General features: G+C 41.6%; 2 protein-coding genes across 12 annotated transcripts in view; one reads left to right on the top strand and one right to left on the bottom strand.

Annotated features, from left to right (window-relative positions):
- The first annotated feature begins 23,133 nt into the window (after positions 1-23,133).
- FLT1 (fms related receptor tyrosine kinase 1) lies at positions 23,134-132,400 on the top strand. The gene is made up of 30 exons (XM_066313118.1): positions 23,134-23,436; positions 38,512-38,608; positions 38,909-39,129; positions 48,403-48,527; positions 54,121-54,283; positions 54,371-54,507; positions 56,051-56,225; positions 58,164-58,281; positions 60,177-60,346; positions 60,763-60,922; positions 75,169-75,283; positions 83,907-84,015; positions 91,219-91,509; positions 96,282-96,428; positions 98,297-98,428; positions 104,563-104,669; positions 107,948-108,086; positions 112,978-113,082; positions 115,589-115,702; positions 116,509-116,597; positions 118,370-118,529; positions 118,946-119,043; positions 119,583-119,705; positions 120,814-120,925; positions 122,522-122,621; positions 123,933-124,038; positions 124,132-124,262; positions 124,660-124,744; positions 125,596-125,687; positions 130,449-132,400. Exons 1-30 carry the CDS (start codon positions 23,376-23,378, stop codon positions 130,648-130,650), a joined length of 3,984 nt encoding a protein of 1,327 aa, XP_066169215.1. The 5' UTR covers positions 23,134-23,375; the 3' UTR covers positions 130,651-132,400.
- Positions 132,401-133,761: 1,361 nt separating this feature from the next.
- Positions 133,762-144,179, bottom strand: part of PAN3 (poly(A) specific ribonuclease subunit PAN3) — a 79,222-nt gene continuing 68,804 nt past the window's right edge. For 6 of the 11 annotated variants that reach the window (XM_066313120.1, XM_066313119.1, XM_066313128.1 and 3 more), the window contains 5 exons: positions 143,996-144,125; positions 140,528-140,592; positions 139,668-139,806; positions 136,576-136,705; positions 133,762-135,637 (listed from right to left, as the gene is read on the bottom strand). In XM_066313120.1, the coding sequence (XP_066169217.1) occupies positions 135,579-135,637; positions 136,576-136,705; positions 139,668-139,806; positions 140,528-140,592; positions 143,996-144,125 (523 nt within the window). In that variant the 3' untranslated portion in view covers positions 133,762-135,578. Of the gene's footprint in view, positions 136,706-139,667; positions 139,807-140,527; positions 140,593-143,995; positions 144,126-144,179 lie in introns of all 11 variants that reach the window. The other 5 variants (XM_066313123.1, XM_066313126.1, XM_066313122.1 and 2 more) reach the window with 4 other exon arrangements.

Genomic DNA, 144,179 nt, shown 5'->3' with positions numbered 1-144,179 from the left:
GCATTAAAAGAGCACAGTGCAATGAGATTTCTGCTGTTTAAAGAACTTGCAAAGATCTTTGTGTTTGTAAGCAGTCAATGTATTTGTCTTAGGACAGTTCCAGAGATATTTTTTTCACAAGAATCAGTCATATTTAACCCAAGTTTAAATTGGAACTATTTGTTTTTCATTCAGAGGTATATTTCTTGGAAGTCATTGGGACAGCTGTATGATTTTAATGATCTAGTTTTTAAATACAGATATTACAATGTGGTTTTGTAAATGTATTATTGGCAACAGTGCAAAAAAAACCCATCACCAAGTGCAATTATTAAGACCCTGAGGAAAAGAAAGATCCATCTTACTTTTTTTTCCTTTCTGATTAATGCTACATCTGAAGTCTTGAGGAAGAAGTTTTGCATCATATCTTCCTGGGTGAGACTCTAATAACCAAATCCAGATGTCTGCATGATAGATTCCTGGAGCTAAAACTTCCAGCTTTTCTGTCCATGACACTGTTATGGCACAGCTTGTCTTACAGTAATACAAATGATTCAGAACTTAAGGAGATGCATCCTCTCCTTTGCCCTGTTGGAATCCACTTGTGCACTTTCTTTAAGTATTATTAAAAGATTCACAAATATCTAAGTATTAACAAATTAATCCTTTTACTTAATAAATCAGCAGCTGACTTATAGTGAGATTAATATATTTGCCCCAAATCAAAAGAGCTTATTAAAAATATTGGAAATGACAAATCATCTCTTTGGTTCCAATCTGGCAGGCTAGACAGAACATCCTTCCCATTTTCAAAGTATTTGGGACGTGTGTATTGGCACTGTATCTCTCTATGGCCTGCAGCTATATTTCTCTCTTGATTCAGCTTCAACAATAATTCAAACACATACTTAAATGCTATTAAAACTAAACTGGATTTCAGCATGTATCTTCTTGCATTGTGTTTCTCTAATGACCCTGTAAATCATATAATCATATAATAATTTGAGTTGAAGGGATCTTAGGACCTCATCTGGCCTAAGACCACCCCTCCACTCCAAATGGAGTCAGCTTTGAAGTTACACCATGTAGGTCATGGCCTTGAGAAGCTTTGAGGATGAGGATTCTGCTGCAGCCCCTTCTCCCATCTGGGAACCTCATTAGGAAGATTTTTCCCTTACATCTAATAACAGCTCCCCAGCTGCAACTTTTCTTTCTGAGAAGACAAATTAATTAGTCATAGATAGCAATGAGATCTCTCCTTTGGCTTCTGTTCTCCAAGCTGAGTGAACTCAGTTCTCTCATTCTCAATTCCTACATCATATACTCCCCCTCTTAACATGTTAGTAGCTTTTCTACCGTGCTTCCTCTCCAAGCTGAGTGAACTCAGTTCTCTCATTCTCATATGTCATATACTCCCCCTCTATACCATACTTCCTCTCACTTGTCTTTCTTGTACTGGACACAACAGATCAGATTTCTCTCATACACACTGACAGAGGGGGACACCACTCTGCTCAATCTGCTGGCTGTGCCCTTACTGATGCAGTGCTGGCTCTCATTCCATGCTGCACGGCAATAGAGATGCAGAGCAAGCAACATGGAAGAGAGGGCGCAAATTGCAAGCACCAAGCAAGTTCTGCTTTTGTTTATAACCATGCAAAATAATTTCTGTTCTTTGCCTGAGGGCTGGCTCCTGCCAGAAACAAAGAGGAAATCAGAATGGGAAAGATCCACAAATTCAGAAAACACGCACTGCCTTTGAACTTTGGTTCAAAAATCTTTTTCGTTTCAAAACTGCTTTTGATGATTTTTGCATTAGTTTGTTACTGCTTAATGCAACATATTAGTTTAATGTATGCCTTCCAAGTGCCTCCACTAAGCCACAAATTTTTCTCACTAACATTTGTGAAAGGTGCTTAACACCTTGGGTAAGGGATGTGCTCAGTTGAATTTGGCAAACTCAAATATCTCAGACCAAAATCTATTTCTGGTGCACCTGTTTTATGTTTGGGGATTTACACCAGCAAAAAAGGTATGTCTTCGTGGTGTATGTTCAATTTTGAGTGATGCAGCCTCTTTTTTCTCAGATTATAAGCACTGTGTACAAGACCAAACCATGAAATCAATCAAAAATTATGCTATTAGCCTCTTTAACAGTGGCTGCTTAATGATCACTTCGACCTCTCTGACATTTAAAGCTAGAGAAAAATAGGAAAAAAGAGAAAGAGAACACTAGAAGATGTTAAAACTAACAGAATAGTATTTATAGCGTTTAAAAACTAGTCAGATATTTGGATGTACAAATTCAATATTAGCAGTAGCTAGGATCCAGTTTTTCATCCTTGTCCACTACCAAATAAAGTTCCCTGGCACGGAGCTCAGACATGCTCTTTGGTTCACCTGCAATCCCACAGCCAGACAAAGCCAAAACATATTCTAATGATCTCTAATGTTCCAAACTCTCACTGAATTCCTGTCCAGTATGTACAAGATTTTCCTAAATACATTTGTGAAGAAGTGCACAGGCTGGACTGACACTTGCCCTACTCCAGTGAGTTTCTAGCACTAACTTTTGCTTTCACTGTTTATATAAAGTTCCTTCTCTTTTGGATGACTTGGCAAACATTAAAGGCTCTTTTGAGTGCTTAATATTTGTCTGTAAACACACGTGTCAGTTTTTGGGGGGTGGGTTTAGTTATTGTTCATAGCCTTTTGTGGCCTCTGACTGACATTTCCTATTATTTAAACAGCCAATTAGTCCCTTTTTATTAGGTGTAAATGTGTTTCCATGCATTGACAGGCGAACACTAATCTCTGAACCTCAGTAGCGTGTAGGAATTTATTGCCTGTTAATTGTGCCCTAGGGCATAGTGACTTTTAAAAGTGAAATAACAATCATTACTTCTCTATATATTACTGCAGTGCCTGTATTGTTGTAACATATGTGCAGTTGGATTATAAGTCATACAGAGGGCAGCCATTCAAAGCTACACTGATTTTCAAACAAGGTGGAGTTTCAGATGTTACTACTTAAAAAATGCAATATCTACTTATTACACTACAGTCCATAAATGATTTTTTTCAAATGAGTTCATTTTTTTTGTTTGTTTGCCTGTCCTAGTGACAGCATGAGTGCCAGATTCTGCATGTGTTACCTGATTTTACCCTTTATGTGTAATGATTTTAAATCCTTTTACATTTTGCTGCTTCTGTAAGGGCTTACTTGTCAATATACTATACACTTGAGATATTTTCTATGTTCTGTGTCAGCAGATGTGCTTCTCAATGTGTGACTCAGTGATAACACACTGAGTTTTCATTTCACTTGTCAACGCATTTGTCTTTTTGTCATAAATGCTGAATGCTTTGTGGGATCTTATTCAGCCACCCACTCTTCCTTCTACAGGCCTTTACTCAGAAACACTAAAATTAGTTAAGATTCCTCTTATTTGTCTTGAAAAACATTCCTTAATGAGACAAAGAAGTCATGCAAAGATTCATTGTCAGTTTTGGGCGAATTTTGTAAGCTAATATGCATCCTTGAAAAACATTCCAGGTGGAAAACTCCGAAGAGACTGAAAGAATGACGTTGTATTCATAGTGCTGAATGTTTTGGTCAAGGACTTCCGATGCAAGTTTCTATAGTATCAAATTAATGCATTGCTTACACATTTTGGAATCCAAACGTGATTCCCTTAGAACTCCTAAGGAAATGACTCCATAACTGTAAGTGATTAGATACAATATAGAGAGTGTGTGTGTGATTGGAAGGGGAAGCAGTGTCCTTGATTGCTCAGTTTTATTCTTTTTGGGCTCCATTCCCAAGCATCTAAAAATACGCTGTGCTGATCCCTTTTATTCTGAGGTTATATCCTACCTCTTACTTCAGCTCCCACTTCCTTTTGGCTTACCTTCTTTTCATTCTGACCCAAAAAAATGTTCTGTGTAAAATTGCTTCAATCACAGATATCTAAAACCAGACAACCCAGTAGGTAACTATGCCCTATTGTTCCAAAAGAGGAATGTTTGTACCTTCCATTAGCTTCATTTAACAATGTCAATTCTTGGCACCTTTAGAATGAAGGAAATGTGTATTGATGCTAAGACAAAAACCTCAGTACAAACTTTTTATTCTGTGTCACACTTATAAGTCTTTGTCAGAAGACTTCAATAATCCACAAGCAAAAAGAGTAATATATACTCCATATAAATCCCTCAATCAGGCTACTAAGTAGACTGTGCCTCTGCTTTCTGTTCAGAGGAAAGCAACAACATTTTGATGGTGAATTTTTTTCCAGATAATTGTATAATATTACCTCCCTGTTGCACTGTTGCTCTGAAAGGCTTTGGAAGAATGAGTTTCAGTGGGAAAAGGAATGTAAAGATAAACTCGCTAAAGTTTTGCCAAGGTGTTCACAGAGATGCCCAACAATTCTGTATCTACTATGGAGTGTACAGAAAAATGAAATCATCATAGGGCAGATAGATCTTAAACAGTAAGTTACATTATCTAGACTGAAAGGGAATAGGGAATGAAGTCATACCAAATAGTAACAAGTAAAGTTCAATGTAATCACAAAAATGGTCAGCAGGAGATACTGTAAATTTTTAAGAATGCTTTTCCCAATTCCCTCTCAAAAATGTACTTTTTACATCTAATGGAAATGTGTTTGGTCTGCCTTCAGATCAGCAGTACAGGAGGGAAAAAATCAAAATGAAAAGAGTTTCATGAGGGTTTAAGAGACATTGTTTTAAGAGACATTGACAATCTTTTGCAGCCATGTTACAGGACAGAAGATCACATCTTGCTAGCCTTGAGGGATAGCTGCAGATGGAGCTTGGTACAAGGTACTTCTGCACTCAATGGGCTGGGTTGTATCTCTCTGTGATATTGGACAGGGCTGGGCAGTGACTGTGAGATCGGTGACTGAGTGCAGTGAGGCTACATGTGGTGTATCCAACAGATGATCAGGAAAACAAAAGCCTCTAAGCTCCCTTGATAAACTTGTACACTCCATTCTCATTCCTGTATCATTTTTCTTTGATTTATTTTGTTAATGGTCTGAAAGTTTGAGATCAAGCAATTACTACTTTTGGTAGCAAGAATGTTAGGGCAATTCTACTGTTACTGCATGGGCTGGCACAGAATGAGTTTCTTCCTCTTCACTGTAACAGTTTCTGTGCCACCATCAGTATCTCTGCAGTTTACAGCCTTTCCCGCTATTGCAGTCCCACCTCCTGATAGTACTGTTGTCTCTGGCTCCCCTGTCACTGCTACTCAAGAAATGATGAAGTAACTACTACACTTACCAGTTGTCAGAGACAATTTCATTGCTTAATTTTGTGGGCACCTTACATGCCAGTCTCCAAAAGTCTTGAATTTCAAACCCTGCTGCTTTCTGAAAACCAGATCCACTTAATCAACTTTTTGTTGGGCATTTATAATTAGGATGCCCAACACCACTATTTCAGTGCTGGAAATTCTGGCTGTGATAGGCATGTTTCTTTCCTGGATAAGCATTTTGACATAGGACAGCTTGGTTATTGACAAGATCCTTCAAGGATACAGAAGCCCATGTTATGATTGTTTTCTTCTCTATATGGCTACTTCTTGTGCTTTGTGATGATTCTCACAGCTCCTCCACTGAAGTCCATGGACCCAGAGGAATATCCACAATTACTTTATGATCCACTATTTTAAAGATCCATTGCTTTAGTCAGCCTTTGAGTCATTGCAATAAAGGTGAGATAGGTTTATTATCAGTTTTTGAATTTACTGAAGTCTGGGCTTGCCATAACCTTGTTTTAGTTATAAGACACAGGAGCTGGGTTTTGTCTTTCAATAATGGCTTTGATTCTGGCTGGTTGAATAAAATCCTGTTGAATAAGAAAGCCAGGCTAGGTTAGGGGAGGTGATTCAACAGCAACATGGGTCTGTGACTGTCTTCAGTCCTTCTTGACTGGAAAGGGGTATATAGCTTTTGTTCTTGAGCTTTATCTAAAAGTAAAAAGATAATAATTTTAAAAACTAAAAAAAAAAAAAAAAGAAAAGATAAAGGATTTGAGGTAAGTAAGCATTAAAATAATCCACATTTCTATAAATTGTGATAATTTATTTTCATTCAATTTTCCCATTCAATTTTCTCTTGTCCCATGTTGGTAACATGTTCTGCAAGGTCTGTTTATGGTGCTTGGGGCTGTGTTGCTAACTGCGATGGATTAAATGAAGTTTTGGGGTTGGAATAGAAAAATATGGCTTCTTTCTTAGTGGCTCCCAGAAACTTCCAATAGTCTGAGCAGAAGAAAAATATTTTAAGGTATTCTCCATATTTCCTCTAAGAAAAATACACTGACAAAGGATTGCTTCGTCTGCCTGCTGTTAATCATCAAATCAACACATCAGTTGATTTTTATGGGACTATTTTAAAAATCTTTCCTGTTTCTACAGCATTAACTCCTGTTATATCCTTTGATTCTGGTGCTAGTGTTATTTTTCTTTCCCTATGATTAGTTAATGACTACTTCCATCTCTATAGCAATCACGTTACTATTGTTTCTATGTTATTGTGCTCAAGCCCAGTGCTGTCTGTCAACACATTTCATGTTTTCTTTTTTTTTAGTTAGTAGCTGAAAACACAAAGTAGAAAAGCACAAAATGATGTATTGGTATGTTCTGGAAAATGGTCAGTATGATAGCTTTGAGGAACTACTCTATAAAGCTGTTAAGAGCAATTTTAAAGGCTTAAATATTTAAAACATTAACATTTAAAAGAGTGAAGTGAATTATGACTTGGACATTTTTCTTCTGTAATTGCCGCAACTAGAAAGAGAGATTGAAAAAAAAAGATAAATGTATAATTATGATACTTAAGCCAGATGGCACGGGCTCTATTTTCTGTTCCGTGAGAGACTTTTGTATTTAATTATAGAATTATATTTCAATTTTCTTGTTCTTCCCTTTCGTTCAAAAAGATAGAAAGATGCCAGGTCCCTTTCAGCTGCTTCAATAAGAATTATTGATTTCCTAGCAAGTATAACTCAAGTCTAGATGTATAAGGACAGTGTGAAAGGAGAAAAGAATAAAAGGAAATAATACCCCTTCTGGATAAAGCTAAAAGCCTCTATTAGATAAAAAAACAAAGCGCTAACAAGAAGAGAGGAGAAATACATGAAAAATGTCACTAAAGAAAAACTAGTCATCTGTGAAGGAGAGAAGAGTGAAATGGACTTTCAGATCAGCAGCCTTCTGACTTGCAAATTCACCAAACAAGATGAGATCTTGGAAATGGTTAAAAATAAAACCCAACAGAATGAAACTATGGACAAAACACTCTTAAAGAGTGCCAACTGAAAATGAAACAGTGTACTATACACTGTCACGTTTCCCAGCACAATAGAAGTGAAAGATGCCAAAAAGGAAAAAAAAATAGAAATGTGCAGGTGAGGATTAACTTATGGGGAAACACTTAAACGTCCTGATGGTTGCGATGAGGAAACATCATTAAGTCTCTGTTCTCTGAAATAAAAGGAAGTTGTAAACACAATGACAAAGAAATGTGACCAAAGTGATTGTGGCATTTGACTGTGTGCTACACACTTTTCAGAGGCAGACAAGCTTTCTACAGTCCTACCCAAAGCAGAATAAAGAAAACAACTTCTGATGCATAAGGGAAGCAGAGATTCAATTTCTAAAAGGAATATTAGTTCTTCATCCACAATTCTTCTAGCTACTGCCTGTGGGTTAATTTTGATCCTGGAAACAGTAAATCACAGAGTAATTTTAATTTCCATATGTGAGCCAGAAAAACACAAGCATTCTTCACTCAAGCAGACAAGTCAAATGAATCAGCGAAAAACAAACATAAAAGCAATTTAGCCAACTTTTCACTGAATTAAGTGAAAATCTCTTCAACAACCCTACTAGTCACTGGGTTTTTTTGCCTAAAAGATTATTAATATTTTAAGAATAATAATTCTATTATTCTTATAAGGGTATTCTTATAAACACTGACAAACCCTGAAACAGAGTGCTAAATGGAAGGGGAGAATAAAGGCAGCAGCAGATGTTCCTCACTCAATTTATAGGTTTAAAGGCAGAATTAAGGTTATCACCACACAAATATATTTGGGGATACCTTAGGTTTTAAGATAAGCCCTTATAACAAAGAACTTCATCAAAGGTTTATGTAAGGAAGTAGAAGTTGTGTTCAATTTAGATTTCAGCAGTAGAAATCAGTATCAGTTACTTACTACTTCTGGTTTGAATTGTTTCTGACTTCACTGTGAAAAAGAATAGGTAGGCATAGAATAGATACTTCTAGAAAATCTTGATTATCCTGGCAACACAGCATAATAAACTGACAGAAGAAGGTTTTCAGCACCCTAAAGAAAGACTGGAGAACCAGTATCAGAGTTGTTAAACATTTTCTCAGAAAGGAAAAAGATTCAGAAGTGTTTCAGTGTTCCCTGCCTTCTGGGAAGTGTGTTTCTAGTTCACAATGAAGCAACTGCATTCACTATCTTCAACAAGGCTTGGTTGCTGAAATAGGCAGCTAAAGGCCATCCAACTTAACTGCTATTCCACCTTTACTTAGGAAAACATCCTAAGGAAAAAAAAATATTATGTCTCCACAAGACAAAAGCGCCCAGAAGGTAGATCTTCCTTGTGGAAACCAGGCCAAGTCCGTGGAACACTTTGCAGTAGAGTGTTTTATCTCAGAAGTACTGTACTCATGTACGTGACTGTCCTCTTTCCAGATCTAGGCTGGCTTTATTCATACAACTCAACTCATCCATCTGCTTAGTATTTCCAGTTCAAAGGTTAACAATACTACCAGGAGGAGTTGAAGTCTGTCTGCATCCTTTGGTGCAGTGATGGTTGGATGTCCACTTTGGTCCATGTGGCATATAATTCCTTTTGGCTCACTCTAGCCCTTCAGAGGTGTGCAGACAGTAGAAAACATCAGTTACAAGGACTTAACTTAAATCTAGGCATAAATGCCTTTGCAAGTAAAGTCCTTAGAAAATACTAGGTATTAAGCATTCAGCAATGTCTTGGCTAGAAAAGAAGATAGAAATATCTGAGACGTGCTAAGAGGGGAGACTGAAAGAGAACTCAGTTGTCCAAACATTGGCATCTGGTCATTGTACACACCCCAAGGGCTCCCTTCTGGATTGTGGCCATTGCTCCTGGGCTTGCTGGAGCCATTAATCTCTGGACGGACAGCTCATATGCCACAAGTTATTACAGATAGGATTAGACATCTGTGTTTGGCTCTGTGTGGAGGTCAAAATCGTAGGGTTGCTTAAGGAACATGAAGAATCATCTGAAGATTTGTCTCCTCAGCAGGGCTGAAAGAAGAAATATTTCACATGATGGGTCTTCAAGGAGTACTTTGTCAGACAGAGCTGGCAAAGTGCCAGCCCTGGCACTTCATGCCCCCATGCACTTTCATGCCCTCAGTAAATGTGGTCAGTGAGAAGTAGACTGGTTCAGAAATGAGTATGTTTCTTATTCTCAAAGTGTTGCAAAAGTTCATTTGTTACTTTTTTGAAAAAGCTTCAGGATCCTTACCTTAGAGGAGAGACAGAAATGCAAACAGGTACATTTCCTGTGAAGCACAAACTGAAGCGTTCACTTTCAGATCTTCCTATTTGTTTTGGAATAGATTGGACTTTAGCAAGCACCTTGCTTTTGCTTTCTCTTGTGCATCTGTCTTTTGAAAAAGTAGGCAATTTTGGTGTTTTGAAATTTCAGTTTCATTTCTAGATAAACCTCCTGGAACAACAGTATGTTTTGTTTTGGTTTATCTTGCAATATTCTTTTCTGCAGAAAGCGCATATGTCATTCCTTGGCCAGACCTAGATTTCATTCCCTCTAGTTGCAAGTCTCACATTACAAAGTTATCTATACATATGTATGAGAGAGCAGAAAATCCCCAATAAAACCAACTTTCAAAATTTAATATTTTTGTACATAATCCTTAAAATAACTTAGGACAGTCTGTGAGTCAACCTGTGAGTCAATCATAGCTTCATGGAACCAGGAACCAGAAAAGCACACTGACTTTTGTTCTGAGTAAATTCCTCAGAAATTCTACTGTAAGTTTGGCAGTCATATATTGGGGGAAAATGACATAGGGAAGAAAAAAAAAAAAAAAAAAAAAGATGTAGTCAGAATCTCAGGATTGTCATGACCCATCAGTGTGAAACTGCCATGAAAAGACATAGTGTTTTTCATGTTCGACTAAACTGATTTTAAACCGGGATAGGTGTAGGGAATGTCTATGGAGACATTTCTGTCCTGTGAGAAGAGGATTATAGTAAAAATAAAGTCGATTCTGTGTCTGACATAAGTATTTATCAAGGAATGAATACCTGTAAATAGTATTTAAGCTTGAAAGAAAAAGTCACGATGAAACCACAAAAATGTCATCTCAGCAGGAATTAACTTAGGCTGGAATTTGGAAGAAATTCTCTAAAGTAGGAGAATAAGGTTTCTGTGACAGCAAACAATCTAAGCAATTAGCATTGTGTTCTAAAGAAATAAGAGTTGTATAAGGAATATGAATAGCTACATGGCTCCTACCTCTACAAAAATTCCTTCTCTCTTTGGAATCCGTTGGCCTGTTTGAATTAAAGCTGATACAAAGATAGAGGCTTTAAAGGCAAATATTTTCCAAGAGTTTTCATGAAAATAAGGAGTAGCTAGAGAAGGGGTAGGTGGAGAGAGAAAGCCATTAGGTGTGAATTCATGGCCTTATTGTCAGCAGCATGTCACTGAGCTCACTAGGGCGTTTAAATGCCATGGGAAAGGCATCGAGCAGATCCCACACTTTCTCAAACGCAGGAGCTTCACTCTGCACTGGAAAACAGGTTTCAGTAGTTCCTCTGCTCACATGTGGTTCATTTCTAACACTGGAGCCTGTCACACAGTGAAAGGGTTTGAACAATGTGTTTGTCTGCAGAGGATCTGATGACTACATAGAGAGAAGAGATTTCCTGGCCCAGTCATGCTGTGTGAAGTTAGACACATAATTTTATTTTTATATGAACTTCTTGTGTTTACCCTTCACAAAGCAGTCAAACTGACACCTTCAACTGAATCATATTTTAAAGTGTTTGAATTAGATATGTTACTAACAGCAGCTTTTTTTTATTTGGCGTCATATTAATGATGAACAGTTATGGATCGGGATTTAATAATTTCAAACACTCTGAAATTTGTAAGAAGTTTATACCGTTTTGAGAAATTCCAGGTAGAGGGGAGATTACATTTTTGGTGTTTTTCTGTTTCACAGCTATAAAATATTTCTGTGGCAACTTCAACAATAGCTTTTATGGAACAGAAAATACAAAGTGTTTATTTTTAGGCGTTATTTTGGTATGTCCTGTCCTTTAGGGTTGTGCCTATTTCCTCTCTTAATAAGCCTCATCCATTCCTCAAAAATGATGGCCATCTTAACTTCATTGCTGGCTAAGTCCGGTGTAAAGTGGATGACTGGCCATTTCCCAAGGTTCTGAAATCACAAGCACACTGTGTTTTGCCGTGGGGAGGTCCTACACATACAGGCATGGGGGAGTGCAAGGAAACGATCCCTCCCATTTCCAACCCGTTCCCAACAGAGACCCAAGCAGGCAGCTCTTTTTCTATGGCTTGGTGACAGATGTTTGCAGGCAGCTAACTTATTTTTCCATGGCTTGGTTACAGATGTTACCGTAGGCATTGTCTGATACTCAGTGACCAGCCATCACCAGAGGGGTAGGAGTGATATACCTTTAAGATTACAAATTTAGTCCTGTGGTCAAGCCTGAAAACCCCCTTGAAAGCAGAAGGAGGCTGGTGTAATAAAATGCTCATGTGCTCATGGCAATCTCCCCATCTTCCCACTTCTGTGTCAGACGAACTTGCTGTTTCTTCAGTTGTTTCTTGGCTGTGAAATCTCGTAAGCAGAAGCTTTTCTCCTTGTGGTCCTTCTCCCGGTAGACTCCTAACTGCCGACTTGGACTTGTGAGAATACAGATGTTGGATAACAGCGGTAGCGACAGCAGCAGCAGTAATAAAAGAAAGTTTAGCGCTTTGCCCGTGTCAGACTGTGGGTACTTACGTGATCTCTGTTACACAAATCGTGAGCCAACTTTGTAGATTATCAGCGGTATTTAGACAACTACATCCCTCATTCTGATGGGAGTTAGGCACTTCAATGCCTTTAAGGACTTGTGCCTCTGGGGGTTTTTCCAGATAACAGAAGTCTATGGCAGAGTCGGTGGGAGATAAACTTGAATTGCCCACATCTGAGGGCTGGGGGAAGGGCAGGCACTACTACCGACGGAACGAGCGCAGCTTTTCCTGCCTGCGGCATTCCTGGGCTTTACAGAAGGAGCATGGAGAGCTGACTGCGTTAAAAATGACTACCTGACATTAGGCGGGAGCGAAGGACCACGGACCAGAGCTGGAGACGGTGTTGCAAACTGCAACAAAACCCAAAGCTGTGGCTCTGTGAAGGGGGGCAAGGGAATGTGTGAATGAATACAGCTGTAGAGTTGCGAGAACACCAGTGATGTTCAGCGCCTTTTGCAACCAGCTGTACTCAGCCGCGAGAACCTTGCAAGCTACTGGAAACACAGATGATCTGTTCTACGTTGGGGTTTTTGTTGATATGCTTTCACAACGAAAGAGACAGAGAAAATGGGCACCATTTAGGTGTTTGGGGGGGGGGGGGTTAGGTGGATTTTTGTTGGGGTTTTTTGTTGTTGGTGGTGGTGGGGGTGTGTGGGGGTTTTTTTGGTTGGTTGGTTGGTTAGTTGGTTGGTTTTTGTGGGGTTTTTTGTTTGTTTGTTTGGGGGTTGGGGGGATTTTGTTTATTAGGTTAGTTTTTTTAAGGACTCTGCTCTTTGGACATAGGAAATCTCATTCTATTTTTATACAGAAGTGTTCCTAAGTAATTCTTGAAGGTTCCTCATGTCGTCTTTCCCTAAAATTCCTTTAACTCAGCCCATCTACATGTGTGAAGAGGAACATTATGCTTTCTTTCTGATTGCAAGCAGGCACATTTAAAGAAAATTATTTGCATTTTCTCATAATGAGCCACCGTCAGTCATTAGTCGGCCAAAGTGATTCCATCCTGCAGGCAGCCAGATGCCAGAAAACACTCAAAGCAAGGGACTGACCCTGCTGCTCTTACTGGACATAGACTTCCCTTGGAAATGGGTTTTGTATCCCATTAAGAAAGGCAGGAACTCGCCTTTAATAAGAGCTAATAAGAAAGTTTATAAGAACTATTTTAAGAATAAGAATTGTTCTTTCAAATCCTTTCTTGAGGAAAGACTAACTCTTAAAGAATTGTTTAACAAGGGATAGCATCAGCAACATTGAATCTATCCATATATCCAAAAGAATTTATGTACCTCCTTTTTTAGACTGACATGATCCTTCTAGAGTAAGAATAAAATGTCTTTATTACTTACTTAAAGGAAAGCAAGCCACGATATTTTTAAAGCCTGTGACAGGAAAGCATCGGGACAGGAAAGTGTCCCAAACTGCTTTTGGAAACACCGTGGCTCTTCCTCAGATGTTACTTATCTTTTCCTGCTAAGAAACTGCTGGGACCTGCAGCTGGCGTGAGCACCGTGTAGCCCGTGCCCGGGTCGGTGCAGGGAGGGAGCCCGCGGGGAGCCCGCCCGTCCGCGGAGGGCATCCAGGGCATCCAGCCCCGCCGGAGCCGTGCGGGCCGGCAGCTCCCGGCTCCCCGCGCCCCGCACCGGGAGGCGCCGGCAGCCCCCGGGTCCCGCCGGGAGCGCCGGTACGGCCGTGCTTTAGCTCCTTCCCGGTGACGGAGGCTTTGTAATCTACATTAGATTAGACCGGGGGGGTTAAGTGAGGGGGAGGAGGAGGAGGAAGACGCTTCTAATTCCTGGTGTCTTTGTTCCGGCTTGCACACATCGGAAGCGGGGCCGAAGCAGTGTGATCACTTCGCATGGAAGAGGAAAGACATTTGCAGGCACTTTTGCGCATCCTGGCCTCCTGAGCGGGGCTGGAGGAACGGCGGAGGACATCCCGGTACCCTGCTCCGTGGCCGCATCCCTCCCAGCTCCCAGCCCACAAGCCGCTTTTCTCTCCACAACCCTCCCACCCCCACTCACCCCCCCAAGATCAAAAGCTCCTTGCTGTTGCAAAAGGACTATTTTCTCAGTCGCCCTTCCCCACCACGGCTTTGTGAAAAGGACAATAGACTCCTGTGTCAGTGTTGTTGGCACCAGCCTTGCATAATACAGGAAGCAGCATTTCCTTTCGGGGGTGGAAAATTAACTTGGACTGTGCGTTTCTCTTTTTATTGCTGACCGTACACACCCCGGGAAATTCGGCTCGCAGGCTCTCGGGAAGGGAAACGGCAGTAGCCTCTTCTCCGCATCCTCCCCGGCGCAGGGGAAGACCCGAGCGCCGCCCGCCGTGGCGAGGAGTGCCCAGGCGGTGCCGCCGCCCCCGCCCCGAGCAGCATCCCCGAGCTCCCGCCGTCCCTCCGGCTGCCTTGGGCTGAAGGTGGCACGGCGACGCACAGCTTACCTTGTTCTGTAAGCGAGAACGCAGCCTGTTAATCCCCTTAAGGGAAAACAACCAAACAACCAACCAAACCCGCAAAAACACCCCCCAAGAAAACAAAAAAACAAAAAATCTCCCCCCCCAAAAAAAAACAAAAAAAAAACCAAAAAAAAACAAAAAAAAAAAAACACCCAACAACTAACCAGAAAAAAAAAAGAAAATCTCCAAGAAAAAAGGGTCTGTTTTCTGTTGTGAGAGTTAAAGAAACCCAAATGAAGAGCTCTGCCCTTTGACATCTCTCGGCACCTGTAAAGTCTGATTCCACAAAAAAGGTTTTAATCAGTTTCTTCTAAGGATGTTAATCCTTGCACAATGGCTGTCCCAGGAAAGTCACACTTGTTAATAGAACATTTGAATGTCTTTCTAATCTAGTTCTCCCCAGGAGAGATTATAGGGTTAAAAAATACATAGCCCTTTATGGACATAGATCTTTGGGGCAAATTTGACTTCAAAAAGACCGCATTTATTTTGTGTAAAATACAATACACATTTCAAAATTGTTCCTCAAATGATTTTATGGTCTTCACTGCCTTGTGGTGTTCAGGCAAAGGTAGGTTTGGATTCTGTGACTGCAACCCAGTCCTGGCTTCTCCAACTTCCCTCTGCCCACTATTGGGACTGAGGAAAAGTCAGTTCAAACTCTGACCATCTCAAGAGATCTCCCATCACCAAAATCTTCTGGTCAATTTGTCTTTCCCCCTTTTCTGCCAACAACAACCCAAACCTTAGCTTCAGGGGATGACTTGCTATCTTTGCAAGGTAAAGACACACATGAACCGTATCAGCAGGTCCTAGTGCTTGTGAGGTTAGTTTGTGCACACATCATTCTCCCTTCTGGACCTGTAATGGGTTCTGTGTGCTGCACCTAGTGACAACACAGTATTTCTAGATGAGATTTCTAAGCAGCTCTGAGGCTTGTTGAGTCAGTGGCAACACTTTTCTGCATCCCCCATTCATGCTGATCTGCCAGTTAAGGTTTTTCTGCACCGAAGGAAGCAAAGATACTCATTTCATAGCATGGAAATGACACAGTTGCATCACAGTAGTAAATGAAGTAGTGACTGCCCACATCACCATGAGTATATCATGGAAATAAAAGTGAAACAATCTTTTAACTATTCCTGTCAGTTTAATTTTTTTAACACTTTTATGCTATACCTTTTTTGCCTATTTTCAAGGAAGTGTTCTGTGGAAAAGAACTGTCTTAAAACTGTTGTCTTGAAAAATCTCAGTTATGACTAGAGAATGAAAGGACAATTTTAGTGTATTTTGGAGGAAACTTTTACTCCCAGTGGGCCAGTGGAGCTCTCCTTAGTCTTCCTCTGTACAATGTTATCCTTGCTACTTGCAGACAGAGCTGGAGATATCTCTGACATGGTTTTGAACAAACACTGCAACTAGAGACAGCTCTGTGAGGTTCCAGGCAAACATTGTATTGGGTGTCCTTTCTTTCCACCTGTTCAGTAGACTTGCATTGCTACTGATTTAGCCAAGTTTAGCCCTGGACTCAGAGCTCCAAACTTGTGTCCTGAACTCTGTCTCCTGAAATGTCTTTCCCTGTGGTTCTGTAAGTGAACCAGTACGTGGAGCATGGAGTACCCTTGTCTTGCTATTTGGGGCACATGTGGTGAAACCATACGCATTACTCTGGTGTTGCAGAACTGTGACAATGGATACAAGAGTACTGTATGCATCCCACATTTCCGGTACAGCTCCCCAGATACTGCTGTGAACATCATTTCTGTGGTCAGGTAACTGTTTCCTTTTGTTCACATTTTGCATCTGATTTGTTCCAAAACAATCAGGGCATAGGCATTTGTGCACATCACTGACTCACCAGCTTCTCTGAAGCAGCAGCTGTGTGGGCTGCCAGCAAGGAGGCCTGGTTTGTGTTATGGTGAGGGAAACACTAAACCTCTGGGGGTTAGTGATTGGGGTGGTAAGAGGAAAAGAGCTCTTCATTGTAAGTTTGGTTTTCTTTTCATGGCTCAATATTTTCTTGGGTAGTTTTCCCTTTTTGACATGTTTTGGTTTGGTTTTGTGGTTCTTTTGCTGACCTTCTGGTTGTCTTTCCCACTGAAAGGCAGTGACCTTGGCCCAATGCCACAGAGAGGATATGCTGTTGATCCTTTCATGTGGTCTTGACTCTTTCTAAACACATTATCCTTCCTTATACATCCATGCACTTATGGCTCTAGGAAAGGCCTATATATATATCCTCTTGGATAAAGAGAAGAAGAAATGGTTGGGAACCAAATTTCAGATGCCTGGGAGATGAAGCAAAGGGCACTATGTCACCACCACACTAACCCCGCTATGCTGAAAGTAGCTCATTCCCATATTGATGCAGGTGCGAGTGCATGTAAACGGGGTCCAGCATGCAGTGGAAATGCTCACTACCATTCTTCTATTGTACTTGCACTTTCCAGGGAGAAAAAAATCTTGTTTCACTCTTTTTTTTCTTCCTGTTCACTAAAATATTGCTGAATGCACATATAAAACCAATTGTGTAGTATTTTGTCAGAAAATGTGCATTGTAGTGGATTTTGCTTTTAGTAGCGGGTTGAAATCACTGACTTTCTGCTATATGGTCCTGACCAGAAGAGGAGATGTAGGCAGAGCCAAAATCATGTTGGATGTGCCAGAGACCACTGAGGGCCAACTGATTCTCAAGTAAGCCAAGGCCAGTAAACAGGCAGGTTAGAGCACCAGAAAGGAGCCAGAATGGTGAATGGCAAGTTTGGGTCAGGATTGGGTCCAGAGACAGTGATCAGGGTCAGACCATGTCTGGTAATTGCCCAGTAGGGCCACGGTAGTGATACAAGACTGGGCACAGATGTTTATGCTGTGGTGCAGCATAAACAGGGATCAGTGGCATGGCTTCAGTTTCAAAGCAGCTCCCAAGGAACAGGAGGGGCAGACTCTCTCCTCTGGCTTTCTCCACATCACCGACCTCCAGTGAAGGCAGTGATCTTGTACTGGACCAGCTGAGCTCCAGCCACTACAGATCTTGGAAAAGGGATACTCTTCAGACCCAAATATTCCAAACTTCTCAATGAAATAGCAGGTGACCTAATTAATTTCACATGCCAGTTAATAAACTGTAATGAAAAATGAATGGCATCAAATTACATGCACCCATTGCCTCTATTTTCTTGTTATGGTTAAACAGCTGCCTGCTTTGCCTGCCCTCAGAAATGAACCTAAGTGTGATGAAGGTGGACACTGACTGGGTATAAAGTCAAGAGTCTACAGAACATAAGGTAAAGCTCAGCCTTGCTGAGAGAAAGCACCACCACAGCTGTAGGTTATGTTTCTGCACACATTTACCTATGCATGTGCCCAGGGAGCAGGTATAAGTTGATGCCCCAGCAAACACCATGATACAGAGAAGAGGTCTCAGCTTCTACTTCTCACATTCCCTGAGAAAACTAAGAATAATGATGATGGTAAATGGGATTTCTTTAACAGAGCACTTCTTCAACTCTATTCCTGCCAGAGGATGTCAAAATAATGGTGATGAAAACACCTCATTGAAAAGTGAGAGAAAAGAGAGTCAGAGGAAGGTCTTGGATAGACCAGCCCATCTCATCTCACATCTTGTTCCAGGTTACAGTCTCCCCAGTAGCTAGATCAATACAGAAAGTGCCAATACTCTTCTAATCCTCACAGTTCACTGCATCTCCCATTGTATGGATGTGCTTGCTGTAAGCTGTACCAGTAAAATGACCCAGGTTATAAGTGACTCTCCATAGAAAGTAAGCAAGTGACATTCTGGACTGTTTCACCAAACTGTTTTAAATTGAGCCCCAGAAAACAATTCTAAGCCTCAGAAACAACTTTGCCAGTGAATCTGACAGTGACTATGGGGGTGGAGTATGGTAGACAGGGTGCATTGGAACCTTTCACACTGGTTCTGCAAAAATTTTAATGTTTTCAAGTGATCAACTGAAATACTTCTTTGATGAAATTTTCAATCCTGGAAGCATCCAGTCATCTTAAATTAAGTTGGCAGGTGAAGACTCTGCAGAAGATGTGCAGAGAGAGATCCAGTCTGCTCTGCTTTGACATCTTTCCTTCTCTCCTGACAACAAGAGCTTGGGACCATCTGAGACAGTCTAGTCTGTTCCTGTGAGGTGTCTACCTCTCTGCTGTGAGTAGAACACACATCATGAGGCCCCTCAGCTGTAACTCTGACCCATGCAGTCTTCTTCTGTGGGCAGGCACCTGCTGTTGCAGGTGCTGGTGGTGACCTTTTGTACAATGCTCTGAACATTGGAACCAGTGCCACAAGGAACTATTCTGAGCATCAGTTCAGATAAGAAATTGTTGCCATGACTAGAAAGAGTCAGGTCACATTGGGAGGGTATCAACTCCTGGTGTGAATGAGATTTTCCAGGCTTGCTGTTTTTGCCAGGTCCACAGGAATGGTCCAAAGCATTTTTTCCCAGAATATTTGGCTAAATCCTTAACGAAGGATGTTCAAAATGACCTGTTCCCACTGGGGAGTAGAAACCACAACCTTGGAATGTGTCCCAGTGGCTTGACTAAGCCATATCCATAGGGGAGTTGTCACTCCATCTAACTCCTGAAGCCAGACATGCAAGAGACAGAGAGCAGACAAGAGGCAATGGGCTGGCTGAGTATTCAGCCACGAGAAGTCCAGGATGCTCAGGGTGATGTCTCTGTTCCTTTGTCATGGTAGTCTGCTGCTCAGCATGGACCTAAGGTCTGGGAGCCTTGGTTACCCATCTTCTCAGTCAGATTTTCTGTTGCTCATTTTCTATGCTGTTCCAATGAGTCTTGCTGGCCAGGGATGGGCAAGGGATACAAATGGGAGAGTTGGTGCTTTTGCTGCCTGACAACTTGATGATTTTGGTGTCAGATGTGTGGGTTATTGAAGCAAAAGCTGTACTCTGATCTTCCTGCACAGCAGAATAAAATTCAACAATACAAGGTACTGCTGGGCTGCAAGTGAACACTGGAAACAAATGTTGTCTACTCAGAAGACTGTTTCTCCTCTCTCTTTTTCAGCTTCAGTAGTGCTGGAGATGAGCAGATGATCAGTCTTGCAAAATGTTTGCCTGATATGTTTCAGAGGGCTTACTCTCAGCTGCTAAATTTGGCTGTTTTCCTTCCTAGTATGTAGTAATATTATTTTTAACAAGTGCTAGAAAAATGAAAATTCCCACATTTCAGAGCTGAAGGAAATGTAACGAATGTATCCATTATTCATAGAAACATAAAATCATATAATATTCTGAGTTGGAAGGGACCCACAAGAATCATCAAGTCCAACTCCTGGCCCTGCACATGACATCCCAAGAATCACACCATGTGCCTGAGAGCATTATTCAAACACTTCTTGAACTTTGGCAGGCTTGGTGTGGTGGAGAACCTGTTTCAGTGTCCTGTCATGTCCTGGGTGAAGAACCTTTTCCTAATATGCAACCCAAACTTCCCTTGACACAGTTTTGTGATGTTCCCATGGGGCCTATTACTGGTCACCAGAAAGAAGATAAAAGCTTCCACCCCTCCTCTTCACATTGTAAGGAAGCAATAGACCCTTGTGAAGTCTTCCCTCATTCTCCTCTTCTCTAGGCTGAACAAACAAGTCACTTGAGCTCCTCCTTCTAAGTTTTGCTCTTGAGGGCATTCACAATCTTGGTTCCATTCCTCTGGACATACTGTAATAATCTGATATCCTTCTTATATTGTGCCACCCAAAACTGCCCACGGCACTGGAGGTGAGGCCCACCAGGGCAGAGCAGAGTGGGACAATCCCCTCCCTTGGTCAGCTGGGGATGCTGTGCTTGACACCAGCCCAGGATATGTTTGACTTCCTGGCTTCCAGGACTCACTGATAGGAGTCACTAATAGGAGTCACACTGCAGACTTATATTCAGCTTGCCACTGAGATTTTCTGTGGCACTGCTTTCCAGCAGAACCTGACAGACCTGCAGTTATCAGGGTTATCCTTCTTGCCCTCCTTGAAGCCTAGGACATTAGCCAGCTTCCAGCTGCGTGGGATGTCTCCAGATTCATGCTCATGGTCCCCAGGTGGCTCCTGGCTCATCCCCATGCTGAGTCAGCCTCTCTTGTGCAAGACATAACTTCCATGTGGCCCTATCTTGGGTTTTCCCTGGCTCTAGAAACTCGCCCTATTCTCCGTGATCCTCTGCTTGCTGTGAGATGTGCTTGTACTAGAGCATTTTGCCTCAGTGAGTAATGGTTGAATTCCAATGATAAATTTGGCCTCACATGTGCCAACCACTACTTAGGATCAAACCAAGGCCCAAGATTCTGGTATTTAGAAGTCATATCACCTGCAGGATAGACTTTTCCCTGGGACAGGCTGTCTCGTTAGTGTTTTTTCCAGCCATGGCACTTAAACCACTCTTCAGAGGTAGCTTGCATCCTACTGGGTGTTGCAAATTGCATGGTAGTAGTACAAAAAACAAAAACAAAACACAAAACAAAACAAAACAAAAAAGTCAAGTACATTCCCCACAGCCCTCTTCACATATGCATTGTACAGCTGTCCGTATGTTCCAATTTTGGTATTTAGACTGTCCAGTTCAAGGCATAAGCTTCCTACTGTGCCTTGCTTCTGGTTTATGGGAATATCTGCTTCTTCTTTCTTTCCCATATGTCACTGCTAGGGTCTTTCCATTCTATAAGCTTCACATCTCATCTCTCCCTGACCTTAACATAAAAAAGAGTGAAAAGAGATTAGGAACAAATCAGGTTTGGCCTCCCTGGTCCTCAGCTCTTTGAGTGGATCAGGAGCTGATGACATCTGTTGGAGAATGAAGAAGCTATGTCTTGCCAAAGAAATGTGGTCTTTGGAGGGCCATGACTGAATGCAGCTATGATGTAGGAGGTGTGAAAAGGATGGGAAGGAACTGGTGTGGCATGGCTGCTGAGCTTGTGATGGGGTTTGCATCATCTCAGAGTCAGCACGTACTCAGCACCAGGTTGGCCAAAGGCAGGCACAAACTGTTCCCTGAGGTCTTTCCATAGGGGGGCTCTTGCTCCTAGGGGGTCTAAGCTGTCAGGATGCTCAGTGTCCTAGTTCTTGTTGGTCTGTCCTCTCTGGCTGACTGTTTTCCCAGCTGCTGTCCTCCCCAGTGGAGGAGGTGACTTCATGTGAGTCATCCTCTTCGGGAAAGAAACCTCTGGGTTCTTTCCCCCATGGTGAAGCAGCTGAGGGGGAAGGTATCTATAGCTATTTTATTTTCAAGGTCTCAGCTGGGGGCAGGAAGATTGGAAAATGCAGACTTAAATTTGTAGCTTAGGGTGTAATTTATGAATAGGAGTCAAACAGACGCGTGCAGGAAATATTCTCACAGACTTTAAACTTTAAGGCTAAACAGTTCTTAAGTTAAAAACAACATCCACTTCTAATTTTTTTTTTTTTTTTACTAGCACAGGATGGTCTGGTGGGACATGGGAGGTCTGAGTTCTATTTGTGTCTCCTGTCACCAGCTTCCTATGACCTTGGACTAGCTGCCTAATCTCTCTATGTGCCTCCGTTTCCTTCTCTGTAAGAAGGGAATGATCACATTTACCTGCCCCATGTAGACACTCTTGTGACTTATTTCACAGCATAAAAATATAGGAAGGGACACACTGAGTCAAACTGAAGACTCGACTCACGCAACAGCTTTTCTCTGGCTACACAAGGAAAAAGTGGAAGCACAGGGCTAGAGTATTGCTGTCATGGGCTCTCTGCTGATCTTTCACAAAGTAAAACATGTATGGGAAATGTGAGTTATGTGCATAGTGGGGGAGAAATATATTTCCAGCGTTGCCCTGGATGTCAGAGAGTCAGTGAAGGCCAGCAGGAGAGCTGCCAGGGCAGACTGTCTAAGCATCCTTAGCCAGTGCTGCCCCTTCCTGGCTTCCCCGCTCTGAGCGCTCAGTGCTGCTGGCTGGGGACCCGAGCTGGCCTGGGTCAGGTCCCGCACAGAGCGGTCTGCCTCGCCGCTCCCTCTCCCCAAAGGAAGGCTGGGAGCGGAACCCCGAAACCCTGGGCCACGGGCAGCGCATTTGGGCTCTCCGAGCATCGCGCCCGGCGGCCGGGGAGCAGCTGTAAATGGCCCCGGCCCTGCAGCCGGTGACGGGACGCCGCGCTGTCGAGGTTTTCCTGCGGAGGCCATCAGGGACCCCACCGCACAGCATTTGGTCCAGGAATCGCAAGTCCGCTGCACGCCCTCCCCAGGGGAGCGGGGCGACTGCGAGGGACGAGTCCCGCTGCCCACCCCGGCAGCGCTGCGGCCGCGGCGGCTGGAAGCGGCTCGGAGCCGGGCTCCAGCGGGACGGGCACGGCCGGGCTCCCTGAGGGCCGGGAGCGGCCGGGAGCGGGAGACCCGCGGGGCAGCGACACCGTGCCCGCCGACGGGCGGGAGGGACAGCGGGCGGGGGCTGCGTCCCGGGGAGGGCGTGCTCCCGGCGGAGGATGTGGGCGGGGGGGGTGGAGGGGTGCGCGGCGAGGGGTGGAGAAGTTATAAATCAGCGAGGCTGGGGCTGGCGAGTATCTGATGCCCGTGGGAGCCGAGGCTGGCAGGGCGGCCCGCAGCGGATACTCCCTTTCCGCAGGTCGGGCCGGGCCGGGGCGGGCGGGTAGGATTCGGGGGCTGCTGGATGCGGATTCCGCGCCTCGCTTTGCCGTTATCTCCGCCACCGCGGGAAGCGCCCGGGACCGAGGAGAGCCCCACGGAGCCCAGCCGGCGCCCCTGCTCCTGCCTCGCCGCCGTCGGCAGGGGAAAAGCCCTGCGTTCCCGCAGGCAGGACCATGCCGCGCCAGCTGTTCTCAGGGATCGTGCTGCTGCTGGGAGCCGCCCTCCTGCTCGCAGGTAAGGGACCGCTGGTACGCGCTGCCCCAGTCAGACCCCGTTCTGCGGCGAGCTCTCTGTGAAGAGCCCACAGTGATGTGCCTCGTCGGCTGCGCCTCCCGCGCCCCTGACCGGTCCCGCCTCACCCCGCCTGTCGGCTGGAGCCGGCGGGCACCTGACTCCCCTTCGCCCTCTCCTCTGGGCAGGGCCGGGAAAGGGATCCCTGCTTTCCAGGGAACGGAGAAACGCCGCGTCCCCAGGGAGCGGAGAAACGGAGCGGTCGTTGTGCTCCGGATCCCCATCGGCGTGCCCCGGTAGCCGAGGTGCTTCTCCTCTTCCAGGCAAGGCAGTGGTGGCGAGCCTGGGCACAGGGGACCGCAGTACATACATCATCGGGAGTTGTCCGAACCGATGCATCACGGAAAGGGAGCATGTCTTGGCTGCAGGGCACGCTTCTTTCCTCCGCACTTTGTTTTCAAGTGTCCCAGTTGTGCCCATGAAGCGGCAAAGGCGTACCTTTTCTTCGTAAAAAATCGAGGTCCTGCTGCCTCCCGCCCGAGCAGGTCGGCGGGGCACCGGTGGCGCTCCCTGCGGGGCTGGCTGCCGGGTCCTACAGGAGAGTGGGATGGAGCTGCTCTCCGGTGCCCGCATCCGGCAGTGATGGGGATGGATCATTGCAGATTTGACGTTCTAAATTGAGTTTTACTTTACTTTGAGCCAAGAGCCAGTCCCCCTGTGCCGGAGCGCCGTGGCGGGCAGTGCGTCCCAGCGTTGCGTGGCGGGTCACCTGGGAGTAAGAGTGCGTGGTGGCCGGGCAAAGGCCGGTCCCGCGTGGGCTCATGGCTCGGCAGGGCCGCTGGCCCGCGGGGATGCCCGCGGAGAGGGGCGGATCGGCGGTCCCGGAGCCTGTCCGCGCACGGGCTCCCCGCGTCCCGCCCCGGGCAGCGCGCACGACCGCTCCTGCTGGGACGGCGCTCAGCAGAAAGGGGCTGGCGGCCGGCGACGAGCGAGAACAAACCCCTGGTGGGGAAGCGAAAAGCCGAGCTCCCCGCGGGACAGCCGTCGCGGCCACGCTGCCCCTCGCCGGTGTCCGGGGGCTCGGTTTGCTCCGCGCCGCTGAGCCCAGGGGAGCGGTCCCGCTGCCTGAGGCTGCTCGGGAGGAGAGCTGGCGGGGCCACTCCGACGAGACGTTTTCCTGCTCGGGAAGTGCTGATTCATCAGCTTTGATACAGATATATAGGTATTCTTCTACTTTTTTTTTTTTTTTTTCCTCTTTCTTTTCCCCAGGAAGGTGCTAATTTCCCCACATTATTTGTCTCTGTCTCGGAGGTTCTTATGCCCAGGATGAAATAGGCACAGGCATGAGACACCCACCCTGGATACAGGAAATGTGGATTCAGATCCTTGCCAGGCTTCCTTCACAGCTTGAGTTTGAACTTCGGCGTCCTGCTCCTGCATGGGCTCCTGCAGTGAGCAGCGCTGCTGGGGGACTGGCTTCCTCTTTCCTGTCGGAAAGGTTTTCCATTGTGCAGACTATGGCAAGCCCACTGCCCAGGGAGAGGGGTGGGCTCTGTGAGCCAGGGGCTGTGAGAAAGACCCTGGTTCACCTTCCTGTTCATGTGTATCATAGGCTAATCCCAGTGGGAAAAGCTTGGCTTGCTTAGGGGACAACCTGGGGCTCTGGGTGCTGGGGGCAAACACCCCAATGGTCGGCTCAGGTGCTGTAGGCATTGGAAAGTTGCTTCTCTAGTTTGGCTGAATGCCCTTACAATCATTTTGCTGGAAATTCATATCCTCCCCATGTACGAGAGATTGTGCTCAAATCAGAATTTAAATGTTTTCAGACTCATTGGATTTATTGCTTTTTTGTTTATTTTCTAGAAAAGCATTCTTGCACAGCTTTGTTTGGATATCTCAAGCAGGCCAATCATGCTTTTTCTGGGCCACTAGCAGAACTCTCAATTAGTCGCGTTTGCATGGAGAGTTTGAAAGTTATTGTTGAAGTGATGGGATGTTTTGTGCCATACATCTCTCTGTGCTTTTCCTCCCATTTCACTCTCCTTCTTTACCTACATTTCTTACTCAGGCTGCCCAGCACCTGCTCTTTCCAGTGCTCTTGATGAAATGCAGTTTATTACTGGTCCTGTCTTGTAATTCAGTCTCAGCAGGTGCCTGCTGAGTTTCCATTTACTGACAGGTTGTAGAGGAGATTTTCAGAAATAGTCAGTGCTTCAGAAAGAACCTAAAAAGACCTTCACAAGGAGGAGACAGAAGGAGATCTTTCAGCTCATAAAAATCTACTTAATAATTTAAAATTCCCCCAACATGCAGCCTACAAGCTTTGAGAGACCTCATTTGAAAAATGAGATTAAGGAAACGAAATTCATTTGACATGTGAGTGTTGGGCACTTCAGCTCTCTTGTGCACACTCATATTTTGGTTAACTTGGGAAAGAACAATACTTTTTTCTGGGTTTTGCGTAGTACTCACATATGTTTTCTTTATATCTCATAATTATTTATTCCACAAATTGCATTGCATATGCTTGCTAATGACTGTACACATAATGATCAACACGAATATATGGTTGCTATATTAAGTTCAATCTCTCAGTCCTCAACTTTATATTACTATAATTTTTAATCACTAGCGTTTGAGATTGTGAAGGACTGTGTTTAAACTTTGAAAACATCAGACTGTGCAACCTGGATCAAGGCTTGTGTGCCATGTTTCCAGAAACATAAACTGATGGTTTAGCTTTATTTCCATCTGTATTTCTGGCTTTCCACACAGAAGTGGTACCTCACAATTTGCTGCAAGAAGGTAAATAGACTCTATTATAGTCTTATCTGTGATCACCACTATGTGATCTGAGTCATTTCAGTTGTAACTAGAACATCAAAATCTCCAGTGGACTTTTCAATTTCATTGGCCAGCTGGAAAAAAAGAAGGAAGAAATTCCAGGTTACATCTAATCAGTGCTGAGGTTAATTTCTTGCAATAACTAACCTGACTTCTCTGAAAGTGCTGTTCAGGTGGAAGTTAATATGTTAAGGTTTGAATTTGAATTGAGTACTTATTGAAGCAACGACACAGACAGAATAGTCCAGTCTAGGATGAGGGCTGGAATTATTAACTAAGTTGAGAAAAACTGACTTTCCCACTTCTTCTGGACCATCATAGAAATGAGGCTCCCTAAAAAATTCCAAACTGTATTCACACATAGGAGAAGAGTTAGGCACTGCTATATAACAGAGATATTAAAAAAAAAAAAATGTGTATGGGGTTAAAGTATCAAACTTTCTGACATAGCTAAAGAAAATCACTTACCCAGCTAACTGATGTTTTACCAGACAGGTGTTTTGCCCATGGGCTCCGCACAAAGTTAGATTTCATCCTCCTACAGCTGGTGTAAATCTGGAGTAACTCCTTTGGGCTGGGCTAGCATCTTCTAGATTCACAGAACTTGGCCTTTGCTGTAGTAAAGATCTTCATACCCAGAAGCACCCAGAATATTTAGAACCCTAAAAAATTGCCTTGGAGGAGATTTGAGAGGTTTTTGGTGGTGTTGAGGTTTTTTTTACATCCAAACAATAACAAACAAGCTATTTTTTGCCAGATACTTCAAAGACTGAAACCAGTAGCCTTTCACACTGTGTGGGTGTATAGGACAAAAGTAAATTGTCCAGATTTGCAGGACAGTTGATAAGTCCTTACACTTCAATGTGGTTTGGAAACTTCTAGCACACTATTTAACAGCTTGCTAGTTTTCATGTCTGACTGAGATTGGGAAAGGAAGAAGCTCAGCAGATGAGGGTGAAGGTTCGGTGTTTCAGAAGTCTGTGTTCAGAGGGGCTGTGGTGGGACTTCAGCCCACCAGGAGAATTGTTCCTTTGAATCCCCCGGAGTCAGGGTTTGGGACTTCCTGCTGCAGGCCCAGGGGGAATGGAAAGCAAGATTGCTGCAAGGGTAGGTTTTGCATGAAATGCCCAATCACAGTCACCTCTGCTCTTGGAGACAGGTCTCTCCTCTCCTGTTGGTGCGAGACCTTCCAGAAGCAAACTGCTCCCTCCAACGACATTGCTCATCTTTAGATCTCATCTCTGCCTCCAATCGTCTCTTTTTTTCCCCTCTACCAATATTTGTGAGAATGTAGAGAAACATTTCTCTATATATTTGAGCATGAATTCTACCCGCAGACAGAACCTGGCTCTTCTCTCTTTGCCCTTGTGTTGCATCCTTACTGCAACTGGGAAGCAATCTTTCCCAAGCATCCTCAGCTGGGAATGGTCTGACTTCTTGATGTATCATGGCATACTGCTTATCCTAAAATTGGTCCAGTGATTGTCAGGAAGGTGCCCACACAGTTTTCTCTTACTGAGATGCAGAAGTTCAGTTTCATTCCCCTATGGTTGGAGATCAGCACTGCATAAATCCTGATGTTTAAAAGAAAGAACTATGCTGCAAGGAGGAGATGGAAAAGTGAAAAAGTCGTTAGTGCTCTCTCCAAAGCCAGCTGTGGAATAATATCAGCAGAATGAACTCATGGTGGAGCCGAGCAAAGTGCTAACAGACTGAGAAATCAACAGTGAGGGCAAAGAGATTTGAAACTATAGATCACAGAAGTACTTTTGTCTGAAACTGAAGCCCTGAGCAATTGAGATGTATGGAGAAATTTTGACAGGGAATGCAGACAACTGTTTCTTATGCATTAATTCATTTTTTTGTTTTATTTTTTTTTTTTTTTTTTTTTTTTTTTTTTTTTTTGGTGCGGTTGGCACAGTGCGTAGAGATGTGCCAGACTAAAGAAGAAGAGGAGTATGATTTAGCTTGTGGCACCATCTGGCACCATCAGTGTGTTCAAGACCATTATAGATGTTTGTGCAATAGTTAATAGATTCACTAATCATCTTTGTCTGACTTTAGTTTGTCTTGTGTTACTGCTGAAGCAAAAGGTTCATGCTCTTGGTGAGCTGGTTTTACTCTCTCTGTTGTCTTCCCCTCAAATGACAGCTGATTTTTTATTACCAAAATCGATATCCACAATGTAAAGACCCCCTGTAACATATTTAGAGCATGATTCAGTGTGATGTTGACACACAGATTGCTCTTGGCATGACTTTTCTGGGTGGTGGGGCTGCTTTTCCATCAGTTGTTGGTATGTGGCACTAAGCACTTGTGCAAGACAACTCCTTCTTCTGGAGCTATGCCCTTGAAACAAGGTTCTCTTTGCTGTTGGAGCAGCTGAAGGATGGGGAAGGGGCTAGAAGGTAGCTACTTCTAGGATTTCAGTGGATTGAAGATGTGGAAATGTGGTGCCATTATTTCGACTCCATGCCTGGAAGCGGGTGAAGCAGGCAGGGCACGGTGGTCCTGGAGAGCCAGGGACCTTTGAGCAGATGTCTCTGCTCCTCAGATGTTCTCTCAGGAAGCCTATGCTCTGGGAACAGACCCCCTGCTTAGTGCGTGGGGAGCAGCAAGGGATGAGTGTGAGGGCATTTCATGAGAGGAATTTCACAATTTCACACAGCTCACTTAAGCGTCCTTCCTGTGGGATTCTTCCTTGACACAGAGTGAAGGAATTCACCCCTTTTGTTCCCATTGTCATTCCTCTATGGAAAAACCTCTCATCAGGATCACCATAGACTAATGTTAACAGAAGCGTGAGAGTTGCCATTCTGGATCAGACGGGGGCTTTTTTAGCTTCATGTAATGTCTTTAGCGGTGTCCAGCATCTGATCTTCAGGAAGAGTTCAAGAAACCTTGCAGGAAACAGTTATCTGATAAAATTCTCAAGAGAGGAATTTTTTTTTTGTAGTATAATCTAAAATCCAGTATTATTTCATAAGAAACCATGGGATTGAGGTTCAAGGAAAATAAAATGTAATTGTTTATGTTTATGCAAGTGGATATTACATAGTGGAAATAAATCACATTAAACTGTGTAATACAGAGAACTTTCTTGTTCTGTTGTGCTGGAAGTGTTTGGGGCACCTTTCTTTGTCTCGTGCTGTGCTGCAATTGGCAATCATCCTAATCTGTTTTATAGGTATTAATGATTATAATTTCCCAATGTAATTGAGCCATAGGCAATCTTGGCAGAAGATTTCTGCACGTGCATCTACCTCTTTAGACTTGGTGCTTTAGATGTCATTTAACTGCAAAGTGGATTTTGCTCCTAAGCCATTGTAAGGGACTCCTCTGTACAGACTGATAAAGTTCTTCTCACCTCTCTATTTTAAATTTTGTGCTGCATTATTTACTTGCTCTTGGTTTGAACCCAGGGGCTTTACTTATAACTCTGCTTCAGAGGTTTAAGTGGGGTGGATGGAAAGTCGGTTTCCTGACTTTTCTTTTTGTCTTGGAGCACTTAAGGACAGTTCAGCTGTAAAGATGGAGCTTTGGAGATAATAACCAGCACTCTTCAGCGAAGTTTAACTCCTTCAACTTTGCTTTGCATTTTCTTTTACATAGTTCCTAATTTGTTTCTGTGCTTACAGCTTAGTGATTACTACTGCCCCAGATGAGTTTGATAGCCCTGTGTTGCTGGCTGAGCAGGTAGACTACTGGCAGATAGGCAGTTTGTCTTTATGAAAGTCTTTCAATTCAGTCCTATTAGATTGCTTCATATGTCCTGCCAAGTAATCTGTTACAAATTTTAAGTATAAGACTGGTTAAGAAATTTAGTTTGGCCAGGAAAATGTACACCTTTACTCTAAATTCCTAGGGATTCTAAGTTGGTTTTGTGTCAATTTTAGTGTACTTGCTTTCTCTTTATACCATATCGATACTTTTCTACTCACTTATTAATGGGATAAAATTTCTGGAGAATATCGAACTGATGATTATGTGCTAGGATCTGTCAGGGTGAAATTAGAGCAGCGGTACTGTGATTGCTGACACATCAGTGGGTAGATCTGATGACTCACAGGCATAGTCCAAATGGGGCTCTCTACACTGTGTGAGCAGCACAGGCTGTGTGTAGAGGCATGAAATGACACTCCTGGGGAGTGTCACTGGCTGATCACATGGAATCCCTTTGGCTGGGCAGATGATGGAGTCACAACCACTTCTCATCTGAATGGCCTGAGCAGGATCTCCATGCAGGGGCCAGGACAGGTACATCAAGGTGGAGGGGTGTGAGAGCCACATGGATTTGTGCTGAATGTGGCCGTGAAAGTGTTTCTATAGCCTAGCTCTGGTATTACCAGCCTCAGCTGACCTGTTTTGTTTTTAAGCTGGGCATTTACTCTGTTGGAGTGAAGACCAGACTAAGGAAGACTCAGTTGTGGTATTTCTCTTCTTTTCTCAATGCACATCACATATATGTGTGTATTTTGCCTTCTGGGTGTGGTTTACCAAAGTGGTCCTGCAAGGGCTCATAATGGAGGTGTCAGACCATGCGTTTGGAAATCCATTTTCAACTCTGTGTGCTCAATGGAAAAGAAAAAGTTTGTGGTTATTGCTGGTTTTATTTCTTATCTGTAAATATATCCTCCTTGTATAGCTGATAAAATGAACGCCTTCATCAGGCTAGATATTGGCCAAGATGCTCATTTCAGATCCTATATTTCTAGAGGTATTAAAATTTGATGGATACCACAGGAAACCAAGATTATTTTTCTCTCAGATCTCTAGCTGTTAAACACTGAAATTTATTTTTCATTTGCATTGTATAAAGTGCTTGTGCTCATGCATGGAAGTTACCTGGTGAATTTAGGGCAAACAGGGCTCAAGCTTCTGATGAGCTGGTGAGGCAAGTGCCTTCAAGTGGGTCTTGTGGGACACAGAACATGGAACTACATGGCCTTGGTTGCCCAGCTATGATAGGAAATGTCAATAATTTCAATTGGTAGTAAGTAGAATTAGATTTATGTCAAATAACTGCCTGAAGTTTCACTTTGTTTAATTTCTACATTTAAGCTTTTAAATGAACAACCCTTCCCTGCTCCTTATTAGAAAGGCTTTACCACAAGCTTCTATAAAACCAACCTGACATAGGTAGGGCAAATACTGGCAAAATGTTTGGCAGTTATTGGGGAAATCTATATTTGTTTACATTTGCAGCTGTTGGCCATATTGGCATGACAATGTGTCTGCTCAGAAGTGCTAATGAAGTATTGTCAGAACTATTGGGGTTTTTTAGCAACTGAGTGTTTTGCTTTGGCTCAATAACATTTAATCTTACATCAGTGTGTGTACTCATCTAGGAACAGCAAATGCATACAGAGAGTAAATAAGCTGTAACTTGCTCTGAGATCTAGAACTACAAAGGAAGGGACACACTTGTTCAAATACCTTTCTATGCCTGTGAAGGGCTGTTTTGGGCAGTTGCACATCCATTTTCCATACTGGCTGATTTTAGTTCCACAGCTTGGAGTCATGGTGAAGGCTTTAGTCTGCCCAGAACTCATTTAATCTACTGTTACCAACCTTATGCTGTTCAGACTACTATGGTGTGTATCGTAGAGTAGCTCAGCTTTGCCAGCCAATAACCTTTTTTTTTTTTTTTTTTTTTGGCTGGCTGTTATGTCCTAATGGTACTTAAAATTCCTTAATTATAATTGAGATTGACCAAACTAAAGCATTTGATCCAGAAATCACTTGGCATGTGTTGCAAAACATCAAATTAGATTAAGGGGATGCCTCTTTTGGACCTGAAAGGGCTGAAGTGATGAACTGATAATTTTTGTGCCTCTGTGTGTAATAAGTAAGTAAATAGCATCCAACAGTTTTCTTGGTCTTGAATGCAAAAGAGAAGAAAGTTTCAGTCACCACAGAGATGTGCAAGTGATGGCTCTTTTAAGAAGTGATACTGTACAAGCTGTTGCCTCTACTCTGAGGGTGTTCCTGTCTGCCAGTGTTGTACCAGCCCAAATGGTTCCTCTCTTTGCACAGGAAGCAACAGGAAACAAGTACAAAACTACCTCTGAGTCCAGGGACCTATGTCTGTTAACACTTGTAAATCCCAATGGCTCTTAATTGACCTGCAAAGTTCTGCTTCAGTAGAAATAATGGTTACATTTTGCTGCTTCAGGTAATGAGTTTGCTCATCTGGACCATTGTCAATGTCAGCTTTGGGACAAAGTCACACCTCCTCGCTCTCTCACAGTTAAGCTGCCCTAGTTTCTCTTCTTCAGGCTTCAGGTGTGAAGTTTGGATTTACTTCAGAGAAGTGCTGTGAAATTAGATGACTGTGAGGTTTCCTTTAGAATGGGGACTTAGATGGCATCTGAAAAACCTGGAGATGCCACTTTGGATCTCAGGTCTCATGGTTTGGCACTGTAGGTCTTTCCTGCAGGCTGTTTCTAAGTACAGGCAATGGAGAGGGTGCTTTCACCCCTGGGAGCAGGAACCAGGCTGTGCTGCCCTCTTTGCATGTACCTGAGCATCAGAAACATCAATGGGGGCTATCGATGCCATGGGGATAGAAGAGTGTCTCCTCCTACCAGCAGTTCTCCCTAGCCACCAGCACTCACATAAGTAAAAAGCTTCATTATCCAGGGTGCTCCCTTCTCCCTCTAGTCCTGCAGCAGGATCAGGCCAAACAGCAAACAGGAAAACAAAATTCTTTTTTCCATTCACCAGGCAGATTTTAAGACAACTCTCCCTAAAAGTTCTCCTGTCTTTATAAACGCAAGGATTAATGCTGAAGAGAATCTCAGTGTTGATTAAACTAGAAGGACCTGCTGGTGAAGACTTCTTCATATGGTCAGATAGATGTAAATTGAAACTGTAGGTGACTCTTAGGAGTTGACCGTGAGTTTTTTTTCTCTTTATGTACCTGTTTCTTCTCTAAGAGAGTGAATTGATGTAATGATGTAATCGCAATTATTGATAGGTACAACTGTTTGACAAAAAAATAGTTATATTTACTTACAGAATGGATTGTGAAGTACCTTTTAAAGACACAGTAAAACAAAAGCTTGTCAAGAATAGCTCTAAAATAAAGAAAACTTCTGATATCCCAGGTTTCCTTACAAAATGGAATAAAGTCATATACTCCATTTGAGGCTAGCTAGTGACATGTTCTGTTTAAGGTGCTGCTGCAGATGAGAGTCAGCTCATTTTCACTGGAGATGCACTGAAGTTCAACCCACTGGGTACTGTCATGCTCCTTTGCATTTCATCTGGATTCTGCAATTGCTTGTTAGTTGTACACATGTGGGTATTCCCATTCCCTTCCATGGAATGACTCACAGGGAAGTGCTCATAACCAAGAATAAAGTTCTGGACTGCATCTGAATGGAATCACCAATGTTTTAAGCAGAACAGAGAGGTGAAGACCCTGCTAAGAAATAACATGCCCTCTCACATGCAGGAGTGTCCTTTACAAAACACATTTTTGCAGAATTTTTGAATCAGGAGGATATTATATTTGATGGTAAAATTCTCAAAGGCTCAGTTATGTTTCACAAGGGGTAAAACATGGGCAAAGCCAACAGTGACTGAAACAATTACTTCATGATGGATAACTTTATTGACCACAGGCCCTTTAAACCCAGAAGGTCAGATTCTTCGTACACACTGAAGTTGCAAAGATAAACTGATCACTCTCCTTAACCTCTCACTGTGCAGGTGAAAAAAGGATTAGTCACCATGTTAAGGATAACAGGAGTGGCTGTAAGACAGTAACAGTCCCAGATTATGGAAAAGATGTTAGAAAGTCATCAAACCTGTTAACTTCAAGGAGATTTATAATAACTTCAAATATTGTAATTTTTTAACTAAGTCTTAGTGCTATCTTTGGGATTTCCTTTCTTTAGTCAAAGGTAGCAGAAATTCTCTGTGTATGAAAAGAAATATAGAAGTAGAAACTGGGAAAATTGGAATGGGAAAAATAACGAAGATCGTGGTCCCAATTTTGAGTTTAGCAAACCTATAGCTTTTAAAAGAAACCAAGATTTAGCAGAATTCAATGGAAGGTTCATCATGCATGTGTGGTTAATAATTTGTCTGTAGAATTTGATATATAACATATTGGAAAAATATATGCATGTCCATTTATTTTATCTTTTTTCATGACTTGTGATCAGAGGGTTTTTTGGTTATTGGATAATTAGATTTTTAAAATTTATTTAATTCAGGAGAAGATCAGCTTTTTTTGTGGGACAGAAGTCAATTAAAGAAAGCTTTGTTTTTTCCCTTGTGCAAATCACAGATTGCTCTCTGCTTTCATAAAAAAAATTATCCTCACCTTACTTTACTTAGAATAGCTAACTTTTGCAATCTAAATTAACATTTGCTCATTAATTAAGCAGCCCCATCGACTGACTTTTACTTGTGTCTAATAAGCCTTCCATAACAAATAAAATGCATCCGAAAAAATCACCCCTTTCCCCAGGGAAGGAGATTCCTCAGTTATCAGGATTAATTAGTTCTCTTGTTGTCACATGAAAAGAAGTTGCACCCCTCAATGTAGGTCAGTGTGAGGGTAGGCTGCTGATGGTCGCTTAGTGACAGGCACAATGATAAGTGAATGTGTCCTGTTGAGCCATGACCCTTCAGAAAAGGCAGTGTCAAGTAAAATGCCCACAGAAGGTACGTAGAAGGCATAATCTGCTTCTAAATATTGACAGTAGGAATTTCCCTGCTATTCTCCTTCCTTTTTCTTTCCTGGTAAACACGTCAAACTCTATTGCATTTGTGCTCTGCATCAGTTCTGAAGCATTTAAAAACGTAAGGGAGCTAATGACCCATGAATACATAGGATGTCAAATAAAGCTATTTTTCTTCAAGACATAGCATCTTGCTGGTAAAAGCATTGTCTGCCATACTTGTAAAAGCAACAATATTGGCTTGAAATAAGACCTCAGCTTTTTGTCAGTGAAAAACTAAATAAATGAATATATAACCAGACTTGTATCTCTTGCCAAATACACTGACATTAAGTCTCAAATGTTAATATGATTAACTACTGGAGTTAAGTGTCTGAAATGCACTTGAAATCAGTGATGGCTTGTGTCAGTGGGTGCAGAGTTAGACAAGCACTAAGCACTCTTTAAGATCCCCCACACAATATTTATAAATACTGTACTTTTAGATATAGGTAAAATGTGTAAAAGGGCAAAAGCTTGAGTATGTATCCAGTATATTTGAGTTTCTTTTGCCTCTGAGATGGGGTGAAAAGGTGGGTGGTTTTGTTATGTTTTTTCTTTGATTTTAATAACTCTTTGATTAATTCTTTGATTTTAATAACAGGGGAAGATCTGGCATACAGACTTCCAGGCTGCTTTGCTTTGTATGCTTCATTAAAGACAGATCTTAAGGTGCTCGCATCTTTGTTTATATCACTGTAAAGTTATTAAGAGAATAACCTTGTAACATTTATGGTGGTTTCTTGCTTGTCACCTGTGGCAGACTGACAACAGCAGCAGCCCACATTCCAAGGGCTGCTCTCCTGGTCTCAGCATGAGTCAGACGTGGGCATGGTGCTGCAGGACTGGCTTTTCTCCTGGGCATGGTGCAGTGCCAGGGCCGAGCAAAGCTAAGTGCTCAGCACCGCAGGCGTTACCAGGCACCACAGACTCGCTCTCCTGTCTTGTTGTCAACACCTGTCACTCACATGGCTTTTTCCACTTTCCCACCAGTTTTACACAGGAAGAAACCTACATGTTGCTCTCTAGCAACTCGTTTGAGTGTTGGAGCTCTAGCAGCTGGGCTTTGATCCCAATGCTTTCCTCTGGCAGACCGTCACTGATGTTTTTTTCATACACATTGGACTGCTTGTAAACAGTGTTGCATGCTTTCAGCTTTTCCAGAGCCTCAAATAAGGAGCATTTCAGGGAAGCTTGAGGTCAAGTTTCCCCTGAAGTAAAAACCAAGATTCATAAAGCTGGATATAAACTCTGCCTTCTTGGGAGAGCATCTGACCCTTCATTTCTGGAATGACAAGAGGAATGCAAATGAAATGAGGGAATGTGGGAGTTTCACAAACCATCAGATTGTTTAGCTGGAGGATGTTGACAAACCCTCTCAACCAGAGTGCCTGGGTAGCTCTCCAAGAAGCTGCCTAGGCTGTTCTCAGTGATCAACGTCAGAGGCAATGTTTCAGAATGGTGAATGAGAAGACTCATAGACTGTAAGCATCTATGGGACACTGTCCCATAAAAGCACGGACTACACTTTGGGGGAACCAGCCCTTCAGAGCTGAGATCCCTAAAGGGCAGGTGTGAAAAATGTTTGCAATGCATATCACATAATAATTACTTCTTCAAAGATTTGCTGCACCATTTTTCTCCCCTCTTATCACCTGGCAGAATATATGAATTTCTGATTAAAAATATGATTTTCTAGATGAATCTCAGGGGAAGTCTGTGTGTATGTACAGTCTTGCCACTCAAATATATGGTGTAACTTGTGGTGCAGTCCAGAAGACCTCTTTATTCTGAAAAGTTGTTACGCTCTTTCTTGCAGCTTGTGCAAGTGAGCTATAATTTTGTTTACATCTATGTTCAAATGTACCCTTTAAATCTTGTTTTGAGTTGGCACAGATGATAGAATATATTGGAAAACTACTGGAGCCACATCTTAAATAAGATACACAGGGCTAAAAAGAAAGCTCCTGAATATGGAGTAGCCATCGACTTTGACGTGTTAATACATGAAAATTTTAGTCACCAATCTCAGCAGGAACTGGTGTCCAAAAGATCCTTCTCTAGTCAACAAAAGAGGGAGGCGTATCTGATGGGTGATTTGTAGCCCCAAGTAAGATTCATGTATTTCTACTATGTTTGGTGCACACAGCTGTTCATTCTTGGCTGTGGCAGGGACCTCTTGGAAGGACTTAAAATAACTAAACTAAGACGGTACTTTACTGAGTTTTAGAAGAAAAATCTTCCTTACCCTTGACTATGAGATGCTGCTTCTCCTGTATGTTGATAAAGTTATACTTTCTCTTGGTCCACGGTGGTTTGGGGTAGTTGCTGTTGCTCTCTCTCTACACTGAAATCTTTACAAATTACACTTGAGTCCCAATTAGACTACAACTGATTTTCAGCTTTTAACTGTTTTGAAATATTTTTATGCTATGTTCCCAGCTTCTAGAACATTTTGCTGTCACTGCAAGGGCAATGAGATGGATCAAGCACTGTTTTTTCCCTAAGGCATGCTCTTCTGTCAGCTTGCCATGAAAGCTTTTGTGGCCATAGCCTATTAGAGGGCAAAGATAAATCATGATGTCTTTCCAGCCAACACTTCCCAACTTGATGAGAGGGAAGATCGCATGTTCTTCTGGTTTTTTGACCATGGAGGCTTTTCATAGTCAGAAAAAACCTGACCGCTAGAAATGGTTATTAGAAATGCCTCCATGTAGCATTTGCAAAGCCCACCTGGATGTTTTCAAGTATCCTAAGCCACTTTGTGTTATGCTGGCACCAAGAGTTTCACCCATACCAGAATGATCTGCCCACAACAACATGCTTGCTTTCTCAGATAAGCAAAAAGTCTGGTCTGGAAGGTGTCTTGATCTTGTTCTCAAAATTTACTGTAAAGCTCTGCCCTTTGACAGTACTTCATTGACAGGAAGCCCGCAGCTGGCGAGGGATCATAGGTAACAGTGCTGTGACTTTCAGTCAGGAAGGGAAGATCCTTAATGCCCTTTCACTCCTTCCACATTGGTTCCAGCTTTGTAGCAAGTTGTTTGAGTGGGATTTCAGTATCTTAGAAGTCAGAATGTGGCTCTTGTCATGGGAGTGGCTGACTTTTACCTTTCCCATTGAAGGGGCTGCCATGGCCGTGTTTCCTGAGGAAACGCAGCCAGTGGTGTTTGAGGGCACATTTCCTTGGTTAGATGTGGAGCCACGAGGTCCTCAAGTTTCTTTATGGTATGTTCAGTGAAAAATTTGAGAGCGAAGTCAATGACTGATAGCTTTCAATTCTATCTTCTTTCCTGAGTAGTGCTGCTGGAAGGTTATTTGAGTCCTGAGTCAGGTCAACAGGACTTTGCTCAAAGGAAGAGAGTATCTGTGGTGAGAGAGGCGCAGTTTTCTTTTCTTTTCCTTTCCAGTATAACAGCATAAATGTGAGTGGGCTGAAAGCAGAATTACTTGTCTTCGCTAATGTTTTGGTTTTCTTTGTTTTTCTTTGTTTTTCTAGGATCTAGTTCAGGATCAAAACTAAAAGTTCCTGAGCTGAGTGTAAATGGCAAACAGCACGTTGTTCAAGCTGGCCAGACTTTAAATCTCACCTGCAGGTAACCAACTGAGTTGGATTATGATAATTTGGCAGGGACTTCATACACCTGACACTTTCTTTTTTTTTGTAACTGAAATTAGAAAAAAAAATTAAAACTTATGTAGTGGGGAAAGGTGGGGAGTGAACTTCAATGGCAATTGTTTAATAGTTCTTTGTTGTTTCTGTTGTTGTTTTTGGAAAACAAGATAAAAGAGAGCCCCATAAATAGCCTGATATAATAAAAAAGAAAGCTTGGGAACTGGAGCTATATAATTGCAGCCCAGCATAATTGTTTCTGCTTCCTTATCTGTGTTTGCAGGGGGGAAATGGTTCATTCATGGTCTTTGCCTGAAACTCTTAGCAAGGATAGCAAAAGGCTGAAAGTAATTAAATATGCCTGTGGAAGGAATGGGAAGCAGTCCTGCAGCAGTCTGACCTTGAGCAGAACTCAAGCAAATGACACTGGAAATTATAGCTGCAAATACCCAACAAGTCCAGCAAAAAAGAAGAAGGAATCTGCAGTCTATGTATTTATTAACGGTAAGATTAAGTTTTTTAACACTTCTTTGTACTTGCTCTTCAATACAGCAAAGTGGCAGTAAGGCAGTTCAGCTGTGGCTGAGTTTCGAATGACATTTTCAGCCTTGCAAAAAGTTAATTTACCCATTAATGTATAAAATTTGTTTTCTTAGTTTTTTTGTGAGTTTTTTGTGTTGTTTTGTTTTGTTGGGTTTTGGGGGTTTTTTTTGGTTTGTTTGGGTTTGGTTTTTTTGGTTTTTTTTTTTGGGTGTTTTTTTTTTTTTTTTTTTTTTTTTTTTTTTTTTTTTTTTTTTTTTTTTTGCAAATACAAATGGTAGCCCTTTATCTGTCAGGAAAAAATGAAGCAAAAGAAGAAAAAGACCCAATGCAACCATTTGTCTATAGTAAACAGGAGTCCAGATGGAAGTGGACTACAAGTGAATATGTGAAATGAGTATCAGAAATCATATCCTACATGACTGAATACGATATGATTTCTAGGCAGCTGAAGGATGCTAAAGCTGTCTATCCAGATCACTGACTTGCCTCATGCTGCAGAAAATTGCTATTTGCATGTGAAGTCATGTTCAAAAATGTCCTATGTAGTCCATGCCACAGAGATTGAAAAAATCCAGAATAAATGGTATCAAATTAAACACAGAGTTGTGTTCACCAAACAAGTATTGTGTAATGTATGGGAAGTGCTGGAATTAGGTCAGTTAGAGTATAAAAGAAATTTCTTTCTGATCCTGTTTCTTTCCAGGGTATTAATCAGACACTTCTGAGAAGAGTTGAATTCAATACACACAACAATAAAAGAATGAATTACAAACACTTTAGGGATTTAATTAATACTTTAGCTTTTCCTTATTTTTACAGAGTAAAATTAATAGATTACTGTAGTATTTCAGGACTCACAGATTTCGAAAGCCCATGTTACAGAGAACGTGCAACTGGAAGTTTTCCAAATTCTGGGTCTGCTGCATCTAATGAGTTCACATCAGAGTGAATTAGCCTTTGTTTTCATTTTGTGACATGAAGAGTGAGACTGGCACTGTGAAAAAGCCGAATGAAGTGGACTTCTCACTACACTGATAGAAAATAAGATAGCTCTCCCCATTACCTTGTGTTGCTTTACTGTGAGCACTATTAGCTATTTCATGCTGTTCATCCTGCTTTCCTTCATCTGAAATATGCTGCAGTGTGTTTTCATCAGCCAACTCCTTTCATATAATTCTCTGCAAATCCAACAACAGATGCATCTATGGAAGAATAGCCAAAACAGGATATTCATTTCGTAACCAAAAGCCTGCAGCCTAGGAAAATGTACATTTCATTGGATGCCTTTTGAAAGTTTCCCATCATGGGGCCTTCTTGAGCCTCCCACCTTGGATGTCATCCTTGTCTGAGACCTACTCAGAATCCTCTCCATCCACCACATAAGAAGGACATCTCTGCTAAACTGACTTTACAATAGAAGGGATGCCTTTGCATCCTCTTGGTCTCTTACCTGTTTGAAGAGTTAATTTTCCTGGATCCTAAATTTTTTTACAAATGAGAGGCACAACCAGCCTTCTAACTCTTCACTGCTTCCCAACTTCCCTGCATCTAAAAGGGACCTTGAATTGGATGATTGTAAACCGAGGTTATCTGCAGGATTAACATGGAGATGGAAGAGAAATGTATCACTGTAGAAATTGTTTTAGGACAGTCACATGCCAACTGTCCTTCCATCCCCTCTAATCATTTAAAGACGGCTGCCTAAGTGTCTTGGTTTTGTTGATTTTTCAAGAACAATCAATCGTAAATCTTCATGTCACTGTTGAAGACATGGCTAGATTTTATAACTCCTCCTACCTTCATTGCCAAAACAGTAGTAAAGTGCTTAAGGAGCAAACCTGTAGCAAACTTAGACCTCTCTGGCATGTTAATTTTCTGAATTTGACAATCATTTTGATTGAAAACCTATTTCTTAATGCTTAAGTGCTAATTGTGTCTCTGCCCTAAGGTGGAGAAAGGTCTATTAGTCTTCCAAAACTTAAGTTTCAGAAAGAATTGTTGAGAAAGTTAGAAGGAAACAAAATTCTGCATATCAAAACTCACTCTTTCTGATAAGTGTAGCATTAGAAAAAGTATTTTCTTTCTTTGTACTATCTCATTATCTCTTTTCTACCTGTCTCTTAGTGTAAGTCACTGTTTCTGTGAACATGCATGCAATTCATTTACCTAGCTCAAGTGGGGTTGAGATGGGGGTAACAAAATCCTCTGCGAAGATTCTCTTTCCTGAGTTTAGTTTTACTTTACATTAATTTGTGGGGATTTAGGAAATGAACATTTGTGAAATATGGGTCCCTCCTAGTTTTGTATTGTTTCCTGTGACAGGACGTTGTGTCAGTTCATTTCCCATATTAGCTCCATGTGGATCACCAAGGTGCCTGTTTCCCATGTCTTAGCATGCTGCAGATGAGAACAAATAGTTGCTATTTACAAACACAGAATCCGAATCAGGAAAGTTGATATTGTTTGTACAGGAAGTCATCACTTATTGTTTTAAAAATGTTCTTCATTTCCGTAATTGAAATGATACTGAATATGAACTGGATGTAAAAAAAAAAAAAAAAAAAAAAAAAAGCCCAAAGCCCAGACCACAATAAACCCAGTAAGTCCTTTGGTTCAGTGATGATTGTATGCTACAGCAGAAAATTATCTAGCATAGACAAAAACAAGACATAAGGCAATGAGAAGGAGACTGGAAGTCCCACAGGCCCCAGGATGACTTGAAGCGTTTCTGAAGTCCTTCTTTTGGGGGTCAAGGAGAGGCAGGCTGGTGCCTGGAGGAGCTAGTTCTGACACCACCCTTCTTTCAGCTGGAGAGGTCACTACTGAGTTGCAGAGGGGAGTGAGTGCACAGAGTGTCTCGGCAACTCTTGACCCTACACAGGTCAGGAATTGAGACATTAAGTGAGTGAAATTAATTCTCTTAAGAGTCTTCAACTTTGCCTCAAGAAAACTGATGGCCTGACTTCCCCCATGAGCCATGGGAAAAATCTGAAATGAAGCAAAGCTTCTTTGCCAATTTCTCCACTGTCTCAGACCCAAAACAGCTCAGAGCTTTGTTTTGTAAGGGAACTGAAGCCTAATAGTAAAAAAAGAAAGATTTGCAATGAATGCATACATTGCAGTGAGGCAGGGGGAATTTTCTGCTTGAAAAGAGATAATGATGGAATAAAGACATTTAAGAAACACCAAATTATCAGCAGTCTGTTCTGAATCCTATGTAAATTTCCCTGAGGACAGTACTAAGGGCTTTTCTATCTGTCTGCTTTGTTCCAATATTTCCAAGGCACTTTTCAATTGCTGGAGCTCATTCACTGTCTTAAAAATATGTGATACTCTTAATTCTCAACTCATAATTTCTTGCCTTTGAACAATTGCTCCCATGGTATGACAGAGGAAAAGCTTGTAAGTTCAATTACATTGATATATCAAAGTTAGATTTTTGCATGAATTTAAACAAACTGTGATTCAAGTTGAAGCATTGCTGTTTTCTGTGATGAAGACTACTTTCAGCTAACATTACACCAGAGTAAAATCTTAATTCTGGTGCAACAGAGAACAGAATTCTTCTCTAAGTAAAACTGCATTTGGCTCTAGGGTGGTAGCCCATTTCTTAGTCAGTGTTCTCCCTCTCCTTGCCTTTTCTCATAATCCCACAGCATATGTGTCATCTGGTCACTTACTTTCCCTTGAAGAATAAGATGCTTTAAAATCAAATCTCTAGGCTAGGTTAGTTGCCTCTTCTCTTTCTATACTTAACAGAGAACAAAAGGAGCTTTTGTATGTACTTTTCATCACTGACTTTTCAAGAAATCTGGAGAACAAGCTTAGAATAAATTTCTTGCTTTGAGATGATTGTCACGTGAGGCAAATCAGAGCTGTCTAATTAAAGGTACAGGTCCTGAGGGTACTTGTGCTCAGCAATGTCTAGAATATCAAACCTGTCCACTAGTTGTATGTATTTGGTTTGATGTGTGTCTTGGGCTCAGCAGTACAAAATGAAGGGCTTTATCATTAGGGAATTTTTCAAAATGTAAACCTTTGAGATCCCAAAACATCTGGGATTCTGAGCTTGTTTTCAGAGACTAAAGAAGTATGTTGCAGGTTCTGAGTGCTTTAGTACTTCCTGGGCATCTCCTCGAGAGGTCCTCCTGCTGACAGATAGCTGGATCCAGACCCAGAACTGATATGCATTTAAGATTTAGTGTGAATGGATTTACTCCTGTAATCCTAAAGATACTATTGTTGCAGAACATGGAGGGTATCCAAAGAGTTCTGCAAAAGGATCTCTTTAGATCAGATGTATCAAAGTAAATATAATTAAACAGGTAAAAAACGCAGCAAGACAAAACACCCTGAGAGCTAACAGAAAGGGACGTTTTTCTTCTTTCTCCTTTTTCTTCTTATTTGCAAATAATGCACTGATAAAAGAACCCGTTAAAGCCTGGGAAACTCTTCCTCCCCTGTGCCTTTTTTTTGTCTTTGCTTTTGGCACAGTTTTAACATGTGAGCAGTATGGCTTTGGCTTACACTGTCGCAGTCAATACTATGATAGCGCTTCTGCTAAGAAGAGGAAACTCGTTGGAATTAAACTATGTTGCAGCTGTATCAAGTATGCGGACACATTTTTAGTTTCTAATGAGGTTCCTGTTACAAAACAGAGACCTCTAGGACTTGCTGACGTCAATGGCCTATAATTGCTGCGCTTTTGTCATTGCGTGTACACGGGCTCCCTATCACAGGACACCGTGTGGAGCGGGGCTTGTGCAGGCACTTTGGCAGCATCCAGTGCTCTGCACTCACCCCTCCGTGGTCCTTCTCCCTCACCAAGGCTCATGGCTCCTACTGAAACAAACACCTTTCCAGGGTGAGCCATCACAATGGAGGGATATGTCTGAAAGGGCATTCCTAATATCCGTTAGCCTTTCTAGGGATTGCTTGCTGAATGTAGTAATAGCTCTGTCGTGCATTTCCTGGTTAACATGACTATTTTTCCTGAAGATTTTTAACTGTGTTTTATCTGTGTCATGGTCAGATGTTAATGATAGCATAGTATAACTAGTCTCAAAGGAAAACAAACCAATTTTGCCTAAAAATTGTTGTACAATTGTATTAGAAATTCTTTGTGTTTGAATGTGTTTAGGTACAAATTAATAATCCTCTAAGTCCAGGTAAAAGAAAGAAAAACAAAAAAGAGGGGGAATACTTTATATCTCAGGTTTTCTTTCAATGTTTAGACATACTTTATTTTTGAAGTGTGTTATTTTACAAGTAAGAAGAGCAAGAGTGGAACAACCTTTCTTCTAGAATGACATACAAAATGCGATTGTTTTTCTTTAAGATAATTAGGCATATGAGCCGGTTCAACAGACACATTTCCTAGGACATGATTCAACTTATGGTAAAGCAGATGTCTAAAACAGGTCAGATGTGTCCCATTGCAAAATTCCCCTTTTCTCACCAGGCACAGCTCTTACTGTTTGGCTCCTAGCTTAGTGAGAAATGTCTGTATTGTAGATGGGCAAGTGAGGCTAGAATGACTCTTGGTGGGCAAGATTCTTTTTGGAATAACTTCTGAACAGCCCCAATAATTTATCTGGGATAAATAAAGTTGAGGAGGTTTAATCCCTTAAATGGAAAGGGAATGTGGCTATTGGCCCATGAACTTCAATGAAGTCTGCATGTCTGTTCTTTACTAAAGACTTTGGTCCTTTTCATATGCATGAGGGAAAAGGCCGTTATGTGAATGTGATGAAAATATTTCACCTCTTTTAGCCTGAAAAGAATCTTAAGGATGAGCCAAGTGTAAGTAGGTATTTTGGAAGAACTTCAGAGGATAAGCTTTTAGAGATTTCAAGGAGCTTAGATTTTCCTGCAGAGACTTTTCTTTTTTCAAATGTATGTGTAAGTCCTCTGACTTACATAGCTCAGATTATTAAAAACAAAACAAACCCAAGAACAGTAGCTGAAGCTTGTGGAAAGAAAAACCCTCTCCTTCTTTTCTGAAATTGGCATTTCAGTGTTGGCTAAGTCAGTTGTTTGTGCAAACCCCATAAATAGCCTAGACAGGTTACTGATACCAGACATAATATTGCTTGTGCTAAGTCTCTTATCAAGTTTTTATCTTGCTGCCAACCAGCTTAGCAAAAAAGCTGCTATTTATGCTCTTTAACAATGTAGCAAATGAAGCAAATGACCTTCATGGATTTTGTGATTTCATGAGTGCTCTTTGTGGTTTCATGTTGATTATAGCTGAGAGATACTGTAAGGAACACAGTCAACCCAGCACACACTCATTCATTCTAGGCATAATTTAAAAATACACTAAACTGATTTTTAATGTAACCTTTAACATACGTAAATATCCTGGCTGCCCAGCTTTCATTTTGCTAGCCTCACAGGCAGCTCTGAAGAAAGAAAAAAAAACAAACCAACAACTCAAATCAATAATTCATAAAAACAGGGTCAACCTCCTTAGATCTTCCATTCTAAATCCCAGTGAAGCTGAATGTGTAACCTGGATTTGGTCTTCAAGATAGGTCTGTCTGTGATGTTCCTTTTACATCTAGAGATTTCTGAACGTAGAGTTGAGTGGAGCTGGCCCAAAAGACTGCTGGTGGGAAATTTAGTCATGCCAGATGTGCTGCCAACCAGCTATGTGGGGAAGGTTCATTTACCTCCCCTTAAGAAGAAATTGAGAGGAAATGTAGTGGGAGCTAATGGCAGTAGCTGCGGTTGTGATGGGAAGGAAAGAGGAAAAAAAAGGCAAGGAGTGCTATTGCCTGGGAGACAGAAGAATTCCTTGTGTTTGGCAAACCCTGGCAAGGTGGCATAACCTGTCCTGGCGCTGCTGTGTGTTCAGCTTTGCCTGATCCAGGCTGGTAAAGCCTGTGCTTCTGATCTTGAGGCACCTAGAGTATCCCGTTATGGCCTTTAAGATGGAAGGAGACTAAAATCAAAGGGAATCAGGAAAAGCCTCCATGCTCGTTATGAAAACAAAACTGTGCTAGGAAACGCGATGCGTATTTCTTTTAATCAAAAGCAGGAAGACATTTGGAGCACTCGGGGCCATCGATTGCCCTCTGGCCCATGGCGGAAGTCCCCGGTGATGTCAATGGGAGTTCTGCACGCGAATAGCGGGAGCACGGCGACGCCTCGGCGCGCACGGCGGGGAGTGGACCGGGAGTGGACCAGGAGAGGCTGTGACCCAGCTCTGGAGCCCACCAAGGGCAGACACAGTGCTTAGGCCACTTTCAGACAGCACTTTGTTGACTTCTCCAGGCGTGGACGTGCATTTCCACTGAAGAAGAAGAGGAAAGAAAAGTCAAACATGGTGTTTTATGCTGGTTTCCTGCCCCTGCCTTCAGACGGGCAGGAATCCTGTGAGGTCTGAGCTGCACAACCCCCACTGCCTCGATATTGGCATCAGCCAGGGGTGATACTCTGTCTGCAGACAGCACCGGCAGTCCCCAGAACAGCTCTTCCTCACACTTACAATGATCTGGAGATTATGGTACAGGAAACCACTTTGCAAAGCTTGCTGCTTTTGGGCAGAAGCTCTTAATTTTGTGAACAAGACAAATGAGTCTTTGGGGAGTAGTAAATCGGTTTGTCTGGTGATGTTAAGGGGCAGGTGACCTCTCCTGTGGCTGCTCTCCCTGAAACAAAAAAGGTTCTTTTCCCTGTGCTACAAACAGGTTCATTCTTGGTCTTTCCTTGAATCATACTGTGGAGGAAACGTCAGCCTAACAAGTCCTCAGGACATGTTTTATTACATATGCATCCTCTATTACTCATAAGTTCCTTTCGCTATCTCCGTGGACATTTAAGACCTATTATTAAATAATGCTTTGTGGCTTTCATTTCAGAAAGTTGGTATAAGTTTCATTAGACCACTTTAGGAAAACTTTTTCTCTAACTTGAAGTACATTTGAGATCCTCTGCCGTAGTATTTTCACCAGTATAAATTAAAGCAGAATCTTTTCTCTTCCTGTTTGATGTCTCGAACAAAAATATTATTGCATATAATAAGAAAAGAGGATCCTAAGGGCAGAAGAGTTTGATGACCCTGGGAAGTGCATATCATACTTCTGTAAGACAAGAAAAAGTAACTTACTTGAGCAACTACTTGAGTGAACATAGGCCAACATGCAGAAGTTTGGGGCCAGAACACTTGAACCAAGTGTTGCAGTTTGAGTTTTTTTAAGGGAGTGTTTCTTGCTAGCTTTACTAATTTCTTATCCAAGAAAGACTGCCATTGTTATTTCTAAGATTTTTGACTGAGTGAAAATAATGGGATTTGCTTGAAAAAACATTAGAGCTGTAGATAAGCACAGAATTAAGATCTTAATGTTCCGCTTTTTTTGGGAGTTAAAACCCAAACCTTATGTGAATGTGGAGGTAGTCTATCTGCAATGTGAGTCAAACTGAAACTTCAGATCTGAACACCTGCAAAGAAGATTTGGAGCCAGAGGCTGTGGCTTGAGCCCCTCTTTGTTAAGTGGTCCAAACAATAGCGACAGCAATGTTCCCTGTTCCCAGCGCAAGCTATTTATGACAATGCCCTTTGTTAAAGGGATTGTTCAAGGGACGGTAAATTACTCTGCCAAGCTTCAGTTTTGAGTCAAGAGGAATTAATGTTTTCCTGGCATTTTCATTTACCTTGTCACATAAAAAAGAGACACATTGGTATTGTGATAGTGGGAAGGAGGAGAATTAACCCTCTCTAGTCCGTATTCTTGGGGATGAAAATATGGCTGGATAATAATGGTAAATTCTTTTTCCTGGTGCAGTCAATGTGAATTTTTCCTATCCATTTCCTTGCAGACAGCAGGAAGGTGTCCTTTGCAGGGGGTTCCTGATAAGTGAATTTCAGCTCACTTCCCATGTATTTACTTTTTGTGGTGATAAAAAGATACAACTGCCATGAAATAAGAAGCACACATCTCAGCAGTAGAGGTGTTGCTGTAATGGAAAAAATGGACTTCGACTGTCCTGAAATTGAAAGAAGATTTCAAAGTACTGTAGTGATATTGAATGATAAATAAGTCTTCAAAACTTAATAATAGTTTGATGAATATGTTTAGACAAAAGTAAATGGAAGGTTGATTTTAGGACTTTGTTTAGCTTTCATTACGGACAGGGCTAGTCTGTTTTCTAAGTCTGTGTGCAGTGTTACAATTCCCATACACTGCCTTAAGATTTCACATATTAACCTTTATTTTTCTTCTTTTGCAGATACAAGCAATCCATTTGTAGACATGCACAGTGATATACCTAAAATAATAAACATGGCTGTAGGAAGAGAAATGATAGTTCCATGCAGAGTCACAGCACCAGATCTTGCTGTTACTTTGAAAAAGGTATCTCTATCCAAGCATGCTCTGAAAATGTTACTGTGGATGATGTTTTCATTTGTTTGTTTACAGCTATTGTAATGCTTTTGAAACATTTTAGCAATTTAATATTTCTTATGCAACGTTTCTGGTTGTCAATGTGTTCAGAAATATTTCAATCATGGAGGCTTCATTTTGTGTCGCACAAAAGGGCTTCATAAAATCTCCTACAAAGGGTCGGAATTTGCTGAAGAAACTTGAACTTTTCATACTATTTTACTAAATCCTCACTGGCAAAGGTTTCTTAAGCCCAGGAAGGAATTTCTTGTTAGGAGAAGAGATTTCCTCCCACCTCTTCCCCTGCCCTTCCTCCCTTTTCCTCTTCTGTCCTCTGGAACAGCCGGTGAGTCCCTGGAGACTTGCTGTGGCTGTACAAGGATCTTTGCAAGCCTTTGCCCTACCTCACTCCCACCAGAGATTTTGCTACTTCCTTTTACATATGAGCACACTTAGACAAGGGATGGCTTTCCTTTGTGGGGAAACTTTGCAGGGAAACTGCAAAGTTTGATGTGGTGGGACTAGCTTTAGAAAAAAAAGAAAAGATATTTCCATGTTCTGGGAAAACATTTGTCTCGTAGATGCCTTAAGAGTTCCGTGGAGAGCTAACTGAACCATACGTATATAGTAAAGTACCTGGTATCAAGACAGAGAATAGGGTATTTTTTTTAAAGCTACCTTTTATTTTGTTTTTCCTTAAAAAAAGTGGAGGTGGCAAAGAAGTTTTGTTTCTAAATAAAGAGGATTATGTTCATAGTGGCAATGAAAGTTCATCACTGTCAAAAGGAAAAGAGTTTTGTCTTTTTATAGAATAACATGCAATTGCCAAACAATAGCACCGTAAGATGCTTATCTAGTGCAACAGGAGTCTTCCATTAGTCTTTGACTGCAGAGCTTTACATCAACCACAAATTTTATCAATTCTTTCAAGTGCTGCTTTGCTAATATAGATACCGATTTTATCTCTTGGTTTTCACTTGTTAAATCCCGTGAAAGAGAACAAAATGGAAAGAAAAGAAAGTGATCTGACCCAGGACATTGCCTTGTGTGTGTGCACACATACACAAACACACACACACAAGAAGATGCACAAGGTTGTGTGGCAATAAAATCAAAAGCAAGTGAGACTTAACATTCCACAGAAGAGGTGTTGTAAATTTATTTGGGCACTGTAATGTTGCATCTGAAATCTCAGCGTATTAGATTTCTAGCTGAGAAAACTCCTGTCAGGTTTCTCTCAATAAGAAATATTAAAAAAAATTCTCCTTATTTGGAGAAGACTGAAACATAGCTACTCTCTTCTTTAAATATCAATTGTTTTTAGCTTGGACTTGTAGCGTAAGGCACAGCTTTACACCATCAAAACCAGATGTAATACTCTCAGAAGGAGAAAGAGGAGGTGGAGCCAAGTCTTGAAAGAAAGGATTGCTTGCTTACATGTTTTGCATTCCAGGAAAAATAAATGTGCTCCCTAATTAATCCTAGAATTTCCTGAAGCATGTAAGCTACAATGCATTACATCATATCTTACTTTATTTATCTTCTGTGACACCCTTATATGAAGATTCCAGCAAGGTTCTACTCACAAAGCAATTAAGAGATGTGCTAAATTCATTCCACAGCTGCAGGCATACTACTGCTGAAGAAATGGCAAGAGCTATTTTGTGTTTTCCATCCGTGATAAAGGGAGAAGTTGGTGTCCCCATAATGCAGTCCTCTGGAACTGGACAGAAAATCCCAGCTAGTGTCACTAGGTTCTGCCTTCTATATTTACAGGCAGTAAAAATGCAAAGTATTGTAATAGTCTCTCTCTTCTGGAAGGGCTTCCTACAGTTGCATGAGCACTGCCTCTAGCTTTTTTTTTTTGTTTTGTTTGTTTTTCTTTTTGGTGGTTTTTGTTTGTTTGTTTGTTTGTTTGTTTTAGTGTTACTTCTTAGTTTTAGTGGACCAACGTGGGAAAGGTTTATTATCCATCTTCAACACTACAAATTATTTTTTTACTCAAACTTCATCTTTACCTTGGGCAAACCTTTTTAGATACGGTATTTGCTTTCATTTTCAGGCTGAACATCTGTGCAGATTGTATTTTATAGCATGGCAATCACATAGGAAAAAAACATAGGAGAGGGTCTTCAAAAATCAAGAAGATAATAAAATGTGGGCTGGGAAATGGGGATGAAGCTTTTAATTCCTTTTTCAAATTCAGCTTTCAGGACCCGATATAACCTTTATTTACAGCAGCTGATGACCTTTTCTCTTCCTTATCATATGAAGAATTATGAAATCAATTAATAGTTTTGATCTAATGCTTAATAGTTAGACATTCAGAACCTCTGAAGCCATCATTCCTATCAACATGATTCTGTCACCCTCATTCAGGATTCATAAAATAAGATAAAACTTATTGCAAGTAAACTGTGCACTTCTCTTACCTCTTCATTTGCTCTTATCTTGATAAATGGAGAAAGTATCACTTTTTGATAGAAAGAATTAATCCATCTATTTACTGAGAATCCTTTTGGATGACATTCATAGGAATAGAAATAAATAAGCTTCAATACAAGAATAAAAAACGGAACAATCCCAAGGGATGTTGTGAATCACATATCCAGACAATCTAAATTCTTAATAATACCACCTCATTGTTCCCAAATTGGTGGAAGGGGAAACACAAAAGAAAAGACAAGCATTCAAGACTCTAATGTACATTTTTACTAAACTTTTAGTTGTCTCTTTCCAGTACAAACTGCCTTTGGGGATGTGGGGAACCACAGCTTGACTATAACTCTTGACCGCACGTACATACACAGTATGTGGCTGTACCGTGTTAATGCTGCCAGGTACCAAAAACATTCAGCGAAGACTGAGCAAAGAAGGAGGCACAGCCTATACCAAAAATAGTTGCATTTGAAACAAAGTACAAAGAAGGTAAAAGGCCAAGAATGCACTGGGAGCCACAGTGATATGGTTCACAAAGATTAGTATGTAGACAATAAATTCCATGTTAATGCAGCCGTCGCAACAAGCTGATTCTTTGAATGCCTCTGACTCACTGTTGGTTCCCATCTGAAAGCTATTATTGTGGCTGAATTTATCTTCTGCTGCTTCAGTGGAAGTCTTGCTGTTACAGCACAGTGTTCCTTCATAGGTTTTCTACTTCGCTCTGTGATGACCAAATGGCCAAGATTTTTGACAAGGCCTTGAGCTACACTGGCCATGCTCTGCCTAGGGGCAGGACCAGATGACCTCTGCAGGTCTCTTCCAACCTAAACTATTGTGATCCTCTGTCTTGAACTGTCCACGCAGCAATCAGCATGGTGATTACCATACCATGTTTCTAGTTGCTGGTATAAAGGCTGGCTTAGGGCTGAGCAAAATCAACTGTGGTTCTCTGAGGGTGGGAAACAGGCAATCTGAACCAATGGGGTTGGCAGAGAGCAGCGTGGAGAAGAACTGGGTAAGAAACTGAAGCAAGCAGGGAGAGAGGGCAGAGCTGTGAAGGGCTGTAGGCTGAGCACGCAGCCTCCATCCACCTTCTCATCTGGGACAAAGTCCTGGTATTTCCACCGTCCAAAAGGGACTTGTTGCAGCATCTTGGGTTTTTCCCCTTGAGATTTGGTCAGAGACCAGCTATGTCACAGTGGTCTTCTGCTAGTCGGAGAAGTCAGTTTTCTGAAGTTTTCCTTTGAGTAATTTAGTGTTGTGTTATGTTTTCACAGATGACTCGGTGTAACATCTTAGTCATTGAGCTGTGAAAATAATATACAAAAAAGATGTGGCTCTAGTGGTTTTGAAGGGTGTCAGATGAGTAAACTGTACAGGCAAAATTTGCCTGCAGGATAAGTAAGCCTAGTGGATATCCAGACAACTCACAGAATCACAAGTTGCAAAATAGGACTCCTCTGGTGTTTTGGTTACTTTTGTATTCCTGGGGTAAGTATGATACAAAGTTAGTAATACATTAATTAATTAATGAATGTGCATTGAATGCATTCCCTGGGAAATACCAGTCTAGGAAGGCTCTGACTCTCTGGCTTCACTTTCTTCATGAAAACCTGTACAGAAATATGCTCAGAAATAGTTTGGTTTATACCAAAGCAGCAAGAGGAGAAATCTAATTTAAGCTCTTGAAAACATAACTACCAACTAGTTAAACCAAAGTTGAAAGTTTTTTTTTCAGAACAGGAATGGCAACAGAGCTTGTAGGGACCAAGACATTGTTGAATGGTGGCCAGCAGGCTTTACTTGTGTGTGTGCTACACACACTTCCCTGTGATTTGCATGCTTATTATGGCATCTTATCAACTCTTGTAAAGATAAGGAATTCTACCACGTCATTTTGTGCTCTGTATTTATTGTTCATTTGATTCATCATGCACTTAGTTATTTTGGAGGAAATGGCATGAGATGAGTGATTTTGGTCTCGAGGGTGTATTTCTGCACAGGCTGAGCAGGCAGCCACGAGGGTGCCACACTGTAGAAAGAAGCTGTACCACACAGGAAGGAGACAGATATTCATGCTTCCCCCAGCCCCTGACAGCCACCCATGCTGGCTTTGCCTGTAGGAAGGAAAGGGCTGTCTAAAACATAAGTCCTCTGCTTAAATAAATGGGAAAAAGATCTGAAGGGACTCAGTGTGACTGTTGCACAGCGGGAAGTGATGGGTGGCAAGGTGCCTAGTTGATTCAGTGATCTTTCCATATGACAGTAATTCATTTAAACTCTGCTCTGTGCCATCTTTAAAAATATCTTATTTTTACCATTAAAATGGGTGTTATCAAAGTAGAGTCATAACAAGGCTTTGTACTCATGGCTGATCTCTGTGCTATCCAAATGGTGGCATTTATTCTATCAATAAGGTAAAACAAAATATCATGATCTGAAAATGAGAGGTTTCGTCTGGGCTTCAATGGGTATGGCAGGCTTTACTTTTTCAAGATTTTCTTTATACCTTATTAAAATGGGGCTTAAAGTGCCAAGTGCATAATGTAAAAGATAACTTGTACTGCTGACAAAGTGAACATTTGATACCATATGGCAAATTTTTTGTTGTTAAGTCTTTTAGGCAAAATAAATATGATATGCATAGAATTGAATCCTGGAAGGAATTTCTTAAAGCCAGAAAATGACAGTAAATTAGGTCCATTTGTCATCTCCATTGAAAAGTGTGTATTTGTTTCTCTTTGTTGAAACTAGGATACTTAATTGCAGATATTCCTGGAGATGAGCACTTTAGCTGCCAAGGAGGAGCCAACAGAATGGAAGCCCAAGTGCTGAAGTTAATGATAGTGTCAATCTATTGTGTCATAAATTACATCCTGTTATAAATAATGAAATCCTGGAAACAAATGCAACATTTGCATTCTTCAGCCAGGTTTTTCCTCTATTTTGTGATGAAAATGTGATTTGAAAAACCCACATCATTAAATGCCATCCTTTTCATGTTGATTGGCATTTTTTGGGGTGCTTTTCCCCCATCCCTTTTTCCTTTTCTCAATCTACTTTGATTAGAGAGTAAACATGAGGATGAGTTGTTTTTGTGATGTCTCTTTGGCACTTCCAGATTCCACGAGACACCCTAATTCCTGATGGCAAGACAATAATCTGGGACAGTATGCAAGGCTTCAGAATACCCAAGGCAACTTACGAATTCATCGGGCTCCTGAGCTGTGAGACCACCATTGGTGGGCACACGTACAGCACGAAGTACCTGACACACAGAGAAAGTAGGTGGCATTCTCCACCCCCTGTCCCTGGGAAAGCAACCTGCTCTGCTGCCATCACTAACTTTTCTCCCTCTTTGCCACGTATAGCCAACACAATTTTCGATGTTCAGTTAAGCACCCCACGTCTTGTCAAGTTGCTGAAGGGAGACAGCCTAGCAATTAACTGCACAGTCACTGCAGCCTGGAACACCAGAGTGCAGATGACATGGACTTACCCTGGAGAGGTGAGTGCTGTGGTTGGAAAGAAGAAACAAGAGGTTTCCCACAGATCATGCTGCTTCTAGCATCTCGGGAGGAATTCTGCCTTGGAATGCTTGCTGTTGTTTGTATTCCATTATTTTGACCCTTGCTGACATGTCTCGTAAGGTTTCTTTTTTTTCCCTTCTGATGCTTAATTTCATAAGTAAACATGTTTACACAATGTGCTCTGGTTATGTTGCAAAATCACGAGCAAACGCTAGAATTGTTTCATCTCTGGGAGCTTCTTTTCAACCTGATGAAACAAGAGAAATTTATCACCCAGTCCCAGGCAGGGGCTCTCTCTTGTGACAAAAAAGTTTTCAGTGAGGCTGTCTTCTCAACACATTCATTTCAAAGACTGGCAGACAGTCAGGCACCCGATTAGAGCATGTTTAGAAAAGATATTTTGATTTAGCTAGCCAAAATCTCATTTGTTAAGTGTCACACGAACAATCCTCTTGTTTTGACAACTACAGGAATGATCTTGAATGTGCTTCTCCACCCCCTACATTGGGAGCATCCTCATAAATATTTGTCACTTACAGAATAACTGCCAGGGAGTCCGTGTAAAACTGATAAGAAATTTGACATTAGCTTAAGGTTTACAACTCCCATTTCTTTCATGTCAGTTTGATTTATGCTGGCGATTCAAGTCAAGATCATTTATTATGTCACTCATTGTATCTAATCACAGGCTGAAATTATGATTGCATTATATAGGGAAGATTGATGCAATTGTTTATTGTTTACTGTAGCCATTTTCCCTGGCATTTTTTCACCTCAGAAATAAACAACTTAGCAACAAGAAATGCTCCAAATATATTATATTGCTCATTGCTGCCCTACCAAGCCCTATCTGGGCACCACACTTGTGAAATTGTGCTTTGTTTTTATTTAGATGGTAACTGAAGGGTGCTCAGTGTTTATAAGACATCAACAATGTCCTGGGTTAAATAAACTTTGAGGCCGAATACTGAGGGGGAGTTGCAGGAAATAGCTCCTCAGAGTCACATTATCTTCAGTTCCACCCTGCTACTCCCTTGCCAAATCTAGTCCCTTTACCATCTGTAGCATTTCCAGAGTTCTCCCCTCCTTGTGTTGATGTCCTTTTCTTCTATTTCTTCTATTCAGTGCCTATGGCACTGAATCCAGGCACCAAACTATGTGCTGCTCTTTGTATCATGGCTTCAGGGATACTTAGGAGCAAGCGCTAGACAATGGTGATGGGAAGCTGGGCATGTTGATATCACAGGCTATACAAAAGGGAGGATCTTCCTCTGGAAAGTACAAGTTTGGATGCCATGACAGCTTGAATCAAGACAGGGATGAATTTCTCTATAATACTGTTTATATTTTTTATTGTCGACCCTCTGGAAATGTTAAGCAACTTTTGCTTGTCTGTGCTGTACAAAGGCATCTGGGATTTTTTTTAATTAAGTTATGGTGGCAGTACAAAAAAATAAAAAACCTCAATAATCATGAAGACTGGTTTGATTGAGCTCTTGTTCATTTCTTTGGCTTTTGTAGATGAGGAAAAGAGGTTCTGTAACGCAGCGTATTGACCAGAAGAATTCAGAGGCCAACATTTTTTACAGCATCCTCGTTGTGGACAGAGTGCGGGACATTGATAAAGGCCAGTACACCTGCCATGTGAAGAGCGGGCCATCCATCAAGGCCATCAACACCACGGTCATTGTTTATGGTAAGAAGTGGCACACATTTGTAGAATATCCAATGCTCAGGTACCAAGGTCAGTCATGTGATAATTTTACATCCTGACAGGAGGTAGAAGCAAATTTGTAGCCCATTCATCACAGGCAGAAAAAGAGAAACAAGGGAGGGAGGTGCTCCAGAAGGGAAAACGTGCCATTTCTTCCATGGCTGTTTTGTATTGTTGGCAATAGGCATGTTAATGTTCAATTTCATCACTTTTGTTTGCTAAATACTGTGATGGCACGGTCCTCAGTCAGTTCTAGCAGATAGAATCAGGGAAACTCTAGTCTGGCAGGGAAAAGAAGGTAGAAGTGTAATTTAAAGAGAAGAATCCCACTTCCTCTTCTATGGTACTTAAACCTTTCTATGAAAAAATAAAGAAGAAACAAATACCCTAACATTACCTGGAGCTGGTAGTTGGTAGACCATTCAAAAAATGCAAATCATTAATACGGTTTTACAGCGGGACCCTTGATCAAGTTCCTTATGGTTTGTCTGGGCCTTCTGTGAAACCTGGAAATTTCTGATATTATTTCAAATGTGTATGAATAAGGACATTTTTTGCATTGTGACTCTTTGGGAAGTGACCTTCTTTGGGACACCCTGTTACAATTAGAACTATCCAGGATGTTTGGAGCACCATTAGAGTTAGTGACCAAGTAGCTGGTGGGTGTCCTCTACAACAGATGACTCATGGTCAGAATATGGATTTGTTACATATTTCCAGTTGTTTATCTTTTCCGTCCTGTCTGGAAGTGTGGACTAAGCACTCTGTGCTGGCATTCTTAGAGAGAATTTCAGCCCATTTTCTCTATTTAAACTCTGGAACAAAGCACTGGGAACAAAGGATGAATCATGATAACCACTTACTGTATCTTAAACAGATAAACTGCGTCTGTCAGAAACTGAGGTTTAGATTAAAATTTAAATCAGAGAAGTTGGAGATTAAAATTAGAATCAGAGAAGCTGGAACTGTTGAAGTCGTTCATATAAGCAGCCCTATCAACAGTATACTCATATTAAAAAGAGCCTTTGTAAATAAAGGTTTGCAGAATCAGGGCTGTATCTTTATAACTTGGCTTGTGTAATTAAACTACTTACTTGCCTTGTGCATATTATTTTCAATGCATGTGGTAAGTGTGATTAAATGTTGAACTTGTTTAATGGATATCCATCATCCTTATGCCGTTCATAATGTGAGTAAATATTGCACTGTAGGTACCATCAAAAGGACACTCAAACATTTTTTTATGCTTTGAATGTTTTATTTTGCGCAGGTTGGCAGGGGAGAAAGAGATATTTTCCAATATATTGTATGAATTTTATGTTTTATTGCCTCTGGTAAAAGCTATCAGCTTGGCAGAGAGTTGGAGATAAGGGGGCAGAGCAACTGGAAAAGAACAAATACCAGCAGGTTGAAATTATTCCAGGGAAGTCACAAAGATTTGTTTGTTTGATGAAACAGCTGTTTACCAATGATACAGAAAGTTTCTGCCTTTTCCTTTACTATTTCTCAGAAGGTCTCTTAAATCCTCTCTGACAAAATATTTTCTTTTGAAACATTCATTGATTCTTGGCCTGTAGGAGTGGAAAGGTCATCTGATCATCCTCAGTTCAGCCTCCCACATACTACAGATCATTTTATCTCCTGTGCCTTTTTTCTGGCTGGAGCACAATGTGAATTTGGCTAGAGTGTATCTTCTCCAAGCAGAAGATGCCCTTGGAACTGCATCTCAGTTTCTTGTATATTTGTGATATTCTTTTCTATTTTATAGATCTCTAGGAGGTTAGGCTCTATTCTTGCTGTTAACATGTGGGAGTATCAAAATTATTAAAGATAATTTTGGAGTCACATTTTCTTTAGTAGAGCTACACTTTTTGCAGGATGAAAATCAGTAATACAAAGCATGTTTTTATTTTGTTTAAGATAAAATGTTCATTAATTTGAAACGTCGAAGAAAAACTGCGCTGGAGGCTGTAGCTGGAAGAAAATCCTATCGTTTGTCAGTGAAAGTGAAGGCATTTCCTTCTCCAGAGATTATATGGTAGGATGACAGTTACTTCCACGTATGCATCCTGGAAATCTTTTCATGATAGAGTTGGGGAGGGTTTTTTTTGAAGTTTCAGGGCTGCCTGGGATTCTAACAATTTATGAGAACATTACCTCCATTTCGCAAATGTGAGAAAGGAGATATGGAAAGCTTAAAGCTGAGATCCTCAAATAGGTTGGATGTGTCACCTCTTAAAATCAATGGACACTCTACAGCTAAATATCTCTGCCAGCCTTCACTGAAGTGTTGCATCGAGCTTCACTCAGACCTAGATATGAAACCTGAACTTGCTTTTCAGACAGTAAGAGAAAGTAAAGAAGGCTTTCATTGATATAAATGTTTGACTTGAGTCATACAGACAGGCACTACTGCAAAAAAATTGAAGTTTGTATTCTTATGCAGTGATTTGCAGGTTGTAGATCTACTTCAGCAGAGCACGTACTGGATCATTCATTTTGTCTCATGTATGCTGTGTTAAGAAACTTTTCGAATATTTTTTTAATAGATCCAAACCACTTTCATATATAACAATGCTATTTATTCATGACCTCAAGGGTTTTTTTGTTTAAATAATTTTAAACACCAGTAGTTCTGCCTCAATTCATTGAACTTTAACAAAGAGTCTATGACAAGGCTGATTAAGAAAACAAACCATACGTACATGAACAGTGGGAGTTCCTGTTACAGCCAGGAATTAATTTTACTCCAAAAGCGTTGTTTTACAAAACCTTTACACTTATGGCTCCTTGTGGAAAACTAAGGGGTGACTGTGGCACTGATGCTAGCCATTTTTACATAATTTTCTGTTTCTCCAGTGCCTGGGTTTATTGACTCCACATACAGATCCAAAACTTCTGAACTAAAAAAATCTCCAAATATTTTTTAAAAAATTTAATTTTTTTAAATTTAAAATTGAGGTTGCTCAAATGTTGGAATAAATAGTCCAGAGTGGTGGTGGAGTCTCCGTTCTTGGAGATACGTAAAACTATACTAAAAATGGTTTGGGGCAACTTTCTGACCTTATTTTGTATAGGACATTAGGCTAAATAACTTCCAAAGACTTTTGCAGCTGCAGCTGTTCTGTGGTTCTGTAAAATACACATTCAGTGAAAGGCATAAATCCATAAGTCCTTTGACCAAATTTGAGTGCTCCTCTAATAACAGTAAGAGTTTTCTGTAAATACTTACTAAAAGCTGTGAATCATTTAGATCAAATCCATCATCATAATGAATATGAACTGCACCCTTCTACTAATATCATGTTAACCTTCTTGAAGCTTGTTAAAATGCATTTTACACTGTATTTTAGATTTTGATCTTTTGCTTCAGAAATCTGTGTGTGAGCAACAGCTAGTACTTTCTACATTGATTTTCTGTTATCTTTAAAAACATTCACTTGATAAGAGGATATCTGATTCTTGAGTGCTTATCTAATCTACTTGCTCTTCCTCTTCCTAAAATCACAGCTGTGCTTGGAGTACTGTAATACTTTGTCCCAGGATGTATTCTGAGGTCATAGAGAAATGGCCAATGCAAGATGATGCAACCTTTATTTCTGTAACCAGCTCTTAGCCAAAATGGTTATCTTTTAGACTAAATGGCAGCCACAGCCATGGACAACTGGGATCTTCAGAGACAGAGTTGCAATTTTCAGCAGCTCTCAAATACCATAGAGCCCCATCAGATTGTTATCAATTTTAATATATGGAATAGTATTCTCTGAAGTGGTTTACGAATATCAGCAATCTTATTTGAAACAAGTCTCTGGTAAACGAAACCTCAGGCTGGACATCCAATCCCTTCCCAAAGTTTGAGGGATATGATGTACCATGGGTAGTTTAAGCAGAAATATTTCTCAGAACTTTGATTTCTGGAATTCCATGAAACAGGTTGAAAGATGGGCTACCTGCTGCTGAAAAATCTGCCCGGTACATTGTTAAAAACTATTCATTAGTCATCAAGGATGTTGCTGAGGAGGATGCTGGAAACTACACCATAATATTGAGCATTCGACAGTGGAACTTATCAAAGAACCTTACAGTCTCTCTTACAGTAAATGGTAAGTTTGCAACACATTCCCATGCTTCTCCAAACTGAGCATTTGTAAATGCTCAATTTCCTTTGAGCTGGATTGTCACCAATCTTGCACATATTGGGGCATTGTGGGGTTTCTTTCTGACTTCATGGACTCAAACCCAAGCCTCATATGCAGAGTGAAAGACCCATCTTTGAACCAGAAGATGGATGCTGGTTTTCATTAGAAGTGTTTCTGTCTTCCACAGCCACATACTTGTTCCTGATGTCTTAAATGCATTACTAACCACTCGTCTGACTTGACTTAGGACTGTGTTTTTATTTTGTTCTCCTGGGGATTTTTCTTGTTACTCATGCTGCAGGAATGGAGTATTTTTATAGTAGTGCGATACATTGGAAATAAGCTGGTTTTAATTGCTTTCCAATTTTGACCCTTTCCAGTGAAACCGAAAATATACGAAAAGGCCGTGTCATCATTCCCTGATCCCAATCTGCACATACTAGGCAGCAAACAAGTGCTGACATGCACTGTGTATGGTATTCCTCCACCTAAAATTACATGGATGTGGTATCCCTGTAAGCAAAACCATTCTAAAACAAGGTAGGACAACACCTTTACTTGTATTTAGTATGTCTTCTTTTACTATTACACCTAAATTTTTTGTAGCAAGTGTAAAGCTTAATGTAAACATTGCTTAGTTAATAAAAATTGTCTACTTTTTATCAATATATTTTTCAGTAGTCACAGCATAACTTTTTCTCCATCAGTATTTGAAAATGGAGGGCAGAGTAGTTTTAGTGTTGCTGTTTGGGTTTATTTACAATTCACTACTATTCATGAATGCAATATTGGTCCAGCAGCGATCATTGCTTTTCCGTTTTCATGAGAGGAGACAATGTCCTGCAAAGTTCACACGCTTTCACATGGAGAACTATACCTCCATGCTTTTCTCCATGCACAGTGACTCCTATGTGTGTCTTCTTTTGAAATCAACAGAAAACATCATAGAAAATTCTTCCTTTATGAAGTCAGATCTGCCCTGTGATATGTTCAGTCATAGGTTCAGTTCTGCAAGTTAAATGTGCCCACCATTCTCTGGATGATATTTAAACAGGGTAAAGAATAAATGGCACCATGCAAGCTTACTTGATGCTGATGTGGTGCTCAACTAAGCCTCTTTTCACATTTTAGTTTTCTTTTGAACTCTGTTTCTTATGGTTAGGAGTTTGTGTTGACTCACTTGTCACTCACAGCTCTTCCTGCACCATGACACAAATTTAATGATTAACACTCAACCTCCACAACAGCATTATCATTAAGTTGCTATTGGAGGGTTCAAACAGGCAAGATATTTGGATCACAGCCCCATGTAGATATTTAAAAACTTGTTAGTTTAAGACCCAACATTTTCTCAGTTTCAGCTGAAGAATAACCACATTCCTCAGGATTTCACTCTTTTAACAGTCTCACAGAATTGGGATTTAGAGCCAGGCAAATATTTAAGTACATGCTTAATTGCAAGTGTACAAGACATATCCTTCAAATAAATAGGACATCTCAATACTAAGGGTCTCAATACTAAACATCTCAAACTAAGAATATTGGTAAGTGCTTTGATATCAGTGAGACAGTGGTCAGCACTTCCTAGGAGCAAGTCATTTTTCCCACTATATGTTTGGGATTATGCTAATGGCTTTCTTTCTGTGCCCTTCTCACCAAGAGGTGGCACTAGCAATCTCTCCTCTTGCTGGATAGGTATTACCTGAAATTTCCCATTTCAAGGACAGGTGAGAGCTGCATTTCCTCTGTCTGGTATGTTATCTTACAAGGAGAAGTTGCAAAACTTATGTTTGCTGATAGATGTAAGAGAAGAGAAATCTCAACATCTTTTAACTAGAGAAACCTTGAGAAAGGCATATATGAAAATTTTCAGTCATTTAGTTTCTTTCAAGAGTTTATACAACTATGAATACTCTGAATTGAAATCCAGTGCAGCACTGTAGAAGCAGTTGGTTCTTCCTTGGGAGTTGAGGTGATGCATATCTGTTGTCAGATATTTCTTCTGTGAGCAAGCACAGGTCTGCACTCCAGCGCAGAAGAGCGTGTCATCAGAAAGAGGAATTAACGTCTGCACGCAGGTGTTCAGTAATGTGCTGAACTGTAGACTCCATTAAATGCTGATTAGGAGTGTGTTTGAGCAGGTGAACAAAGGAGAAATGTAACAATTTGAATCAGCTATTGGCTCTGTTACAATGTTGTTTCCAGACTGGCTTCCAAATTGCCTTCATAATTGTTCTGTGATGATTCCATTTAACCCTCTTCCCTTCCTTCTCCTTTAAGAACTCATTGAAGAAGTAGTCTGGAGAACACCATTTTTAATGCTTTGCCTAAAAGGAGTGGGCAATTTTTCATATTATTCCCTCTGAATAATATGAAAATTTACTATTGCAGTAAGGCAGAAATACCTGAGTAACTGTGTTTTATCTGCTGCTCCAGGAAGGGAGCAGAGTGGAGTACCTCAGCAGTTGGCACAGCTTGCTCAGGCTGATGTCTATGCAGGTTCAGATGTTCTCCCTCAAGAACATGAAAACCCTTTAATCCCACCTATTTCATTAGAGTGCTCTCTTTGTGCGATGGGAGGTTTGCCTAAACAACGGATTTAATATACGTGTACCTTGTGCAAGAGATAAGAAACATATCTTGTTCTGCCATTACATCAATTTTTTTGTATTTGTCTGCCCAGCATTAGGTTTCCAATACTAAAATGTTGCTGTATTTGTGCTCAAGTAGTGCTTGTTCCTGTACACAGATGTACCTTGTACTTTAGGTCAATAAACCCTCACAGGTTACCTTCACTGTGAGGAAGTAGGGATTTTTGGGACATTTCTGAATCCCATGTCATAGGACAGAGTGTGCACTCTGAGTAAAAAGATGCTGTTGCTGCAAAGACCTTGCAGTGCACTATTGGGTCCAAGATCTGTTTGCTCCGATATTTATATGTGTGCTTAACTTCACACCACTTGAGCAAGCTGGGGGCTGACTGCCTAAGTTAGAAGCTTTTATTTTTGAAGGACTGTTGCCTATGGCCTCCTTTAATAGCAACCATTAGATTGTGTGGATACTTCTTTCACATCATTTTCTAAGCAATATTTGAGTTACAAAAAAAAAAAAAAAAAAAAAAAAAAAAGAAAAAAGAAAAACATAGCAAAACCTCAATTAATTCCACTGCTTTTAAATGCAGATATAGTTTAGTGCTTTTTGATCGATACAATCAATTTGCATAACTCTTCTCTCTGCTTCACTCGGGCCAGTAACAGGACACTGGCCAAATAAAATAATTTTCATAGTTTCCTCATAGCAAATATAAAAAAAAAAAAGTGGTAAAATTGCTCAACAAATGTGAATTTTTGAAATGTGGAAAGACCAACATCATTAAAAATTCCGTGTTTTTTGTTTTCTGTTACAATTACTTTGCTTAAAACAACTTTTGCCATTAATCAGCCTTTGGTTAGCTAGCTACCTTACTAGATATGTAGGTGGAAAGATTCTCTTCTGATGTTTACCCAGACAAGGAAACATAGAAGGGTCAAGGAAATCTGTCTCGGGCAAAAAGAAACGGTCTGGGGGTTTTTAAAGCTTATGCAGAGCTATTAAATTTAGAGATGGCAGCCAAAAAAGAGTAGAAGACACAATGCCAAATAAAAGCTACTAAAAAAAATAGTCTTTCTTAAATGATTGAGAAGCTGCTTTTCCAGGGCAATCTTACTGCTGTGTACGCTGCTGCTCTGTAGCAGACACATTCCCAGGCTGGGCAGCCCCTAGGTGTTCAGTGGATACAGAAGAGCACAGCCCAGTGGGACGCTTGTCCTGAAGTGCCCAGCAGCCTCCTTAGCCTCTTTTCTACCACCCTGGAGCCATCCTATCCATCCTGAATTTGTTTCAGGCTGGATTGTCAGCAGAAGTGTATGGGGGCAGACAGCAGCAGGGCTTGCTGAGGGTCTCCAGAGCCAGGCAGGCTGGGATCCACCTAAAACAGATCAGTTCTGAGGCTGCAGAACAAACGTTTGCATGCCAGGAACGTGCTTGATGTTAATGGTCCTTGACCTGAATCTCTTCAGTAGATTTTGTTTATCTTAAACTGACCTGGCAGAAATTGCCAAGAAAGGCATGTGGGATGCTGCTATTGCTCACTGGAAGCACTGGCTTGCTCAGCAGCTGTGCAGTGTTGTTTGGGGTAAGTTTCTCTCTCTGGACATTTATATGTGGGTAGTTCAAGAGAGATTTTTCAACCTCTGCCCAAGGTTTGACTGATTGGCCCTTCAGAATCTGCAGACAGTTGCAACACTGAAATTTCATCACTGGTGTTTCAACTCTCCCATCACCTTGCTGCCTCCCTTCTCTTGAGCTTTGTTTTGTTTGTTTTGTTTAGTCTCAAACTGAATGCTATATTATTATTTTACAACCTTGCCATCACATCAGTCTGTGGTTCTTTGGCTTTTGGTTGGTTTTTTTTTTTTTTGCTCTGCGCTTATTTGCATGAGGGAGAGAGAAATGTGAGAGTAATATGGAGTTGCTTACAAAAAGTAATTGAGGAAACTGGTACGTGATTCTCTGCCCTTCTGACTAGAGTGTCAAGATATGAACTCCACTTGGTGGTAAAACCACCTAATGCTGGGGTTAAAGATGGAGGGCTGAATAGATGAAGTATCTGGGAGGAAAAAAACTAGAGTGTTCCTTGAAACTTCTGCAGAGATACAGAAAGACTGAAACTAGCATAATGACAGTGCATGGCCAGACTCCCAGCAGCTTCAGTGAAAGAGGAGGCAGACCATGTGTGCATTGCAGTCTAATTGCATTTCTGCATTGTTTATGTCAGGGCAATAATAAGGAATTGAAAGGCAAAATCATTAGGATGTGCTTGGATAGATGATCAGGGTAAACCAGATTTGGAACATCAGTGAGGTATTTAAAATGAACAAGTAAAGAACAAATGTTAATTGTGCTTAATTAGAAATGTACTGAACCACCCAAATTTAATTGTTGGATGTTTGCAAACATTGATGTCCATTAGTTCGTCCACAGTGGCTGGTTTTGTTCCCTGTGCCACCTTCTATTTTCAGGAGGGGAAAGTCTGAGGCTTTGGAGCTGGCATAAGTAGGTCAGATGGCAATAACAAACAGGTACTCTAAAATGCCTTTGTTTAATTTGACATCTGACTGGATCTTCAGCTCTACATTCACACTGGCTGAGGATCTGTCTGGTGGCTTTTGTGCCTTCAAACCTGTGCTACAAGAAAACCACCTTACAGCAATTTAGTAATTTAAAGGTACTTACTGGTACCGCCAAAATCATACTAGCTATTCCCTTATTTTGGTGTGGTTGGGGAAATAGATTAGTGTAAATAAAAGTGAAACCCTGTGGTATTTAACATAACCTTAAAAAACGCAGAGGAAGTGTCATGAGTGTACATCACAGCAGCATGGACTTCCAGGCAACTTGAAGCCAAAGGAAAGAGAGGAGTCAAGCAGCATCTGCTCTGCTTCAGCCTGAATAAGCAATATGCTCAAGTATCTCATTCTGCACTTCCACTGGGAGCCAAAAGCCAAAGCTTGCTTGTGAATACATTCTTTCCTCTGAGTAGAGCTATATCCTTGTTTTCAGTCACTGTTATGGAATTGTAAATACTTTTTAATATTTTGTTTGCAAAATGCCATTTGAATCAGATCTGGCACATCCATACGGTTACATAAGCTTGACAAATGCATGCTTTATACTGAGTACAGTCTGTCCACAGGGTTAGACATTGATGAATTTATTCTGCAAGTATAAACTGCTTCATTATGGGTCTTAGTTGAATCAGAACCTTAAGCTTTCAAGTTTCGATATTGCTAGTTTCTAAATCACTTTAAAACAATTTTTTAAAAAAATTAAGACAAGATGCATTGTATTATGTTTTTTGTCATTAGTTAATCTTCAAACACAAGAAATACAGCAAGATCCAGGTGGTCAGGGATACTCTGCTTAGTACCACACTTTTATTCTCACTTGCCTATATTGGGTTTTTTTCACTTGCTCTTCCTTTTATTTTTCCCAGTTTCTTTTTTTCCCTTCTTGTTGCCTTCACCGGGTGGTCTCTTGGCTTTACTATGTGCAGTCTGACACCCAGCCTTAAGGAAAAACACTTAAGGGTCACGTAGATGGTGGGACATTTCTGCTTGATCTTTTGCTCGGCGTGGCCCAGCCCAGAGGAAACAAAGTGTGTGACAGGCTGTGCGTGGGGACTGCACGACGTGAGCGAGGCCCCGCACGCTGGCAGGGTCCGAGCCAGTGGGGTGTCCCAGCCCGTAGCCAGAAGGCTGCTCCTGCACTAGCAGGGGCTCCTGGCCAAAGGAAGGCACCAGGTCAAACTCTGTGTGTGCTTAGGAGTGATTATGAATGGAGTACTATTGCTGGATCCAGTACACCTTTTACAAAAATATACAAACTTTAGTTAGCATCCTCTTTCCTTTTATGTGTACGCCTTTCAAAAAGCCTTTGCAGAAGGCTTTGAACAGGCATGTGAAGTAGGATCGTGCTCAGAAAAAAAAAAAATCCGTTGAAAAATAGAAAACAGAGGTTAAGAGGGAACAACCAGTTCTTGCAGCGTAGGGAGGTGATCAGTGAAATTTTTCAGGAGCTGGTACTGGGGTCTTTACTTGTCAACATGTTCAGAAATAACCTGGGAAAGGTGGTAAGGAGGTGACAGTGTTTGCTGATGATGACAAGTTATTCAGATTTGTAAGGATGAGGGGCTGATTGCAATGAAATGCAGAACTCTAAGAATCTGGGTATCTGAGTGAAAAAGTGGCAGGTGAAGTTCACTGAAGATAAATATGCATGATATACATAGGAAAAAAGATCTTGCTTTCGTATGTAAAGTACATGTTAAAAAGCTGTTGGCTGATCATTACTACTACAAAGAGGTATCTGAGTGCTGTGATTTTGTTTGCTGGGTGGGTTTGTTAAAGTGAACACCTCCATGAGCAGCTCAAAAAGAAAATCAAGTGTTAGTTAGGAATTACCAGGAAAGAAATAAAGACCACAGTACAGAAGATCATGATAACTCCACAAATCCATAAATTATCAACACCTTTTATGCTATGAGCATTTCTGATCCTTTCATTTCAAAGGATGCAGCCAAACTGGGAGGTACACTAGGAATAGCATCAAAAAGGATCAAAGGAATTTCAGAGAATGAGAGGAATGTGTGAAGGATGAGTGAGGAGGGAGATCAAGACTCTTGCAGACTGAAAAAGATGTGACTTGGGAGCTACAGGATGGAGACTTACAGGCTTGTGAAGGACACACTCCTGAGGGTCAGTTGTGTATATATTTCCCAATTTCAGATGTAGGGACCATTGGATGGAGACAGGAGGAGCAGAATTTGGAACTGAAAAAGGATATAGCTCCTCATGTCAGGGATAGCATATGTGTGAATCTCCTTGCCCGAAGATTTTGGGGGTTTGAAAACTTTCTACAGCCTTGGAAGAGAAGTGTAGAAACAGTCTGTATTGCAGGAATTTCCTGAGCTGATAATAATTGGTGACTGGGGGAGTATTAGAAGGAAATATCTGAAGTTAGTCCCACTCTTACTCATCCCTAACCATCTGCATATGGTCATTGTTGGGACAGGATATGGGGTAGATGGATCCTTGGTCTTACATCCATGCCTGTCAGTATTTTCTCTTCCTGTTTTCCCTCTAATCAACTCCCCTCTCTCCTAAAAAATGTTTCCCTCCATTCTTTCTCATCCCTTCCTTGTTTTCTGCCTGCCCTTCAGTCCCTCACTCCAGTCAGCCCAGAGTTGCTCCCAGACCCCTACTTGAAGAGAAGTTGAAAACACATCATCTTGAAAAACAAAATCTCAGTGGATCAACAGCTGCTCTGTCTCCTTTGCTAATCACTGGAAAGTGGAAAGGGTGAGAGTTGTGCTTCCAGCTTGTCAGCAAGAGGGGCGATAGGAAGGACTGTGTAAATAGGCTGCTGAGGAGTTAATCCTTTCTAGAACTAAGAGGACCCAATTAGGGCAGCAAAGGAAAAAGAGGGGAATTTTGACCTTCTGAGAAGGAAGGGGTGGTGGGTATATGGATCTTGGAATATTGTAGATGTAAGCTTATGTCCAGAAGTTGAGTGAGCTATTAGAAGTGAGTTGTGCAAGGAAAGTAACTTACACTAGAAGGGTCTGAACAATATCTTGGACTTTATTTATAGGAAACATAAATTGGAAATAAAAAAACAAACCACAACTGCAAGAGTGGACATTGTATGTAGAGTTTTTGTGGACTTTTTCTTTAGGATTCTGACTGTTCAACCAAATTGCAAGACCCTCTTCCTTGCAGTATTACAGACTCTCAAAATCAAGCGCTTTTTTCCCCTGAAAGAAATTCTAGGTGCTTGTGGAAATCTCATATGATAATTCTATAGTTCCAGCCAACATCCTGCTTCTCTGTGCAGGACATGATTTTTCCTTTTGCACAGAGAAAGTGGAGGCTGAATCACAGTGGCTCCATGGGAGATGAGAGTGAACACAGTTTAGTAGAGGAAGGGAGTTGTATAACAATGAAGGAAGGTAGATTTGGCTGAAATATGATGGTAGTCTGTGTCTATGAAGAATGCTAAGCAGTGTGAAGCAGAAAATTGAGGATTCAGAAGCAAAATATAATTTTCTGATAAGACAAGTTGAGAAAATTTCAGATAACCTCAGTACGGGCAGACACCTGAAAAATTACTTTCAAATATTGTTATGTTCCCTTGTGGCCAGAGATTTCAAGTAATGGCAAAGAAGTTGGGAGCAAAGTGGGTCTTTTTGGTGACCCTCAGCCTCAGTAATCTGTGTTTTTTGTTGTGAGTAACTAGTGTTGCAGGGTGCTCAGGTGTGCAGTTATAGAAGTGCTATTTTTCCTGTGGAAATCTGGGTGTGGGCTGATGAAATACTGAAAGCTGGGGTAGGTAACATTCCTGTTGATCTTGCTGCTTCTTTTGAGATAGCTCAGATCAATCAGCTTTCCAGGCAGCAAACTGGAATAGTTAAGGGCAAGTCATAACATTTGGAAAGGATGAGCACAAAAGGGAAACACCATCCAGTTATCTGGCTGCATATCAGTAATAGCAAGAAAGGCAATGTGCAGCTATCAAATGCTTCCTTTTTTGATAGAGCCATGGAAGTACATAACAAAGCTCTAAATGCCATCTACCCTACTCTTTTCAAAGAGTATGATACTTTTGGGAGATTAAGGACCTGATCCTAAATAAATAAATATAAATAAACAAATAAACAATAAACAATGTAAAATATATCCAGTTCCTACCACCTGTAGTTTTCCTCCTAGTTCTACTAATGCACGTACTAGGGAAGGTGTTTGGGATGAGTTCCCAGCTGTATTTATGCCAGTATTTCAACCTCTAACTGATTGGTTTGGACCTAGAGCAGGAACACCTGGACCCATAGCTTCTTAGAATCATAAAATCACATGCATAGACAAAGCTGACAGGGGGCCAGCACATGTTCTCCTTCCCCCACCCCCATAAAACATGTTTTACAAACTGTACATGCTCCCTGCTACTATTTTTCCTCTCAGTTTCCTGCTTCAGATTGACTCAATATTCCCAAGGACACGTGGCTACACTAGCCCTGTGCTATCTATTGCACAGCTCTAGATGCTGAGGCACATGGTCCATGCCATTAGGATTTTTTTGGGTGACTTGCAAATAAAAAACAGTTACTATGTATTCTTTACAATTCCAGGAATTTCCAGAGTTCCTGTCTTAATGTTAGTGTCATCACCATTGCCTCTTAAAGGACATGAGTCAGCCCAGCTTGAATTTGTAGTAACATTACCCCGACGCTGCTAGGGATTGCTGCCCTTAAAACGGATAGCTGCTGAGAAAAGTATGGTGGCTGCCAATAATCACTTTAAAAAATGGGCACTGTTGATGACAGGATGGTTTCCTCTCACTCCCAACAAATACTACCTCAGTGAATGAGAGTGTGAGTGAGGCTGCCAGGGGCTTTGCCAAGAGGAATGCTTATGGAGTTGAATAAGATGTTGCATGAGGTAATGATTGCAATGGACCCTGGAATCACACTAGAGGGCTTGGGAGGGAGAAGCTGGGAAGACAAGGAGACAGAAGATGAGTATTTTCCCAGCTGATCTGTGGGTTGAGGCTCTTTCACTGGTAATTTGTTGTTGCATTGTTTGAACTGAAAACTGCAGTAAGGTCTTTGGCATGGGGAAGATGTGTCTGGATGGGCTAGATCTGGGGCTTTCAAACAGAACTGACTGTCATACTTGGGGTCAAACCATCCCATGAATAACTGGACAAATCGCTTACCTCAGCTCCCATGCCCTGCTATAAATCACTGACCAGCTTTTCTTCTAAGACGAGTAGTTTCATCGGCAGGACTTTAGCTTGGAGCTGGTTTGTAGTGTAATTTCAGTGAAATACATCAAGATGACATGAAGTACACTCTTACCCTGGAAACTTTTCCCTGTTGATAGTTATAAATACACCATGCTATTTTGCTTGGCATGCTGCATGCTAATAGAAGTGAGGGCTCTGAAACTCATTAGGAAAGGGAGCGGGCCACGGAGCAGAGCGAGGACAGTGTGAAGCGAAGGTTGATCACCACAGCCTTGTCCAGAATAGGCCATGGGAGTTTTCTTATCTCACTCTGGCAGGAGGTGCTGCTAGCTTCCTGTGCGAAATCACGAGCATATGCTGCTTTCCTCTTGTTGTTTGGCTTCCTCCGCTACACAAGACGGTTCCCAGCACTGTGATTATCTTTGCATCTTCAAACATGGCACACTCTGCTTCCTCAAGTGCTTGATGTATTCTCGAGTAGCAGGCTGGCTCTCCTCCCCCCCGGCTACTTCTCCAGGGCCCCCATGGGTGCCAGCTCCGCACATCACAGACCTTTTATAAAGCTGGACTTACTTCTGGTTGCATAAACCACCCCCCCAGCCTCTTTAAATTTGTGTAGATTCCCAAAGTTCTGGGAATGGGCCTGACAGCAGAACTCACCCTGCCACAGGCACAGCCACTCTCAGCCATCTTTTCCCCTGTGCTGGGCTTCTCTGAGAACCTTACAGGGAACTAGTGGGTCCCATTTTTACAAAAGAATAGCCTTTTTCTCAGGCTCTTGACAACAGGGACACACGTGTGCCTGTATGGGTGCACACCTGCAAACGTGCATGCCAGCACGCATGCAGGCACATGGGAAAAATTACTTAGGGTGTGATTAACATGAGTGCTCTGCTTCTACCAGCGCCCCACTAAGGCAGCAGAGTCTGATTGCCTCACTCTGGGGTTGCGTAACTTTTATAAACTTAGGTTTGTACGCACCCCCGTTAGCATTTGCTATGTGGGATCTCTACACAGAGATGTAGAGTGCAACAGGCAGAGTTGCACTCACAAAGTAGAAGCATGAAAGGGTCTGCAGGGACACAGGTGAAAGAAATGGGTAGAAATGTGCTGGCGGATATCAGCTTGTTTATCAATCCCTGCGCACACTGTGTGCTCCTTCATTAACCCGGCGGTAACCCTGCTGTAAGATTTCCTGAAGATGCAAAGCACCGAGGCTCATCCCACAACAAAACATTTCAGGAATTCATGTACTCTGGAGATATCTGGGGTAAGATTCAAATACCTAAAATGCAGTGGGATTTCCCTGCAAACACGACAGCTCTTGCTGAGAATGCAATGCCCTTGTTATTTTACTTGAGTGGGTAGTTTGAAGAAATTGGTAATTTCCTTGAAATCAGAAAAATATGTAGCTGATGTTATGTGAGGGCATGCTATGAAACATCAATTGACTTAACAGGAAGATGATTGCCTACTTTGATTCCAGGCAGCATAGATTTTTGTGTTTTCAATTTTCCCCCTTTCTCTCCAAGCATCTGTGCTTAACACAAACATTTGGTTTGATGATTAGATCTAAGTTCAGCAGAATCTTTTCTCTTTCTGTTACAAAATACTCATTGTTAGAAGCTGAGGTCAGGTTAAAAGGCAGGACTTCTGACTAATTTTTCCCTTCTCCATCTCTACCTGATGCTGTTGGCTTAGGCAGCATCTTTCACATGGCACCCCTGACAGCAGTGAGAGGTGGGATGACTTGGAGTAGCCAGCTCAGGACTGTGGGCACGGCTCGTGTATTGTCCCTGAGCTATGTTAGTGTATTTGAGGTTAAAGTGAAGGAATTTGGCAGTTCATGAGAGGAAGCATCTGGTTCTGCATCCAAAGGGATGAGTCTGAGTCTTGTCCTAGACTCAGCCTGGCAGCCGTGCTGCAACTGATCCGTAAATGTTTGCTGATCCAGCAGTCAGTGGAGCTGACATTGTGCGTACAACAGTACTCACACCTCCAGCTGTGTGCTGTTGGATGTAGTATTCTCAGCTTGATTGTGACTCTTTTTTCACTAAAACCGTGGCCAACAGCTATGAAGTGTATTCGATTTCCTACTCTAATTGCATTAACATCTTAATTGCCAGTTTGGACATAGAATGGAATGTGATGTCAGTAGAGTTCACATATGTGCCTCCAGGGCTAATCTAGCACTTTACATGTGTTTTTCTTGTTATTGTGATGTTATTGTAGTTATGATGGTGGTTTGCATTCTGGTACTAATGAGTAATCAGCACCTCATTGTGCTAAGCATCAACAAAGACATAAGACTGTCCTCATCCCTAAGACATGGCAAACTAAATATATACAGTCTTTTTAAGGAATTGTGAGGAAGAGTGTAATAATAGCAACTGAGTCTGGAGACTCCAGATCTGTACGAAAGGAAATTGGAGATGCTTTTCAGAGATGCACCAGCAGCTGCTGAATATGCATTATGCCTTCTTTCTGTCCTTTACCAAAATATGTGTAAGGACTTCTATGGTAAAGAGTACAGAATTTCATCACTGTAAAAAAGAAACATAAATGCATTCTGGGGGAGAAGAAAAAAAAAATAGGAGGCATCTTTTAATACATATGAAGTGGGATTTTGGTATCTCTGTTTTTCTGTACAGATTGCATCCAGTCACAAATGGGCTTTTGATGCCTGGCATCACAAATGGAGTTTTAATACCTTCTATGGCATGAAAATGTTACCATCTTAGCCAAATTATCATGCCTTCTGTGTTTTATTCTTGTTACAGAACCAGACTTCTTAAAGCTTTAAATGTGCAAAGTAAATGGCATCTAATTTTCTGAATAATTTCAACCATTTTTCCCCATCCAAGTGTAACAGGTGGCACCTATTTAATGTAGCTGTCTTTGTCTTTCATTCACCCTGGCCTCAACAATATTGTATTAGAAGTTGGCTTTTAAACCAGAGTCTGAAAGAAGTGGTTGTGTAGATAGGGTTTTCCTGCCATGCTCTTGCTCCCTGTCCTCTCTCCATGCATCAATCTCCATTGCTTTCTCCTGGTTTTGTTTGTTTGTTTGGTTGGTTGGTTTTGTTTTTTTGGGGTTTTTGTTTTTTTTTTTTTTTTTTTTTTGTTTTGTTTTTGTTTATTGACACACTGATCTTTTCAGTGCACATTGTGAAATTTGGGCAGCCCAAGGTAGTTTCCATGTCATTATTTCTTTAAGGTGTAATATCTGCTAAGTCATTGGCCAGTTTGACGCAAAGCTGCACAATTAAAAACAATCATGTAAAGTTGGTGTATCATTTGTTTTCTAAACAACATGAAGTTTATAGTGCAAAGCAAACTGCACAGTTGGCTGAAGGGAAATGGATCTCAATCCTTTGGTCAGGATTGCATCATATTGTGTTTTTCAGCCACTGAGCTTTTAAGTTCATTTCTCCAAACAACTATTATACAAGTCAGAACTATTTGATTACAGATACTACAGCCATTATCTTTCAAATCCGAGGAACACAGTGTATTTGAAAGAACTTCATCCAGCTGAAGGGTTAATCTCTGCCAATGACGCTGGAATTGAACAACAACAATGAAATTCTGGATGGAAAACTGAACTAGATATTCTTGAAGAAGAACAGGGTCAGGCAGCACTTAAGAAGCATTCCAATGTGTTTATTTCCATGCAGACCAAATCAGACTTCAAGAAACAAATTAGCTCTACCATGACCACACCTGAATATTCTGACTACAAGCCAATTTGTTGCATAAGGCAAAAACATTTTTTCTCTGGGACTTCCATTCATTAAGATGTATTTGATTTTCTTCCAGTTAAATTATCACTTAAATCCCTTTGTCATTTGGGTATAGTTTTGTTTAACTCCATTTTGTTCATTTGCAGAATTATGCTTATTTTTACTGTGTGTCTTGTAATCGTTGGACCTCAGTATTAATATCTCACTGTTTTGTCAACTGAACTAAAAAAATATTCAGAAATGAAAACCAGCATAATATTTTGTTAAAGCAAAAAGAACCTGGACAGAGTAAAAGAGTATCCAATGAATTATGGAATGCATCTTGAAACAAATATAGTTTGTCTTGAATTAAAGGCTAAAAATAGTATGAACTCATGTTTTGGCCATGTCTGAAAACAGGAGCATTGGAAATGGGATGTTGGTCTTGTACAGCCCTTGATTTAGGCTCTGACTGTAAATTCTTTGCAATGGGTTAAATGTCAACATTGACTCCAGAGAGCTAATATTCAGGGAGTGGCTGTGGAAGTGAATGCAATTATCAGGCTCCAAACCTCAAGATTTAATGAAAAGCAATTATACTTTCCTGGTCATCACAACACCTGCAGTTTTCCTGACTGATCACTGTTTTCAAAACAATTTTTTTGTCTTATGTGTTGAATTTCTATCACCAAATGAATGCCATTTTAATTTTTGTTGTCTTTAGGCATGGATTTTGTTTTTATACTGAAGGATCTTTCATCCTGAAAGCTGGCAGCAACGTAGGAAACAGGATCCAGAGCATCACTGAGAGAACAGCTGTGATAGAGGGCAAAAATAAGGTATGATTCCTAGGAGCAGATAACCTTTCTATGTGACAGCATGTTTTGAAAAGGCACTGTGAGATGCTATCAGTGTAATAGAGAAGAAGCAAGCAATTTTATATTGTTTAGATTTGAGGACCTGCATGCATGCAGATAATTTTCATATTTGCTATTTATATGTTGAGAGAATTTTTTTCTGGAGGCAGTCATATTAAGGTAAGTGACATGCCAAGAGAGCATCTCAGTGAGATTCACTATATCTGCTCTCTTATTCATGAAGTATCTTGGGATACCTAAGGAACACAGGGCAGGGTTCCAGGCCATCTTTGCCTCATTTTGTGCAATTGCATAATTTCATGTTGTTTTTCCTATGAAAATTAAAGTATTTACTCTCATTAGTTAGTTTATTCACAGATGTGGTCCTAGATGATTAGATGGCCAAGTCTTTCTTGGAATAAATTCTAAAGAGCCAAAAGAATCCAGATTATGGAAGCAAAGTTTAAGAGAGGTCTTACTCAGGGACAGCAAGATGGGATTTATCTCAGCAGTGTCAACCATCTAAATGTAGGTGTTAGTCCAAGCCAAGCATCCCTTTATGGGTCACGGGGATATGCAGATAATTCTGAAGGGTGTGTGGGCCTGTAGTCTGGTGGTGTCTAATGTGGAAGAGAAAGCCTATGAGATTAGCTTGTCAAAGGCTAAGGAGGCCTGTCTATCAGTTAAAGCTTCAAATCAAGGATACCCTACATCAACTGCACTTCCCTGGGATACACATGATTTGGTGTGGTTGGGTGGCCTGTGCTGCAAAGCAGCTCAGGTGTCATGACAGTGTCACAGACTGTTTTCACAGACCAGTTTGGTTTGTGGCAGCAATAGCTAAAGAGATTATAAATTTTAAAGCCTGTCTTACTCTAGGCCTTTCATTTTTAATGACACCAAAATGCTTTTTGTAATCCTAAGGGCACTGGGGTTATAGGTCTCTTTTCCTTGATGGCTGCCTTCAGTTTCCTGAATATAAAAATGGGTACAAACTGTAGTTATTCTCATGTCAAGGCCCTTTCACACACCACAGAATAAATAGGGTTTTACGTGCAGCCAGGAATCAGATCTGGGACTGCATTTTCTCCGGCTGTTATATTATTTAGAAAGTATGACAGGTGTTCATGGCACCATTCCAGCATGTGGGAACAGGCTGGATCCCAGTGAGGCATTTGCTCTATTTAGCTGTCCAGCTCCACATCCTTAAAGATCAAGGCAAAGATGGGAGCAAACTGTTTCCTAGGGTACACTCTCATAGGAAAGCACATGGAAAACGAAACGTAAAAGAGGGATTTGAAGGAGGAAAGGGAAATAATTTCAAGCACAGGATGACACAGTCTCTTCCACAGGGGGAATGATGAACAGGATGATGAGAATCAATACTTTCCCAGCAGTCATATACCTGTTCACAGGATTCAGAAGGAGCTGTCTAATGACCACATCTCATTCTCCTTGTGTACCATGCGTTTTGGAGACAGTGGAAGAGGAGTGGCTAAAATATCAAAGCAACTTCCAGTTAACAGCAGATAAATTCCTCCCTGGAGGAAGATGCTAATAATGGGTCATTTTGGCAGAACTGCAAGTCTTTGGCAAGCAGCCCTTTTTAAAAATGGGTCCAGAAATGAGCCAAGGAATGGTCTTCACATGGAATGATTTGCAGTGAAACGTATTGGTCCTCCCTGGTGTTCCTTGTCTTTTTGCTCTTTAGTTCAACTAAGAAAGGTCTATCTTGCTTTGCTTTATTCCTCCTGTTCCCTCTGTGGAGGTTAATGAAACAATCTCTGTACTCACGTTTTTCACAGCTTTTCTAAAGTTTCTCCACTTCTGTTGCTTTTCTGTAGCACAGCTGGACTGCTATTGTAAGTAAAAAAATGCTCTCAAAGCCCAGGCTGCTGGCCAAGCTGAGAGTTGCACGATTAGTGCATACACAGCTGCTCTAGAGCATCCAGGATTGTTCTTTTAAATCCATGGGAGTCCATAGCTTTTCACTTCTCGCAGCCCAAGACTCACTCTCAGTCTCCCTGAGCAAACTCAAAGAGACAGTGCAGACAGAACCCTTGCCCATCTGCAGCGATATTGTTGGAGTGTTAATAGCACCGAGCCCACTGAATGCAGCGTGTCATCACAGCGTGTCTGTCTCTGATGGACTGCTACTGTGAGCAGTTCTATTCCTGCAAGCAGCTGTGAACAGCTCTCCAAGGCACTCCCACATCGGTGGTGCCCTGCTAAATAAACAGTGTCTACCCCACTTCCACATCCCAACACAGCAAGCGTGGTAAAAAACAATCTCAGAGCTCAATAGAAACAACAAAGATGTAGGAGACAAAGCGGTATGAAATGAATGAAGAAACTCAGAAAGTTTCACATTTGGGTTAGCATGAAAGGAGAAATGCGTGTGGTCACAGGATGAGATTATTGTAAGCAAGGGAAGACATGAACAAAGGATGGCCAACAGGTTTCTTTAGCAATGAAGGTAGCTGTTTTCACCTTCCTAAAGACATTGTGCCAGTTCCACCTGTTTCCTGTATGTGCAACATCTAAGTGCCTCCAGTTTGGCTCTTTGCTGTGGTAGGTTGTTTGTTTGTCTGTGGTTATCAACGTAGCCACAAGTATATTTTAAAGTTAGAAAAACCTCAAGCCCTGTGCCTGTGTAGTTAAAGCAGTGCAGGAAGCCTGCACTACATTATTCTTTGGTGACAGAGAAACCGTGACAACAGTGTCTTAGTAACATTTCCGCTAAAGCCTCTCTAAGCGGACATTGAGAAACTCGAGTGGTACAATGGAAGAACTTCGTAACATAAGCCATAATACTTAATCATGAGACAACTCTTGAAGTGATTTGATTCCCCCACCCAATGTTTTCGTTCTCGTTTTGTTGGACATTTCAGCAACTTCCTACAAAGTTGCGCTATTCTTAGGTCGTGTAAACAGGCCACAGACACCCTCCTGTCATTCAGCTACTAACACCCATCACTTCTCAGTGTTCCCAGTTAAAGCTGACTGCTGTGTCTAACTGAGGACCAATGCTGATTATAATTCTTAGCATGGTCCGTGTTCATTAGAATGTCAGTCTGTGAATGACCTGCAATAATGAGGTACAAAGAGCTGGTACATTCATTGTGGCTGTGCGTGCAATTGGTAGCAGTGCATGCATTCAGTGTGTTCTGTCCCGGCTCTGCAAGCACACACTGGCTTGTCAACAGCTTTGAAAGCACTTGGTACTCCTTGTACAGGGCTACAAGGGATAGGGTGCTATAGAAGTCAACAAGGATCCTGGGCATGCAGCATGTGCAGACCACTAAGAAGGAAAGTTCAGATAAGGGAAAGCAAAAAGTGTGGGCCAAGAAGAAAGGATTAAAAATCCAGGAGAAGGAGACAGTAGACAGGAGGCAGTTGAGTACAAGGAAAAGTTGGAGGCGTGAGACAAAATCCTCTTGTTTTGGGAACTAACCTATTGAGAGCCTGAAATGGAACAGAATGTCTCTGACTACCTCATGCCTCTGTTGCTAGCAAATGTTGGAGTGCCGCTGACCAATAGCAGGTACCATGAAAGCTGGGTCCGTGTCACAGGGTATGCCTCCAGGTATTGTGCATAAAGGGCAGCAATGCATGAAATTGGAGCTTACCATGCATATACGTGGGTGTTCCTGTGTGTTTGAGTAAAAGTATATGTATGTATGTATGTATGTATGTATGTATGTATGTATGTATGTATGGCTTTGTTTTCCACTGCGTGAATACCTAACTGACACAGGTTTTTAGTGGTTCCATCACTTGTGAACCCCTTTGACTTCATGGAGAATGGAAAGTAATGGCCCTGTAACCTGATTCTGTAAGACAAAATTTAGACTCATCCTTGTGAATCTCTGGTTTGTCTGGCAAAGATGGGTCAGCCTGACCAGTGGTAGTATAAAGAGTAACCCTCCAAAGTGGGGTGCTAGATAGTCAGAAGAGTCAATCCTTCCTGGACATGACTATGATAAGGGTAATCATGCAGAATAAAAGGGTTCTATCTCTCTTCATCATCTTCTATGCCAAGCCCTAAACATCTACCTCTCTTCCAAGTTCCCACATTACTGATGAGATGAAGAAGCTTGTGCTGTGTCTGTTCTCAGTCCTGACACATGCCAGCTGTCTGGCCAGCACATCTGTGCAGATTTGCCATCTGGAAGCCAAAGAGGAAGAGAAAGCTGTTTAGCTCACTACAGCAGCATTTTTATCTTTCTCCTCTACCCAACATCTGGTTTTCATGAAATATATGAAATCTCGTGAGCTTTGAGTTGTCAATAAGTTTTGATTGAAACTGGACAATGGATTGAAAAATTACTAAGCATGTGGGGGAGGAGAGGATTCTGGCAGAGAGATGGACAGGCTGGCAGACAGATGAACATATGGACAGTATGATCTTCCTCAGAACCCAGGCTAAAGATAGCAGTGGGAGCGCCACTGGCCTCTCTTCAGCACATTGTAACTTCTGGAGCTTTCCCGAGTGCTACTAGAATTGCTGTCAACACTTTTAAGTCTGTCTTTGGGAGGTACCAGCAGAGCCAAGCCCTTGGTGAAATTAAAACCAGCAGAACTTGGGGCTTGCTGCTGCTGAGTTGTGGGACAGCATGGGATGCAGAGGGAAAAACTCAGCTCTGCTTGATATACAGCAGCAACTTATAGAGATTCTTTTGTCTGACCCCAGGGGGAAGGTGGGTGCTCTCAGTCACATGCTCATGTCCTCCTGTTGTGGATATTTTGGTGTTTCTTCCATGGTGGTCCAGAAGGTGAAACATGTTGACCAGATGTTTTGCACTGATGCTCCTTGCCCACATGTGAGGCATGCAGATCTTATGTCTTTGGAGCAAACAGACCAATCCAGCAGTGCACTACCAGTATTTAGATACGGATCTTCTTAAATTATATTCCTTTAGGGAGATAAATCCAAGGGTATAAAGAGAGCATATTTTCATTTATTTCCCCTTTTTTTCTTTAAACCAATAGTTCTAAAAAGCATAACTACAAGGGAATTTGCAATAAGCGACAGGCTTGCACTATGTGCTCTATGTTGAAAAGGCAGTATTTTGCTTTTTAAATACGTGGACTGTCTCAAGAAGTCAGGGCAGCCATCTCTGAACAGAGCAAGTTCATGTCGGTGTCTGCAGAGGCCTTCTGGGAGTCACGTAAGAGCCAGGTTGCCAAACATTTTCTGAAAACTTCTTTTCCTTCTCTGCCGTCAGCTGAAGCACTGGGAACACTCTATCTCAGCCACTTTGAGAAAAGAGAAATTTGAGCAGGCCCTCCAGGGGAAAGACCAGCCTACCATGGCTCCAAGTGCAATGATTGTGTCAGCTGCTTTGCATTCTTTTTGCCTCCCCAGTCTTTTCCTCATCAGTTTCCACCACAAACAAATCTGTAAATTCCTCTTCCATCTCTTAGGAGTTCTGCCTTATGCCTCTTTTATTTGCCCAGCAAAGCAGCAGCAATATGGGACTTACTTCCCTAGCCTCTAGCTTTGAGATGAGCCTGTAACATGGTGCTTCAGCTGAGATGATGAGAGTAGAAATAAGGCATAAAGGGCCAAAACTTTGGTGGTAAATGGGGTTTGTGGACAGATAATGCTCAAGATATTGAACGTGCCAGGAGAGATTTGCCTGTTCTGTGTGATCATGCCAACTCAATTTAGATTTTCTGTATATAATGTAGTTGCAAATCCAGGGCCTGAAACTCCCTGTTGTGATGCCAGATGATACAAAATTGCAAAAACTTTTGCTTCTTTTGCAGCAATAGCTGTACAGAGCCACCATGCTGCACAAACTGATCTCAAACAGCCATAGTTTCTCCATAAACAACATGCCAGGCTTTGTTTTGTACACACTGCTTCTCTGGTGGGTTTTGGCTGGCATCCACAATGAAAAACACAGACTGCACCACTGGAGGGCTCACAAACTATTTAAAGAGATGTTATCTTATCCTTGTGACTAATTTATAAGCTAAAAGATTTATACAGAGACGTGTTGTCTCTAAAATATTCTGTTCTGTTGCAAAGTCAGTCTTGCTTCCTCCTAGACATGGTGGCTTTCTCTGTCTTAGTTGAGTAAACACACCAGTGTGTGCTGTCTGGCACTAAGGCCTCCTGTGTTCACAGCATTAACTTCCCTTGCCTTCCAAAGAGCCATTGCTTGCATGGGAGTTGCCTGTTGGAAGTGATCCTTGGCCCATGCTGAAGAAGTTTTTGGGACAGCGAAAGCTGGACAAAACCAAAATGCTGCTGGGGGGGGGAAACTGGCAGTTTAAATCACTGACTGTCAGTGCTAATGAATGTTCTCACAGGCAATTCAATACAGAAGAAAAAGCATCATCTGTAAGTCACTGCAGTCATACTGCTTTAGCATAACTCTATGCATCATCCTCACTGTGATAAAAGTAATAATCTCATCACAATGGGCTGAAGCAGTAGAACTCAATATAATATCCACAATTTTCCATTAAAAAGTAATACCTAGAGATACAAGGACAAAATGCAGTCTGATACTTCCAAAAGCTTTTCAAACCTTCGAGCAGTTGAGGGAGGAATAGTTGGCATGTGTTTTTCAGACTCAGAAATGTTCTGCCTCTGTGTATAGTAAAGGCAGGTGTCCTTCAATCAGAGGAATGCCAGAGCTTCATTCTCCTTCACTGTGCGTGTTCGGTCACAGTTGCTTCCTGGGTTAAGCTGCTGTGAGGTAATACCAACCAAGAGAAAAAAGGCCATTTTTTGGTGGAAAGTCTGGGATGGCAGAAGCGGTTTTTAACCACATTAGCCTTCTGTGGTAGACATTGTGGATTCCCTTCTGGGCTGAGTAAGTGTTGAGAAAACAGATGCAGGAATCTTGATGCTGAGCTCTGTGTCCACACTTCAAAAAATTATATATAGAACCTGGAAGAAATTCAAAAAGAGTGACAAAGTATGGATGGAGCTGGGCCCACCCTTTATATTTAGAAATTTGTAGAGGTCAGCTTACTGAATTTGGCAAAACAGGATGATTTTTTTCTAAGGGCTGTAATTATCTATCTGGTATTACAGATCCTCTTTCATCTCACAGAAGATCCAGAAAGGTAGTTTATAAAAATTATAGCTAGGAATATTATGTAGTGTGTTAGCAGACAGGTAGTTGGCCACTGAGAAAATTTAACGGGGTAGAAGTGCTGTTAGCATTACTTGTAGTGAATTTACCGTAGTGAAGACTTTTTTTTTTTTAAAAAAGTCAAAACCAAATTATTTGCCTCAATAGTGTTTACTCAAGTAGTAGGAAAAGTAATAGACTCTTTCTACTAAAGAATGATTTTGGGAAACCAGAAGATCTATGTCATTTCGGGGCTCAACAGGAGTTTGGGAGTAGCTATGGATTCTCCCAGCAGAAGGCAAAAGCAGTGCAAATGTTCAGTCAGTGTTTATGTGAAAAATGTAGATAACTGGTCCTTATTTATTACTGCCTCACCCTCTCATGCTTGTCTCTGAACTCCAGCAATCAAGCAGACTTAAAAAATTTATTATTTGCACGGAACTTATTTTTAAGATTTTTAGAAAAGCCAAACAATTCCAAACAGTGGAATTCTGAAGCCCCGCAATTTCCTTTCATCACCATCCCAGCTCTGCCTGTAACTCCAGCCAAACCATGTTTTACAGAACAAGTAAAATGGCAACTGAAAGACAGAAAATTAAGCTACCAAGTTGTAACTGGGAGCACATTACACTGATGAAGTCCGTGTCCATGCCTCATGTCTCTGCTTCATAACAGAATGACACGTCACATGTTTCTGGATAACTTTCCTCTTTTGCTTAGTGCTCAAGCCACTAGACCATGGTTTTCCATCACCCTAAAAGTATAACTCTTATTATTACAATGGTTTTTATATTTCTAAGGGCACATTAGGTGTTTTCGGACCCTGGCCTTTCAAGGTCTTATCTTTCAAATCATATAACTTGGAGAAAATGTTTAGTGTGCTGGACCTCTTAAGATGGTGATAGAATATAACATAAATAAAATGGACATATTATTATTTAATAATAGAAAGATTAATTAAGTCCAAGAACAGAAAATAGTACAAAAGAGGATGGATAAACATCCTTTTTATTGTTGTTCTGTCTTACCTGATATGTATGTGGGAAAATTAAAGAAATCAAATTAGTTTAGTGCCAAATGGAGCTACCTTTTCCCACAGAATTATCCAAATGCCTGAGGCATGCCTCACCTATTCCCTTTGCAGTCTGGCTCTCCTACAGGCTGCTTATCTCCTTCTGTGAAACACATTGTGTCTTGCTTCATGTCTTGTAGCTTACCATTACATCACCAGCGAGAGATAAATCAATCTGAAGGACACATTGAAATATTTTTGGTCATGATGGCTTTGATGATATAAGGGTCACCCAAGGAGCTTGTTTCCTGTTATTCTTCTATCCTTTGCAAAACTGTACATGGTGACATCTCCTTTAAATAGCCCCAGAGATGCCCATCACTGAATGAATGGAAAGAGTGGATCATGGGGCTGCCAATGGTGACTTAGGAAAAAGAGAAGGCAAGCTTTAACTGAGTTCTTGAGTCCATGAAAACTAAACCTCTTCTTTCTTTTGCAGACTGCTAGCACTCTCGTTGTAGCTGAAGCTAAATCCTCAGGAATCTACAGCTGTGTGGCATCCAATAAAGTGGGAAAATCGGAAAGAAATGTCAGTTTTATTGTAACAGGTAAGATCTACTTCTCTGTAGAGTAAAACATGTTTCCTGATCCTGGAATTATAGCAGTTGGGTTGTGGCTTTTTAATATACCACAGTTTCAGAATTGCTGTAACATATGCACTTGTAAGCTCATACCATGCTTTTGGGTGATGCTGGTAGGTTTCACAGCAGCTGGTTTGGATTTCTAGGGACAGCAAATTGGTGAATGACTCATTCCTCCCTCAAATATCCAGCATGACACAAATTACTCACAAATACAGCCGTGAGTAATTCCCCATTTTGGTTCATCTCTGCAGTCATTTCATGCATGAAATTTTAATGTATTTTCACCCACCAAGTAAGCCAGTTTCACGTATGACATTGATGTGTCTACAGCCTCACTCTGTTGCCCACCAGGATATCTCACAACACAGTGTCTAGAACAGTCCCAGAGTCTGCAGGCAGCACAGTGCTAGAGATATCTGGAGTATCTCACAGATCTCACAGATCTCGGGGACAATGGCAGCCTATAGGTGGAAAAGTGTCAGGATGCAGACTACAGAGTTTTGTTTCCTCTTCTGAGAAAGCCTGGAATGCCATTTGCTCCATGGCACTGAGAACTCTTATCATGTTATCTTCACGTATGAGTATGCTTTCTGTTATTTCTGCATTACGAGATGTGTTTAGAGTTTTCACAAACAGATGACTTAATGTTTTACTTCAGGAATTACTGAAAAAAGCCCCCAATGTGTTTTTGGGAATAACTGCTGGCTTATTCAGCAACACATAGTCTGCACATGCAATTCCAAAGGATTTTTTTCTGTCAAAAGTTTTGTTTTGTTTATAAAGAGGTAGTTTTTTAAGCTTAGGCTGTTGGCAGTTTTCAGGGTAGATCATTAAAGAAATGTAATTCATTTGAAAATATGAGAAAAAGCAAAAAGGCTAAAATATTTATATGTTTTAATCCCCAAAACATAATCTCTGGGGGTTTTATGTTGTCATTCTCTTGCTTATAATTCTGATGAGTGATTTTAGTGAAACTCATTCTATTTCTATTCTGAGAGATATCAAAAGATAATAGACACACACTCACTAGATCTGGTAAAAAAAAAAAAAAAAAATAAAAGCCACTTCAAACACTTCAAAAAATATTCCTTGTCCCAAACTCTGTATTTTTTAAATATTCTGACTAGCTGAATCATAGAATACCAAGTTGGAAAGATCCTCAAAAATCATCTCGTCCCACCTGTCTTGGGAAAAGCACAGCATCTTGTCCAGATGGATCTTAAAAGTGTCCAACGTTGGGGAATCTGCCGTTTCCCTGGGAAGATTATTCCAGTGACTGATTGTCCACATCATGAAAACCATCTTGTGCCCAATCAGAATCTCCCCAGGAGTAATTTGTACCCATTAACCCTCATATTTTCCTTGTGTCTCCTTGTAAAATAGGAGTCTCCACCTTCTTTGTCGCCACCCTTTTAAATACTGGAACATGTTGATAAGGTCTCCCCTAAGCCTTTCCTCAAGGCTGAACAAACCCAGTACTCTCAGTCTCTCCTCATATGGCAGACTTCCCAGTCCTTTGATCATCTTTGTGGCACCTCCCTGGACCCTTTTCAGACTTTCCACATCTGTTTTGCATAGAGGGGACTCAAACTGAATGCAGTTTTCTGGATGTGGCCTGAGAAGTCCTGAGTAGAGTATAATGATTTCTTTATCTCTGCTGGTGATGCCCTTGCTGGTGCCACCCATCAGCCTGTTGACTTTTTTTGCCACAGCAGCACCCTGTTCATTCATGCTGAGTTTGTTGTCTGCCACAGGTCCCTTTCCACAGAGCTGGTCCCCAGCTGAGTAAGATCTGTTGATCCAGATGAACTGGTTTTGTGCTTCCAGGAGAGTGCCCTTTCCTCTAACTGTTAAAAGAGAAGAAAAGATAGCTTGGGCACCAAAATCTTTCTCTGGCATCTCCAGGATTTTGTAGCCTTCCTTGAATCAGCCCAGATTCCATCTGGCTTCCATCCAGCTTACTGTAATCACTCCTGCCCACACTGCAGAGCAGCAATGATGTAGTAGTCAGTGCTCTTGACAAGTTGTGGCGCTGTCTCACCAAGATTTCAGGCCTTAGCTACCAGAAGACAGCATAACCCCCTGTCATGCCAGCACGTGGTCACCACTGCAAGCACTTGTCATTTCTTTTTTAGGTATCCACTGTTGTGCTGCTCATACAGTTTCACCTGGCAGGCTTTGTTTGTGGGTGTCTACAGCTGTTAAAGCTCCATGTCATAACACACTTTCACATTTAGAAAGTGCCAATTATCTATAAATACAGAAAAATGGTAAGAAGCATGAGAAGTATACACAGATAAGTGACACATAGGCAGGTTGTTTGTTTAAGTTCAGAAACAAGAAAAATATCTCTGTGTTCTATTAATGGAAGTGACAAGAACATTTGCCACCTTGAAGATGACTCCTGTCTCCACTCTCAGTTTTGCTTTCATCCCTATCCTCACATTGTGTGTGTTAGGACAGAAAGCTGAACACCACATAGTTATCCATAAATTAACATGGCAATGATAGTTTCATCTTTGTGTGGGTACTTCACATGAAACTTTGAGAAGTCACTGAGAATCACTCACTGAGAATGCTGCTCTTTCAATGTGCAATATGCTGAATTTGGCCTTCTATAACTCTTACTCCTCAGTTTTTGCAATATAACATGGAAGATCCTGAAACCAAATGAAGCTGTACTTTGATGGACTTATTCACTGTGTCCAAATCTCCCTTTCAAAGTTTTGATGGTAGTTTCAAGTATTTTAGTGCAGTGACATGAAGGAGATTTTTTTCCTACTTAGACCTAACATTCTCACATCTTAACCAAGGATGGAAGGAAATCCTTCTCCTTGATACTAAAGCTTGCATGAGAACATGCAGAATTTTATGGCTTTCCTTTGAAGAATCTTATATTGGCTGATGTTCAGAAAGAGGAGTGTCAACTTTATGATGGCTTGGAAATTTTTAACGTCTTGACTGGTGGCAAATATTCTTCATAGGGTAGTAAAGTTGAAATGTATTTCTCCTGTGAGTTTCTGGAGCTGAGCACTTCAGTTGTGTGACATGGAAAGTCCTGATCATCCTCTGACACTCAGTTGCATTGATTTAAAGCAGTGTATCCAATACTGTTTTTCGTCCCTAAAAAAATCCAATTATACTCACCATAATTCTCCTCCATCAGGCTGAGACCAAACTGGTGTGGCTGGGTACAGCCTGTGTTTCACATCAAGAAACAAACTTGTCCAGAATGTGCTGGAAAATGCACTGAGGGAGTAAAAACCTGAGAGCTGTAAATGCTGATGGATGTGAACAGGACACCGCAAAGTATTTCCTTCTGATGAGTCCAAAACCAATACTTCAGGTTTTGTGTGACAGCTTAGGGCTAGTTTATCTTATGTTGTTGAGTCTGCTGGCGCCATTTGAAGTCAGCCTGAGCTGCACGAAAGTGTCTAAAAGTAAGAAAAGTGTCTCAGCAGGAGGGGATGATTCCTTGTAGGAAAAGGAGCTGCTGTCCTCTGTAGAAGGGGCATGCCAGAAGTGACTCCAAAGAGCAGATGGAGACAAAGCCTATTCTTAACAGGAAGATCCCTTTCCTTGAAGGCAATCTCCCTCAGCCCTTGTCCTGGGGATGAGAAAATGCACGTACTCCGGTGAAGTGGCTGCAGTGCTGTGAAGGGTGCCTTTCTTGTAGGCAGAAACCATGAGGAAGGTGGTGGAAGGCAGAACGTGTCCCAGCAGTCCTAGTCTAGAGCTGACAAGTCCCACTCCTTCAGGGAAAGGTAAACATGAGGAAATTAATGCCAGCAGAGGGAACCTAGGAAGAACAAGTGCTTTCTTTGATTACTGTAAATATCATTGTTTCTGGCCTCAAAGTGAAACCTGCCAATCTTTTTGTAGGAAGTTTGAGAGTGATATACATGATTTTCTACACTGTGCCTAGGTGTATAAAACTGTATGACATGAAGACCATGGGCTTTGGAGTAGCTTTCCTATGGCTTCTGTCAGAAAAAAGGCATTTTTGGTGTGTTGTCACTGACTTAGCTCTGAAAGCAAATCATTGTTCAAGACTCAAAAGTAACTGTGAAGCTTATATGAAAGCAATGTAGAAAGGCGATTTCTGAAAACTCTCCTGCTCACTGGTATGGAAGCAGTCTTTGTAACAACACCTTTATGCCAAATTTAATTGTATTAGCACCCTTTCCTCCAGCCTGCCCCTTTCCCTACATTTTGGGCTGTTTTGCTGGCACACAGCAGGCCGATGGGTGTGTTTGCAATTACAGAGGGTGAAACAGGAACAGCTCTGCCTTATCTCCCTGGTTTCCCAATGTCACTAAGCGCATTTTATTTTGAGATTCCTGATGGTGCTTGGCAAAGATAAACAAAATCTTCCATCAGGAAACCTGGGAGCTATTTCCACAGGAAGCTTCAAATCACTAAAGTAAATAAAACCCTTTTACATTATTCCCAGCCACGTTATTTAGCTAGCCTGAGCCTGTAACAATTGGTGAGAGGTGTCATATATTAGGAGGCTCTTAGCCTTTAAACAAATTATTCTTTTGGAATCCTGTGCATTTTGCTTCAGTCCCTAGATTTATTCAGAAAATAGTCTTCTCAGAGGGCACATTGAGGAAGAGCTCCAGACTTGATAACATAAAAGTAGTTTGTAACTATATTATTCTGTTGGCATGCTATCCTTTTAAGCTAAAAATAGCTCATTTGCCTCAGTCCCCAGGGATCTTTAGTTTCATCTTAAGAGCTTTGCTTGGCTCTTCTTAGCTTTTACTGAGTACTGGCATCTTCAAAAGCGAAAATTACCACTATTTCTAACCAATACCCTGGCTTTTCCAACACACATCAGAACAATTTGAAATGTACTGTGAGTAAGATGCAGCACCTTCTTTCTTCCAAGTACTTATCCATATTCAGAATGTTGGCCATTTGATTTTTTTAGATGTGTCTTAATGTAGTACTTCTTAACAAAATCAAGTAGAAGATTCACTTCATCTAACTTAAACCTTAGAGTAAGGTATCTAAGCCAAACCTGATCATGTAGGATCTTTTCATAATTAGGCATGAGGGACCAGGATCTCTGGAATTTGACTCATCTTTAAGGGATAGTTTGCACTGCCCTCTGGAGAAGCCTGTTTCACCCATGAACTTTTTCCCACATACGGAACTCAGAGCATCTATATTCAAGTAGATGTCTACATTTTGGCAGCTGAGGCTAAACATGATGTATTCCATGTATGGAGATGTTTCATCTTAATAGCACTTCCAGTCAACATGTTCTTAATTGAGATTAGAATTTGACACCACACACTCTTACATATCAAACAGGATCCTGACAGTAGTCACTCATAGACGAGTTCATGGAATTTGAAAATTTTCTTATAGTTTTGTTTGCCAGAGAGAGAAAAGTGGTATCCCAACGGAATGTAAGTGGAACAATTTAACCCTCAGGCTTTAAAACCCAGTCTAACATTTTAGTGTCACTGCCTCCACTAGGTTGATCTTTGGACTGCACACCTCAACTACAGGTGATGCCAGGGACACACTCTGCTCCCACTGCAGGAGCAAGATGAGTTCAACCAGCAGAAATCAGGCCTCTCCCTGAAAAGCCTGAAATTTCTGTCCAGGACTAGCAGGAGCTCATTGACCCTCTGTTTAACACTCAGGGCTAGAGGTGGAAAAGAGGATGTTCAGGGCAACAACTGATGCCAAGCTTCTGATAGGCAGAGAGCAGTGAGCAGGTTATGCTCATGATTCCCCTGGGAGGCAAGGCAGCTCAGTTTGCAATGTGGAGATTTAGGGAAGAATTTTCTGATGGATTGGTCAGTCAATGAGAGAAGTTATGTGGGATATTATTCACTTGAGAGGTACTTTTTACACAGTCCTGCTGAAATGACATTAAACCTGTAGCCACACTGGTAAGAATGAACAGAATGGAAGACAGTGTTGAGCTGTTCATGATCTAAGAAACAAGAAGAGATGGTATAATTCTCCCTTATGAAAGAAGAAGCCATTCTTGGGATTTCAAGTCAAGTTTACAGCCAAGTACCGTAGCAATTAGTAGTGAAAGAACAATTGAAATGGCAGAGAAGGAAATGAGTTTATCAGAATATTGGCTGCAAATAAACCAAGAGAAGTTGCATTCTCAGAGTAAAACTTGGAAGTGCTTTCTCTCAGGAACTTACTTCTACTTTCACTGAGGTCAGTGGTGTGAGTGCCTCACCAGAGGGATGAGCCCCAGGTGGGGGCAGCTGAGAGGCAGCTCATCCCACCACAGCTCTGCACCACTCCCCAGGGGGAGGAAGCTGCACGTGACATTAAATAAACTGCAAACAGTCCTCCTTTTCAAGTAGGACTTTCTACCTTGTTGGCTAAATTACTCCATCTGCTATGAAGTGAAAACTTAACCCATGTCTACACTTAGTAAATTGTTAGTGCAATGATCCTTGGTTTCTCTCAGGTGAAAATATCTTTCACCTGTGTTAATGCCACCTAAACAAAATATCTTCATCCTAGTGCTGCCCACACACAGCTGGCCACCCAGGGCAGAGGGTACTGCTTCTGCTTACCTCTTGGGTGGCTGGTAGGCTTTAAATGCAGGGAGGGTAAACACCTCTGTTCAAAGGGAAATCTCAGGCATGTGATCACAGATGTTGTAATTTCTCAGGACTTGACGCATTTTAAAGAAATAGACATATTTTATCTGAATACTTGTGAATAACAAGAAAACAGTATAACCAAGCATGATGAAATGCAGTATTTTTATACTGCCCTCTTGAGATTCCTTTTTTCTTATTCAGTTCATAAGCTGGAGCTGTGATCAGAATACTCCTCATTTTTCATAGTCCCACTGTGCTGTCTGTAAAGAATTCTGCTTTTGGTACCTTGCCTCAGTCTGTCTTAACTTGGCACAATATTTATACAAACTCATTACTTCCAAGAGTAACTTCAGTTTATACCAACTGACGTCTGAGGCCAAGTGTATCATAGCTCCAAGACAAATTACAAGAATAGCTGGAGCTGAGTGTATGAAAGGAAAGATTACACGCCTGAGCAGGAAGACAGCGACATTGATTAGTTCAAAGACTTCCTGATAAAGGGGAAAATATATGCTGTGGTAATTTTGGCTCATTAGTTTAAAGTAAACTAAAAAGTGTTCTTGATTTTTGACAGATGTACCAAGTGGATTCCATATTAGTTTGGAAAAAGTGCCCATCGAAGGAGAGAACTTGGTATTGTCCTGTTCGGCCAACAAATTCCTGTACAAAGACATTGCTTGGATTTTACCCAGGACAGTCAACAACCAAACGAAAGCCAAGAAGTCTCACAACAGGGAGTACTCCATCACCCTCACTCTGACCATCAAAAACGTTTCCCTGGCAGACTCAGGCACCTATGCCTGCCGAGCAAGGAACATATACACGGGGAAAGAAGTGCTTCAAACGAAAGACGTTACAATCAGAGGTGAGCACTGCAACAAAAAGGCTGTTTACTCTCGGATCCTCAAATATAAAAGCACAAGGAATGATTGTACAACACACAGCAATGTAAAACATTAAAGGACTCATTAAACAGTAAGAGATGTCTCATATCATCTTGATTTTTTATTACTGTTGCTACCTTTCAAGCCCTGAGGTGGTGCTCATTTCCCTATGGGTTGGAAATAGGAGGAATAGCAAACAAAATCCTAACGCGTGAGCTTCCAGTTGAGTTCAGACGGGTGTTTTCTGCTTTGGAAAGGCACATGGAAGCTGGGGTTTGGAAGATCCCCTGTGCTACATTTTACGTGTTGTTATCTTTTCTCTTGCTGTCTCCTACTGAGCAATAAGGAAAACTTGGATCGATCTTTTCTTCCGCTTTGATATCGGCCTCATCAAAAGTGTCAAAGCTGAATAAACTGATTAACTTTAAAAACTGCTGTTTTCAGTCAACAATGGACATTTAATAAGCTAACTTGAATGTGCAGAATGAGCACAATTCAGTTTGAGATTGACTGGACTACATATTTTTTATTTTAATCTGATCTTGATGGACTTATAAATATTACCTGCTGAGCAAGTTCTAATACTTATTTATTTGAAATTATTTTCTACACTAAAGTACATTAATCTTAAAAAAGTATCTTCTAAAAGAAGTATGCAGGGAAGAAATAAAAATGTTGATATAATGCACAGACCTATCATATCATTTATAATAATGATGATTTTACAACTGACAGACATGAACCATGTTTCTCCAAATAAATCCAGGTAGACTTCCAGTTGCTGTGTTGGTGAATTTTTAAAGTCAGTTCTGCACTAATGTAAAAAACTACTGATAAAAGTGTGGGTGTTGCTTGTGGCCTGAAGATTTAGGATTTTGTAATGTTGTAATTATTTTATTAAATGAGGAATGTTACACTAACATGACTGACAAGGTTTTAGCCAGCACGGTTAGTTAATACATTTTTAAAATACGAATCAAAACTGAAGCCATTAAAAATATTCATTGCTTTTGGTATGCAAATGACAATTGGATTTATTATGGGGATTAAGCATCAGCAAAACTGCTGAAGGACAATTAAGGGCAACTTAAGAATTCTTTGTGAGCATTTCCCCTTTTCTTTTGTCATGATTTTGCTATGAGATGTTTCTGTGTGCTATAAATTCTGTATAAGAAAGAAGTCACTATTTTTAATAGATCTGATAACTTTATTTTTTTACAATACATAGCTTTTATTATTTTTGGTTACATTTATGATCGATCATTTATATAGCATTTACATAAGCCATAACAAAACAGGCCACAATGACCAAAATAGCTACAGCAAAGGAACAAAGTGGCTGTGCTTTTAAAATAGAGGGTGACAACATGACAGTTTCTTGTGCTTGGGAACTCACCAGACTATTTCCTCCTTTAGGTATGGAGACCGTGTCCCACGGCTAAACTTGCCTTTCACGTGGGAATTGCTTTTGTCAAGTGTGAAAGGGTAAACAATAGCATTTCCCCATAATGCCAGTTTCATGGAGCCTAAAATGCTTAGAAAACAATTGATAACCTGGAAGTTGTCAGAGTAAAGAAAAGAATAATCATTTATATCTTGAAATGTCACCTATAGCCTGCTTGTATACAGTAACTCTTTTGTTCATTATTAGCATGATGGCTCCCAGAAACAATGTGTTCTTGCAAAGGGATCAGGCTCTCTTTTTTTCCTAAAACAAGCCTAAAATGCAAGTGAAGTCGTTGATGACTGCTTGAAAATGGAGCAAGCGCACTCTCTAGCATTTGCAATTCTTCAGAAGAACTACAATACAGAATCCCCTCTTTGACTAGGGCATTTTGTGGAAAGACATTTGATGGTGATGTGGGTGGTGATGACAGGACATTATGAATTTTCCATGGCCTTGGGAGCCGGAGCACGATGATTTGTAGCATCCAGTTGCCAGGCAATATGAGTTTGGGGCAAAAAAAAAACAAAACAAAGAGAGAGAGATGTGGCAATTGGACTGTTCTTCTGTGAAATTGTTGTGCATTGCAATTGTGTATGTCCCTGCTGAGTGGAGGTCCCACCAGCCTGGTCTTGAGCAGCACTCAGAGGACCACGCTGTGCAAGGATGCCATAACATTCCGATGTGGCTGTCCGTGTCAGAGGGCACAGAGAAAGCTCACTGGAAACCTTTGAGGAAAGCAGTTCTTGGTGGCAGGATAAAAACTACTGATGTCGCTTTTGATATCCACAGATGACTGGAGAATATCATGGATTTGGGGAGTTTCTCTGCCTTTTATTGTGTAATATATTATTTAGGAAGAAAGGTGTGAATTGCATTTCTTCTTCTTCTTTTTTTCTTTTTTTAAGTGTTTAAAATAAAGCTTGTATTTATATTTTTGTATGGATTAATAAAAAATAAGTGAACAGAAAACATAATCATAACAAAGGGCAAAAATGGATGGAATGTAAATGTAAACCCAAAAACTAATGAATTGTAATTTTTTCCCTTTATTTGCTTATAAAAATGCAGATTTCCCCTCCCTACCACCCCAGGTCGGACAAGTACTCTGATACCAGTGTCCTCTTCTCCCCTCTGTGACCCTCTTGTCACTTCCCTGGGCCAAATTCTGCCTACAATGAAGTTCCTCAGAATAACTGAGAGCAGAGTTTGGCCAGCAAGGCAGCGTTTCTGGGCAAGGATGAAGGCTGGGGTCAGGTCTGGGGGACTGCCCTGGGTGCTGAGCCCCACACTGTGCTGGTGGCCAGGCTAGCCCCTCAGCTTTGGAGTGAGCAGAGTGGGACATTGGAAACTGTCCCCCTGAACTTCACTGCAAAAATGAATGGGAGGAAACAGGTGGTTTGCAAAAGAGAGTAATCTTCAGGTTGACCAAGTCCTTGAAAAATCAGCTGATTGTAGCAGAGAAATTATTGAAAGTATGTGAATGATGACTTAAGTTTTAAGCAAAAAAGTTTTTCTTAATATTAAATCCCATCTTTTAGTGTATGGCTATAAACAAATTAAAATTAATCACAACTCACAGAACGTGTGATTTGCCTTTGTTGTGTCATCTTGTCCACCTTCATTTTGAATGTCTGGGCCGGGGTGTCTGTCAGGAACTGTTGATAAATGTGGAGTTGTTCTCAGCACGTGTATGTGGACATTCCTCAGACCATGCCGTTTCACAGCATTGTGAAAAACGAGAACTGAGCAAAAATGGAGGCGAGGTATCACGGAGAAGAGGGCAGTCTTCTTGGCTGCAAGACAACTAGAGTTGACTATGTCATTGTGTAGGCATGTGATGAAGAATTTATAGTGTCTCTCATAAGCAGTGCTGTTTGGGAAGAGAGAACAAATTGTCTACCGGGCTGTAAACAACAAATGTCATTGCCTGTGGAAATTACTGGCTTGCAGCTCAGAAAAGCCCAAAAGCCATAGTCATTGCACAGTCATGACTATGGAATTAATTTCAAATGGTAAGGGCATTGCAAAGGTAGTTCACTTAAAAGTGCTTTAGTGCTGTGGGGTCTCATGCACCCCACATAAGATGGTGGTATGTAGGGGTTTAATATTTCTTGAGAGTTTTTATTTATGAATAATTAACAGAATAATTATGAAGATGGAAATGTCTGATGGCTAGTTTTTCTGTAAGGATAAAAAATAATCTTCCAAACACAAAATATCAGAAATTCAGCTGATACTGAACTCAGTGTATTGGCATCTGTTGCAGCTTGAAAGAAAATATTTGCAAATAGTTGGTTTCTGCTTTTTTTTTGTTTCATTTCATATTTGGAATGTGTGTATTACTATGTTAGTTATTGCTGATCCTGACAGTGTCCTTGAAGGGAAAGATTGCAAATAATTGGGGAATTTGAGGGAATCTTCAGAGCATTTCCATATGTGACACTGCTCAGGACCTCCCTGAATTCTCTATCTCTGTTTTAAATGGACCAGAATACCAAAAATAATTATGTGAGGCTTGCAAATGTGAATGAAAGATGTTATCATATAGTGTGCATAAACGTTGTAAATATCTTGACCTTTGTTAGAACAGCCTTTGGCACTGTATGACCTGGGGGAAGGAGTGGCAAAGGATTGAAATGATCATGAGATTGTTTTGTTTCTTTCAGGGATGATTTTAACATGATGTTTGTAGTGTGCTTTTGAAACACTGTCATGTGGTTTGGCCAAGTCTGGTTATGTTCAGCCAAATATGTGAAACAAAAAAGTGGAATTATTTATGAAGACTTTGGTACAATGTCATGGTTACTGGTTTTTGATTATGTGAGTTTACTGAATAGGATTTGTAACTGTACTCTTTAAACTAAGTAAATTATCAATGGCTATCATGGTGTACAGAGCTGCAAAATGCTATCAGCAACACAGAGATACTCTGCTATAAGGGTGTCCTGGCGATTCTTCAAATCTTTGGTGTCACAGTTTGTTTCTTTTGATGACGAAAAACTGAGCTTTCATAGAAAGTCGTTGCTTTCGATATAAAACATGGTTGGCCATGGAACTGAGAAAATCTTTTGAACACATCATTGGGTCCTCTTTGGTCACCATGGCATGCTATTACTGAGTAATGGGAGTTCTCTGCACACACCAAACCCTACTGAGCAAAGTAGAACAGTAAATAAAATCAGTGAAAAATGAACTTGGTAGAACAGCCGTAGCAGTTTCTAACACCAGTAAAATGGGTGTAGGGAAGGTAATTAAAATCCCCACCATTGCAAGAATGTAAAACAAAGGTGTTGTTTTGTCTTATAGCTCAAGAGGCACCAGCCCTGCTGCAGCAGCTTACGGATCAGACAGTGAACGCCAGTAACTCTGCCATGTTGGAGTGCCAGGTTCGTGGTATTCCTGAGCCCCAGATATCCTGGTTTAAAAACCATGAGGAAATACAGCAAGAACCAGGTGAGAGCTTTATGTACTCACCTACATCCTACAGGAGCAGGATTTTTATTTACCTGTCTGCATTAGGTAGCCATTTGCAGAGTCATTGGCATCAGTACCTAGATGTAAGGAAGGCAGTCAGACTGCCTCAGCAACCCAGGTGCTCCAGGTTATTCTGTCTCACTCCAAATCATGAGCCAGGCTGGAGATCTATACACAAGACATGTCTATGGAATTGGTGAAAAAATTTTCATCTTATAAGAGTCATCTCCAGAGAAACATATTCCCCTTCATTTGTTATAGGGGGAGCTGAAGGATCAGGTGTCTTGGCCAGCAGATAATTAGGCAAGAGAAAACCAAGCTCTTGTAATGTGTATAGAAGTACCAGCAGGAGTCTGTGGTCAGGGACTCAAAGTCTATTCATGAGTCAAAAGCTATCCAGGAGACTAAATCCACATCTGGGGTGTCCAAAATCCAAATGCATCTACTGGCAGCAGAGGAGTCCTAGTCTCATGCAAAAGAAAGGAGCAGCTTCCCAGGTGGCATGTTGCAACAGCAGGACAACTCTGGGAGCTGTTTACTGCTGTTTCTGGAATGTGACTTCGAAGATCAACTTAGGCTAAATGTCCAGGTGCTGGCACCACAGTCGTGGAAGTGTTCCTTGAATATTTTAGATGGAAATGAATGACAGAGGAAAAGGCAAAATTTTTCTCATGAGTATTCATGCATATTTGGTTCAGAAGCACACACTGAGATAATGCTAATACACTCAGCAAAAGTGTTCAAGAAGGCTTGGTCCATAGGAACTTGAATTTAAAGTGTAGTCTTCTACAGAACATTTTAGAAACTTTGTAGTTATGGTTGTGTCCTGATTATTGGAAATTACTATAGCATGAATAGAAACAACTGGAAAAAAAACTGAGCATTTCTCCAACTGCACATAATTGGGCAGACTTGCAGCCCAGACACTGAGCTTAATCCAGAGACAGATTCCATGAAGTTTTACAATGATAACGTCACTGCAGTGTGCCTTAATAACGCTACCTTCCAAAATGAATATTATGTGTCTAACTTAGATGTAATGCAACAGATAAAAAGAGGAGCCAGGGAGATGTGTCCAGAGGGTAGGTCAGAGCACTTCAGTTAGGTGCCTGAAATAGACGGTGGGAATACATTTTGATGGACTGCAGTTCTGATGGAGCCAAACACAAGTGTGTACTTGACTGCACATTTCCTGACAAGAAGGTGCCTTAGCAGCAGTCCTGGGGCCAAATCTGCTCTCTGCCTCTTCCTTGTTTCTTGGAGTATTGTCCAGGCTGTCTTCTGGGTTGACCTAGCTGGAATAAACAAGATGTTTAAAACTTCAGGTAACTCCTATGCTTTAGTGTACACCTCATGGGAATTCTCTTTGCACTATCTGGAGCCCCTTTTTGAAGGAGCCCATCGTTCCACATGGGATTTGGAGCAAGTCTGCTGCCCATAGGGACAGACTGAATGGCTTTTGGAAGGGCTCTAAGCTTGAGCTGCTTCTGGGGCAGATCCGGGCCTGCAAGTGTAATCAGATTATCCTTTTTCCAAAAGCTGCAGACATGTTAAAGTACTCACCTGGATGAAAGCACAGGCACAGTGCCATCAACATAAACAGTACCAAGTACTTCCAAGCTCCTTAGGCTGAGCTTTTTGACTCACACAAGTGCTTTGTAAACACTGATTTCCAAGAGACTCGCAAGGCATCCAAGTGTATTTGGCTTTCCTGCAGATAACAATGTGCCGTGCAGCCTGTGGCTCGGATTTAGTTCGAGAAGAACTTGAAGCAGATATTATTACACAAGAGCCAGTTTTTGTTTATATCCTGGCTCCCTCTCACTGCAAAATATTTCATTTCACAGGAATAATTTTAGGGCCCGGAAGCCGAATGCTGTTTATTGAAAGAGTAAAAGAGGAGGATGAAGGACTTTACCAGTGTATAGCCACCAACTTGAAAGGGTCCGTGGAGAGCGCGGCATATGTCACGGTACAAGGTAAAGCACCAGGCTAAATGGGAAGAGCAAGCCTTCCCAAGGGATGGTCTTTGGCTGGAGGGGCAGGGGTATGACCTGGGACTCGTCTGGTGATCTCTGAAGCAATATGAAGGAAGTCCTAGCAAGGGAAGCATACCAGGTTGGAAAGGAAGCCCAGCAGGAAATGCTAACTCAGAGTGTGTTTACACTGACCTAAAAAGAAGAATTGCTTCAACCCAACAAAGATCAGGTCAGGGTAGAAGACAAATGTAAATTTAGTATCAGCAAAACAAACAAAAAACAGAGTAAGTAACACTCTCCTACCCACACATTTTCCCATTTCAGGTAAATTCCATAGAAATTAGAGGCCTGGGATATTCTCATATGTTTATTTTCAGTGTAAAGTGAACTGCCAAATCAGACTGGAAGATTTTAGCCTAGCAATAGCTACATATGCAAAGGTACTACTACAAAGTAGTTATTGATTTAGCTATTTCTGTAACCATTGCTTGAGTTATCTTGCGATTCATTTAAATGTCCAGCATTGTTCTGCCTTCTGAAAATCTCAACTCATGCCTCAGTGGCAGTGATTTCTATAAATTAATTTTACATTGAATAAAAATAAAGTTTATTAAGTGACCTTTCATTTTCATTTGGTACCCTTTTGGCTCATGGATTATGAGATTAGAGAAGTAGGTTGACCTTCTCCATTGAAATCAGTGTTGTGCAGGTATTAAATTTCACATTATCTATTTGACTGACCTGGTGTTAAGTAAGTAGTCACAGATGCATTTAGTTGCTCTTTACAGAACACAATTTGAATATCACCAGGCCTCTTAGGCAGAGACTATATGTTTGTGGATGCTCTGAAATAATTGTTAAATTGTCTGAATACTTCTCAGTATTGATTTTTTTGCCATGAGTGTGTTAGCAGTCAGAGTTAATGGTAATGATACAATGATGTTTTTGCTTTAAAAGGTCAGGGTATATGCACATGCAAGCTGGCATAACTTGTGAAATTGAGGAGTTAAAACACCTATCCGCTTAAGAATAATTACAGAATCACAGAAAGATCTGGTTTGGAAGGATCCTTAAATATCTTTAGCACCAGCCTGGTCTAGTGAAGGCAGGAACATCTCCACCAGAAGAGGCTTCTCAAAGCCCACTCCAACTCAGCCTTGAACACTTCCAGGGATGCAGTGCCCAGAACTTCCCTGGGAAACCTGTTCCAGGGCCTGATCACCCTCTGAGCAAAAAATTTCTTCCTAGTATCTAGCATAAACCTGTCCTCTTTCAGTGGGAAACCATTCTTCCTTGTCCTATCACTCCATGCCCCTGGAAGAGGTGACTCTCCAGCTCTCTATTAGATCCTCTTTTAGTAACAGAAGACTGCCAAAAGGTCTTCCTGGAGCATTTTCCTCTCCAGGCTGAACAATCCCAGCTGTCTCAACCTGTCTTCACAGGAGACAGCCCTCTGGTCATCTTTGTGGCCCTCCTCTGTACTCGCTCCAAAAGAGAGCCATCATTCTTATGTTGAAGGCCCCAGAACAGGATGCAGCACTCCAGATGGAGTCTCACAACAGTGTAGAGTAGAGTAGAGTAGAGTAGAGTAGAGTAGAGTAGAGTAGAGTAGAGTAGAGTGGAGTAGAGTAGAGTAGAGTAGCAGAATCACCTCCCTCTAAGTGCCTTGATAATACTGAGGGTTTTGCAGCTGCTATAACAGCTAAATGAATAACTTGTGCCAGCTGTTTGCTGTCCAAATCATCCTACTAATTCATAGTCCTGGACAATGTAATTCATTATTGTATTGATTTTTAACATAATTGAGGCTTGGCTGTTTATTACAACCACAAGCATTCTGTCAGATAGCTTCTAGGAATTAACATATCCTGGTCCAGAGGAGAGGGAAGAGAGCAGCCAGGAAGGCTTCTCCTGTGGTTACGTGTCCTGAGGGACCACAAACAATGTTCTTGTATGACTTCTACAGGAGCGGGAGGTGAAGACTACCACGTTAAAATTTATGGCTTTGAGACTGGATGATAAAAAGAGAGACAGTTTGTCTTATCTACTATGATCAAGGAGAGTGTCCCTCTCCCAGTAAATGGCAACCTCCCACCTCACCCCTGAGCCTGGAGCGACAAGATCAGTGCTTGAATGTGGGGCTTTCTGTAAGCTTTGCCACTTTCTAATCTTTCTGAGAAACACAGGCCCTGTGCCTGCTGCTGTGAGCACCAAATCCTTGCCTCTGCCCTGGGACTCCCGGAACATGCGAGCAGAGCAGAGCCGTATGTCCGTATGTCGATGGCCACATTTAGCAGGTTGGAAGAGCAGTTTGCGAATGAGTCAGGAAGGAAACTGTCTGCTCTCTTTATTTCCTCTGAAAGAACATTCTTATACTCACAGATAAAACAATGTGTTATTTTTGTTTTCGAGATGGATGAATGGATGGTGGAATCAAAGGGCCATTTTTAAATAAGTGCAGGCTGTGTTTGGTTTGGAAGCAGGGGTTGCTGGGCTGTCTGTGAAGAAGCAGGGCCATGTCTGTGGGTGTGTCAGAGCAATCTCTCTGCTTGCTCTTGGCTGAGGAACCAAAGAGGCAGCAAATCTGCAAGGACAGAATAGAAACAGCAAATAGCTGCCAGAGCTCCAGTAGGTGGAGGGGTCTGTATCCTTAAAAGTCTGGGGAGAAATGCTGCTGGGCATGTGGGGAACACGGACTCCTGGGCAGCTTTTTTGGGGAGGTCAACATGCTTGCAGAGTTGACATGAAAGCCAGTTCCTGCTTTTCCTACTGAGGACCCTTGCAGCTCCAGGAGACAGTTAGTTGCAGAAGTGCTACTTTAAAGGAAATGTACTCATAAAGGAAGGAGTACCTTTTAGAGCTCATACTCACTGAAATATGGACATATAACAAGTAAAGGAATACAGCTACGTGCCTTATCTTAAAGCTGTTGTTAGATAATGTGAATCCTGCTGATGAAAGGGAAAACCTCTCATTTGTTAAGTATTCATTGAACTATTCTGACACTATGAAAATGGTGTTAGCTTTTAAAATAACTTTTAATTGCTTCTTTTAAATAACTTATCTATCTATCTATCTGTCTATCTATCTATCCATCTATCTACCTACCTACCTACCTACCAACCAACCAACCTACCTACCTACCTACCTACTTACCTACCTGCCTAACCTTTCTGACTTTGTATCTCAAAAAGCTTTTGTGCCTTTTGAGTCATGCTGAAGTCATCAGGAACTTCTCCATGAAGTTTAACTGGAATTCCCACAGCTACTGAATGAAGTTCAGCCTCAGTTATGACTTCAGTTTGAAAGATTAAAGATGGACAGCAGTGGACAGTAAGACTCCTCTTACCTCAGAAGTCCACTAAAGAGGGTTGAAATGGAGTTCAACCTCATTTCAAGGGTCATCATCAATGGTCTGGCTACATTATGGCAAGCTCCAAGGATGGACATTCCTCAGCATCTCTGAGCACTCATCCCAGTGCTAATGTGCTGTGATTGGGAGATCACATGGATTAAGCAATGTAAATTCCATTGAGGTAGGGTTGAAGGATGCTTTTTAGGTGCAGCAGATTAGCATTGTTGTCCCAGGCATTGCTTTTTCCCTGGCTGACACCTGAGCTGCACTGCCATGTTTATGTGTTTAGAGCTGAAATCCTAATGAGAAAGCCCATATCTGCCAAAGGCTTGAGCTTGTAGCTGGAGGGATCAGCAGATTAATCCAGGCTCTCATCCTGGCATACTTGCATGGGTCTGGTGGCTTCTGTTGCTACTGAAAGAGAGTAGCTGCTGCTGGTGGCACTTCTTCACTTGCCCCCTCCTCACCCCTCTGCAGTCCTGCAGTCATGGGGTGGTGCAGGGGGGCTTTTGGAGGGGCCCTGGAGGAGAAAGAGGGCTGCTGTTTGGGGCAGAGTCAGGCAGATGGGACAGAGCTGCACACGGAAAAGTCTGTGTAATGAGGTGTCTGGTGAGTAAACGTCTGGTTTGGGGCTGTAAAGGGGACGCCTGATATCTTTGGCTACCTGGCAGAGAGAGGGATTTAGTGCTGCTAACAGCCTCACCAAACTCTGCTAATCCTAAGGGCTCTTCTGAGTGTTTCTGTGTGTTCTGTCTCAAATAAAAACTTTTTCTACCCAGCTGAGAGACACTCAGAGAGCTCTGACTTCAAGGCTTCCAGCAAGACTAGGACTCTGGCATTTGATAACCCAGCCCAGCTGGAGAAATGCTTTCTAGTGGCCTGCATTTGCTCAAACATTTCAAAGACTGCATCTTCACATCTCTTTGCTGACTCCTGGGCAGCTACTGTAGTGGTTAGAGGGTTGCTGTCTGCCGCCTCAGGCCTGGCTGCACCTTGTGTTCTGTGTCCTACCACATGGAGCTGTGGCAACCAATGAACCTTCAGCCCTTCCAGGTTTTGCTGAATAGATACCAGAAACTGTTACCTGCCATCTGCAGGAGTGCTGCTCAGAAACGAGAGGAGACTATCCATGTGAAAGAAGAAATGCTGATGCCAGAGAATAAGCAAGCTGCATCAGGCTGTATTATTTATGCTATCATTATGTTCCATATCTAAATCAAATACTTAAAAAACACTTGTGAAAAAAGAACTCTCTTGGTATTTCTGGAGACTATTATATCTCCATTCATAGTTGCAGCCACATTTTTTCTCAATGAGCTTTATTCTCAAGGCTCCAGAATGGACATGCCAGGGAGATCTTAGGTATGGGGCATGAATACAAATCTGATTATCTTTTTTAAGAAGGGAAGACATTATGCTAATTAAGCAACACATCCTCTGAACAAAGCTTTGTAGCCTTTTGCCTAAAACCAGACAGCATATCCCTCACCCACCAGTGAGACATAACAGTACCTTTTTCATTTGTCAGGAGTAACACCAAGCTGACAGACTCTGAAACTCTGCAAGTGCAGTTGACAAAACTACTGTGAAATCATGTTCAGAATTACTCCTCCTTGTTCTCTCATTTACCCTCTCTAGAGGGTATATCAGAATAAGAGGCAGGATATGATGGTTCTTTTTGCATTTTCTACCAATCAGATGGAAAACATATTGTGGGAAGTGTGGGATTTTGACGTGATCACAGGATTTGCAAAACAAACTGCTCTGAAACTATTTTACAAACCCCTAAATAGCAGTCTAAAGAGAGTTTTATTTTGGCTTTTTTAAAGATCTGTCAGTGGACTCTAATACTTTCCAGATTTCTAATGTGCATGTTTTCTTGCTGTTTCATTTTCAGTTGTTGTTGCTTTTGTTTTTCCCTTTCTGCACTTAATCTGTTCCCTGGTTTCTAGAGCTCTCCCAGCTCGCTGCCATCTGGGTTCTGTGGGGTGTTGCTGGGAAAGGAGGGGGTCGTCTCTTCCCTCAGGGAGCCTGGCCATGTGCTGCTGGTGTGACTGGCAGGAGGCCTGAGGGCACAGAGCCTGCCAGGGGAGCAGTGGATTGGAGGGAGGCTAGACCATATGCCCTGTGTTTCTTCCCAGTGGGAAGGAAGCTCATGACCCTGGCACTATGCTGTGTATGAGCTGAGCCCCTAGGTGACAGATCAGATTCATCCCAGCCATGAAGACGAGCTCATGGACTGCTGCTGGCAGCACCATGAGTCTCCAAGAGAATCCCCAGGTCATCCCCAGTGATGGTTTTGGTGGGGGCTGGAGGGTTCACAGCACGTCTGGGATGAAGATGCGGGCTGCAGGGCTTAGCCATCAGCAGGGAAGAGTTCTCTGAGAAGTGGATAAGGAAAGGCATCAGGTCCTGGACAGCAAACTCCAAACAGCAGCACTGCAACATGCCCTGGGTCCCACTTGGAGTCACTGGTGCCTACACCAGCACAAGCCCTCCCTTCAGAGCTTCTCCTGCATGTTAGAGCAGCAGCTCTCACAGCATTGTACTGCCTGTGGGAAAGGCCCAGCAGAGCCATCCCCTCTGTGCAGCCTTATCCTCTCCTGAGGCTGCAGGAGACCTTTTTTTTTGGCTCTGTGAGCCAATCCAAACAGAGATTAATACCCCATTGAAAAGAGCTGGTCCTTCCTGGCATTTTATTTAATGGCAAAAAAAAGCATGAAATGCTCTTGGCTTGCAGGTCATATTTTCTAATATGTTTCCCACTTGATTTTCCCAGGCATAACGGAGAGGTCAAACCTGGAGCTGATAACTCTGACCTGTACCTGTGTGGCTGCGACGCTGTTCTGGCTCCTGCTGACCCTCTTCATTCGCAAGCTGAAGAGGGTAAGAACAGACAGGGATCTCCCTGTGGCACCTGCCTCTGCTTGGCAGCCCTTGGCAGAAAATTTTCCCCAGGCTGCTGGGATTGCTGAGTCTACCAAAGAAAAATTGTGTTTCACTTTCACGGCACCAAGTCTGCCAGGGTTCAAGGAGTGTTCAAACAACACTCTCAGGCACATGGGGCTCTTGGGGCTGTCCTGTGTAAGGCCAGGAATCAAACTTTGATCATCCTTGTGGGTCCCTTCCAATTCAGAATATCCTGTGATTCTATGAGTCTTTGATGCTGCTCATCCTTGTTACTGGTGCCACAACCAGGCTGTTGATGGATGCTGGAGAACTGTGACTTGCAAGGCTGACTATGAGTAAGCCAGAAAGAGAAGGCCTGGTGGGGACAAGACTCTGAGGCTCACAAGAATTTGGTTGCCTGACTCACACCAAAGGCATCCTCATTCCCTTATAAAAACTGTGGGGGTTTGGCATCCTAATGTCTTTGAAGATCTGAGTGAGTGGGAATGACAGATCTTCACAGAATGTGCTGGGGTCTGGTTCGCACAGTGTCTGGTATAATTACATCACTTCCAAAGTGATATTTTGCTGAAGGAGTTTTGATGGTGCAGCTTCTAGAGTAGATGATCCTGTACCAACATGACAAATTTAACTGCCCCTGCAGCTGACCCTCCTTCTTGTCCAAGGCTGACTGTGATGGTTTTTGCTGACAGCACCCTGTCTGCATTGTGTGATCAGTGCAGGCTAAACCGCAGCAGCTTTCCCAAGCAGAAAATACAACTCCTCAGTCGTGCAGGAAGATCTCAGAGTAACCTGTAGGAGCAGATGGATTTGAGGGAAGGTACTGGGGCAGTGCAAGACATGAACTGAGAAATGGCTGCATGCTCCCCTCTCCTCACTCCCACACCACCAGCAGCCCAGGGGTGGCACAGTGCAGTGGCACGAGGATCTGCTCACTGCCACCACAGCTGGGCATGTCCCAGTTGGATGAGGGATGGCTGCTGAAGGTCCACTGCAGCCTGACAGACCGTTTTGTCTCAACCTGCATTAAGGCCTGCTGGTATCTTAGGCTGGGTATTAAGGACTTCTATTGACTGATGGGAAAGCAGCATTAGACCTCCAAATCAGTCAGCAGCAGTCACTCTGCCTGCATTCTGACTGCTGCAAGATTTAGTGAGGAGAAATGTGTGGGAGTTTAGGGGAAAGGAAAGCAGAGGTCAGCTGAAGCTGTGGAGAAACTTCATAGCTGTAAGAGAAATTACAAGGCAAGAGGGACCAGTACTGAATGCTCAACAGTAATGATGAAGCAAGTTATAACGTGACTGCAAGTCTTGGGAAAAAATAAGATTTAAATGTAGCAAGGGGTTGCAGATCTTCTTTATTTCATTTTTTATGAGACCAAAACTTGTTAGGTTGTTAAAAGATAATAAAAATATCATCGTCACTGTAGATCAAGGGACTTTAACTAAATGACATGTTAAGGCAACTTTCCAGATGAGCCTTTCCAGCTAGTGTTAGTCTATGTTTATGCTCTTCTCTGTGTTTCTCTTATTAATCCTTACTCTCAAAGATTTATGTCTGTAATTAGCTCTCAATTGAATATTAGATACAAATTATGTTGCCATAACAGAGAAAAAAAGATGCTCTCCAAGAGCATTTTCAAAAAGCCTCTCTGTGTTGCACACAGGGACATAATATATCCTTAACAATTTTTCATCATTGAAAATGTTGCTTCAAATCTCTGTTTGTGCCAAAAATTTGATATTGAGTGCATTTGAAGAAAAAACTCTGGGAAATTGTCTGAACTATTCCTCTCTCCTATTGCTTTTTCTGGGATGAGTCCACTTAAAACCTCTTCTAATGCAATGGGTAGGAGCACTCTGATGCACACATCTCTATCTAGAAATGTCCTTTCTGGAGCACCACACAAGTTTCTGTCCCTACTCATTTCCCATTTATCTGTTTTCTTTCCAGACTTAGTGGATGTTTTGGAGCCAGGTTTTAAGCCTCCTGACTTTTTCCCCAAGCATAAGTGCATCTTTCTTGGGACAAAATTTATGGTTTTGGGGAGGATGAAAAACAACCAGAACAGCAGTTGTTAATTACTGTTATTTTAATCAAGTTGTGTTTGTAATCAAGGCATGCACAGTTAGGAATACCCTTCTCAAAAAACATGCCTGTAAATACAAATATTAGGGACATATTTCCAAGCTGTAGAGGAGGGAAGTTGAAAGTCTTAGGAGGTAGTTAAAGCAAATATGAAAAGAGAAGAGCAAAAAGAGTTAAAAGCAAAAGAAAAGAGAATATGTGGTTATATCTGTATGTTTGTGGTGCCTGTATGTCTTTGTCCACAAGTTTAGGAAAAACAACTCATTCAGGTTCAGTTCTGCAGATTTCCCATGATTTCCAACTAATAGCCAGGAAATTATGGCAAACACTAGACCGTTTCTATAGAAAGATGAGTACTCCTGTGTCAAGAAAAACCAAGTGGACTAGAATGGCAATCTTGATGCTCTTTCAGGGAACATATATTTCAAAATGGATGAACTGCAGGAGCCTTTCAGATCATATTCATCTTCCCTTATATTTCTCAAGGGAAGTGGACAATTCATTTGCTCAGGAGAAAGTAAACTGGCAAATTAATTTGAAATCTTATGTTTTAAATTTTGTGTTTGAGTCCAGCTGTTTATAAATTCCTCCAGACTCAAATGGTTTCAGAAAATTTTTCAGAAATGGTACCAAAGAAATAAAAAATCCTAAAAATTTGCCAGCAGATTTTGAAGCGTATTATGTCCAGTGTCCTGAGGACTTGTCTTGCACCATTTCTAACCACATGTGACCTATCTTTGTGGGATATATGGAACAAATAAACACTGGCAGTAGTACTCCATCTGTTGCATGTGGCCACTTCTTGCTTTGCACAATCATGAAGGAAAGTTATTTTTATCAGCAATGTTTAGTCACTTGCTGAAAGTATTTCTCCTGACCGTGCAGACAGCCTGTGTCATAACACCATATGTTAATAACAACCCACATGGATTCCATTGAAGAAACTGGTATGTCACATAGAAGGAAAACTAGAGGAAGGAGTTGCCTTTATATAAAAACTCTTGCAGTATATAGAAAAGCCAAAGGGATCTTAACCAAACCATCCACTGTGCAGTGAAACATGCAGCCTTATGAACAAAATTAACTTGGAGCCCTTGATCCAAACAAGACGATGCTCACATATACTCTAATCCACTTTTTCATTTTGCAATGTCTTTGTTTTCTAGCCTCGTTCCTCTGAAATGAAGACCAACCATTACCTGTCAATCATAATGGATCCTGATGAAGTCCCCTTAGATGAGCAGTGTGAACGTCTACCTTATGATGCCAGCAAGTGGGAAATTGCAAGAGAAAGGCTAAAACTAGGTAATATTGGAATAGTTCACATAGAGTTTGGATTGATTGAATAAGATGTAGCTATGGGTAAAGAGGAGCTGGATGTGTTCTAGGCACTCAGCACAGCCAGGTTTGGTGTGGTCTGTTCCACACTGAGAGCACAGATCTGTGGATGAGTTACAGCCTTTAGGACTGACTGACCATGTCTACTTGACTTTTCTTTCACATGAATATTTGGACTCCATGTAGGAAAATGAAAATAGAACCACAAGATCATTTAAGTTGGAAAAGACCCTTAAAATGAAATCCAACTATGAATAATCTACCTGTTCACTCCAGGAAAAAGCTGTAGGAGACAGTGACAAAGGCTTTACTAAGGTCCAGGTAGACAAAATCCACAGCCTTTCTCTCATCTATTAGGTTGGCCACCTGGCCACAGAAGAAGAATATAGACAAGAATCATGCATTACATATTTTGGAAACTGATTTACCTAAAATATGCCACAAAAAGAGCAACCCAAGAATTCCAAATCAGACTGCCAACTTTGATGTTTCTCTCTCTAGACTCAGGAGCCTGACCTTTGGCATTTACTGTAACTTTGGTGATTCACTGTAATAATGATGAGGGGTCTGGAGGGGAAGCTATATGAGGAGCAGGTGAGGTCACTCGGTCTGTTCAGCCTGGAGGAGAGGAGTAGAGAGCAGACCTCACTGCAGTCTGCAACTTCCTCATGAGGGGAAGAGGGATGGCAGGGGTTACTCTGTGGTGAGCAGTGGCAGGACCCAAGGGAATGGCCTGAAGTTGTGTCAGGGGAGGTTTAGGTTGGATATTAGAAAAAGGTTCTTCTCCCAGAGGGTGGTTGGGCACTGGAACAGGCTCCCCAAGGAAGTGGTCACAGCACCAAGCCTGACAGAGTTCAAGAAGCATCTAGACAACACTCACAGGCACATGGTGTGCTGCTTGGAATTGTGCTGTTCAGGGCCAGGATCATCCACAAGGATGTTCCTTATGGGTACCTTCCAACTCAGGATATTCTATGATTTTATGATTTTCTTCCCTTTCTTCAACCTGGAATCTTGGGAAAAAAGCCTGTGCAGAACTGGGTCGTCATAATCCATCCAGCACCCCTTCCTGTTTCTCCTTCTCCTTTTTCCAGCACAATCTCCTTGTTTTCCCTGTGTGCTGCAGTTTTATAAATATTGTGTTATTGCACCATAAAGAGCAAGAATGTGACATGTAAGTCCACACATAAATAAATAAAATCCTTGAAAACTTTAAGCCTACAGCCAGCTCCCCAAAAGATGTCCCAGCAAAAAGCATGGGTTTGGGACCATTCCTTATTAAGCCTAGTGTGGGGCTGATGAGAAGGGAAGGGGGGAAGGGACCTTATTTTGAAGTTGATGGATCCCTCCACAAACCACACGGATTTTAGCAAGAAGGTCAACATTAAAATGTCAGTGATAAGCTCAGCCTCGTTGCTATAGCACTGTTTGTTCTTTCAGGCATGCATTACATTTGTCCTACAGCAAGGTCTAGAAAATCCTTTCATTTTAGCTAGGAGCTGTAACAGATTCTTCCTGCCTCCTGGATATCAGGGACAGAGCTTGGTTAACACCTGCAAAATTAGGATCACACTTAATTTGCCTGCCACAAGACACAAGGTGGCCAGATGTGGATGAGCACAGCTGAAATACATTGCTCTCGATTTATAATTAATACATAATTCTGGGAATGCTGGGACCTTGTGCTGGAGTGACTTCAATCTTCAGACAATTTTCTTACAACGGTGGACCGAGAGCCTGATGTGCAGACAATGTGACCACTGGGAAAGAAACAAACAGAAATGGAATGTAAACACCAAGGAAAAACCCGTGCCTTGCAGGGTTAGTGTTTGGAGTCCAGAGGTGACAAACGATGACCAGAGAATGAGTTAAAAGTGGAAGAACTGGTGTAAACAAATAAAGAATGCTGACAATGAATGAGAACCAGATTTGAAGAAGTTGTGTATGTCCAGTATGTGAGATTAGCTCAGTGCAAGTCCTGCTTACACGGCAATTGGCTCAGTCTTTGAGTAACCTTGGCAGTCTCTGAGGATCAGTGTCTCACAAACACAAAATGTGCTTCTATGGTTTTTAAAAAATATTTCTACTTAGAAATGCAACCTCTTCCCACATGTGATGTGACTGTTTTTCTCTTTCCACCTACTTATCCTCCAGGACACATATTTATTATAACTTTTGCAAAGAAGTCTCTCCTTTCAGCCCACATCTCTTTTTCTGTGTGTTCCTCCAACATGCATACACACAGCCCACGGCTGTGATGCAATGCTTATATAACAAGACTCTCCCTTCATCTTTAAGGGGTACAGACATTACAGGAAATTTCATATGGGCATCACTGAAGTCAGGGTAATTAACATTCAGCATAGATTAGTCTCACTGAGAGTAAAATGTCATCTTTTCATTAGGCAGAAAAATGCTGGTGCTATAAATCACTGTCAGTGTGGCTGTGTTAGCTGAGCTATCATGTGCTTCTCCCCTTACGCTTGGGCTTGACCTTCCCAGCCTGGAGAGGTGACACAGTGAGATGCAGGACCCGGGGGAGTGTGGCTGCTGGCTCCAGTGCAGTGTCACACATGCTGGTGGCAGCCACCTTCCTGAGCCCTGCTCCCTCCTGTACACTGCCAGCCCAGAGCACTGGCATCGAGCACAGCACTTCCCACCCTTCCTGCATGTGCACAGCTGTCCTGGGTAACACAGGGAAATGTTACACAGGAAATACCTATGTGGGGAAAACCCAGATGACTCAAACAGTGGCAAAGAACCCGAGAAATGAACACACCTTCGAGCCCGTGCCTTCCCACAGACACGGGGTGCAGTGTCTGCAAATGCTTTTTTACGAATGCTCCAGGTCCAGCAACCAACATGCTTGAAGGACCTTGCTGAAATGGGACTGAAAGGAAAATCTCCTGATCCAAAACTCCTTCACTGAGGTGTAAATTCACTTTAATGGGTTCTGAACAGCCCAGTAAACCCCAGCCAAGTGTGGAAAACTTAAGTAGAGCACTTTGCTTCATTGGTCTGAATCTAAATGCTGCACCATTACATACCCGAGCATTACCCCAAACACATCCAGGGTAGCTGCTCAAAGGCTGTGACAAACTGACTGCTCAGATGGCTGGGCAACTTTATATTCCTCTGTTTAATATTTTTTTAGTTACTTTGTATGTCAACAGAAGGGACTTTTGCAAGAACAGCCATAGCCACTGTTGCATACTAAACTGTGGAGTTTCGAGCTACTTGCTGAAAAGTTAAAGCAGCCCTGTGCTACCATTCAGCACAGTACAAATAATAGCAGAGCAGCAAAGATGAGTGTTATTAGAGTTTCCCATTGGATCACACTGCTGTTTAGAGAAGGAAGTGCTGTTTCCAGTGCTCATTCTCCTTTCTGAAAGGTTAGCAGCTTTGTGCAGCTTTATGAGCCGGTGTGTTTTCCAAGTGGTGACTCAATGGGTTATCACAATGTGGGAAGTGAATTAACAGTGATAGAAATAGATTAAAGCTATGGATTAAACAAAGGTATGATGGGTTTTCTAGGATTTCAAACTGCAAGTTCTTCATGTAGAAATCACGAACAGTCAAAACATTAAGGACTAAAACCATCAATTCACTAAGAAAACTGAGACCTGAGCCTTAATGATGCTTCCCTCATACATCTGCTGAATGAAGAATCTATATGCAGTAACTGAAAAAGGTGACAGTAGATTTTTAGACACACACTGATTCATCTGTATTTCTCTACCAAACACTAAGCCCTTCACAAACCAAGGTCAGTCTGTTGATGCTTTTCAATCATGTAGATCAAGTTCTTTGTGGTTTTTATTCTACATAAAAAATGACAACACTTTTTCACATCTAGGGTGGAAATAATTTTCTGAGGTTTTTTTCGCTTAGCATATTCCACTTCATGTTTCCATTGCTTTAATAATGTATGATATTTGCTTCTACTGATGGCCATACTGAGAATTGCAGTTTAGATACAATATACACATATAAAAGGCAGTATTGATTTAAATTAGTACACACAGCAGCTCTTTTTCTCTGCTTGCAAGTATCTGAGTGGGATTCATCTCTCACTCAGATACCAACAAGACAGATGCCCAGGTGAGAGCTAGTCAAACAGGTGTTCATCACAGAAATGGGAAATTGTCCTGTGGAGATGGTCATGTCACATGTGCATATCTGAGAAATAAATATATGGCATATGTTACCCTTGCTTTTATATGAAAAGCTGACTGTTATTTTCTCCTTGTCTCTATACTGCAGATCCTGCTGCCATACTCTTGTTAGACACTTTACTACTTGGGTTCTGCTGAAGGTGAAGCACAAAAGCAATCTGAAAACAGTTACTTGAAAATAAAACTTATTGCTAGATGATATGTTGACAAGATCTCTCTGACCCAGCCTTGACAGCCTCTGTAGCAGGGCAGAGGGAGCCAGACCTGTCCATGTGGACACATTGTCAGAGAGGGTCTGTGTTATTAAGGCTGGATCTGGCAGCATCACTGACTGCTGCATGGTGCAGTGTGCTCAGGGAAAAGAGGAGCAAATTCTTTCTCCGGCAGAGCTAGACTGAAAAAATCAGTTCTGAAGCCAGTGTACCTCCAGTGAATGGTTGCATTCATTTAGTGGTTGCATTCACTCCTATCACTTGCTCCCTCTGATAACTCTGTCTTCTAGTTTGACTGCTTATTTTAAAAAAAACCCCAACAAACCAAAAAACCTAAACCAGTTACATGTTGGAAATATATCTATGGGACTCATTGGAAAGTACATTTTTCGGTTCACGATCTATCAAGCCATGTGCTGACATGGTTCCTTTTTTTACCAAATGTATCTCTCCACTTTATTTTCTCTACAGGAAAGTCTCTTGGACATGGAGCTTTCGGAAAGGTGGTACAAGCATCTGCCTTTGGAATTAGGAAATCACCAACATGCAGAATAGTTGCTGTGAAAATGCTGAAAGGTACCTTGCTGCAAAACTGCATTGGAAAAAATGATACCTTATATAGTGGTGCATTTTTTATACAATTCTGCCAGAAGCAAAAATCTTTCCCCAATAACTTTTTGAAGACTCCAAAATGTGTCAATTCAAGTTTTGGGTCCACCACAACTGAAATGGCAGAAGTATGAAATAAAAAATTGCCTTCTCAGTAAAAAGTCATACCATTATGCTAGACTGACCCTATACTGAATGCTGTAAATGAAATTTAGCTGAAGTATAAGGTATCCACCTTGATGTGAAGACACTTGGAAAGAAGCTTTCATATTTTCCTTGGCCATTTGTTCCAAGGAATTATCATATTACTGTTAAAATAAGATGCCTTATGTCTCATTTGCATATGCCTGACTTTTGCATCTCATTCTATCCTTCTCCATTAGATTTCATAGTGATTTTTCTTCACAAAGGCCCTTTTATTAAGTGAAACACATTAAGAAGTTTAAGTCTTGGTGGTGGTGTGCAGGTGTGTGCCCTCTGAGCCAGCTGCAGGCTCATCTCATGGTGCTTAGGATGCTGACATCCAGGTTGTGCAGTGGATTTGCCAGCACTGTTCATACACCAGTGCTCATCTGAAAGCAAAATCATCACCCAGCTACCTTTCTCAATGGAGCAGAAAGGACAAAAGGCCCTCATTAATTTGAAGAGGATGCTTGAGCAATTAGGAAGCAGGATGATATTCAGTCATAGCCTGCAGCAGCTGGGATTGAATTCCCTAACCCAGAGACCTGGTGGCATCCCGCCTAGGTATTTAACTTTCCCTTCTTTATGTGTGTAAGAATCATAGCAGGATTTTTTTTAATTTTTTTTTTTTTTTTTTTTTTTTTTTTTGCATTGCCTCAGGAGTTTATGCTGCACTGCTTGTCTGTCTTAACCCCTGTCTTAATCCTTCTGGTGTTGTTTCTCTGGCAGGACACATCCCCTATCCTGCCAGTATGGCTTGGAACCCCGATGCTCTCAATTGACAAGGAATAGTTTGAATGAACCCACCTTAGCCAGTGGCTCCCAGCTTCACATATGCTTACTTATCATTTATCAGGAGATCTCTACATGTAAATTCCAGCCCTTGGAGTGGGCTGCTGGGTTCAGGGTTTCTTTATCTATTTGGCAGGCTTTGGGTGCCAGCCAGCACCACCAAGGAGCAGTGAGTGCTCCTGGAATAGATGGGAGCAGATGGCAGCCACAAGAAATCTTCCTGGTGGGATTCCCACATGCATGTGCAGAGTAGATGTTTGTATCTGAGCTGGTCACTCAAATGCCCTTCGCTGGCAGTGGTGAGAGACCACAGTTCATCCCATCCTAAGGCAGATTCCTGCATATTGGGGAGCTGAGCCCTTGCTCAGTGCTGTTGACAATGAAGAGAGCCAGTGGTGACCAGATCTTGAAGTAGTTATCTTTAGCATCTCACCTAAAGCATGGGGAGGTCTGCCTCATTCCTTGTGTCCTCACCAGATTATCCAGGAACTCTGCAGTCATTTATAGGCCTTATACTCACAGAATTCTCATGTGGTGGAGGAGAAGTGTCACCACCCATATAAGCAAATAGTGGACCACCAAGTGGAAGACAAGTTTTGTCTGGGACAGCAGGAAAAACTGTTTCCATTCAGATGTTGAAACTAAGCCCTTTAAGACCTAGCTCGAGGGTGTTTTCCACAGGACTGTTCTTCTTGCTCTTGGTGTCACTAAATTGTAGAACTCCTTTTGGGTCTACACAAAGCAATATGGGTTTTTTTTCTTGTTTTCTTAACAGAATTAAATTCTTCAGGAAGAAAATTTGCTCAGGGAGAATGAAAAGTTTCACTCAACACTAAATATAATGTTTTGGATTTATTTGAGGGACTTCCTAGGTCATTCCTATTATCATTGACCATGACTGGTGGTAAGGGTGAGATGCAGTCACTTCACTTTAATCAATTAATATTTACTTCCCTGCTCTACCTCCAGTCTTCCTACATAATGAACAGAACCAGGCAGGCATCACCCAGGGGTTGCTCATCTTTCCCTTATACAGATGGCTAAACATGATGGCTGCAGCCAGCTTCTGGAAATACTTTGCTCTTGCCACTGACCCCTTAAGATGTTGATTAGCTCAAGCTAGAACATAACCCCTAGGTAGCTGAAGTCAGGTCAGACAAAATCAATTCTAGATAGAGTTAATTATAATCTTGAAATCCCTTTTTATTTGTTCTTTTAAATTTTTGGCTGAAACATCAGAACTATTCATGTAAGAAAAGAAATTCTCTCAGTTCTAAACATAAAAGGGTCTACTGGGAGGAAGTTGAGTGCCTGACTCTTTTTATAGGTTTAATTGCAACCAAGAGGATGCTGAGCAGGGAGGAATAGAGAGAGAACATCAATACAAGAAGTACATCCAGTAATGGAGATTATTTCAGTGGAAAGTAATGAGAAGTGGTAAAGCTCAGCAGGACCAGTACTTTGCCTTTTCACATTGACTTTTTATTTGTATTTACAGAAGGGGCCACAGCAAGTGAGTACAAAGCACTGATGACTGAGCTGAAAATCCTAATCCACATTGGTCATCATCTCAACATTGTGAATTTGTTGGGAGCTTGCACAAAACATGGAGGTAAAAAAGTCTGCACTGCTCTGAAAATGGCTTTGGGTTATCTCCCAATAACAGCCAGTGACCCATGGTTTTTTTCTCATCTAGAGGTCAAGTTAGTAACTTTTATATTCAAGCTCATCCTGTAGTTGGTGAAAAAAAAAAGAGGAAAAGAAAAAGAGATTTTTAGTCATTTAATGAAGTGATTAAACATTTCCTCTCTTTAAACTCTTTAAGTATTAATATATGAAGTGTGAACTTAGGAACATGCCACTTGCTCTCCTTTATCTCACTCACTCCACTGCTCAAGCTCAAGTTAAACATGATCTGGAAAGGCTGGGAATAAGGGATATCAGTTGCTGGCCCTGAACGATGAATCACAATGCGGCTGTTGTAAAATACTTCATGATATTACACTAAGAAAATCAAAAGACCAGTATGGGAGATTGTTTGTTTTAGATATGTCACCTATTTTAGTTCAACAAGTGTGTGTGGGCTGTGGAACTCCAGTCTGAACTGCTCGAAGAGGAAACAGCGTCCCTCAGGACCCAGATTCAAGACCCAGCTTTCAAAAATTAGGCCCTGCCCTAATTTCCAGAAGCAGTATTGTTTTGATAATGTCCAGTGTCCTTCAAGCAGCCTTCTAGTTCTTAGGACATATTGCCAGTTATTCTGGACTCAAGTAGTAGTTATCAACATGAAAGATTCTTTCTCAGAACTGATGCCACCTTTTATTGCTTAAAATGTGTTTTTTTTGTTTGTTTGGGTTTTTTTTGTTTGTTTTTGGTTTTTGTTTTTGTTTTTGTTTTCTTTTTAATTAAATTGCCCAGGGCCTCTGATGGTGATTGTTGAATACTGCAAATATGGGAATTTATCAAACTATCTGAAGAGCAAAAGGAATCTTTTCTGCCCTAACAAGGTGAGGAGGCAGATGGTCCTGGTAGGGTTCATCTTACCTGACGTAAGTGTTGGTAATGTAGATGTCAGCTCTGAGCTGGTCTCCTCAGACTCTCTCCTACCAAAGGAGAGAAACGACTTTTGGGTGAAGTTCACCTGACCTATATTAATATTTGGTGTGGGATGTGTTGTGCCAAGAAAGGATTCACCTCTCTCTCCCTGACTGTGCAAGGAGACTGCTGTGACTAATTTGGCTGGAGCCATCTACAGCGAGGGGAAGTGAATCCTATCCAAAGTGTCCCCATGTGCTCTTGCCCTGCTTCTGATGAACCCGTTCCTGGTGAGCTTGAGGTCAGCAAAGCCTAAGGAAGTGGTTTTGCCCACTTATTTCAGTACTGCTGGGAGCACAAACAAGATAATACCAATTAAATCACATGTCCCATGACACTCGAATATTCAGAGATTTACAAGTAATCTTATTATTGTGTGAGAAGAGCTATCAAGAGGAAAAGAGATTAGAGTCTTGTCCTCACATCCCACAGCCCTCTGAATCAAATTCACGGTATGTTTCTTATTACAAACCTATATCCAAATGTCCCAGAAAATTCAAATTGTTCCAGAAAAAATCCTCCAAAGGATCCAAGGCTCTGATATGAGACTTAGGAGCCTGGATACAGAAAAGCAGCTGAGCCAAAACCTCAGCAGGATGTCAGGGATTTTTTTGGGGAGGGCTCTGTGGGAGACCTCACTCAAGAGGACGTCCCCCTCTAAGAGGCCTTTGTCTGTTCCCAAGGCTGTCCATGTTTTACTCCACATGAGACACAGCAGCTGGCTCCTCCTACACATGGTGGCTGGAGTCGGATGCTCAGCAGGGAGTATGGCAGGGTAGGGTCCATGCTGAGCAGAGCCATTCCCATACCCCCTTCCCACACCCATGCTCTGGCACCCTTGGGAAGGCTGCCTGGGCAGGAAGGAGGTGGAAGTTTGGCTCTGCACCAGCATGCACAGGGAATAAGAGATGGTTGCAGGACAGGAGGAAAAGTAAGAGGGGGCAAGAGCACAGCCAGGCTGCTCTACAGGTAGCAGTGAGAAAGCCTTTTCTAAACAGTGTTACCTGTGTCCTGTTAAACCATCACATGATTGGCCATAGGAAGAAAACACTGGATAAAGGCATTGAAGAGAAGCTGTCACTTCCAACCACAGCTCTGTTTCAAACACCAAGTGTCCTTGCTCCTCATGGAAAGAGTTTACAAGCCCATACCAAACCCTGTGCAAGGACATAGAGACAGGTCCCAAGCTGCTTAAGACAGACGTGTCTTAAGCAGCTTGGGACCAAAAGCTGATGTTTGAGAGGTCTGGGATACCTCCATTGTGGACACAACCTTCCCAATCTGCTTCTTTGTGCTCCTTCTCTGTCTGCTAGAGAGAAATGAGCCCTTTCAGATGTCTTATTTCAGGCTGAGATGAGCCACAGCCCAGCAAACAGGTCTATCCATATACCCTGCAAATCCTCACTGGGCAGAGGTAGCCCACTGCCCTGGTAACCCCAAAATCATGTGCTGGTGTTCCCAAGCCACCAAATTCCTGCCTTCTTGGGATGATGACCTTGGTGGAGCACAGCTCTGCCACCAGCCCCTGCCTGGCACAGTGGCACTGGACACCCCTGCCCCTGAGAGATGTGACCACCCACACCACTGACCACCAGCCCAGCAGAAAGGCAACAGCAGTCTGACCTGGTTCCTCCCCACCCCCTCCACTGCTTTGATGTAGCACCTCTTCTCTTTTTGTTTGAAGGACTCCTCTCTGCAGGGAGAGCCAATGAAAGAGAAAAAGGATATTGAGCCAGTGGAAAGCAAAAAACAAAGGCTGGCCAGTGTCACCAGCAGCGACAGCTTTGCGAGCTCTGGGTTCCAGGAAGATAAAAGTCTGAGTGATGTGGAGGAGGATGAGGAGGGTAGGTATTAATTCCTTCCTGTCCCTACACGGAGTGTGATATTTTTACAACATACTGTGAATCCCTGAAATTTTTTTCCTCATTTATCACCCTAATAAACATCCGTGGGAGATGCTCAGAGGGTCATGTCCAGAGGGTAGAAGATTTAAAAAAAGATTATTTCCAGGGTTACTAAATCTGACAGGAAAATGTGTGATTGTTTCTTCTGACTGCTCCTTATCTTTGGGGAAAACACAGTAGTGTCCACAGCACGGGGTGTAAAGCAGGCACTATTTTTGTTTCCAATGACAGTATCTGACCTTCAAATATCCCTCCATGAAGACTGACTTTATGGGAATCATGGGGTCTGTAAGAAAGGGGGAAAACAGCTGCCTGTGAGCTATCTTTGTAACAAACCCTGCTTTCCACCTCTGCAGATGCTGATGACCTGCACAAGTTGCCCCTCACTATGGAGGACCTGATCTCTTACAGCTTTCAGGTGGCCAGAGGCATGGAGTTCCTTTCCTCCAGAAAGGTGAGTTTTGCACTGAGGGTTTTTCACCGTGGAAAAGGACAGAATTCAGAGGTGAAATCATGTCTACATTGTAGTGACACCTTCCTTGGGAGAGGTCCCAAAGGAAGAGCTGTTTTCCTCTTGGCATTATAAATATAACCGTGTTTATCCAAGTATCCACAGTCCATAAACACAGGATCATGACTGAAGGCAGTGGGTCAAGCTCATTCATATGGGGAAGATCTTTTGGGTGTGGCAGGTTTTTTCTTAATTTCAACATATATTTGGGAGCTCCAAATGATTCAGCTCTTTCCCTGCAAATGTCAAAGGGCTTACAAATTTGTCACCTTTTGGACTTGGAAATATTTTTAAAAAATAACTACTGCTGTTTACAGTAGCTTCATGTAAACTACAGGCAACTTCCCTAAAAAATTAAATTAATCAATAATAATAATAATAATAATAATAATAATAATGAATTTTTAAAGGATATGGGAGACAGGAAATTTGTGGGCACGAATAAGGAAATGCAGTTTGATTGTGGAACCGTTTTATTATAGTGCATTCATCGTGACCTGGCAGCCAGAAACATCCTTTTATCTGAGAACAATGTTGTGAAGATCTGTGATTTTGGCCTCGCAAGAGATATTTATAAGAATCCTGATTATGTGAGAAAAGGAGATGTAAGTCAAGATGCTGTTTATTTACCCAAATGTTTATAACATGTCAGTTCAAACTGTCCACCAAAATGTCCTGTAGACATTCACATTTCCCGAATTTAAGAGCTCAAAATCTGTCATGGTTTTTATGTGAAGATGAGCTGCCTAGATGTGTTGTGGGTCTGGGAAGCATTTCTATCCTCAGGCATAAGGATTAGACATGCTAACTGCTTCACAGCTTTGCCCTGTTAATACATCTTTTTTTAGATATTTCTTGGCTGGCTCACCATAACCCCCTTGCTCCATAAACTTCCTTCAAGGAAAACAGTCCCTTCAAAAAAGGGTGTGTACTCCCCAGTGCTCCCATGCCAGGGCCAAACCCTGCTCGTGGCGCAGCTGAGCAGGACTTGCTGCTCCAGCACCTACTAGGTGTGGTTTTCTCCCCCTGCTGCAGAGAGCAGGCAGTGGGTGCCCTGCCAGCCCTGCTGTGGAGAGCTGGGCCAGCAAACCGTGCTTGCACCTACCCATGATATGGGAATTTGGTGTGGGCATGGAAGTCATGCAGAGAGACCTCTTTCTGGAGGTCTCACCTACCTGCCAGCTATTCCCACATCTGTAAACAGCTTCCAGGGTTTACAGCATTGCAAATTATCTGGGGAATGTTCACATAGCTTTCGTACTGCTCAGGACATCCTAACAAGCTGTGCTAAGGGGGCTTCAAGGGTTGCTGATGTGCTCCTGCAATTCTGGCTCTGAAAATTTCCCTGAGAATATCTCCAACATCATTACAGAATGGTTGGGGCTTGGATGCAGGGCTTTCTGTCCTATCTCGATGATGCTGGCAAGAGACCTCTGCTCCTACACATTCCACATCCCTGTAAAGAAAAGGCCTGGTTACAGTTTTTCCAATGTCTCGTGTTTTGTGCCACATGTTTTTTAAAAACAGCCTTTTACTCCAACAATTTGTTCAGTGTATGAATGAGTGTGGGTTTATCTTGACTGCCTGTAAGGAAATCCCACAGGTTCCAGCTTGAATGGTAATTATTTACATAACAATATATAGTTGATTCATCTATGATTAAAATCTTTCAGGCTTTGAAAGTAATAGTCAGATTTGTCCCTTTTACTCCAGGCTCGACTTCCTCTCAAGTGGATGGCTCCTGAATCCATATTTGATAAAATCTACAATACAAAAAGCGACGTGTGGTCCTATGGGGTCTTGCTGTGGGAGATATTTTCCTTGGGTATGTTAACTCTGCACCCCAGGAGCTTGACAGGAATGGGCATTGCAGTTTATTACCTTCAATGATCTTTTGGGAGCTGTTTCAGAAAGACCTAAATCAGAGGCAGAGGATTATAATGCCCCTGTGAACTAGAAATTTTGGTGCTTTTAAGAGCACTGAAAGCTCATTTGCCAAGCTGAAAGCCTTTAAGGAAAACACAGCTATCTGAGAACTTTACCACCTACTTCTGCCACGGGCAAAACCTAAGCATGCCACTTTTGCCTGTAAAAATCCTTGGCAGAGGATGCAGGGCAGCACAGCCAGAACAGTCACAGTGTTTTGTCTGACTGATGGCACTCGCCAGGAAAATCAGGCAATTTTTTAAGCATTTTAATTGAATGTGGAACCCTGTGGTATAACACAGAGCTGTGATTCTGGGTCATCAGCTGCCCAAGACCGAGGCATCACCTCCTGTGCCACAGACAGCATTCAAGACACCGAGTGCCATGAACTGAGTGTTCTCTCAAAAGCTTCTTATTCCTTTTGTGGGAGCAAGGGAGCCAAACCCACAGTTTGCATGTCTCAGATTCCATCAACTCCATTTCCAGCCCGAGTCCAGGAGGTCCCTCCAGCCCAGGAGGGATCCAGCATCCTCCTCACCCAGGCTACTGGACACAGCAGGCAAAAAGCATCTGCACTGATGCCACAGGACAAACTAGAGCATGCAATCTGAAATTAAAACCCAGTGAAGCCTTTCTTTTCCTTTCTTTCATGTGGAAAAGGCAGGATACAAGATGTACACTGAGTGGGAACAACAGTGACTGTCAGAATAGAAGAATCTTAATTGAGTTCAACACAGAGGCTGACAAAAGAGGCGAACAGCAGAGGAAATAATACTATTCAATTCTCAGGACAATCAATCATTTATTAGTTTAAATACATGTTGCTGGTCAGCCTGCCAACTCTTGTGATTTTATGGTCAGCCTCATAATACCTGCTATTTTTTTCTTAAAGCCCCAGCTCCTTGAACCTGGTGACTCTCTGACTCTGAAAAAAAGGTCCTTTTTTTTTCCTTTCATTTTCCCTTTTCCTGATTTTGTCTACAGAAAAAAAAAAAATTAAAGAACAACAATACAATCGGGCTACGTCTGAAAAACACAGAAAATAGAAAAACAATGCAGATGTTCTATGATCTGATTTAAAACAATAATTTCAATTTTTTCACAGTGATTTTTGGTACTTGGGGTTTGTTAATATTGTGCGCACTAGAATTTGGAGTAGTCCAAATCAATAGGAAGATCAAACTTGGCTTTTCAAGGGACAGTGTTCAAATAAAATTCATATGCATTTGTTCTATTTGGGCCAGGAAAGCCCCACCAATAGTTGTGGCCTTGATCTTGGCCCCCCTGCAAAGACTGGGGCTTGGAGCACCACCAGCAGTAATTCCCTGCCTGTGGCCTCCAGCAGGGCCAGATCCTGCAGGGGGGGGACACCCCCTGACCCCCAGCTCTGCAACCTGATGATGCACACCCCAAGTGTTTGAGGGAGATGCACAGGGGCCACAGCGAGGTCACAGGTACTCAAGGCACATATCTGTTCTCCCAATGTCACCTCCAGGTGCCTCTCCTTACCCCGGAGTCCAAATAGATGAGGATTTCTGCAGCAAGCTGAAGGAAGGGACAAGAATGAGAGCCCCAGAGCAAGCGACCGAGGAGATGTAAGATGGCTTTGCTTGCCTTATGTACCACTGCCCTGCTGGGCTGCCCTGCAGATGATGTTCTAGTCTAAAAGTACCCTGTGCCAGCCTAAGGAAAAACAACCCAATCCTGCCTTGGTATCCTCTTGTGCACCCCCACCCTGGCCCCAGGCTCTCCCGTAGGGTAGGAAAGGGTAGGGGCAACAAGGACCTGACCCCAGTGCACCACCAGGGCTGTGCTCTGAGGGGAGCTGAGCAAGGAGGAGGAGGAGGAGGAGGAGGAAGAAGAAGGTCATTCCTTGCCAGGTTTAATATTTACTGACATTCACACAGATAAGTGCTGGAGGAATGTGACATTATTAACATCATCTTGACTTAGGAAGTGACAGTGGAGGTCTCCTCGCAATCACTCGGGCGATGAGGCCCACCCTTTCCTGTACACTGTGTCTGATGGCAGAGGAAGGTGACGGGGACCCACAGCCTCCCCACCCGGCTGGTCTGAGTCCTTCCACCGCCACGTCAGCCGTCACTCCCTGCTCCCCTGCCTTCAGCTGCAGTCTCAAGCTACTGCATGGCCAACTCCTTTTTGGAGATCAAGGTGGGTCAGGACAGGGCACCTTGCCTGGGGAGGCACACGGAGCACACTGAACATTCACCCTGTGACACAAATCATTGAGGACCGTGAATATGTATGTCCAGGGTGTTTTAGCTCTGGAAGCAAATCTTGGTGTCCTGGTGCCTTCCCGAGTGCTATGTCATGACTCTAAATAGCAACACTTACCAAAAAATAGTTCTAGCAGAAAAAAAGGATGCAAGCCAGCCATGCCTATCTGGGAGTATTGCCCATTGACTAATTTTATTATCCTAGTGACAGTAAATAAGAGCTTTTTTTTTTTTTTTTTCCTCGTCCACATATTTTATTGCAGGAAGGAAAGCTCGGCTCAACCAATACAAGGAAGTGACACATCCATATAAGTCATCTTAGGATGCCTTTAGGATATCTTAACCTAAACATTGCCAGTTAATAGATGTAGATGTTTAATACTAAGGTTTAATGCTTAATTAAGAATGAAAAAAAAGGAAGTATGACTGGTTGGCTGAATTATCCTTTTGATGTTGTCTTCTGGGGTGTTGCAGGAAGGTTTTCTTTTTTTTTGTGGAAAGCTTACTGCTTTACTTTTAGGAAGAGGCCTCAGTGTTAGAGAGAATCTTTGTAAACCCAAGCAGGTTGAGGAGTTATCTATCTATGTCTGTCTATCGATGACAAGCTGTCAAAGCCTGCGCTGCTTTGGATCGAACGGAGCTGTGCTCACTTTGCTGCTGTCCTCACAGTTACCAAATCATGCTGGACTGCTGGCAGAGCAATCCCAACGACAGGCCACGGTTCTGCGAGCTGGTGAAAAAGCTGGGTGACCTGCTACAAGCAAATGTCCAGCAGGTATTAATGTCACAACCGCGTGCTGTCACTGAGGCAGGGCCAGCTGGCCACGTGGACCCAGGAATGACACTTTCATTTCTGGTTTGCATTTAGGAAGGTAAAGACTACATACCCCTCAGCACAATATTTACAACAGAAAGTGGGTCTCCCCCTGCATCTGATCCTTCGTGCAAAGAAAATTTTCCTGTTACAAGCTCAAGTTGTGGAAGCACTGAAAATGTCAGGTGAGATAAGCAAGATTAAGACCGTGTTTGTTTGTTGGGGATGATAGCTTGCTGCATAGCCCAGTTTGGACCTGGGTGGGACAAAACATTCAGACAGCCCACAGATGGCCTGAGTGTCCCCAGCAGTTGCTGTGTCACCCACTACTGTGGCTCTTTGGAGTGCCCCTGCCCAGTGGGCCTGCAAATCACAGGGCTCAGGCCCTGTGAGAAGCACAGCTGTGTGTACCTTGGGATTGGGGAGTGAGATTTGGGTGGGGTCTGGTTAACCAGTCCCTGTTGTATGACCTACCTCGAAGATAGCTGGGAACTGCCTAAAGAAACAGAGAAATACCCAACAGTTCTTGCTTGCGCACTTCACACTCTCACCAAAAATTGTCCTGCTTCTCTTGTTGAACAGATACATAAACACTTTCAAAATAAACCCTCCCCAGCGCATAAAGACATCTGAAGAACTTCCCATCAAGGAAACGCTTGTATTTAATGTAAGTAACTCCTGGGCCAAATGATACGCCATGTATTTCTTTTTATTTATGTGACAGATTTATACAGCGGTACTCAGGACAGGGGGTTATTGCTTTGATACAAGCTCTGATATAAGGTACAGAATTAGCTGTACTCGCAACAAGAGGTTATCCCACTGCCCTACAAATTTGGGTCAGAGATCCTTGCTGGCCATGTCATGGGCTGTAAACACTTCTTCCCTGACAAGAAGTGGTCAGTTCCAGTAGGTCTGCAAGGTATAGGTACCAGAGTCCCACCTGAATCCCACTGGTGCGAGAGACACTTAAAATCCCTCGGATCTGCATTTTCATCTGAATAGTAATGCACAAAGGAGAACTGTGAGTCCCTTTTTCATCAGAGGTCCCTGGTAGGAACAAGTCCTGTTATCACGTGGACAAGCTGGAGCCACATCTAACAGTGGGACACACACCCAGTCCTGGTAGGGACAGGCATGGGTGAGAGGCTGGGGCAAGTTTTTAGTGACCCAGTAGAATGCATTAAGCAGCAGGAGGTGGGAAAGGCACAGTGGTCCTCACAGGGTTGAACTGGTGGCTGGCCAGAGCTCAGACTGCAAGTAGACACTTTTCTTTGAGTACCCTGGATCTGCATCAACATTACCTGTCTGCTGCACTCCAAGGCACACGTCGTTTGGAAAGGCACCATTAAATACCTGTGCACTGCAACACCTCCAGCAGCACAGAGCTGCTGTCTCCTAGAGCTGTCTCAGTACCAATGACCAGAAGGATGCTGTAAATCAGATCAAAGAGAAACTGAATCATTTGTAAAATACAGTTAACATCTAACAGGATTGCATCTTTCTTTTTTCTTCAAGGATTATCAAGCAGACAGTGGGATGGTGCTAGCTCCAGAGGAACTGAAACGCTTCACATGGACAGGCAGCAAGCAGAAATGGACACTCTTTGGGTCTGTATTTTATGTTCCCTTCTTCTCAGGTTTTAGATCGCAAAGGAGAATTCAAGGTCCTTGTGCTAAATAATGCTATGTGAAAATAGCTGAGGTGTTCCCAGTCCCTGCAAATACTCTTGCTGAGGTGTGTCCTGCTTGGTTGAATTAGCAGTCAATCATCTTCCACACCTATGTCTTTGAGGAAGCAAGTAACTCTCAACCCTTCGATGCACATCAGCAATATGATTTATTAGGACTTATTGATCCACCTAATGCTCAATTTCATGCCAGAGTGTCAGAGAGCACTGGACTAAGGTAGGAGGCAGGTAACTACAGGAAACGAGCCCTTAATAATAGGGGAGGAGAAACGTGTGGCTGTGAAGGATTTGCAGTTATTTCTGCAAGTCCCAAGGGCACCCCAGCCGGGACAAGGCCCCCTGTGCTTGTTTTTGCCCTTCTTTTCCATGACTCAGCTAAGCACGGCCCATTTAACACCCATGGGCTCAGGATGCTAAAGTGGCAACTTTACAATAGATGGATGTGAGGGCCTCACTTCTCTTCCTGCCTTTAAGCACTTGAATATATTGGCCATCTTCCTCCACCTAATTCCTGACAGCTGCCCAAGCAGGGAACTAGGGCTGCTCTAAGAAATGAGTTGCACTGACATGAACTCCCTGTAAATGGGAAGTGTTTATTTTCTCAATGCCGGCGCTGTATCAGTTCCCAGCCGCTGCAAAGCTGGCAGTGTCCTGGTTTCAGCTCGCTGCTCTCAGCCAGCCCGGAGACTGCCCAGACCCAACCCATCGTTCATCTCCTGCTGGCAGGAGGTCAAGGCCAGCCTGCCATCCTGCCACTGCCAAACGTGTCAGTGCCTTGCAGTTGGGCAGGCTGGGAGGTGTAGCATTGTCTCCGAGAACAATCAGAGCTGGCTGAAACGTGCGGTCAAGGCACAGAGGACTCGCTTCACGAAAAATTCCAGTGACTTAAAGGGCGTTGGTGGAAGGCACAGAAATACGTGTAGGAGAGCGCGCACACTCCCAGGGCTGGAGAGCTCGGCCTGGGTAAACGTGCTGCTGGCAGAGCCTGCAGTGGAGCGCTGCTCATGCGTGGCAGAGCCAGGGCAACACAAGCCACTCTGAACAAATGCTGGCAAACCCTTTCTCCTGCCTTGACCTGTCAGAAAATAGGAGCAGTTTTATGGTACTTCAGCTATGTTGTGGCATGCTGTCTTTGGAGGAGCCAGGGACTATAGAGCTCAGAGTGTATGTGGATATTGCAGGGTTCCAAAGGATGTAATGTTCCAGAGGAGTAGTTTAACTCATTTTTTCTCTGTGTATTTCTGAAGGCTGCTGTCAGCCACACAGACAACACAGCAAGCTCTCCAAATGAAATTTATGAAATGCCTTTTTCTTTGCATGGCACAGAATCCATGGAGTGTCCCCCGAGCATCCTTCCGGAAGCGCTTTAAGGGGCATTTTCAAATGCAGAAGAAAAAGGAATGCTTGGATAAGGGAGAAAAAAAATCAAACTGCACAGTGGCTGCTAGAACGTAAATCCCTGGGAAAAGAGAGTGGTTGGCTGAGATCATACAAGGTCATCTGGCCTGCAAGCTAAACAAGTGGTACTGTAGCACGGTGCCAAAAGCACTCATGGATGTGAATGACCCTTCAGTCTACACACATTCCTAAAAGTGGTAGCATCTTAGCTAAGCATCCTTTACTTAAAATTAATTTGAGGAGTAAATAAATACACCTAAAATTTGTACTGAGCAAGGTGGAGTCTGGAGGGGTTTGAGACATGGAAACGGATCTAAGCAGATGTACAGTCTGCTTCTTCCCTTGCATTGCAGGCATCCTGCTCTGTGTTACTGTGCTCACTCTTGTGCTGACATTTCAGCTTGGCTTTTCTTGCAGGAGCTGATTCAGGTTGCCAGATTGTCAGAACAGTTTCTGAGTGAGCAGTAGCTCACTGTCAGGGCAGCTGGTGCAAGCACCAGGGGGAGAAATTGTTTCACTTCCCTTTGGCAGCAGCTTACCTACGGTTAGATCCCTTCACTGTAACAAAGTTTTGGAAGATTCAGACTAGGCAGAGCTAAAGAACTGCATAGTGTGGAAGGAGCCAAACCCAGAGTACCCCACCTGTTTCCAGAAGTCCACCCAGGGTTTGTTTCAGAGGAAACTAACCAGTTGACTGCAGGAGAGAGCCAGCATGTGCAGTAGTGCTTGCTCAGTGTGACAAAGCCGAGAGCCAGGCACAGGACAGAGCAGAGCAGGGAGCCAGCCTGATAGTGCAGGGATACCCCACTGACCTTGGCAAGGCACCTCCTCTTGGGCTCTCACTTCTCCTGCCTAGGAAAAGGCACTAAAACCAAGGGTCACCTTTGGTTTCACTACAGGAAAGAGTATCAGCCCAAACCCTGGTGAGCCCCTTAGGCCCAGATGGTGGCCAGGAGCACAAAATAGAAATGAATGCAACATGTCTTGGACTTGCTAATGCCACTGAGGTGAAAAATGATATTTTGAACAGCAGTAAGAGAAGTTTTTCTTAATATGAAGCCTCAGGTAAAAAGACCAGGGTCAATTTTCTGAGCAGTGCTCCTTTGCATGTGGAAAGGATCCCAACTGCAAACCCATTCTAGCTTTTCAGGATTGGTGAAAAGGCCCAAGTAAGCCAAAATCCTTGGGCTGGGGCAAACCCTTGTGTCAGTGTAAATTGCAAAGCCAGACAACCAGCAAGAATTCCACCTCCTGTGAGCTGGAACAAGCATCTCAAGAGCTGCAGCCAGTCTCTTACCTCACTCTGGTCCTGAACATGGCAGGAAACCAGCAGCCATTTCCTCCAACAAACAATCCCAATTAAAGACCAACTAAACAGTTTCCAATTTACATTCCTAGATTGGCAAGAAGATAGTCCACAGCTAGAGAAGCCTTTACTGACTTGTAAACTTGGTTTCAAAATTAAGCCTGACTACAGATGCCAAAACTCCTTGAGCTCCCTCAAAGTTCTTTGTGGGAATGTGTGCCCAGGTACAGCAGCGCACTCTAGATAAAATTAATAGATGCAGCTCTACTGGTATAAAGGTTTATTAAAGCAGAAGCCAAGTCTAGCTCAAAAGAAAACTCTCAGGAAGCAAAAGCCTGGTGATGATGAAAGGATCAAAGCATGATGGATTTTAGGCTCATAACTTGTCATGTACACGCTACTTTTGCCAGCTCCCAAAGACTCACAACTACAACGTACATCACAAAGCCTTTTCTCTTTAAGCCCATCACAAAAAGTCCATTGCATCTGTGACTAACCTTGTCATAGTTATGGAATTTATCCCAAGGCAATTACTTCTCCATCTGCCAACAGATGCAATATAAAAATATGGGATGCATCTGCAATCCTCATTACAAGGGCTCCTCCTGATGAACTCCATTCATCTACTAATAAATGTAATGGGGTGGTCTTCTTAGGGAGACCTTCCAATTTCCTACAATAGGAAGACAGAGACCACACTCCTTAAAAAATCACACAGGCTTATGAGTTAAGAATTTGAGAAATTGTGACATCTAAGAGCAACTTGTAATCACGAATGGTCCTGTGCTAATGTTTTTGTAGTTTGACTTAAAGACCTAACAGTGCAAAATAAAATGAAAAGCAAATCCCTGGGCTCTGCAAACTCCAACAGATGCTCTGACTGTCTTCTCTGGAATTCAAGACTAGGGCTGCCAATGTTTGTGACCTTATAAATGGAGAGGAGTGGATTGTCCATGAACTTACAAAAATACAGGGGAGGAAATCTAATTTTAGACACTGTGGTCCAACATGTTTACTTTAGGATTTCACATGTAAACAATGATGGACAAAAGCTCTGGCTTGTCCTTTGTCTGCAGATAAATCTTTGGTATCCAAGTTCAGTGGTGTAAAAATTCTTTGCCCTAATTTTCTTCATTAATGAAAGAACCCTTTTAAGCACAGTGATCTCTGAATATGGGTGAGAAAGTGCTGTAAGGCAAACAGTGCCTTTAAAAGTGGCTTTGCTTGGAAGACATTAAACCTCTCTTTGTAAAGGGCATCTTATAAAAGGTAGCCTACAGGATAACTGGTCCTCTTATGGGACAGGAAAACACTTAACTCAAACCAGCTGTTCATGGCAGCAGCCAAAAGAAGCCAAAAAAGAAGAGACAGCCAGACCTCATGCCCTTCCTCACAAACATCAGCCATTTATGCTAGAAATTCATCCCAGCATTAGGCTTTGGGAACACCTACACTAGGAGCTGTCTACTTTTCAAGTAGGAAACTTTTCAAGTAGATCCTCAAGGCTTGATGTCTTTCATCACTTCACTCCTGCCCAAAAACCCCTGTTCCTGAGGAAGAATGACCTAGATGTGAGGATACACCACCTCAGCATCAGCAGAGCTGCCAGACACTCCCCACTGCTTCACCCTGCAGTAGTTTCACTCCCCAGCACCCACCGCAAATCAGCAATTAGAGCTTAGGCTGAGCCGTCAAGTACTCTGCACAAGCAGCAGGACTGATACAATGAACACAAACACCTTTTACAGTGGTGTTCACTCACAGCACCTCTGTTCTAAAGGGGACTCACAGGGAACACAGGAGGGCTCCTTCATTCCTCTGTTCTGCACTCCCATTGAGCAAATCCATCTGCATCAATGCCCTTCCCACCATGGGACAATAAACACAGCTGCTTCTTGTGACCTGGCTTTGCCCAAGTCACTAGAACAAAAACTTTTACATGTTAAAAAAGCTCACAACAACACTGCTCTATTACAGTGCTAAAGGCGCCAGCAGGAGCAAGGAGTCGGTGCTTTCTGGAATAACCAAGCCAAGAAGCTTCTGTAGTTTCAGCTGTGACCAGCTCAGTGACTCCAAGAGAAGATACACCTGTGGTTATGCGATGCTGGAGAAAATGAATGCCAGCCGTTCTCCTCCTGACTACAGTTCTGTTGTCCATTATTCTCAGCCACCGGTTTAAGTACTTTGAGACCAAGACCTAAACATGCAGGTTCTTATTAAATACTGTCAGTTTAAAAACTCTGATCCAAAATATTTTAATTATTATAAAACTTTAAGAAGTTATCATTGGCTTAATCCCAGTGATCTGCTTTTCTAGACTGCAGCACAAGTATTCAAAATACAGCAAAATATTATTGCTTAAACCTTGACTTTCCCAAATGCTCAACATCAATAGCTTTTGCTAAAAATGCTTCTGCATCCAGGAAAACCTGGAAGATCATTATTACAGCTTCTTCTCAGACTTGGGTCACTTCTGTCCTGATTGGGAGAGGCAGCTGGGCGCCCTAGAGAGCTGGGAATCTGCACCAGGCTCTGAGGTATTTGCATCCTATTGCTGGGGAATGTGTTGTGCCAGAAAATAAAGGAGCCTTCAAGAAGACAGAAGTTAGAAACAGGCCACAAACTATATTTTTAATGGAAACTACTTTGAGAAACTTGTGGGAAGGCTGATGCTCTGGGGAAGCTGAATAAGCTAATTGGGAATGGGGCATTACATGGATCTTACTGCTCCAGATGGCAGATGCAGTAGGGAGCCTTGCAAGGCAAGAATTTAAAATGTGTTGCTAAACACAATTGGCAAGGATAGAGGAGAACTAAGACCAGATCCAGGGCTGTAACAACAGGGAATACATCTCAATTCAGTTTGGACAATCCTGCTGAAATCAAGTAAATATTGAAGTTTTGCACTTTGTCTGTAAGTGAATATGCACACACTGGAACCAAACCATAAGGTAGGTAGGTTAAAGCCAAGCTCTGTCCACAAAACCTCACAGACCTTCTAACACTGCACTGATTATATTTTATTTATGGGAACCTGTCTGCAAAGACAGGATGACTACTAGACTGCACATACTTTAATTGATCGGTAGAGAGTTTGAAGAGATTAGTTAGAAATTACAAGACAATCTGTAAAGGTAGGTCGTCTTTTCTGTGAAGACACCTAAATTTCCATGTAGTTACAGTATGTACAGGAATAAAAATGTATCCTACATTTGCAACAGACTTTTGTGTAGCATCTCAGAAAGGTAATAAGTGTTCTTTGCTGGAGAAGCACTAGGATGCACCCATTCCCTTCCACCTTTGAAGGCCGTATTAAAATGAGAGCTGGACATTTAACACAGTAGCACTGATATCTGCCAAATCAATTACAGCCCAATCTCAGCTTCTTGTGGTCCACTAAAATATGTATTAACTCAAATGCTACATGTTATGTGATCTCTTGATCTCTCAGAATTCAGCTAAAGAGCTGTGAATGTAACCCACTAACAGACTTTAAGGCAAATGACTTCTTGCATATTTCCAAATAAAAACTATCTTTGATATTCAAGTAAAATAAATATGTACCACTACGTCTGAGCTCAGTATCTATACACAAGACATCGTCAGTTTTAAGTATCTATTGCACTGCCTCTTGTCGGTAAAGTATATTTGACCTCGATCCAAACAAGAGTTTCAGAACTGTTGTTACAAGAATTGAGCAGGAATAGTTACAGGATGATGCATCTCAAAGGACATGTTTGCACAGTGTAAATATATAAATATGCTTTTATGCATAAATATTTAAGAAAACTGGACTACAAAGACTACTTTTATATGAACCCCAAAGTGTATTCAGATGTAAATAACTCCCATTTTGTCTTGCATTTTCTGTCTTTATATAATGTATTTGACTACTAAATTCATATAATAAAGTTTGCTTCTGAAAAAAAAATCAGAGTTCTGCCAGTGTAAAAGACTGCTGTGGCACACAAGTCAGCACTGGGTACTGCAAACAACTGGCACACATCCATCCCACAGGCTCATGTTGTGAGTGAAGGAGAACATGGAATAATCACACAGAAGGCACACTTCTCGCACAGCAGAGCGGCCACAGTGACAGACACTTGTCACTGCTCCCTGTGTGGGTGACATCCCCTGGGTTCGGCATATTTAGGAAGGGCTTACTGCTGTCTAGAGACAAAGATTCAACTCAGCCTCTGGGAGAGGGAAGGTTTCATGGTGAGGGAAGACAAAGCAGCACACAGACAAGCACCCACCCACCACTCCTGGCTCCTTCAGCAGCTAGAAGACACACACAAGACAAAAGGACAGCAAACAGAACTAAGGTGTCCCCAAAAAAGTCTGTTCTGAAGTTACTGTGACAGCAGGCAGCACCTTAGGCCTGAGTAGAGACCCTTCTTCAGAGAACCCCCACATCCCCAGCCCATCCATCCGAAGCTGGGGATGCTGCCTCCACAGAGATGTTCAATCAAGTGCCCTCTGGTAAACAGCATTTGACCATCTGAGGGGCTCTCCATGGGCTGGAAGCAAGTGGAGATGAAACTTTCTCTGGGAAAGCAGAACAAACGGGATCATCAACTGCGGCAGGAGTTGTGTAGTTGCTGCTGCACATTACTAAGGAGGAAACTGCGGAGACCAGATATGTGCACCAATCAAACTTACTGCAGCTTATATAACAACATTCCCAAAATACTGCAATTTTAGTGATAATGACTTCATGTTAAATATGTGCAGGGACTATTGACAATGAACAGTATATTACACAAAATTACATATTCCATAAGCATGGTCAGCATTGGATGGATATAGGAGATTTTATCCCACCAGCAAATCATCTAACCTTTGCTGGTTAAAAAAACAGAAAAAGAATTCTGTGAAATGAAGTTACCGTGAGTCCACATGCAAATTCTCAGAGAAATTAACATATTTTGTTACTGAGCAAAAAAAGCTCAAAAACCATAGAAGTAAGGTTACTTGAGCAGAGTTTTCAAAAGTAAAGCAGAGAAAAGCAGACTTGATCAAACTGAAGCAGATGGGATTTGACTTAAGAGTTATGGAAATATGCATTAATACAATTCTAGTGAATAATATCTCTCCATTTTAAGACACCTGATACACTCTAAGTGGCAAGTACTAAACACAATTTGTGACTCCTGTTTGTTTAAACTCTGCATTGCAGACAGAACAAATACAAAAGAAGTATGAGACAGAATGAAATAAAATTTGGGCACCAAAGTTGAGAAACCCTGGATCCAACTTCAGAACTTCACATTGTCAAAATAAGACCACGTTACTTCTGGTATTCTTTATTAAAAATACTGCTGTACACATGAACAATGAAAACAGGATTAAAGATGAGTAACACATACTGGGATCATGACATTAGAACTTAACATACTGGTGCTTTTAAGGGGAAGCAGTTGACACCTGAATTACTGAAACAAGGGCAAATCAAAAATACATAGGTACCCTCAACAAAATATTTACAATATAGTAAATACAGCAACAGAATTTAAAACAGGTACAAAAATTAAAATGACCAACATCAGATGATTTCAAAGGTTGTCCCTTCTGTGCTTTTAGCTGTAAAAAATAGGAAGGTCAGAAATAAATTTCCCGTCTGGGAGGGCACATCCTGGTGACTCTTCTTTTAAATACAGATACACAGTTCTTCCTATGAATGGATCAAACTACAACTTTAGGACAACCTTCTAAATGGAATTAAAATGGGGTAGAAGGGCTCTCCCCAAAAAAACACCCAAGCTGAACTTCAGACTGTTCAAATCATTCCCAAATACAGACCAAATAAAATAAATAGAAAACAAAGCTCAACTTTTTTTTAATTTTATGTATTACCTGACACCAAATATTTTCTGGCTGACATTATGTATGAAAACTTATTAGCTGTCTACCTTTTTATTTTTAAACCAAGTCCTGAGGTTACTAGGGGCTGAAGCAAACTGACATTATGCAAATACACACAGGTTTGCAATTTTGACATGTCTTGCAGAGGGTGTGCTGGTCTAAAAAGGATGAGAATTCAAGCCCTATTTTACCCCTGCCTTACACTTCCACAAAATATTGGTCCACAAATTAAATTTTCAAAGGTTCCCAAACCCCACAACTGAACAGATGATCCCCTTTCATTTTCAAAGAAAACAATACTGGAAAAAACCTCAGCCCGCTTATAAATTAAGCATTCCACATTTCTTCTAGAATACAAGTACTTCTTTTTTTGTACAAAAGAATTACAATATGATTTGTCAAAAAACATAGAAAAGACAGCTGCTCTTCCTCAAATACATGAGCTAATGATAAAAGACTGTTCTGCATGTTCACTTTTCAAAGTTCCTGTTCCTTTTATATTAAAAAGAACATTCTGGCAACTGTTATCGTTTGAATATTAAACATTATGTTCCTTTTAAAATTGCAACAATAATTGATTTTTAAACTCAACAACTGATGCTATCTAATGTGGATTCAACCACATTTTCTAAAATGTGTAAAGCATGTCCCTAGTCTTCAAAGCTTTCGATGTGAAGAGAGTTGCTTTTTTCTTGATGCAAGTCTCAAGGCGGAGAATCATTTTAAAGCTTATAAAAGTGGACAGAGAAATATTAAAAACTTCTCTGAAAACTACAAATATTGAGAATTATTAAAATTGATGTCAGTAACATCAGTTGCAAGTGCTTAGAGTCTGTCCTGACCTTTTGAGTTTCCACATTTTCTTCATGGTGAGCACCCAGTGCTATTAAAACATTCAGTGCTGGGAAAGGATAGATACAGTCTTCACTACTGCTTTAAGAAAGGAAATTCCTACATATTTGGCAGTCTTCAGTATCAAAGTGTAGGTGTTTAACTAGAAATCCCATGAATACCCAAGTTTGGAGACAACTGCATGTCCAAAAATTAGAAAGGTAATTGAGGAGCAAAATTCCAGACTTTTGAGATTGAATTACTTCAGGAATATTCATGTGTTGAGTATTAGCAAAAGTAATATTACTTTGGGCTAAGCAGTGACTGCAAAGGCACAGCAGATCATTATCCCTCCAGATTCAGGCCGTAAAACTTGAAAAGCTCTTGATGCCAGACAACTGCTGTGTTTAGTTAATCTTCTTTTAACAGTGTCTTTGTATCTGTATCCAGTGTAGCGTACCATAATAAAGCTGTGGTTCAAAGAACAGAACTTTATACAAAAATTATACTGTAAATAACCTAAAGTAATACACTCCTGAAACTTCAGGCATTTAAACAATTTCTTTAAAAAAAAAATCTATTAAAAAAATTGCATAAATGTAAATGCTTCTGACTACCAGGAAAATGTACAAACAGTTTTTAAAAGGCGCTGGTTGCGTTTAGAGCAAGTTTGATATGCTCTTTAAATTAAAGATGTTTCCCATTATGCTGTTTTCGTCACTTCGCTTAGACAAAATTTAAAATCAAATGACAGGGGACTTTCTTTCCTTTTTAGTCAATTCAGCAATACTTCACTTGACTGGTTTTAAAAAGTTGTTTCTTCTCACATTTCTTTGAGCTAACAGTGGGTGGCATACAGAGCTTGCATACAACACACTTTAACAGAGGTTACAAACTAAACGGTCATTAATAGAACACAATTTCTATTAAATTATTTACCTGGTCCTTTATGCTATTCTGGGTGCAAATAATATCAAAAATGAATAAATTTTGCTATATCCTCAGTGACAAAAATGTATCCCAGAAATGTCCTTGCAAAGAGTTTCCCTTAAGTATACAATGTGGCAAAACTTCAGAGATCAGAAAAGTCTTAAAAAAATTAAAATTAGTGCATATACAAGTGGAAAAAATAAAAGTAGGAACATCATGCACCTGATGTGTTCCTTAATCTAAAATAAATTCTTCACAGATAAAGCCTCCAATGGCAGCCTTAGCTCTAGGATAAGTGAAACATTCTTCCCTTCAAGTAACAGTGTACCTGACTGAAGTGCAAGCAGCTTTGCTCATCTCCTGTTTGTTTCCCAAATGTGAAATGAGATGACAACAACAATTCAGCTGTAGTGCAATTTGCTATAGGTTAAGTTCCTCAGCAATGTCCTGCATGCTTTCAGCAAATACTACAACTGACCATTTGCGGCTGCAATCAGTTCTTGAAAAGTATTTTCAAAGCAGCGTTTTAAATCGCTGTAAGTTACCACAAGTACACTCTTCTCATCTCTGGAAATGAGGCTTATTTTTTCTGGCACACCAGCATCTAACTGTAACAAGAATGCAAAAGATAAAATAAAAGAAGTGTGAAAGAAATGGCAAAACATTTCCCCAACAACAAAAGCAATCAATTTCTTGGCAAGTACATTGTTATGGTGCAGTTCAAATCCGCTAACAGGACACAAAGGAAGGATCTGAATCGCACCACAACAACATCCTCGCCAAAAAATCGAGACATTTTGGTCTTAACCTGACGGACATTCCAGACCTTGGGACTACATTACCATTGTTTCCTTCCCTTTCCACAAAGCTAATAATCCTGCAACGCTATACTTCCCTATGTAGAAAGCCTGGCAAAATTTTCATGTACTTCCTGAAGAACAAAACTAAATTTGACATTACATTTGCACATACTATCCACAAGCCTAAACAAAGGGTAGGTCATTTACTTCTTGTCCACTCAGAAATTATAATGGATGGAAACCTGGTAGAAAACCATACCTCAGATTTTGGCATTACAGGAAACAAACTACTTCTGATAGTTCCTAAGCTGTATAGTACATTTCATCCTTTAGAAAAAAAATTACTTTGGAATAATCCATAACCAAATGGATAATTTGGGTTGAAGATCAACGTTTGTTCCACATTTCTTTTCATGGTTTGTTCTGACTTTTCAAATTCAATATGCACTTTATTTTTTATATACCATTAGATCCTAATTTCTAACAGAGGAATAGCCTCCTTTACATGTCGAAGCCCATTACATCACTGTTTTTTATGTTCTTCTCACTTTGCAAGAACTGTTCATCAATAGAGAACTGTCAAACTCTTTTATTATGTAGAACTTCTGTAGTTTTGTTTTAGTCAATACATTGATAGTTCCACCATAGTCTTTTTATTCCAATACAAAAGGTGGGGCAGAGACAAGTGAGATATAACACTACCAATCCATTATTTGGAAATACAACCTCAGCAGGTTTAAATATATCTATTATAACATTGTACTGAATAGAAAAACAATTTAAATTGTCATAGGGTTGTTCCACTGCTGTTATCTGCTGTCTGGAGCAACACAGCAAGCCAGAAGTTCCTTGCATTTTTCTTCTTAAGTAAGGTTTTGAGCACAACCTTAAAAGCTGGAAACTCCACATTTTAAAGCAGCTGCTTTGTGGTTGGTTTCAGAAGGACAAGCCAATTAGCTTCTAATTTTTGTAGAGGAGGATAAAACCACCAGTGTCTTCCAATATCCATTACAAAATATTAACACTATTAAAGTGTTCGTGAAATATTGCCCACTATTCATTCCCATTAGCATCATAAAATAAATCAATGAATTACCTTAATTAATGTAGGACATGCAAGATCTGTATTAAGAAAGCCACAGTGCTAACTACAAACACCAGTATTTATGGTTTTCCTTCTCCTGTGGAGGCATAAATCACTATTCTCAGCTGAAAAGATGCTCAAAACACTACATTGAAAAGGAAGGTTTGTTGGTTGTTGTTTTTTTAAACAACAGAATAGCTCTCGTTCAAAAGGAATGCTTTTGGCAAGTACCAGTAAAGTCCATATAACTTCTACTAGTACTTCTAAAGTTTCTGAAGTAGTTTTTAGAGTGTATTTCCAAAGCAGAGTTCTGTTCAGCCTTAGATTGTTTTGTGTGCTGAGCCCACAACCACAGAAGAGAAGAGTCTCTGTTCAAAAAGGTAAGCCATGAACATTTATAGAACAAGGCATTCTTTGACATTGTCTCTTACCTGACCTATGAATTCAGGACTGTCCCCTCTTGCTACAGTACTGTATGAGTCACTGCTTTCAAATCATGATGGCATTTCAATGCCTACTTGAATGTCAACATGCTTTCTTTTTGATTTAGCCTCAATCCCTTTAATGTCCTTTTTAAAGTGATTACAGACACCAACCAGAAAGATAAAAAGGAGGTTAAAAAATGCACAGCAGTGGTCTAATAGGAGGTTAGAAACCCTCACTATTTTAGAAAAAGATTTAACTGTACAGTTATTACACGTCAAAGGATCTGAACATATTCCACTTTTTCTAGAGGAGAAAGTTGGCTATCCTAGTCCTAAAAAAGAAAATATTGGGCACTAAAACTGTGTATTGTCAGTGTCTGCATCATCATTCTCTACAGAGCAAATGAAATTACCAAGCAACTACAAAGACAACAACAAAAGAAGTTGCATCTTAGTCTCCCACGAATTACTGAAGTTTGGCAAAACGAAGTAAAATAAGTTGAAAGCTGATCTACCAATAAAAAAAATAATCAGCTCACATACTTTTTAACTTATGGAGCAAGACAAGTTCATTTACTGAAGATCTTGCAGTCTCTCACACATCTCCTGCTATTAACTGTGAGAGTGCTTAGATAAAATTCTGCTAGTGGTACAGCTCTTACAAAACCGCAAATAGCTTTGTTAAGTCAGCCTTGGAAAACAAAGGACTGGAGAGGCTAGGGAAGTTATTACAGAAGTGGACTTAACTTTTTAAGTCACAGAAATTTTCCAGCACTGTCCTAGATGGCAAGGATTTTGCAAAAATTTCTGTTGCAGTTTCCCTCCTCTCCTACTCGGGTGAGCACAGTTTAGGAGTGGATCCTGCCTTATGACCATCCTTTGCGATAACTATCAGCAGAAACCTCCCTCACTTAAAGGAGTAGTATGGATCCTTTATGCTGTGTTGAAAGACCAGAGTAGCATAAAGGGACCAGCATTGCTTATCCACAGTAATCAATGCATTCTAGGATGAAAAGTTAATACTGTATCTCACGCTATATTAACAGATTTTTAATATTAATGTACTAATTTTATTTAAAATATCCATAGATGGTGGAATATTAGCTTAGTGAATACATGATTTAATCCAAAATGGGACAAATAACCACCAGCTAAACCAACAGCATAACCCTTGCAATGCCAACTTGCTTTGCAGTGGAATACTCTTTTAAAGAAAGCTAACCCAAACAAAGGTTTAAAAGCTAACTGAAGTACAGTGTACCTTGTTAAGACATGAGATAATGTGACTGAGGTCAATCCAAGGAGTACCCGCTTCTGTCACCTGATGGAAAAGGTGATCTCGAAAGAGCTTTAGTAAATACCTGTCTCCAGTTTCTGACCACGTTGGGTCCTTCTGAAACCTAGTGTAAAACAAAGGCTCAGATTAAAGCTCAGTAAGTCAAGGAAAATCAAACTGCACAGATATAAATGACACTTCAATCTCAGCTGAGTAATCTTACTGCACAGCTAATCTACTTGCTGTAAATTACAATTAAATTAGTCCCCCCTACAAACAGAAGATAACGTACACAAAAACTCTCAGCTGCTTGAGCACCTAAAGCTAATGCCCTCCAAGAGGCACAGAAAAATAACAGAAGAAAGCAAAAATTATCTGCAACAAGTTTATCATGTTATCATGTAGAAACTTGCATTATAAACATAACTCTTAAGTTTATGCAAAAGCATGGAAAACAGACAGCGAACACATAATTTTGATGTAGTCAGCCAATAAAAAAACAAGGTGAAAACTCACTAGCTGAAAACCAGTATCTACATCCTCTGCTTCAGTTATTAAAGCAAGTTATTGATTTCCTCCAAAACTACTGCCATTCACAAGAGACTGACAAGAGAAATCATACTAAGTACAATGAAGGAACTTTGGCATATCTACTTGTTGCCTTCACCTGTCTACTTCAAGTTTTGGTCAAAGTTGCTTATCTATTTTTTCTCAGGGATTCTTATATACTCATTTCTCCAGGAGCAAACAGGGGGGAAAAGATTCAGCTTAAATTTATGAAGGAAGAAAGCACATTGCAAACTGGGTTTTGCATACTCTAAACCACAAAAACAAATATTTCTTACTCTGGCCTCTCATTGATTGTTCCCAATTTTGCTAGAAGCCTAAACAACCTTCCATTTTGCACCTCCTAGAAAACAAGAAAAAGGTTATTAACAGTCTCTGAAACACAATTAAGACATTTATTTGCAAAAGACACATAGTAATCATACAAATGAAGTACTATTAATTACAAAGACTTATTTAGTCAGAAAAGAGGGTATAGTTTTTTTCAGAGAGATCAAATGTATTGTATTATCTATCAGTAGTCCAATGCTTATTTTAGCACTTCAAATTATTATGTTAAGATTCAGTAACTGATGATACTTCTCTGTCCTAGCAGGAACTGGACCAGGCAATCTATTTCCTTGTGGAAATGTACATTCAAATCTCTTGCCAGCCTATACTCACAGGTATGCTAAAATACCGTAAGTTAAACAAGAAGAATATGGGTTTTTTATATATATACACACATATAGTTACCAAGATACTCTGAAGTATGCAGTACACCACCTTATTTCAGGTAGAGATGAGAAGAAAATCTGGTGGATTTGTTGTTTAGAAATGCTTTGTAGGCCATTATTAGTAAATATTTAGCAACAATACCATTTGACTCAAATAATACTCAAATACTAATTGATTGCAAAAATAATTTTGAAACAGTTATAATCTAAGTCTTAAAAGAGTATAAATGCTGAGTCCATAAATGACAGAAATAAAGCAATGAGAATGAGGTCACACAGAGGCAGAACATCAGAATTATAGACGCTTAGCATACATGCAACTGAAAGATGATTTAGCATGTTTTTCCACACCACTTAGGATGCAGCAGAAACAGTAACATCCTAGCTTACATTGTACAAAAAATTAATTCACAGTGTAAATCAAAGTTGTCAGGAAAAGATCCTCTCTGATATTACTCACATTCTTCAATGGCTCAGGTCTACAACATTATTCATGCTAAGATGCATGTAATTCCACGCATGGTCATATTGATTTCAAATTAATTCAATCTGGAGTAGATTACTGTGCACAGCTGGGTAAATAAAGTGGGTCAAGGTAATAACAGCCTGACCTTAGACGACCTATGGGTTTCAGCTTTCTATTAATAGTCTAAAAATACACTGGAGAACAGCTTGTACCACAGCAGTAGCTACACTTAAAGAGATTGACATGGAAAACCAACCACGTCCAGCTAGCAAAGGTCTACTATTTGGTCTAACCTCCAAATTTAGTTTTGGTATGTGGTCAAATACTCAACAGCCATAATTACATCTGTGTAAAGTTCATGCCTTGCAGATTCCCAGTCAATGGTGACACAGCTGAGCAGCAACAGGCATTAAGTCTCCAGGTGGCCTCTCTGCAGGCTAAGTAGCCAGTAAGGAGGGAGATACTCTCCAGAGGGCTTGGATAAACTGAGGCGTTGACTGCTATTACATCAAAATGATGAATGTAAAAGTGAGGAAGGAAAGGAATAGCATAACAGGGTTACTGCTCTGTGAAAACTGAGTGTTACAAAGGTACTAACTACATACAAACCATTCCCACCATCAGAAATCCCTAAGCTATAGATTATTGCATGCTTGGACAATATGAGAGAGGGGAAAAAAAAATCACATGTGCTAGGCTTTTTCTAATACTCCCTTCAAAGCATTTGCTTTGAGACAAAAATGAACAGAGGGTACCAGACTAGCCTTAAGGGATCCTGTAGCCTTGATACTTAATGGAGGGGATGTCATAGTACAAACAAGTTACAGCATGGCAGCTGATTAAGAAGTGGTATTTATCACTGTCAGGTAAACAGCTACTGCCAAACTGGGGACTAAGCAACAACTTAGATTTGTAGTAGCTCTGCCCACCTGCCAGTGATAAGCAATCACTCAAACAACCTGATTAAAAATACAGAGATCATGCTGTTGATCACAGGGCAATCTCAATCTTTCCTATGGGAAGGAGTCCATCTGCCCAGCTTTGTGCAGGCACATGGGCCATATTAACAACAAATTATCTTGAACACCTCTGGAGAAGGATTAGTAGTTGATTCTGATAAAGTGGGAACCCAGCATTTAGAGATACACAGATACTGTCTGGCTCTTCTACAGCTCCTTGCTTCTGATAGATTTCAGCATCTTTCATCAAGGAAGGGAAAACTGTTCTCCAACAGGACCATACTGAAGAAGTCAAGAGAACCAAGTCATCAGAATCCCACACAGATTGCCTACTGTCTGTTTAAAAGTTCTCAGTGAGGGGTTATAATGGAGTGGAATCATAAGACTTGATTTAAGTGATGAATTTCTGTGTGAGGCCAGTGTGTTATTAGCCCCACAAAAGGTCCACCACACTTTGAGGGTTGCCAGCAACCTCCCAGAAATAGCTTAAAAAAATAAGCAAGATGGCATGATTAGAGGTGTTTTGGAAAAGCAAAAAAAAAATTTAATTAAAGCAAAAATAACAAACTATACAAAACAAAAGAATAAAAGTCACGCACAGTGCAGGGAGGCCCCTTACACCTGCTAAGACAACCCAAAAATGCCCCACAAATCTCCATGCTCTCTCAAGTATACAATGATCTAAGAGGAGTTTTTGGCATACTGCTCAACAGAAAACAGCTACATTCCTTGAGGTATGAGCTCAAGGGTCCTGCAGGTGCTTTTTGTCCTAGCACTGGGCCAGTTACGGTGAGGAGAGCATAGAAGTTGCTTGTTGATCTTCCTTGTAAGTTCAGGGGTGAGGCATAAATTCTTTTCCTAATATGCTGCTCGAGTGTAATTAAATCCTTGCGTAATACCCTATCCCACACATTTTCAGGGCCACGAAAGCATTCTGTAATGTATCTCAGTCCTGGCAAAAATCCTGCTGTCAGTCACTTCTAACAGACACTCCTTCCTGTTGAACAAATACATCCTGACTTGATACCTAGTATGTGTTTCCTTTATAGCTAGCCCTTGATATCCTGACTGAACATCACAGACCTCCACAGCAAGAAGGCACACTTCAGGAAAGCTGAACACAGCACCTCCATGAATTAGAATTCATTCAGAAAGGAAAACATATGAGAGAAGGGACATCAAAATCCAAACCTAAAAATTTAGGGGGCTGTGTATACACTGCTGTATAACTTCTAGCACACATTACATGATATACGTGATGTATGTAATGATCTACAAGACATATATGGCCTTCTTTACTCTATGCTGTTTTTAACCATGCTATAAAGAATATCATTTCCCCAAGACTACTGCTTGGAAAAGAAGATGCTACTTCAGTTAAAACACAGTTGAGGACATCTTAAAACTAGGCATTCTTGAAGCTTTGGGGCTTCTAAAAGCCTGAGCTTAGAGCTGTCATGCCTTCAGGCAGATTACTTAGGTTAATGAACAAACAGAAGGGGGAAAAAATCCCAAAAATAAATCAGTAAAAAACATACCCTTTTAAGATACACCTCTAGGAATACTGACTACAGGTCTTTCTGCAGGAATTAGTACACGATTTACCTTTGCTAGGTCTTCTTCTATAACATCATTTCGCATCTGAGCGGCATCCAACTGAGTATAGAATCGTGCACCAATCATCGGCATGATATCATTTACACTGCGGAGCCTGTTTTGGTCGGTCAGCAAATACCTGCCAGAGTAACCCAACCACCAAAAGATCACTTTCTGCAAATGCCAGACATTA

This window comes from Sylvia atricapilla, chromosome 2, assembly GCF_009819655.1.
Source record: "Sylvia atricapilla isolate bSylAtr1 chromosome 2, bSylAtr1.pri, whole genome shotgun sequence".
In the NCBI taxonomy this organism is placed as follows: Eukaryota; Metazoa; Chordata; class Aves; order Passeriformes; family Sylviidae; genus Sylvia; species Sylvia atricapilla.
This window is presented reverse-complemented; position numbering and strand designations above follow the sequence as displayed.

What these genes read in the sequence shown, in the direction of transcription:
- FLT1 (XM_066313118.1), top strand. Translation starts at nt 23,376, where the DNA reads ATGCCGCGCCAGCTGTTCTCAGGGATCGTGCTGCTGCTGGGAGCCGCC. An exon ending in CCTTCTCCAGAGATTATATG is followed by an intron (nt 58,282 to 60,176) that starts GTAGGATGACAG and finishes TCCATGAAACAG; the next exon opens with GTTGAAAGATGGGCTACCTG. An exon ending in GGCATATGTCACGGTACAAG is followed by an intron (nt 98,429 to 104,562) that starts GTAAAGCACCAG and finishes TGATTTTCCCAG; the next exon opens with GCATAACGGAGAGGTCAAAC.